Here is a 101954-nt window from a genome sequence, read left to right on the forward strand (position 1 = left end):
TTCCCACTTCCCAACAATTAGTGGTTACCTAATACAAGACAACAAACATAAAGCTGACCTATTGGAGCATGTGGGTCCAATGCTAAACACCTTACAATTAATAAATAAATAACTCACTAGAAAAAAAAAATTAGAGTTCGTTATTTTGCAGAACAAAATTCATATGTGTAGTACTTTTTTTAATACAAATAATTTATTTTTTATTATTTAATTATATATTAAAAAATATTCATGCAATTTAAAGTCATTTTACTTAATTTTTTAGTTTTTAATTTATTGATTAATTTTTATAAATGATTTTTTTTCGATATAAAATATAAAAAAATATTAAAAATATATTAATGGGAAACAAACAGACCGGTGTTTTCTCTACCTGCCTAGTTGAGTCCATTTTGGAGTGCTTGCAGGTTTCAGCGATGACCCATGTGATCGGTTAGTAATTAAATAGACGACAACGTTTTGGAGTGGTCTCTCTCGCGTCAGCTCCTTCTCCATGCTCTATTATTGCATGGCTGCTGGAGTTACACGCCCATGAACCGGATTGCATTTTGAATCATATCTGACCCTTCTGGACACCTAATCTCGATTTTGAATTAAAAATCAAATTGTAATAGAATAATTTATTTATTTATTAACTCATAAATTTTCAATAAAATTGAAATTATCATGATTTTATTAAAAATTATTAATTTTTTTATAAAATAAATTATATCAGATTAAAAATATATTTTTATATTTAAATTTATTTCAACTTGAATCCAACCATGTGCTCGTAAGAGTCTGATGCTCAATCTATTACATTTTATTTAAGTTTTTTACTTTTAATTTTTTTAAAAAATTGAAATTAAATTCACATTTTATAATTTAAATTTAATTAAAATAAAAAATAAAACCATAAAAGCTTTAAAATTAAATTAAAAAATTAAAAAATAAAATCATCTCAAATTATTTTTAAATTATATCCATTCTGATTCAATTAAAAAAAAAAAAAAAAATCAAACTACACTTCTACTGGCGTGTATTGTTAGAATAGGTAGCACCTAGCTCGGTCCGAGGTTGGAATCCAATAAATTATTGCTTCAAATGGTGGATAAGAATTGTGTAAAGCATCCACCGGAAAAGTGAGCTGACGTTTATGATAATAATTATAATAATAATATAGAAAGATAGGGAAAGCACTATTGAATCTTGGTATTTTGTTTGGTAACTTAATGAAAATGAAATTTTGATTAAGTATATGGGATGATGTGTCTTTATACTTAATTGTAAAATTTTATAGTTCAAAAGTCTTTGTCCCATACTAGGACAAGTCACAAACTTTTTTTATTTACAAATAACTTTTTATTATTAAATTTATAAAAAACGAGTAAAACAAATAAAATTTACCCATAAAAAATTAATTTCAATTTATTTGTATATATGTGTCAAAATTATTTATAATTGTTCTGATTATTAAATAATTCTTAAATACAATGCTACGCATGACTCATACTATATTTTTTTAGTATGATATATAATGATAAAAATATATTATAAATCGAGATTCAAGATTAAATGATTATAATTATATTTGATTGAGGATGCTAGTTTGATTTTTTTCTTTTAATTATTGAAAGATAGAATTACTATAAGTCTTGTATCAATCTTAAATTATTATAAAAAATATAACATGATAGTTAAACATTATAATAAATTAAATTTAATATTATTTTTAAAAGTTATATAAACAATTATAGACCTAATCAATCCTTGCTATTTTGGATTGACTTGATCATGTCTACTAGCCTTGTGGCTTTCAGTTTGATTTGATTATTCACTCAAAGAGTAATAAAAATTAGTTTAATATTAAATTTGATATTTTTAAATTCTGAATTTGCATTATTCCTCACTCACAAAAATATATTGGTAAAAAATAAAATACAATTGAACAAGTGATCATAATACAATTTAATATCATTGAAGATCAAGAATCTGTTTGGCATTGAATTTAATTGAGAGAAAGTGCTTTTTAAAAAATAAATACCATTTTAAATATTATTGAAAAAAACATTTTAAAAAATTATTTTGTTATTTTTTATTAAATTATGTTAAAAATAATTTTAAATTGCTTTTAATTAAGTACTAATGACAGTGGGGGAGTGGATCAGCATTTTGATTTCTTTGAATGAAATTGTTAGACATGGTAAAGGTGGCAGCTTTTTCATAGTGCCACTTGAGCAGTCCAGTCAGCATTCAATCAATGAGCAAATGACACTGTGTCATTTACAGATAATAAAATAAAAAGAAATAATTAGGGTGAAGAAAAAGATTACGTCTCAGTCACTTCACATGCTTGTGTTTTATCATGTCCTCTTTTGTCTTCCCCATTGTTAAGATGCTCTGCATTTCTCCCTATTTTAGCTGCCGCTGCTAGGTCCCAATGCACAGCCGGATCCTTTCAAAATAAGGAAAAACGACTGAAAAATCGCATACACAGTTTCCGTTGCCGTTAATTGCATTTAGTTGAATGAGAAATGCTAATAAAGAGGTGACTATTCAAGGGATGATTATTTAATATTTTCCATTTTATTAATTAAAATATATTTATTATATTAATTTTTTAATTAATTGTTAATATTATATATTTTAATTAATAAAATAAAATATATTGCACAATCACCTTTTTCAAGTGACTGTTCCTAGTATTTTTCTAATTGAATTATAAAACTTCTTCATCAAGAATAATTCATCTAAAAAAATTGAATTCTATAGGAAGTGTTAAAATTTTATTTGATTGATAGATAATTTTTCTTGATTTTTTAAAAAATAAAAGCTGCTTATTTATTTAATATAGAAAAAGTAAGTTAATTTTTTTAATTCCGTTAAATTATTTTCTAAAAAGTTAATTTTTTAAAAAATAACCCATTTAAATTAAACAGGTCTCAAAAAAATCACCTCTCACTCTTATATAAAAAACAATAAAATTAAAAAAAAATTCACAAGTCGGTTGATATTATGAAAAATATAATTTAATTATATTATTTTGTAAGATTATTTGATTATATATATTTAAATTTCATTAAAAATACTTAAATATAAATGAAGTATTATTTTTTATAGATAATAGGTTAGATTATTTAAATTTAAAAAATAAAATGAAAATATTGTTTTTATGAGTTAAATAGTTTAATTATATTAAATTATTATGTTATTTTAACTCTATTATTTTTTATAAATTTATATGTTATATTTATAATAAATTTTTTTATAATAAATATTATTAAAATCAATTTCAGTGAAAGATAAACTATTGCTCGGTTTGTTATTGACTTAAATTAAAAGGAAATATATTCGTAAACATTAAAATTATTAATATATTTTAATTAATAATGTTAGATTTGAATCAGACCTGATTGACTTTAAAATTTAACTCAAGAGCGAGCAGTGTCTATGGCCATATAAGAGGCACATTATCATTTTTCACAATCGATCTATCAGATTCAACACACTCTGTACATTATCCCTTTTCACGATGGATGTGAAATTCAAAACACCTCTTCACGCTCAGAATTTTGTTGGCATGCGATATATTTATAGGAGGCTCAATATCGAATGAAGAGCTCTGATACTGTGTCAAATTTAAAATAGATTTAACTCATCCGAAAAGTTAGTTTAAAGAGAAAAAATGCTTATTGCCCATATAAGAGACTGATTACTTATTTCTATAACGATGTAGGATTTGATATATAAAAAAATTAGATAAATTATAATTTAATTATAATATTTTTTATTTTTTTATAAATTTTTTGAATATATATTTATTTTATATATTTTATTTTTATTAATTATTTATTAAAATTGGATTCTAGACAAATTTTCTGAATTCGTCACTCGCCACGTGCCTTAACTTATGATGGACTGGATTGAGATAAATATTTGTCTTGCTCATCGTACTTGGAAGCTTTGGGAGATGAATTAACAAGGCTGTCCTTAGTAGCTTGGAGCTTGCGCAGAGCATGTCTTATGCTGATGCGGCTGTCAGGAGAGGCTGCAGTGCATGATAATCCAATCTCAAGAATTGTGATCACACATTCTTGTTGAAGTTCTGCGTTTATAGAGTGATCCTCATGGCCAAGAGTATCCATGAGCATGAGCAAATCTGGGTCCAGAACTTGCAGTGGTCTGGTTGGAAAAGCTGATTGGATCCATCCAACTAGATTTTGTTCGCCCTGCAAACTCTCGTCGGTTGGGCTCTTCCCAGTAAACAACACTAGCAATAGCACTCCGAAGCTGTATGCATCTCCAGCTACTGACGGTTTCACACTTAGGCCATACTCTGCATCCACCACTACTGTTTGATCAATCTTTAAATATTTGACGCAATGCAATTACAGGAGTTTAGAATTTAGGCAGTAGTCAGTATTATATTGCACTTTTCAAATATTTTTACCATAGATTTTCAAGGTTGGCCATAACAAATATTAAAATTAATAGCAAAAAAAACGACATCAATTTTATAGTTATATTAAATAATACACGATAATAATATTAATAGGTGCCACTGTTAAAGTATAAAAAAATAAATATTGCTGTTAAATTTTTTGTATAATAGCAACTAATAATTTTGCTATAAAATATTTATAACTATAATTTTATAGCAGTAATATGCAATAATTATATATTGAAACTATAAATTTATACCAACAATATATAATTGTTTCGTGTTGCAGTAAAATTATAATGGTTGTTAAAAAGTTAATTATTAACGATAATAAATTATTAAAATTATGTTATATATTAGTTAATATAGTAATAAAATTAATATATTATAAAATTTTTTACTACCAATTTTAATATTTATTATAATATTTGTTACGGTAGTTCTAACCTGGAGGAATGTAGCCTATGGAACCTTTGAGGACATGGGTGGAACTAATTGAAGTTTGATCGCCTGCTTTCTCCATCAGCAGCCTCGCCAGGCCAAAATCTCCTACTTTAGCAGTCAAGTCCTCATCCAGAAGAATGTTGCTGGGCTTCAAATCACAGTGCACCACAGGAACTTCAGAGTCATGGTGCAGGTAATCCACGGCACTGGCTACGTCAATAGCCACATTCAACCTCTCCATGAGATTTAGTCCAAATCCATTTTCTTTCTTTCTCTTGCCCTTAATCCAGTCTTCCAAGCTCCCACTATCGAGGAACTCGTAAACTAGCGCCAGAAATTCTTCATTCTTTAAGTCTAGGCTCGAGCAAGATGTGACCAGCTTAACAAGATTTCGATGTCTAAGATTTCTTAAAGCCTTACACTCTGAAAAAAAACTCTTTTCAAATCCGACCTGTTTGGTGTCAAATACCTTGATTGCTACCACAGAACCATCTCCAAGATAGCCTTTGTACACTGACCCAAAGCTCCCACTTCCAATCAAATTCCGCTCGTTGAAGTTTCCAGTTGCTTGGCGAAGTTCATGGTATGAAACTAATTGATGATGCTCCTTGATCAAGCTGCTGGAAGATAAAGCAACCTTCGCTCTCTTTTTCCTTATATAGTATAAAGAACCAATGGAGCAGCACAAAGCTAAAGTTGCCATGATAGAGATGACGATATAAACTTTAATTAGTCTTCTTCCCCGACCTCGAGAATTCTGACATGTGAGATGCAAGGAAAGCTTTGGGTTGCCTTCTAATTGGACTCTAGTGAGATTTGTAAATATTCCATCACAGGGAACTACTCCATCTAGATCATTAAATGCAAGGTTCAAAGACTGAAGTGCCTGCAGTTTTACAAGCTCAAAAGGAATGGAGCCAGAAAGATGGTTATGGGAAATATCTAGAATTTCCAGGCCTTTCAATTCTCCTAAAGAGATTGGAATAGGGCCTGATAATGAATTTCTAGCAATGTAAAACTTCTCCAAGCTCTTGCAGTTTTTGAGTAAGCTGGGAATGTTACCCGATAAACTGTTGTTAGAGAGGTCAATGGCAACAATACTTTCCAGAAACCCAATTTCCTCCAACAAATTCCCATTCAGGAAGTTGTTAGACAAGTTCAAGGTCATACTCAAGCTTGGGAGATTGAGAATTTCTTTGGGTATGGCTCCATTGAGCTTGTTGTTGGACAAGTCCAAGGAAAGAAGACTATGGAAATTCCCAAAAGCAGTGGGTATTCTTCCCACCAATTCATTTCCTGATAAATCAATTTGATTTAACTTTTGGAGATTACCAAGAGAATCTGGAATCCTTCCAGCAATTCGATTTCCAGCAAGATCCAACTTTTGCAGGTTCTCCAACTGACCAATTTCAGCAGGTATTTCACCAGTGATGTAGTTGTAGCTCAAGTTTAACAAGGTTAGGCTAGTAAGATGACCAATTGAGGCCGGCATATCACCATATATACCACTGCCTCCCATGTATAATTTCGAGAGATCCTTGGAGAGATTGCCAACAGATTCTGGAATAACACCCTGCAAGAGGTTGCCATCAATGGCCAGAAATTTTAGACGGGTGCTGTTTGTTAAGGAAGTGATGATGAATCCAAGAGAGCTAACAATCCTATTGTAACCAATATTGTACATCTCCAGGAATGGAAGATTTCCTAAACCTGGTGGCACCGTTCCTTCTAAAAGATTAGACGCCATACGAATGACCTTTATATTTGTGAGATTGTGCAAAGAACCAGGAATTGTTCCAGTGAACTTATTGAAGCAGAAATTGAAGACCAAAAGTTTTGGAAGGGTCACTCCAACATCACTTGGAATTTCACCCCACAGCTGGTTGGCAGCCAAGGCCAATTGAACTAGAGATGACATGTTGTAAATGGTGGAAGGAACTATCCCAGTGAGATTGTTAATGGTGAGATCAAGAACCTTCAACTTTCGAAGATGGCTTAAACAACTGGGTATGTTGCCACTAAGAGTATTTGTGCCTAAGATCAAATCCTCCAATGATGAAAGATTTCCTATAGATGGTGGAATTGTACCCCAGAGAAGATTTCGTCCCAAGTTCAAAACTTGGATGTTGGCAAGCAAGGTGAGAGCTTCAGGAATTCTTCCTGTAATGTGATTCATTGACATGTCAAGCACCGTGAGCTCCCTCAACTTGCTTATATTCGATGGTATCGAACCATGCAAGCTGTTGGAACTCAGGTTCAGGAGTCTTAGACGAGAAAGGTGACAGATTTCGTCAGGAAGTGTCCCTGAAAGTTGATTGTTTTGAAGCTCGAGGGAGCGAAGAAAGGAGAGATTGCCAATATAAGGGCTTATGGAGCCAGAAAGTCCCATGCTGGAGAGGTTGAGGGCAACCACTCTGTGGCCAAATCTGTTGCAGGCAACTCCTACCCAATTGCATGGAGACGAATTCAAGTCCCATGAAGTTGGAGAATTGGGAGATTCTGAGGTTATTTGAGAGCTAAAGGAGATCAAGGCTTGCCTATCAGTCTCTAAACTTAAAGAGAATATGCATTTGAAAGAGAGGACAGTCAAGAATGACAATATTTGCAGTAAAGAGGAGAAGAGGAGACTCATTTCTATTGATTTCTTTTCGGAGATCGATTATGTTGCTTTGGAAATAAGCATGGAGTAAGATCCTTTGATGATCTATTTATAAGTTACAAGGATTTTAGCACTTCAATTTTATGCCAAATGTGCAGGGTTTTCTAATTAAATGAAACTAAAATCTTATATTTAAGTTTAAATAAATTCTAATTTGATAATGTTTTTCAATAATCAAATATTCTTTTTAGTAAAATTAAATAATAAAATAAAATGATTACTAATCATATTCTTGAAGTTTTGTATTTTAATTAAAAACAAAAAATAATTTATTTAAAATTTTAAAACAGAAAACTCATTAATAATAAAAGAATTTTTAAGTTAATCACTTGAATTTTTAAAAATCTATTAATTAGTTTTTTTCTATCAAATACATTTTAAATTTTTTTATAATATTTAACTATTAAAATTAATAAAATAATTAATTAATAAATTTTTTTAAATATGAAAATATTTTAATATATTTTTAAAATTAAAAAAAAATCAGTTAATGAATTTTATTATATTACATAAACTAAATAATTTATTTATTTTTTTCTTTTCTGAAGGTGCCCCTCATTGCCCCGTATTCCATACGCCAGAACGTAGACAATTTTATCTCACGTTACACGCATGCTTTGTTCGTTACTCATACGCTAAACCATTAATGCTTCAAAAAATTATATTTAAGAAAGACATTAAGATAATTGTTGATTTAACTTATTAAAATTAACTCATAAATATTTAATATTTATAAATTATTTAAACTTTTAAATAGTTATAAATTGACCTGTTTAATAATAAATAATTATTACTATAATTATTAAAAGTATATTAAATAAAATATACAGTGAAATTTTAAAAATAAATAAAAGTAATTTATTTGATGGAATTAGTTTATAAATTTATTTAATTATTACAAACTCTTAATTGAACTGAAATCGAGAGGGAAAGAGCTTTATCAAAATTGAAAATATTAAAAATTATAACATATTTTATATTATTAAGTAATTAATTTAAAAATGTGATGCAGAAGGCTTACATTGGTTTTTAAATTTATGGTATGATGACAAAGGCTTGCACTGATTTTTCATTATTTAATAGCATTATTAAAAAATAAAGATTTTTAATAAGTTTATCTACAAAATATTTAATGGTATTAATAAAATTCTCAAAATAAAAAACTAACTTAATTTTTTTTTGTTTAAAAAAATACTTTTCAATTATTTGATTTTTCTTAGTGTTCTAATATTAAAAAATAGAAAAATATTTTTTATGAAATAATAGAGTCGAGCCATTGGAAATTATTCTTTTAATTTGAGCTTCCATTTATTTTTAAAAAATAATTTATATTTAAAAAATAATTTTCAATAAAATAATTTATTTTTATTATTTAATTTTAATTAAAAAAATATTTTTTAAAAAATGACTTAATTTTTTCTTTAATCAAAAAACATTTTCATTAACTAATATTTTTGAACGAACATAAAATAATATAAAAAAAATATTAACTAAAAAATATTTTTTGGGTAAAACAAATAAAGCGGTAAATAAATATTTTCAATAGTTGCTGAATCAATTAGTTATGAGAAAAAGAAAGGTTTTGAAGCATTCAATTGAAGACTTGGAATCTTAAGAAGGTCTTGCTCGGTCATTAATGTGATTAATTGTTGTCCAAGTTCACTTGTACCACAGAAGACCTTATCTCACATCATTTTCAGCTGCAGAATCTTACTTGTAATTTGGTTTCAGTGATTTTTGGTCATGATCCATTGATTTGGGGTTTGAAGAATTCAAAAGGGATTACATCAATTTAAAATCAAATAGATTATTTGTTTTATAAATTTATATAATTCCATGAAAAATAATACGTTTATTTTATTTTAATTTATATAAACTACTTTTTTGCCTCGCTGATTTATAGAGAACTAACCATTTTCATCAAAATAACTTTAGGTTTTACTTATCCAGAACTAAATTTCAAATTATTATGAATTTAAATACATGTTGTTAAGTAAAATGAAATTCTTAACGTAATATTAAATTTAAATAATATAAATTTTAAACAAGCCAATTTTTAAAAAGTAATTATATAATTAAGAAATCGTACTTAAAATAGAAGATATAATAAGATATTTATATTACCTTATATTGATTTATAAATTTCAAAATTAAGCTGATATATTTATTTATACTATTTTTTGAGTGAAGAGTTCAACTTTCATTTTGGTGGTTATATTTATTGAACTTGATATTAAATGGGCTAGGGATCAACAAGTCTACCGCAGCCCACTTAATACTCACCTGAGTTGGTTAGGACATATGTCTAAGAAGCATTGTGTATTAAAATTAAAGCTCAATTCAAGCCCAAGGACACAAGTCCATACCAAAGGCCAAGGGAGCTCAACAATTCAACCAAGGTCCATTGGTCAAAGAGAGCAATCTCAGACAAAAGGAAGGAGAAACAGAGATCGTGCTTCAGACTTCTCAAATTTACTGAGATGTATTTATCACCATAGTAGGAATAATGCCCTTTTAAAAGTTAAATTAAAAATTAAATAATTGCTTAATGAAAATATAATCTGATATCCTTAAATGCGTCATCCGCATAGCACAGTAGCCATATCCTTAAATGCGTCATCCACATGGCACATTAGCCATATCAAAATAATGGAATGATATTGGCACGCTCGAAAAAACAAGGAAAGAAGGACATAAAAAGGAATGAGAATAAGATAACCTAAATCAAGCTTATGAAAAACACTTTAATCCAAACTCCCTACTTGGATTTCGAACTTGATACCGTTTGTGAGAATAAAGAGATCTTAATGTCACCGAAATTCTCATTCAACCACTAAGATTCATATGGCCAATCATAGAGAAAGCTACACAACACTCACTCAAAGTGATTCAACAAGTTCTATAACCCGTAATCCCCTTATCACGAGCAACATGAGTTTGACCCAAGATAATCCACTGTTTTTATTTTTTAGCCCGCCAACCACATTACCCATGTAACGACCCGGAAATTCGACCCGTTACCGGCGCTAGGATCCAGATCGGCTTAAGGCCGCCGGGACCCGTAGCAAGCCAAACATACCTCCTGTAACCTGTAATATCCCATACATGATCAACATACATAAAGCTGTAAACTTTTTTCTTTCTTTTTCCAAGCTTAACCTGAACATGTGCACATCAATAACATAACCACCACTGGAGTCCTCATCAAATGCTCCAATGGGGTATTTCATCATTCGATAAGCTTGGACTAACAAATACATCATAAAAACATTTCTATAGATCATGTACCAAGGGGATAACCATAAACATAGGGTCAAGCACATACTAATCCTCAATCATCATTATCCTTACATATCATAACTATACATTACTCATTACATCATATTCATGTCCACTATTATCTATTACAACATACAAGGCTTGACTTCACTCTAGCCGACTTCTTGATCTATCCTGTACCTGCAACTTTGGGGATAAAGGGAGTGGGGTGAGCTACTAGAGCCCAGTGAGCAGAAACTAAAAACATTTGTTTTAATTCCTCCATTTTTAGGTATATTATTATTCATTTTATTATTGTTATTATTATTATCATTATCATTTAACTTTTTCTTATTCATGCTTTCATGTATGCGCCATAACACAAACATTTCACAACAAGGATGAACTTGTCACCATTTAGCCCCTATCTTTCTTACTTATACATGCCGGGGGCGTAGAGCCGTAGCAGGCACACCCGGACTTCCATAATCAGTCATAGTGCCAGGGGCGTGGAGCCGTAGCAGGCACACCTGGACTCACATAGGCTTTCATGACATACAAGGGCTAATGGATCATTCAACATTCATCCACATCAACAACAAAGTATGCAATGCAACATATTCGTGAATTCTAATGCATACAACCTAATATTGCATAGCATAATGATGCATGGGCAATGCTTTATGATTCATTCATTTATTCCTTTACTTTAAAGCTTAAGGGGTTGTTCCACTCACCTGGTAACTGAAGCTTTACCACGAACTCTGAACGACTATCTCACAATCGGGGGTCTCGGTTCCTCGGGTCCGAACCTACACAGGTGGACTCAAATGAGGCACCAAACATACATGAACATGACTCCAAAATACTCCCCAAAGACCCCCTAAAACATCCTGAAAACATCACATGAAAACATGCAAGAAATGGCTGAACAGGGCACTTTCGGCGGCAGGTTCGGCGGCCGAAAGTCCCTCTGCAGCCGAAAGTCATGCAGGTTCGGCGGCACTTTCGGCGGCCGAACCTCCCAGACAGAGACGAAACTTGAGTTTCGGGGGCAGGCTTCGGCAGCCGAAACTGCCTCCACAAGGGGGTTCGGCGGCCGAAAGTCACTTCGGCGGCCGAACCTGAGTTTCTGCCGAAGGGCAGAAACTTGGTTCCCTTGTGTCCACAGCCTCCAAAATACCTCAAAACATGCATAAACTTGTTCTACACATGCATACACATCATTCATCACACCTAGGGGCCTCAAACTATAATATACCCCATCTACAACACTTCAAACACACAAACATCAACATACATTGTTCATCAAAGCATACACTATACCCATAAACATACACATAACCTAAACATGCATTCTACCCCATCAACTTGCATAAAACTTTCATAAAACATAAAAGAAGCATAGATCGAAGCTTACCTCTTGAAGATCTAGAGGAAGAACGACCCTAGCTCGGAAAATGGAGGGATTTAGCTCCAAGACTTCCAAGCTCCAAACTTGCTTAAAAACACTCAAAAACTTTTGTGGAACCTTAAAACTCAAAGAAAATGGTGGGGATTGAAGGGAAAACACAAGATTTGGGAAAGGGAGGTCGGAAGCTCGCTGAGGTCGAAAATGGGAGAAAACTCTCCCATTTCGGCTAAGTGCCCCTTTTATAGGTGGCTGGCCAGGCCACGTTCGGGGGCCGAAAGTGCCTCCGCATGCATGCAAGGTTCGGCGGCCGAACTTGGAGTTCGGCGGCCGAACCTGCATTTCCCTAACTCAAAACTTTCGGGCGCCTAAAGTCCCTCCGAAAGCATGCATGTTCGGCGGCCGAACTTGACTTTCGGCGGCCGAACCTGGGTTTTCCTCCAAAGAATTTTCATGCAAAAACTCATTAAATTTTCATACTTAAAAACATGAAATACATGAAAACATTTCAGAAAAACATCATTTTACCCTTCTAGGGGCCTCCGACATCCGAGATCCCACCGGACGGTAGGGATTCCGATACCGGAGTCTAGCCGGGTATTACATTCTCCCCCCCTTAAGAACATTCGTCCCTGAATGTTCCTCAACTAACATACAAAGCATGGCATCATTCATAACATACAACATATCATACATGCAACACATATAACAACTAACACTCACCTCAAAACAGATGGGGGTACTGCTGGAGCATAGACTCCCGTGTCTCCCAGGTGCACTCTTCAATATTGTGGTGGTTCCAAAGGACTTTCACCATCGGGATTTCCTTGTTCCTCAGCTTTATGATCTGAGTGTCTAGGATCCGCACTGGCTGTTCTACATAGGTGAGATCCTCATGGATCTCCACATCAGGCTCACTAAGAACCTTGCTCGGATCTGACACGTATTTCCTTAACAGAGAAACATGGAAAACCGGATGGATTCTCTCCATCGAAGCAGGCAAGTCTAGCTTGTACGACACATTACCGACCCTCTGAAGCACCTCGAAAGGACCGATGTACCGTGGAGCTAACTTACCCTTCTTCCCGAACCGAACCACTCCTTTCATAGGAGACACCTTGAGCAAAACCAAATCCCCCTCCTGAAACTCTAGCTGTCTTCTGCGGATATCTGCATAACTCTTCTGCCGACTAGCAGCAGTCTTGATCCTCTCTCTGATTATGGGTACTACCCTGCTGGTAAGCTCTACTAACTCCGGACCCGCAAGAGTCCTCTCTCCTACTTCCTCCCAGCAGATAGGTGATCTGCACTTCCTCCCATACAAAGCTTCATATGGAGCCATCCCTATGCTAGCATGATAGCTGTTATTGTAGGCAAACTCCACCAAAGGTAGATGCTGCCTCCAAGAACCGCCAAAATCTAGCACACACATTCTGAGCATATCCTCTATTGTCTGGATGGTCCTTTCTGACTGTCCGTCTGTCTGTGGGTGGAAGGCAGTACTGAAGTCTAATCTGGTACCCATAGCATTCTGCAGACTCCGCCAAAACCTGGAGGTGAACTGGGGCCCTCTATCTGACACTATAGATACCGGGACCCCATGCAGTCTGACAATCTCATCTACGTACACCTGCGCCAACTTGTCCACAGAGTAACCACTCCTGACAGGGATGAAGTGAGCAGATTTGGTGAGTCTGTCCACAATCACCCATATGGAGTCCAATCTGTTGGACGTCGCCGGTAACCCCACTACGAAGTCCATAGCTATGTTCTCCCATTTCCATTCTGGAATAGGTAGCGGGTTAAGCGTTCCAGCCGGCTTCTGATGCTCTAGTTTCACCCTCTGACACACATCGCAGGCTGACACGAACAGTGCCACGTCCTTCTTCATAGCTGGCCACCAATACACTCTCTTCAGATCCTGATACATCTTGGTGGCTCCAGGGTGAACACTATACCTGGTATTATGGGCTTCCCCCATAATATCTCCCTTTAGACCAATGTCATCTGGCACACATAATCTGTTCCCGTAGCGGAGGATCCCCTTATCATCAAACTTGAACTCATTACTCTGGCCTGACTGAACCGTTCTGGCTATCCTGACCAACTCTGGGTCCTCATGCTGTTTCTGAGCTACCTGCTCCAGAAACACGGGTGTCACTCTCATCTGAGCCACTAAGGCACCTGTGCCAGACAACTCCAACTGTAATCCCTCACTCATAAGTCTGTGGAACTCCTTCACCACCGGCCTCCTCTCTGCTGAAATGTGGGATAGACTGCCGAGTGATTTCCGGCTTAGGGCGTCTGCCACAACATTCGCCTTACCCGGATGGTACTGAATCTTGCAATCATAGTCACTCAACAGCTCTACCCATCTCCTCTGCCTCATGTTCAGTTCTCTCTGACTCAGGATGTACTGCAGGCTCTTATGATCTGTGAAGATCTCACACTTTACCCCATAAAGGTAATGCCTCCACATCTTGAGTGCAAAGATCACTGCTGCCATCTCTAGGTCATGTGTGGGGTAATTCAGCTCATGCTTCTTCAGCTGCCTGGAAGCATAAGCGATCACCCTCTCATTTTGCATTAGCACACAACCCAGTCCCACACGGGGCGCATCACAATATACTGAGAAGTCATCATCACTTTTTGGCAGAGCTAACACCGGTGCTGAAGTCAACCTCCTCTTAAGCTCCCCAAAGCTTTCCTCACACTGATCCGTCCATATGAACTTCTGATTCTTCTTTGTCAATTTGGTCATAGGAGCAGCAATCTTTGAGAAGTCCTGAACGAACCTCCTGTAGTAACCTGCTAAACCCAGAAAACTCTTGATCTCGGTCACTGTGGTGGGTCTAGGCCAGTTACCTACAGCCTCTACCTTCTTGGGGTCTACTTCAATACCCTGTTCTGACACAATGTGCCCCAAGAATGATATGCTCCTAAGCCAAAACTCACACTTGGAGAACTTGGCATACAAGCCATGCTCTCTCAAGGTCTGCAAAACTGTCCTCAGGTGATGGGCATGCTCCTCTGCATTTCGGGAATACACTAAGATATCATCTATGAAGACAATAACGAAGTGATCCAGATACTGACTGAATACTCTGTTCATGAGGTCCATGAATGCTGCAGGGGCGTTGGTCAGCCCAAACGGCATCACAAGGAACTCATAGTGCCCATACCTGGTCCTGAAAGCTGTCTTCGGTATATCTTCATTCCTTATCCTCAACTGATGGTACCCTGATCTCAGATCTATTTTGGAGAAACAACTTGCTCCTGCTAGCTGGTCGAATAGATCGTCGATCCTCGGCAAAGGGTACTTGTTCTTGGTAGTGACCTTGTTCAACTGTCTGTAGTCGATACAAAGTCTGAGGGATCCATCCTTCTTCCTCACAAATAAAACCGGAGCACCCCAAGGTGAAGTACTCGGTCGGATGAAACCCTTATCTACCAGCTCTTGCAACTGTTCTTTCAGTTCTTTCAATTCAGCTGGTGCCATCCTGTAGGGAGGGATAGAGATCGGTCTGGTACCAGGCATTAACTCAATCTCGAACTCTATCTCCCTAGCAGGTGGTAACCCTGGCAGCTCGTCTGGGAAAACATCTAAGAACTCACTCACCACAGGCACTGAGGCGGGCTCTCTGACATAACTATCTAACTCTCTCACATGAGCTAGAAACCCCTGACATCCCCTCCTGAGCAACCTACGAGCCTGAAGAGCTGAGATCAGACCTCTAGGTGTACCCCTCTTGTCTCCTCTGAAGACGACCTCTGACCCATCCTGATCTCTGAATCTGACTACCTTGTCTCTACAGTCCAAGGTAGCACCATGGGTCGATAACCAATCCATCCCTAGAATGACGTCAAAATCTGTCAAATCTAGAACCACGAGGTCGGCGGAAAGGCATCTTCCCTCTATGAAAACTGGACTACATTGGCAGACTGCCTCTGCCACTGATGGGTCACACTTGGGTCCACTGACCCATAGGGGACACTCTAACCCAGAGACCATCAATCCTACCCTCTCCACGACTCTCGGAGCAACAAAAGAATGAGATGCACCCGGGTCCATTAAGGCATACACATCAGAACAACCAATGATGAGATTACCTGCCACCACGGTGTTGGATGTGCTAGCCTCCTGCTGAGTCATAGTGAAGATCCGTGCCGGAGCTGACGGACCTTCACCTCTGTATCCTGCTGATGAAGAGGCTGACCCTCTCCCCCTGCCTCTGCCACTGACCTGTGTTGCGGCTGGAGCTACTGGCTGCACTACACTGTCGGAGGCTGTCTGCTGAGACGGTGCTGCAAAGGCTGCTCTAGGACAATCTCGAGCCAAATGACCCGCCTGTCCGCACCTGAAACATGTGTTTGTCCCTGCCAGACATACTCCCTTGTGTGGTCTCCCACATCTCATACATGCTGTAACCTCTGCGCCAGAGCTTGAGCCACTGCCTAAACCCAGACCTGACTTGATCTTGCTCCAGAACTTATTCTTCTTAGATTTTCTGTGGCCTCTGTCCCACTTCTTACTGCCTGCAACTGCTGTACTCAGAGAAGAAGAGTCTAACCTTTCCCCACCTGGGGTCTTGGAACCAGAAGACTGTGCCACTGACTGTTTTACCTTCCCCTCAACGATAGCACTAGCCTCCATTCTCCTAGCCATATCCACTATGGCGTGGAAACTCTCCCTCTCTGCTGACTGTACCAAAGAGGAATACCTGGAGTGCAGCCTCATAATATATCTACTTGACTTCTTTTGATCTGTGTCCAAATTCAGCCCAGCATATGGCAGCAACTCCAGGAACCTGTCTGTGTACTCCTCCACACTCATCTGATCAGTTTGCCTCAACTGCTCGAATTCTATCATCTTCTGCTCTCTAGAGCTCTCAGGGAAAGCCCATCCTGCAAACTCATTTGCGAACTCCTCCCAGGACATACTGTCTGCTCTCGGGTTCACATAATTCTTAAACCAATTACGTGCCTTCTTGCACTCTAGTGTGAACCCAGCCATCTGAATGGCTCTACTGTCATCAGCCCCTATCTCATCTGTAATCGTCTTGACCCTGTTCAGATACTCAAATGGGTCATCACCCGCTCGGTACTGAGGAGCACCCAACTTCATGTAATCGGTCATCTTGACCTTGCTCCCTCTAGATGAGGTAGGTTTGGGTACTTGTGTTTCCGGGACAGTAGGTACTGGTGGTGGTGGAGGTGCAACATCCCCTGGGTTAGGGTTTGCTGTACTGGTATAGGGAGGTGGAGGTGGGTACGTGGGGTACTGAGAGTATGGTGGGTAGTAAGGTGGGTATGGCATGTGTGGAGGATAAGGGCTAAAACTGGGGTAATCCGATGTACCTCCCATCGAATACCCTGGATGGTGTGAATAAGGTGGGTAGTGATGTGGCTGGACATAACTCGAGGCCTGAGTGCCTCCTTCTGATTCTCCCATGCCCTCTTCCGGCATGCTCACACCGAGATTGCCATCCCTCCTCTGATCTACTTCCATATCCTCAGACATTCCTCCCTGCACTGTTCCTCTTACTGATCCGCTCCTACCCAGATCCAAAGACCTTCTAGGGTCTCTAGCTACTCTGTCTCTGTTGGACCTACTGGACATTGCCCTAGGCAAAGCTGAAGGACGGGCATCGGCGCCCTCGTCCTGAGGTGGCACTCCAGTCAATCGTGCTGATCGACGAGTTCCTCTCATTCTATCCTCTGAAAAACAACACATAGCATAAGCAATCATTAGCATCATATGGTTCATGTGGAAACACATGAACCCTCATCACATACATAGCATCATATCATAACATTTATGCACATGCGTATCATCATGGCATATCATATCATCATATAGACAGGTCTCTACATCCTATCCTAGTGGACATGATTTTCCTAGTGTGCTTGACCTTCTAGAACATCTATGAGCCCGACACTCTAGGTCCGACCATATGAACCTAGGGCTCTGATACCACTCTGTAACGACCCGGAAATTCGACCCGTTACCGGCGCTAGGATCCAGATCGGCTTAAGGCCGCCGGGACCCGTAGCAAGCCAAACATACCTCCTGTAACCTGTAATATCCCATACATGATCAACATACATAAAGCTGTAAACTTTTTTCTTTCTTTTTCCAAGCTTAACCTGAACATGTGCACATCAATAACATAACCACCACTGGAGTCCTCATCAAATGCTCCAATGGGGTATTTCATCATTCGATAAGCTTGGACTAACAAATACATCATAAAAACATTTCTATAGATCATGTACCAAGGGGATAACCATAAACATAGGGTCAAGCACATACTAATCCTCAATCATCATTATCCTTACATATCATAACTATACATTACTCATTACATCATATTCATGTCCACTATTATCTATTACAACATACAAGGCTTGACTTCACTCTAGCCGACTTCTTGATCTATCCTGTACCTGCAACTTTGGGGATAAAGGGAGTGGGGTGAGCTACTAGAGCCCAGTGAGCAGAAACTAAAAACATTTGTTTTAATTCCTCCATTTTTAGGTATATTATTATTCATTTTATTATTGTTATTATTATTATCATTATCATTTAACTTTTTCTTATTCATGCTTTCATGTATGCGCCATAACACAAACATTTCACAACAAGGATGAACTTGTCACCATTTAGCCCCTATCTTTCTTACTTATACATGCCGGGGGCGTAGAGCCGTAGCAGGCACACCCGGACTTCCATAATCAGTCATAGTGCCAGGGGCGTGGAGCCGTAGCAGGCACACCTGGACTCACATAGGCTTTCATGACATACAAGGGCTAATGGATCATTCAACATTCATCCACATCAACAACAAAGTATGCAATGCAACATATTCGTGAATTCTAATGCATACAACCTAATATTGCATAGCATAATGATGCATGGGCAATGCTTTATGATTCATTCATTTATTCCTTTACTTTAAAGCTTAAGGGGTTGTTCCACTCACCTGGTAACTGAAGCTTTACCACGAACTCTGAACGACTATCTCACAATCGGGGGTCTCGGTTCCTCGGGTCCGAACCTACACAGGTGGACTCAAATGAGGCACCAAACATACATGAACATGACTCCAAAATACTCCCCAAAGACCCCCTAAAACATCCTGAAAACATCACATGAAAACATGCAAGAAATGGCTGAACAGGGCACTTTCGGCGGCAGGTTCGGCGGCCGAAAGTCCCTCTGCAGCCGAAAGTCATGCAGGTTCGGCGGCACTTTCGGCGGCCGAACCTCCCAGACAGAGACGAAACTTGAGTTTCGGGGGCAGGCTTCGGCAGCCGAAACTGCCTCCACAAGGGGGTTCGGCGGCCGAAAGTCACTTCGGCGGCCGAACCTGAGTTTCTGCCGAAGGGCAGAAACTTGGTTCCCTTGTGTCCACAGCCTCCAAAATACCTCAAAACATGCATAAACTTGTTCTACACATGCATACACATCATTCATCACACCTAGGGGCCTCAAACTATAATATACCCCATCTACAACACTTCAAACACACAAACATCAACATACATTGTTCATCAAAGCATACACTATACCCATAAACATACACATAACCTAAACATGCATTCTACCCCATCAACTTGCATAAAACTTTCATAAAACATAAAAGAAGCATAGATCGAAGCTTACCTCTTGAAGATCTAGAGGAAGAACGACCCTAGCTCGGAAAATGGAGGGATTTAGCTCCAAGACTTCCAAGCTCCAAACTTGCTTAAAAACACTCAAAAACTTTTGTGGAACCTTAAAACTCAAAGAAAATGGTGGGGATTGAAGGGAAAACACAAGATTTGGGAAAGGGAGGTCGGAAGCTCGCTGAGGTCGAAAATGGGAGAAAACTCTCCCATTTCGGCTAAGTGCCCCTTTTATAGGTGGCTGGCCAGGCCACGTTCGGGGGCCGAAAGTGCCTCCGCATGCATGCAAGGTTCGGCGGCCGAACTTGGAGTTCGGCGGCCGAACCTGCATTTCCCTAACTCAAAACTTTCGGGCGCCTAAAGTCCCTCCGAAAGCATGCATGTTCGGCGGCCGAACTTGACTTTCGGCGGCCGAACCTGGGTTTTCCTCCAAAGAATTTTCATGCAAAAACTCATTAAATTTTCATACTTAAAAACATGAAATACATGAAAACATTTCAGAAAAACATCATTTTACCCTTCTAGGGGCCTCCGACATCCGAGATCCCACCGGACGGTAGGGATTCCGATACCGGAGTCTAGCCGGGTATTACAACCCACATTACCAAACAATTCACTAGACTCGACAACAGCAACCCCCCAAACTTCATTATCTCATCAAGAGCTTCAGGTTGTGGCCTTGCAGCTCTAAAATACTACCCATTGATTGAGACAAATCCTACAACAAATAGGCCTCAATACATCAATCAGCTAAGTGCGTTGACTGGACTCAGCGACAGTAAACTTCAACTCACCATAAACTGGCAGAATCTACCGCAAACTAGCAGAAGAGTTGGTGAAGAAAACGAAGAGATAAGGAAGGGGAGAGAACCAGCGACATGGTCTTGAAGTAGGGTGGTACGAGACCTTATAGAAAATGATGTCGGAGAAAGTTTCTCATCTAAGCCTGAAGGAGTGGAAGGGGAGGAAGAATACGGAAGAAACCAGTATTACAGGAAAAAAATGCATAAATGACGATGTAGGATAGACCAAAAGTTAGAGAAAAAGAAGGAGCATTTGCTTATAAAGCTCGGATACAGAGATAACACCTAGTAATGATATGGATCCAATATGGCAGATTTGCAGCAATGGTATAGAGCAATCTTATATTATTCAAATGAGAATAAAAAGAGTTCAAAATTATATTCATATGATCCAAATACACTTAGAGTGTGCTTCAATTCATATGGGGCAGATTTGGTGTAACACTTGCAATTTTGGGCTTAAGGAGCATAATCAAGCTTATGGGCCAAAGTTACATAAAAAGAAGTCTAAAGTGAAGATCAAGGAAGACTTTTGTGAAGACTTAAGTCCATTGGGTCTAACTAGAAGGTGTACAAGTCCATCAAACAAAGTGGGCAGATTTGAAGAAACATGTATAAACATCCCTTAAGGCTGCCCATGAGTTGTGCACATGCCTTGCACATGCTTCTTAAGTGGCACATGCATTGCACATGCTTATTCAAATGTGCCCATTTGGTTTGATGGACTTGTACACCTTCTAATTAGATCCAATGGACTTAAATCTTCACAAAAGCCTTCATTGATCTTCACTTTAGGCTTCGTTTTGTGTAACTTTGGCCCATAGGCTTGATTATGATCCTTAAATCCATAATTGCAAGTGTTGCACCAAATCTGCTCATATGAATTGAAGCATGCCCCAGGTGTATTTGGATTATATGAATATGATTTTAAACTTTTTTTATACCCATTTGAATGATATAAGGTTGTTCCATACCATTATTGCAAATCTGCCCTATTGGTCAATATCATAACACTAGCCCTATGCTACCAACATCTTCCCAATTTGCCAAGAGAATCCAACTTGTAACGACTCAAAAATCGGATCAAGAACCAAAACTCGACATACACATGTACCATGACTGAAAAGCATAAAACTCATACTAGAGTCCTCATCAAATGCTCTAGTATGGTCAATATTACATGCCTCAAGCTTGGTTCAACATAGTTTAAACTTTAAAACTTTAAAACTTTTACATAAAATATCATAAACAAAGGATTATAAAAGGAAACTCGGACAAAGCGTAATTCTAATCCACAATAAGAATTATATGTGCACAACTAAACTATTACATTAGAATTATACCACACAACTCTATTGTCCTCTCGAGCTAATTTTAGTCCTGCAAAGTTAGGGTTAGGGAAAATGGATAAACTACAAGAGCCTAGTGAGCAAAAATATAAACAAAAGCAGTTTAATAAAACATATGATCGTATGAATGCGTCAAAGCACAAATAATTCACATAAAGATGGACTTGTCACCAGTAACCTTCTACAAATTCCAATAGTGTCTGGCCCACAACGGGTGCTTCTCAGGACTTCCTCTTAAATATAGTATAACATATCCATAATGCCAAGGGCGTGAAACGGGTCTCGACCTGGACTTCCATATCCGTCATAATATATCATAACATACTTGAGGACTAAAGGGTCATCCAATATCCATTCATAATAATAATAAATTATGCAATGCATCATATTCTTGAATTCTAATGCAAGACAACCTAATCATATATATACATGGCATTCATGATGTTTAAGCATGCTTAAAATATTTGATTTCTTTAAAATAATAGTTCAGTTTAGTTCTACTCACTTCTGGCTGACGCACGCCTAGTTTTAAAGCAGTAATCTCACTGCAAGTCTCTACGGTCTCTCAAGTCCAATCCTATATAAATGGACTTAAATGAGAGACTAAACATAACTTTTACAACTTTAAAAACTACCCTAAGAAACCCCTAAGAACATACAAGAACAGGGAACTTTCGGCGGCAAGTTTGGTAGCCTAAAACCCCTTTATAAATTCAAAGGTCCAACCTTCTAAGGCAGGTTAGGCGGCCAAAAGACTGCCGCCACAGGCAAGTTCGATGGTCAAACCTTGTTTCGGCAGCCGAACTTGGGTTCTTCTACAAGGTAGAACCCGAGTCTGCCTTAACTCACAGCCACCAAACTGCGATAAAACTCAGATGTACACAACCCAAAATACAATAAATACTTAAAGCTAACCTAGACTTCCACGTGCATTTAACAAAACCACTCATTACATAGACATTCTAGGTTCAATCATAAAATAAGAAAAAGATATCATCATTTGCACACATTCTCATAACAGCAGCTCCAACAACACATAACTCACATTGAACCAAAAAACAAAGAGTTTTGAGAAAACCAAACTTATCTCTTTGAAGGGACATAACTACAGCAACAAGGAAAGAATTTCGGAGCAGAAAAAGGAATGAACTTCGAAGATTCCAAGAGCTAGAACTTTGAACTCAACTTAATTCTTCAAAACAATGAGTAAAACTCATGAATTTATAAATGAATTGAAGAAAACTCATGCAAAAACTTTAAAGAGGCTTAGGCTTACCTCTTCCTGGAGGAAGAGCGAGGAATTTATCTCAAAATCACATTGAGGACCTTTTATAGCTGTGTTTGCCAGCTTATATTCGGCAGTCGAACCTTGGTAACTTGAAAATCATCATTTTTTAAACATATTTTCAAAAACTTCAAATTCATTTTATAAAAATTCTATTTTACCCTTTTAAAGATTCTGATTTCGAAATTGTGGGTTTCAACAGAGATTCCATCAGAAATTTAAAATTCTGATGTCGAAATTTAGTTGGGTATTACACAGTTAGAGAATATACTAAAAAAGTTCAAGATGCCACATTGGCCGCATATAATGGAGCTAGGAATATGCGAAATCACGTGTTGAATTACAAAACTTTTATGGAGTTACAAACGCATTTTGATACTCTGCTATGCAAAGTTTTCCCCACGACTTTGACGGGACCACCTCAGACATTGTTTAACAGCTTGGAACCTGGGAGTGTGAGGAACTTTTTTGATTTGGCTAACTTATCCATTGGCAAGTTTATAGCCAGTGTCTCAGTTGGAAGAAAAACAAGTTACTTAGAGATAGTCAAACAGAGGAGAAACAGGTCCTCACGAGCTGAGGTGCTCATAGTAGTGCAAGACAAAGACTATGTATAATGGCTTAAGTCCTTGAAAATCGATAAAAAAAAAGAGATCCAAACAAGTATTGTCAGTTTCACAAAATTCATGGGCACGATAAGAAAAGCTGTTACCAGTTGATTCACGAGATTGAGAGATTTTTTAAGAGAGATCATCTTTGAAATTTTGTAGAAATGGGAGAAAAATAGAGAGCATAGTTAAGAGGAGTTGAGGAAGGGATAAGGAAGCATGTCAGAGCAAAGAGCACTAGTAAATAATGGCTCTAATGACACGATGAATATAATAGTGTCAGCTTATATTCGACGGCCAAATCTCAATAACTTGAAAATCACCATTTTTTAAATACATTTATAAAAATTTCAAATTCATTTTATAAAAATTCTATTTTATCTTTCTAAAGTTTTCAATTTTATAAAAATTCCATTTTACCTCTTTAAGAATTTCGATTTCGAGATTATAATTTTTAATGAAGATTTCTTCGACGATAGAGTTTTAGTAGGTATTACACAGCTAGAAAATATACTAAAGAAGTTCAAGATATATACAATGCCCAAGTCCTTGAAAACCGATCCAAGTATTGCCTTTAGTCATGGATACCATGAAGCATAATTTAGAGGTAAATTAGTTTTTTATAGTTAATTAATTTATTAATAATATATTTTTTCTTAAAAAATAGCAATCATTTATTGAAAGGGAAAAAAAACTAATCATTTTAAAATTATTGGGTATCGATTTAGTTACGTAAAATAATTTATTTTTGTACTTGGACCCCTAAATTTTAATTTTAAGCCTTCCCAAATGATTTCCACTATTTTCACACATCAAAGAGTTTAATTGTTAAAAATTAAATGGATAAATTTAAAATATCTAAACTAAGATTCAAAATTATTTAGTAAAAAACAATTTGTACATGAAAAATATTTTAAAAAAAATAAAAATATTAATAAAATTGAGATATAAAAAAATTTATAATATTAATAAAATTTTCAAATCGAAAAACATAACTGTCTATAAATTTTAGAAGATGAAGCATTTTCATTAAGATTTGATTTTCAATAATTAATTTTCTAAACTTTATAATATGAAAGATTTAAAAATATTTTCATAATAGATTTATTACTTAATCCTGGACTTAATGATTAAAATTATAATTGTGCCATTTTTTAACCTTATAAAAACCTCTTAATTTCTAATGCAGATTACTTATTTACAAAAAAAAAGAAAAAGAAAACAAATCTGCTGAAAAATCACACATTTGCTTGAAATATCATCTAGATGTTTCCTTGGTTGTCCTTTTTCTGCTTTTACTTTATGTGAGTTATTATTACAAATATGCAAACTGTGTATGCTGTCCTATTCATTCAACATTAACTAAAGTATATATAAAACTATTAAAATTTAAAATAATAATTTTATTAAATTTTTATTACTACTTAAAAAAATAATTTTATAAATTTTTATAATTAAACATATTATTTAAATTAAACACTTACATGTCATAATTTATCCAAAATTCAGTCAAAAATGTTTAGTTTGACCATTCCACTTTTTCTTCTTTGCTCAAAGCAGTTGAAAATTTTCCACTTTCACTGCCAAATCTTTTTGATCCCTTTTTTAGGTCCACTTACATTGCACCCTCCAACATTTCTATATTTTCTTTCTCTTTTTCATTATAGGAAAATTCTTACTACACCAGATCTGCATAAATTCAAAATCTAAATATTACGTCACGAATTTATATCAATCTGATCTATTTTCTTTTATTATAAATTTTTTCCCAAACTCCCAAATTTAATTTAGCCTTTGAATTCCATCTTTTAAATGTTTCCCCAAATCAAGCCATTTACTTTCTCTTCTTTTATAGTATCACTCCTTTATTTATTTATTTATTCTATACTCCGATCTCACAATTTATTTATTTTTTATTAAAATTGAAAACAAACAACAAAATTCTATCAAATTACCAAGTTGACGACTAAATTTCCTCAAAAAAAACCTTAAAATTAATATATTTAAAATTAAAAAAAAAAAAAATTCTACAATCAATCGTTGTAGCTAAAAACAAGAAACCCATCACTTTCCCTACAAATATTACTTCTCTTGTTCTTTTCTCCTACCGTTTTGCAGAACTACCAGACACGTAAATAGTTAATAATAATAATAATAATAAATCTTTTTTAACTTTTCGTTTTTATTTGTTTGTTACTATTACATAATTAATTACCTTGTTTTGTGGAAATCGTGGGTGCGGCTGCTAGTCCCTGTGGTCGCGCTACCCGCTTCCACGGTGCAAGAACAATAGAGTCTCTGTATCTCGACGGCAGCATCTGGCTCCTTCCTCTCTTCGATCTCACCACCGGCGATGTATCTTTCAAATCTTCGTACGGATGACCCACTCCATAACTCTCGCTGCTTCTTTTCGACGACGACGATTCTACGGCTATGCTTCTTCTACCTTTAGCTGCTTCTGCTTCTTCTGATTCTTTTGCTTGACTTGGAGGCTTCACCTCTTCTTTATTATCTTTCAAGTTACCTGAAACCACTTCTGCTGCTTCAATGAGAAGATAAAAACAATCATTATTTTGGAGCTTTTGTTCTTCTTGCAAAGGCGGCGTCATTTTGACGTCCCCTTCATCATCACCATCAAGACTTTCTTGTTTTTGTTTTTCTTCGTCTTTGGCTTCCAGATTTGTTTCCTCTGAAACTTTTACGCTTCGAGATCCATTCCCAATTGTTTCAATTTTGAGAGTATCGGCTCCGAACTGATCTCCGACATCCTTAGGATCACATTCTCCTTCTGATGAGCTCTTCTCCGACGCCAAAACCTCTCCAAACTCCACATCTGAACTGTTACTAAAAACTTTATCAGCAACGCTACAAGCACTTAAACACTCCGATGGTTCAGCTTCCGGCCACAAACAAAATCCCATGTTCAAATCTATATCCAATCCCTTGTTCTCTCCAAAGACTAGAATTTCACGATTCAAAGACGATTCTCTCGAGGTTTCATTTGGTGGACATGAAGCAATGATTTGTAAAATCTTTTGAAGGCACATTTGGGACTTTGAAAACCCACGGCGAATATTTGTAGAGCAAGAAGAATCGCGTACCTGATTTTGATGGAGAAGGAATTGATACAAACCCATTGATATTGAAAACTGAAAAAACAATAACTAACAGTAGCCGTTTCCTTGTTGAGTTAACAAAGCTTCTTCTTCGCATGCCATTGGAGGTGAGGTTCCATTGATTCTGCAAGAATCGCAAGGGAAATGGAAGGGAATGAGAGGACGTGAAAGAAATTTCTACAGAGAGAAAAGGAAGGAAACAAGCCAGGCAAAACTCGATATCTTTTGGTCTTTGACGACTTGTCCTTTTTTTTTTTTGTTGTTGTTTTATTTTCTTGTCTTCTAATGGAATTGTTGTTGAATTCTGATTGGTGATCAAGTGGAGATTGCCATGCTATTGCCATGTCATCCTTCATGTGGTCCAAACCTATTGGTTATTAATAATAAAGGAAAATTATTTATTCATAAATACGATTATTATTTAATAACTATCTTCTAAAAGTTTTATTTTTAAATTTATATATTTAATATTCATATCTTAATTAGTTTATGAATACTGTTATTAAATTTATTTTTGTATGATGTCAAAGGTATTGGATAAAATATAATTTTTTATTAATAAATAAAATTTCAGCATTTTTATATTGAATGCTAAATTTTATATAAATGTTTTAAATAATTTTAATAAATTATGAAAAAAGATGAAAGCTGAAAATGAAGAGTGTGATATAGAATGAGGTGTATTGCTTACTCTTTCTCCTCTTGGCATTGGTTGGACTTGGTCCCCTTCTATTAATATCTAATGATTCGGACTCTTACTCTATCTATTTTTGAGTTACTAATAAATTCCATTTAGTTTTAGATTAAAAATTTTAAAAAATATAATCATAAAATTTAATAAATCTGATCAAATACTATAAATTTCCTTGAATTGAATTAAAATCAAACTGAGAATGATGACTAAAATTAGTGAAATGAAGTGAATGTAAGCTTACTCAATTCATTAGATAAATTTTTAAAAATTTAAAAGTTTTAAAATTTTTATTTTTTTAAAATCTTTAAAACGAATAGTTTATATACCTATTATTTATTTATTTTGTCAAAATAGAATATTAGTGACATAATTGGATACAGGTGTCGGTAACAGGAAGGTTGGGCTAAGAAGATCCACATTTATCCATGTCAAAGGCCCAACAACCAACCTTCAAGGGCTTAAAGCTAATATGATTCATTTAAAATTTTTTTCTCAAATTAATTTAGAAGGTTTAAATTAAATTAAATTAAATTTGAAAATGAAGAAAAGTATGTAGTTGAATTTTTTGATATTTCTTAATTTTTAGGTTATACCAATAAATTATGAAGTTTAATTTAAAAATTTTGCTTTTAAGTTAAATGAAGTTTATATTGAACTTATTAATTAATTTAAATAAAAATAAAATAAAAAATAAATTTTAAATAAATATAGAAATAAAATATAATTATTTCACTCCTTGACTAAACCTAGCTTCCGAATGAAGCCCACAGCCCCACTTGTTTAATTTATCTTTATGGAACAATATATTTATTATAGACCAAATATTATTTTTATGGCTCTCACTTATAAACTTAAATTTATAATATTAATATTATTTTATAATCCAAAACTCATAAATTTAATCCGATAGTAAGTATATTGGAGAAAATTTGATAGAACTAAGTTTTTACTCTCTAAATTCTCAATTTTTATTTAAAAAATAATATAATACTGACAAATAATGAAAATATAAAATTATAGTTAGTGATACATAAAAACATACTCCACAATAAAAATTATAAATATTAATAAAAAAATTAATTTTTATAGTAAATTTTTTTATTAATAATAATTAAATTTTTGGCCACATCAACAATTTTATGGCTGAATACCTAATGGCCATAAATTTATATCAGTGAATTTTACATTTTTGTTGGTAAAAACTTTTACAATTAATTTTGATACTTTTTATAGTATTTAAAAATATTTAAATAAAAATTAATTTCTAAGATAACAAATAAAAAAAATAAAGATTAAGAATAAAATGTTATGCCACATTGCAAATTATTTTATTCTTTATGCAAAGTGATACACTCCTATACAGCCATTTTTAGGTTTAACTTTTATATATATATTATACACTCCACCACTAAACTAACTCCACGTCCTTCTCCCATAATAACAACCACGTATGGTCTAAAGGAGGTATAAACTTTTTAAATATTTTATGGGGATATTTATGTAAATTTTTTTAATTTTTTGTAAATAAAAAAAATTATCATTGGATCTCTAAATATTTAAAAAAACTTGAAAAGTATTCGATTAAAATATTTTTTAATTTTTATAATTTAAATAATTTTAATTATATGTATTATTCTTATATATTTAAATATATATACTATTTATTCTCTTCAACTAAAAATAAAAATAAATTAGTTAATCATTATTTTAATAAATAAAATAAATAAATATTTTAATTGAATGATTTTGATAAAATAATGAATTAGTAAAATTTTTAAAAATTCAGAAATCTACTAATAATTCCCTTATAAATAAAGTCTCAATACCATTTTATAGCAGTTTTCTTAATCTATATGTCCAATTTTTTTCTTTATTTTTTCATTTAAAAAATTAACAATTAATCTTTGAGATTTGAACTCCATTATTCTGTTTATTTTTTTTTAAATATTTATAAAGTGAGTTATTCATTAATTATTTAATTTATTAATTTAATATATAAGTTAAATTCTGTAAAAATTGACATTAATCCATTTAACACTTAAAATTATAAAAATTATAATAATTAAATATAAAATTAACTATTATTAAGAAAATATTAAATTGTAAATTTATTAATTGTATTCTAAATTTTTATAAATTGATAAAATACTTATTGTTTAGTATAAATATATATTTAATTTAAAAATAAAGTTGTTTTTATCCATCTCTATTTACGTGATTGAAATTATATATTAGACTATTTAAATTTAAAAAATAATCTTAAATAAATAAAAAAATAGTTTTAAGATTAAGTGTTAAGTTATTTAATGCACTATTTAAATTAAAAATAAATAAATAAATAAATAAAATTAGTTTAATTGTTAATAGTTATATTCAAAAATTTGAAAAATTTTAAATATAAAACTAAATATTAAAACTAAATAGTGTTTTAATAGTAATGGTTAAACAATTCATATAAAAAAATTTTAAAAATTTATATTCAATATTTAATATGAGTAAATTAATTTAATTTGTTATGTAAAATTTTTTTAATTGCTCTATTTAAATTTAAATTTAAATTTGAAAATTTTATACATATAAATATAATATTTATAAATTAAATAAAATTAAATTTTTTACTGAAAAAAAAAAAAAAAATTAGTCTTGCATGATCAATAATTGATCCCAAAAGAAGATACATATCTATCCATTTCAAAGAAAATCCCAAGTTTCATAATGTTATTTGTTATGTTTAAAACATTATTAATCTAGCAGTGTGGGGCATCTTTTCTTGTTAATCTGGGATTGATTGCGATGTGAGACCAATTTCATCTTATTATAGATTTTGTTGCTCAAACGTTATGCTCCAAATGATATTGTGGCACAAGTAGGAAATCTGTCTTTCAAATATGGAGGTAGGACCCAGATTAGGAAACTAATGGAAGATGATTAATAATTAGTGAGAGACTCTATTTGCTGAAACTAGGCACATAATCATTGGCCATCTAGGCTTGGCAATATGAGATTATCTTCCTTCTTTGTGACGATTATTGGCAATTAGATATTCCAAGAGCAATGTATGTTGATTCAAATCTTTTCATTAGTTAGCATCTTCCCAAGTAATCAAAACTTGATTTTTCAGACATGGGGAGATTTATGGGCTTCACCCAATAGGGAAGTGGAATGTGACATGTGCCACTACTTTTGAGTATTCCTATAATAATGTATAAAGTTGATAATGCATGACAAACGGCTGCATGGAAAGTTAAGAGTTGCTTTGCTTTATGCCAAGAAGGAATAGAATATAGAATATGAATTTCTCAAAATTACTAATAGCATCTTCCAATTCATCGAATGGTTCTTCTTGTCTAAATCTATTCTATAGGTTTGTAATAAATAGTTGGTTTTCTTTATTCTTTACTTTTATTTTTATTATTATTATTACATCGATGTAACCTACAGAAACCAGAAACTTTTAAGAGTTCAATAAATTTTGATCATGTCATGAAAAGGGAATGTACTCTGGAGTTAAGATCTTAAAGATGATGCCATGGAACTATAAATACAGTTGAAATCTGTCACTAAATTCACTGAGCACTTTCAACTGCTTATTGAATTACGCTTTTAATTTCTAATCCCCAGTTCACCTGCCAAGATTTTAAAGTTTCTTCTGATATAATTGTGAAACTTCTGTAGTCTGGCCAATTTGGTTTTGCTTTAACACTTTCGCTGCTGAAACAGTTATCAGAAATCATAGCTCACATAGACATGCATACACATATGGAAATTGATTAGCTGCATTGGGTATAACAATTACATTATCTCGAGAGAGAAAAGCAACATTTGGAAACCAGTTCTAATGGCTTCCAATTATCATGGTGTCATTTAAAGATGAATTTTACAGATATGATATGGGATATAGGGATTGTAGGCTTAGGCTGCTGAAAATCAATAGACAACCTTGAAACTTCATATGATCTGAAGTTTTAACCAAGTCATCAAGGCTTGTGATGCTGAGTGTAGATGTAGTCCAAGTGAGCCTCTGAGACTATTCTTCTCTTGAAGCATTCTTCATCCCCATTTTCACACATCTCTAAACCCATTAGCTGCAAGAAAATGGTATCCAAAGCCAGAACACACTTATGAGATATTGCTCATTCTTTAAATTTAATAATACAAAAATGGGAAACATAAAACTGACCTCCATTTGCAAAAGAGATTCCTCGCTGCTAATCATCATTGCATTGAGGTTCACCTCCTCTTTTCCTGCAAAAGATGCGAAACTTCATTAGTTTCTGTCTTGTGAAAACAATCTATCTAGTAATCAAGAAGAACGAAAGATATAAGGGGAAGCAATATTATACCATCTTTGCTTGGCATGTGACGTGCATTTAATTTTGAGGAATAGAAAAGGAAAAGAAGGAGGATGAGAAGCAGACTGTTATAAAAGCTTTGCTTCATGGTTTTAGCTTCAGTTCCAGAGGTGAGAGAGAGGGTGAGAGTTAAGAACTGGAGTTGGAGGTTGAAGTGAGGAAGGAGAGGGATGTCTTCTGCATATAAATACATGCCATGAAAGCACCTACAGCTACTATATTAAGTCACATGAACTCCTTTTTATTATTATTATTAGGTTTTGGCTGAGTTTAAATTTAAAATTTTAACCATGCATTGAGCAAAACTCACTCATTCAAGTCAAACCCTCTTAGAAGCGGTTCACTCCATAATTTTTCGATCGCGAATCCCTTGGCAGTACTGCATGCACTAGATGCTTGAGTAGGAGGCTTTGGTCACCATCTGCTAATCTATGTAAGTGGTCCTGCCAAAGTCTCCCAAAAATTAATGCAAGTCAACCTTTTTTTTTGGACATTTCTTGCTAACAGCTGTTCCCCATCATCACTTGTTTTACTTGTTACCTTTCAGAATTTGTCGAAACGTGGCAAGATTTCGAATGACTAGTTAAAACAACTATGAAAAGACATCATTTAAAAGCAAAAGCATATATACCCATTAAAGTTTTTAAAGTTTGTAAACAACTGAGGTAAGTGGCAGCACCACCTTCCTTCAGTGGCCTGTGTCCACATTCTTTAACTTCCGAGGCTTTTGTTACATGTACAAGGAAAATTTTTCAGTCTTCTATTACAACCTTTGGTTGGTGCTAGCCAGCCAACATCATGACATAAAACATTTTCTATATTTTCTTGGTCTGTTTAAAGCTAAGCTTAGTCTCATTAGTGATGCATTTAACAATCATTTGCTTCTGTAAGTTGACAATGGTTGAGTGCCACTAGTTGTAAGAGAATGCAGTGTTGTTCATTAATTTGTCACTACCCAATAGGTGCTCTTGCATTTTAAAACGAAAGAGAGATGATCATGCTTCTCTTTTGGAAGATTTGAATCTTTGATATTTCATGCTGTGAGATTAAAATAAGACCCATTACAAAAGAAAGCCATTTGGATTGTGTGAAGGCTTACCTTTATTGAAGAGTCTCATCTCATTCCCTAGAGAATGGAGTTGGAACATGTATTGAACGTTTATATGTCTGCTAGTTTCAGACAAATCTAAATAGAAAATATGAGACTTTAATCATAATGGCCTTGATAATGATAATAATTTATTTTTTTTATCTCGTATCTTATTCGCAACATAGTATTTTTATTTATTTTTTTATTTTTAAAGTATATATTTTATTTATATTTTTATTTTTTTAGATTATATATGAGATTGTGTATTTTAGATGAATGTGATGTTTGTAACATCTCCTATCTGTTTAGTTGCTATCAAGTAAACAAACATCTTCACGGGAAACTACCAGACAATTCATAGGGACTTGCAAGATAACATTTCAAGTTTCTTGCATTAGTTTTTGGCTGTTTGCACTGCAACTCTTCATTTTTCTTCTTATTTTTTTACAAGTTTTATTGACCTTCCAGTCTGAGGTCATGCTGTCTTCCTTCCTTCTTTTCTCCCTGCCTATCTTTTATTTGTACTTTTGCATACAAATCTCAATTGGTAATGCGGAGACAAATGCACAACCATCGGTGCATACACCCTTTTGATCGCAATATAAAAAAAAAAATAAAAAGAACAGATATTTGTTTAACTCTGCATTAGGCTTTCATGGGTTCATTTTTTTTTTCCCTTCATATGCTTCACTCTAAGCTTCTAGTGATTAACATCTAATGTTGTATTGTATTCATGGATTAGGCCCATGTAGATTTGATCAAGGAAGTGATTTGGTGGCCTGATCTGGGCTTAATCCTCTTTATGCTAAAATCAAATTCAACGTTAGACAAAGCACTCATCAATTTCAAATGGTGAAAAATAAAGAAAAATAGAATCAAAGAGCAAGTACGTGAATTTATAGGAGTGTTGAATAGAGTGAGGTCTCCGATGTAGTGCTCTGCCATTAAAGACGCAAAAGCTTTTCTCTGATTCCCTTTTCTTTTGCTTTATAGCTTTGTCAGAAAAAAAATCACCTAATCCTACAAAGGAATATGTCCTAACTTCAATGCAAGTCATCATCCCATTTCTACAAAGACCAAACCCTCAAATCTACAAACACCAAACCCTCAAATCTAGAACAGTCAACAAAGTTGAGATGGCCGAGTTGGTCTAAGGCGCCAGATTAAGGTTCTGGTCCGAAAGGGCGTGGGTTCAAATCCCACTCTCAACAGTCATTATGGGATTGTAGGTTTTTATTTTCTTTAACATGGTGGATATTGGCTCATATTTTATCCTTAAACGTGTATTTTAAAATTAAATCATGTAAATTTCTATGGTCAAGTTATTATATTTAACATTAAATCCTTAATTTAAAATAATATCAATTGATTGAAAAAAAATCAATGTTTGTTTTATTTTACATTTTAATTCAATATTTTTGGTTAATAAATCAAAAGATAATATCATCAAACACAAAATTAATATCTCCATCATACTTTTTTTTTAATTCAATGTTTTGGTTAATAAATCAAAAAGAAAATTGTTTTTAAAAAAATATATTTTTTAATAGTTAATTTCAATTGAAGTTGTGAATTATAAACCACTTAATATCATTGAGTCTAACTTTATTGATAAAATAGTTACTTTAATTTAATAAATAAAATTAAAGTCTAATTTTAAAAAATAAAACTTAATTTAAAAAAACAAAATTTCAATATAATTAATAGATGTATCTCTATTTATAAAAATAAGTACTTTAATTTCTTAATTTTAATTCCCTTTAAATTATAATTTGTCTATTAAAATTACAGTTAATTAAAAGTAAAATGACTAATTTAATCTCCTCGCTTAATGTTCATCATATTCTTTCCCTCCAAATCCAAGAAGATCAATACACCAAAATTGTTCCAAGAACATCAACGGTCCAAATTTTTGGCATCAACTTCACAAATTACTTCAACATCAACAAATTCATCTTGTAGAACCCATTCTCAAATTCTAGATGTTTGAGATGTTCTTTTCCATTTGTTTACGGCGTCGGCCCTCTTCATGATTTACTTTCTTATAACATTTCATATGATTACGAACTAAAAATTTTAGGTTCAAATCTATGAAGGGAAGATATTGAATGCATGGAATGGCTCGACTCGCAGAAGCCGAGTTTTGTGGTTTATGTAAATTTTGGTAGTATAGCAGTGATGACATCTCTTCAACTCACTGAATTTGCATGGGACTAGCCAACAGCAAAAAGTCTTTTTGGATAATGAGACATGATCCTGTCACCGGCGACTCTACGATTGTGCTACCGGAATTTCTGGCTAAAACGAAAGGGAGTGGCATTATAGCAGGTTGGAGTCCACGTGAAAAAAGTCTTGAACCATCCATCAAAAGGAGGGTTTTTAAGTCATATGGGATGGAATTGAACGATCCAAAGTGTGGCTGCCAGAGTACTGAGGCTTTGTTGGCCATTTTTCGCAGAGCAACAGACGAATTATTGGTTTGCTTGCAATGAGTGGGGCATTGGTATGGATATTAACAATGAGGCAAAGAGAGAGAAAATTGAAGATCTGGTGAGAAAGTTAATGGAGGAAGAAGAAGGAAAAGAAATGAAAAAGAAAGCAATGGAGTCGAAGGAAAAACACTTGAATTGAAGAGAGTCTTTCCTCGAAAAAATTAAAACCTTAATCCAAATGCTAATTTAGTCTAACATAAAAATGAGACAATTATGAATCAATAGTAGGATTTAATCATTTTCGTTACTGAAAAATTCTATCATTCTAATAAATACTAAAAAATATAGCAAATGAGTGAGAGAAAGAGAGAAGAAACCCACAAATAATTTAAAAGTGAGAAATAAATTGAATTTAATAAGTTTAAGTTATATATTTATTTAGATTATATTTTATTTCACTGTCTCTTCTTTTGTTATAATTTATTTTGCAAGAAAAAATTTAAATAAATTTATATTAAATACTGCAAGAATTTAATTTTTTTATGATAGAAATTTTTGAAATTAATAATAATTAATTTTTTTTATTATAAATAAAAAAAATAATTAAATTGAATATTTGCGGAATTCATGTTTTTTCAAACGGAGGTATATAAAAGAAACTTTCAATTAATTTACTGGTCCTTTGCAAGTATAAATATTATTCATTTAGAAAAATTAGTTTTTTAAGCATCTGTTAGATTATAACATATGAAATTAATAGGTTTTACTGATTTCGAGCATCAATAAGTTGAGATGGCCGAGTTGGTCTAAGGCGCCAGATTAAGGTTCTGGTCCGAAAGGGCGTGGGTTCAAATCCCACTCTCAACAAATTTATTTTTATATTTTATTTTCTTTTATTTTTAAAAACTAATATCTTTAGAAAAATTCATCTGAAGCAGACAAAACCTTGACATTCGAAATTGTGATTCTTAAGAAACACTTTGGATTATAATTGGGTATATATTATTTAAAACTTATGGTAAAATATATATGTAGATCTTAATTTTTATTAATTATATATATATCTTGAGACTAAATAAATATTTCTCTTTTAAAAAATCAAATCTAGGAAAGTTTTTTTTTTTAATTTTAATTTCCTATATTTGTAGCAGCCACTAAGATAGTAATCCTCGGTCAAAAAGAACACAGGTGAAGACAAATTTCCAATTCACTATTTTTTTTCGCACCAATATTTTCCAGTCAAAAAGAACCATTTTGTGATGGCTTTTTATAATTTGCGCTAAGATTTTAAATATTCATTCGCAAAAGCATAGATTTTCAAGAATTTGAGCGACTTTTTTTTAAATCATTAAGCAAAGGTTATGAAATTTATTTATTTTTATAAATTTTATTGAGCCGAAAAATCTCATTTCAATTTAAATCATATGTATAATACTATTTCCTTTAAAAAAAAATAGTGATTCATCATTCGAATTTATTTAATTTAAAATAATTTGTTATTTGTTATTTATATAAAATTTAAAATAATTTGTAAAATTTAATTATTCAATTAAGATTAATCCAATAACCCATATAATTAGACCCGAAAATTATTCTGTTTGCACTAATCGAATTAATTCCAACTTTCACTTCAAAAAAATAAATTAGGTTTATGGTTCCTAAATTATTTTATTTACTAATTCAATAAATATTTCAAGAATAACTCAATTCAAATTCACTTAAAATTAACGATAAAATTAATCTAAATATTTGACAATCTGAAATTAGTTGGTGTTTTTTTTAATGAAATTATTTGTTTTCTTTTTCAAATGCCTATGTGAATGTAGTTGCTAGTTAAGTTCTTTAATGAAATTATTTAGTTTTTTCTAGGAAAATTTTCAATTTTAACTTTATAAGTCATCATCCAAGTTATCTCTTATCACATAATTTTTTTTTAAAGCAACATATTGATGATATTCCAAAAAATACTAAATAGGAAAAAGAGATACCATTAACTCAAAAATTCAAATAGACATTAATTCTAATTCCAAATATATTAACTTGACTTTGAAAGGTGTTTTAATCAATTATGACTGAAAATGGCTTCTCCTTCTAGGACTTCACTTATTATTTATGGTTAAAAAAATATCTTCAACCAAACTTGATTAAGACTTTAAACTTTGAGAAACAAGTTTTGGTAAGCCATTCTTAACCACACAAACATTTCTTAATTAGATATAGATATGATTATACATACCACTGAAAAATTTATTATTTAATTTCTATCTTAAAGAAAATTCAATTGATTTCTCTATTTATTAAAATATTTATGATGTTTTAAAAAATTTATTAATTAATCCTCCAATAATTTTAGTCGTTAAATATCAACCAATGAATTTTTTTAAAAACATACTTAAAAAGTAATACATTTAATAGTTAAAATTAGTAGAGTGATTAACTAATAAACTTTTTAAAATATAAAAAATAAATTAATATATTTTTTAAAATTAAAAAATTAATTAATAATTTTTTTATAATATAGAAACTTAGTAATAAACCATATTATAAAAACAATAGCATAAATTATATTTTGTAAATTATGTTCCTTTTGTATGTACTTTTTAATTTAATGCATAATGATGCATTATTAATAAAATGAAAGGCACAGAAGAATCCCAATAATTAAGGACGAATAGACAAAACAAGTACTAAAATAATAGATTGAATGTGTGCATATAGAAAAAAAAAATTATCAAAATTTAATTTATTATGAATTTAAAATATAAATATGCGAATTCTATATAATTTTTATAGATGGGAGCGTATATATTTATATCTTAATTTATAGTAAGCTAAATCTAAATAAGAATCGTCGGCAAAAGGCCATACACTCAAATCAACTCTAGACAAAGACAAAAGAAGTTGGCATGAAATATTAGAGAAGATTGAGAGGAAGGTGTATGCAATATGTGAGGTTAATTATTGGTTGATTACTTTTGTCAAAGTCATTGAGGTTCAGCTCATAAATAATCATCAAGAAAGTTGGTGAAGGGTTTTGTGTGGTCAAGACACCATGAGTGAATTTGAGTGGCATTTACAATGTAAAGGAATCTTCTCTTATTTATATTCTTTATGCTTTTGGATTGCTTCTCCATTATTTTCCTTTTCTCTTTTCCTTTCTTTCTCTGAAAATTTTCATCTTCTTCTTGTATATAATCATAAACATATTTCTTTGAAATTTCTTTTTTTTTTATTCACTTAAAATTATTATCATTATTTATAAATTAGTTAATGAAATTCCAATATGTTGGCTCCATCATTTAATAGTCTTCTACTCCTTTTTAAGGTGTTTAAATACATCATTGATCCTCTAATTTTAAAATAAAGGGCTTTTACTTTCGATTTGAATTTAAAATTTTAATTCAATTCATAATTTAAATTAATTTTTTTAAATAATTTTTATTTGAAATGAAATAATTTAATTTTTTTATTTAAAATAAATTAAAATATTCTATTATTTTATAAAATTTATTTAAATTTTTTATCTTGTAAAATAAACTATACTAAACAAAGCGTGAATAATATTATTATTGAAAGAGACTTTCTATTAGTAATTTAGGGACAAATTAAAGAACTTGCTAAGAATTTTATCTCAATCTCCATTCAATCATGATAGAAGAATCACAAATAAAATTTGTGTTTGATTTCTTGCTTGAATGAGTCAGGTCTTTTATTCATCTGTTTCTCCTTGTTTTCTAGGGGTCCTTATCTTGGTTACGTTATCCTGGGCTTTTTTCATCACTTTTTTTTTTTTTCTTGTTTTTGTTCTACTTATATGTTGGTTTGCTTTTGTATTCTATTTTCCATTTTTTTCACTTAGCATTGTTATTTTAAGTTGGGTATTTTTTTTTAAAGAAAAAAAATCTGATGATGTATGCTAAGCTTTTCTTGAATGTTATTATCAATAAAATTGATTAGTTTATAATTTAAAAAAATAAAATTATATATACTTTTAATTATTGGTAATTAAATAGATGATATTTTAATCACTAACAGTTAATGTATTTAAAAAAGCATTTTAATATTATAAATATATTATAGCATAACATTTTATATTATATGAATTTAAAATTAAATTTATGTAAAGATCTTATCGCAATGCTTATAAATATTAGGTTTGTGGATAAATAAAAAAAAGGCTGATGAAGGGAAGAAGACCATAATAATAAAGTATTATAATTTGTAGGCTTGAGCTGGCTACAGAATTTAGTATTTTGGAAGTAGGGGTATGTTCACATTGAGTTTTGTAATTTTAAATTTTAAATTTATGGTTTACCAACCACCGATGTATATCTAGTGATTTTATAACATAATATTGAGTTTCATCTTCTGACTAAAATAAATAAACATTTATAAAAAAATATTAAAATAAATAAAGTATTTTCAGCATTTCCTTTCATGTGTAGAACTATTTAAGGCTTTATACTGCACCACAAACAAATCAATAAAAGAAGAAAAAAAATATGTGAATTATAGTTTATTTCAAATTAAAATTTTAATTTTTAGAAAAGGGTTAATTATTCATTAATTTTTTTAAAATATTTAAAAACTATATTTACTGTGATAAAGAACAAATCTCAAATCATTCTTAAATTCATACATCCCCTTTAAATCCACATTTTAATTAAAAAATTAAAGCTATAAATATATATAAAGAAAAATAATTGGCATCAGTAATACATCAACCTCTCTGTACACAACTTGTAATATGTGAAGCTTTCAACCACTAAAACATCTTCACCTACCACAACAATCTCCCCTTCTCTTCTCCCCCCTTACCAAACCCTTTATTTTTCTCATCCTCCTAACTTTAATCTCATCGTTATTTTTTTTTTATTAATTTGCTTAATCACCATAGGTGTCACCAATTACGTCATCCTTGATCTTCCATTCTTTATAATGTATAATTAATCAATATTTACAGCATTATTATTAATTAACCCTAAGATTTTGTTTATATATTATAGGTTGTATTTGATCATTTTTGTTTGAATCAATGTTAAAAAAATATTATTATAAATATTTATAAATTGTGATAATTATTTTTAGTTAAATGTAATATATTTTAAAAATCATTGGAAATTATTTCTATATCACAATAATGCTGAATTATGTATGAGTTTTAATATTCAACGTTATTGAGTAGGTTGGTGTAAAAGTAAGAAAAAAAGAACTGAATAGGAAATTGAAAATGCTACATATCAAGCTTGACTTACCAACAAACGAGGTTTTAAGTTAGAACTTTTCTCGAACGGTTGGTGAGCAAAGGTAAATGAGTAAGCTTTCAAACATGTTGCACGCGTGCAAATCCATTATATATATATATATATCCCAAGTTTTTTCTTTTTATTTTTATTCAATTAAGTTTTATTATATATCAATTTCTATAATTTTTTCAAGTTTATATGCTCTAATAAAGAAATTAAATTTAATATAAAATTAATTGACCAAAAAAATTAGTACACACTTAAGTTTTAAATTTAAATGTTATTTTTTCCAATATCAATTCATATATTGATTTGAGATGAATCTTTAATCGAGATAAGTTTCTCAACAACCTGGCTTTAACTTTCAAATAAAAAATAAAAGAAGATGTTAATCAAATAATCTGAAATTTAATATCATTTTAGGAAATGATAAAGAGATAGTTAGCTTCTTGTAATCTATCTTCAAATTTTGAGCTCTAATCGAAAATATGGGATCAAGGGTGAATCTCATTAAAAAATGACCAGTTTAAATGGAATACGAGCATGACTAAACTAATATTTAATTGATTTTGAAGTTAATAAAATTAAAATTATCAAATAATTATTAAATTTAATAAAAATTTATGATATTATCTCACCTTTAACATCATCAAATATATATCTATTTGAGTTTTGTTTGATAATAATTTTGAAATTAGTGTATTCAAAACGCTATTATTTAAATATTAAAATAAAAATTATAAATTATTTTTTTATTGTTTAATTATTTGCTATAAAATAATTAACTACTGTTAAAAGAACTATTAGTTAAAAATGATAAAGCTAAAGTATTTCTAACTAATAGTTTCACTATCCAGTAAATTCATCTGGTAATGAGATTATTACATGAATTTTACTTCAAATATTAAATGACCAAGAAAATATCTTAATGATGTGTGATGTGAAGTCTAGAATTAAAATCATTATTGTTTATCGTATATACAAATCAAGATCGGACTTGGACATGACTAATATGATGTAGACTTTCAAACATGCCAATTTTTTCCATACAGATAATTAATATATATATATATATAGGAGCAAAACACAATGAAAAAAAAGAGAGGGAGAGATATGGACTGTTAGATTACCGGTGAAAAGGTGTGACAACTACCAAGCAAGCCCTCTACTTTTCCACCATCAACGTGAGAATTCCGCCGACCCAAAATTTGGCAGCCATGTTAATGTACCTCACAAGCTTTAACAATTAAAACTGCCTATCTAATATTCATGTAACCTGCAGGTTTAACGATGTGAATTATAATCTTCAAATGGTAAGTAATAAGAAATGCTTGCAATTCAGAGAAATAAGAATCATTGACAATATATAAATTATCAAGTGTAAAGCATACATTTACATGCCTTGAAAAGTGGATAAAAAATAAGAAAAATGTTAAGTAAATGAGAAGAAATAAGATTCAGTGCATATATACAATCTCATGTCACAGAAATAATTTGACAAGTTAACAAGAAAATAAATATTGAAATAAATGGGAAATTTTTTATGATATATTCTTTTTCACTGTTCTTTTCCTTAAAAGGTTCTCCTCAAATTACATAATAGCATATTCACATTCTTACACATTAGATGAACAACTATTTGTAATTGTAATTTAAATATTTACCCCAATAACATATTCATCCAATACTGTTGAATTAAAAATTCCCAACTTAAAAAACAAATTCCAAAAAAATAAACTCAATAACCCCTTTTTGTGCAAATAATAACACTTTCAAGGGTTCTTTTTTTATTTTTTGGAATTTTCTATTAGAGGGTTTTGTTAATCTTCCCTTGAAGGGCACCAAGGGGTCATGTCCATAGGATAGCTCCCCAGTACCCTCAAGAAAGATGTGAACTCCTGCACCTCTGCCAATGCGTTCTGTGCCCTAACTTCAGCCATTGATGCTTCAAAGTCCACGTAGAACATGTACTCGAAGTGCTTTGCCGTCCCAACAGTTGCATCGTCCACTAGCCTGATTGGGCAGCTTCGGTGTGGCCGCGACTCGATCTTCGTCAAGTTGATATTGCGGAACGCAAACGCCGATAGCACCTTGAAAAGCACACTCGTTCCTTTCTCGTGTGCGAACACGATGCTCGTCTTGAATGGTCGATCTGTGCGCGGGATTATTGGCTCACGCGCCAACATCAAGAACCGCGTCACGTTGCTTGAGTCGTCTTGGATTCCATCGGCTAGTATCTGCAGTCCGTACAACTCTGCTGCGCGTGCACTAGCTATGGCTGCCGTGTTGCGGAGGTTGTTAGAGGCTATGTACTCTGCAGCGCCCGCCGTGTCATCCACTGCCTCTCGAGCGGCATGTAGTCCGAGTTTAGTAAGCGTTAGCTCACATTGCGCTAGTGCTTGAGGATGAGAGATCACTCGAGTAATATACTCCTTGCGGACGCCGGGTAAGGCTAAGAGACAATGGTGGACCGGTAACTGTACTTCACCAACGATGTGGAGGCGATGGCGGAGGAGCAAATCATAATTTCTATGAATGGATCCACCTAGAGAATTCTCAGCCGGTAAAACCGCACGATCTGCTATCCAGAGCTCCACTGCCTGGAAAGCCACCTCAAATTGATCACAAGGGATGGCTTCACAGTTTGGGTAAGCTTTTCCTGCCGCAGCCTCTGAATACGCACCGGGAACTCCCTGATAAGCAACACGGAGTTGAGAACCATGCATAGGAGCTGGTGAGAGGTCCGTGATACTTAACGACTTAATCGGCTTATTGTTATCAGAGTTGCCATCGTTAGAGCCTTTGTTGAGAGGAACTAAACTAAGATCGATAGAGGTCTTGTGCCCATTGACGGCAGCAACATGATCAGCATCACCGGAATTTCCATTAGATTTATCAATAGATTGCTCTTGAGAAACGACTTTACTGGCTAATATAGCACAAGAGCTTTGCCAGTCAGCTCGGTTGGAGCCAACGCCGTTAGGAAAATGGACGGGATCAGACCGATAGATACAGTGGACATGGAGTTTGTTGGGGGAGACTCGAGCGAGTCGACGCCGAGTCGAGACTAATGACTTGAGAGGAGATGGAGGGGAGATCGCCTGCATATTAAGCGTTTGTTTTTTTGCGGAGCTTAAAATCTAATAAAAGAAAGTGAAAAACAGAGATGAAAGGATAGATTTAGCTTGGTGTTCTCTATACAAGGGAACGTCAAGCTGAGGAGAAAGAGAGAGGGGGAGGGGGTTTTATACGTGAAATGCTTAGAGATCATGTGTGGTTGGATTGGGTGGAAGGCGGTTTGGTCAATCTCACACCTACCCCCTGTGTTTTCTCTCTCTCTCTAACTCCACCTTATTTATTTATTAATGGGGTGTGATAATAATTACTAATTTAAATAACCCACAAAATAAATAAAATAAAAAATTATGTACAAAATGTTAGCATCCATTTAATTTGGTCCATTATATGATATAACAAAGTTCCACTTCTAGATAGTATTAATTTGACCACAACACAACATTCTCAACCCTAATACATTTTTAATATCGAATAATTTAAAGAAAAATGAAAAATAGATAGCTACAAACTCTCCAAGTGGATTAAGTTTATGAAATATGAAATTATAACTTGAGAAATAAAAAAAATTATATTTATAATATTAAAAATATATATATTAAAGAAATGAAAGGGGGTTGATCTCTTTGTTTTTCCTTTTGTTTTCTTTAATATTTCAATCTCCAAATTCAACTATTACGTACAAGTTGTGTTAAGCTTTTTGATTACTTCAGACGGTTGCAAGGGGAAATTGTAGAGTAGTAGGTGAGGAAAATTTTGGGAGCTTAATTTTGCTTCTCAACTACCACTTTCTTTTGCTTCAAATTATTTCCTTATTTATAAAAATTTAAATTAAATAATAAATAAATATCTTAATTTGTGACGTAAAAAAAAAATAAAATAAAATAAAACAGTCACGTTTGAAATAATATTTTAAAGAAAATAATACTATATAGAGAAGGCTCAAATACTACACGTGCACAGTTAGTTTATATATAATTATATATTTTGGGTCTAACAGTTTGATTTTTATGGCTATAGCGACTGCTTTGACGTTTTTTTTTTTTTTTTTTTTTTTTTTTGCAAATTAAATAATTTTCGTTTTCATCACTAACTTTTTAATACAAACTAAATTATAATCAATCTATCGCCCACATAAAAAAAAAATATAATTCTTTTTCTTTTTTGTTGTATTAAAATGATTTTTTATTTAATAATTAATATCACTTTTAATCTGAAAATATTTATCTCTCTATAATTTGAGAATTTGAAGTATTGAAAATATTAATTTAATCTTAAAAAAATCAATATAATTACAAGTGTAACACGTGTTGAAGGAGAAGACCAACTCAAATAACAACGTATTTTAATTGATATAGATTTGTTTTGTTCTTAATATCAAGTAATGTTTAAGATTAGATGAAGAAGCTCATCAATTAAGCTAAGTTGCTAGAAAACGGTTGCGTATTGTGGTGTCTGCCAAGTAGGGTTTCTTAAAATGGATTATTATTATTATTATATATGCATATGTATATTCTTCCCTTACCTACAACATTTTTACATTTTTTTATATATATATTTTTACTCACATTGATTCGTTATTAAAAAATAAAACATTTTTAATAAATATTTATTTTATTTATAAAAATTAAGCTGCCGATCTAATTGATTTTAATTTTTTTTACCTAATTAAACACTTTGATATCATTAAGGTAATCCACATGGCAACTAATTACTAGGAGATATGTTTTCAAACACGTTCTTCTAGAAAGTTTATTTAATACAATTATTTTATACCTAAAAAAAAAAGAATAATAGTTCTGTTTTTTAGACAGTGAGACAAAATTATTTAATAGAAAATATTTTTTGATTAAAATAAAAAAATAAATTATTTTTAAAGAAAATAACTTAGTCTTATTAATGTTAATAAATCTACTAAGACAGGAAAAATAAATGTTATTTTTTGAAAAATATTTTGACATACAAATTATTTTTTTTAAGTCTAAAGTTTATATATCTCAAATCTAAAGTTGGTTCGTTCCTGCTTCTCTGAACACTAAAATTGTTGGGTGTTAGATAATTACCAGTTTGCAGACCTAATTAACAGAAAGAATTGCAAGTGTAGAGATAGAATTAATGCAACTGAAAGATAGTTAGTTGAGGTATTATTTTGCATCCTAATTAATTATAATAAACTATTACAATAAAATTATGGTATATATAATAATTCCAGTTAAAAAATAAAAAATAATTTCAACAAATAAATGGAGGCGAAAGCTTAAAACCTAGATTTTCTTTCTCTTCTCTAAAGACAGACAAACTGCTAGGTGGTAGATATATGAGGAGCATATTAATTAAGATAATAGCAATTTGCAGACATAATTAATAGAAAGAGGTAGAAGAGTAGAGATGTAATTAATATAAGTGAAATAAATGAAGAATAGCTAACTAGATTGAGACATAGCAGCAAAATGCAGCCAAATTCCACGTATGACACTGAGTCTGGCTAAGTTAAGAGGTGGTCCTATTCATGCCATGCATAAATATTAGCTTCAAATTTCAATAATGGAGGTGAAAGTTGAAGGTTAGGTCATTCATGGCATGCATCTATCTATGTGTTGATTTGGTCCTAAATCTATTCAAATCAAAACCACTTTCTTTATTATTAATCAAGGTTCTGACTTGGTTTGGTCATATAAATACAATTTGAGATTATTTATTTCTAATATCACTCCAATAAAAACTATTTATTTTTACTGTCTGAAAGTTGATTTGCAAATATTTTTTTATTTTCAAATAATAGAAAAGAGAGATGTTGCACAACTCTCAATGAAAAAATATATATTTTAAAAATAATTTTTATTTAAATCCGATTCATTATAAATTCAAAAAATAATATTTTCTCTTAGCTGCAAAATCTCAACACCAAATGGGGATTAAAACCCCTAAATAATAAGGATAATACCACCATCAATCTTTTAAGGCTTTAGTGATCACAGCATCAAGTTCAAATAGATGATGTGTTTTTATATTAATATGAAGTGCTTGAAATGCAAATTTACAATAATATTTGCAAGATAAAGGTAACAAGAAAAAGACAATAGTAGAATCAAACAATTGGAAAAAATAAAAATAAAAGGTGACGCTCATTAAGAATATAATTGAGAAAAAAATATACATGATGAGGATGGATTATGTATTCTAAGCTAGACAATTTCAATGACTCAAAACTAAATACATTGGTGAATAATTTAAAATTACAACACAATGAGATGAGATCCCTATGGATCCTATAATGTACATTAATAACTCATTTCCATGGACCTGAAAAATCATTTTGTTCCCCCTGATACCTACCATATGAGCTCAAGGGACTTGCATCCACAATCAAAAGGGCCGCACAATCATATCCCCTCAATAGGAGCAGCTCTATTAGTTTCAATGCTGATCAGCACAGCAACAAAAACATCCTTGATCTCTCAAATCCCAACCCATTTCACCCACCTGAAAATTCTGCCAACTCTGAAAGGTAATTCATAGTCTTTGGTAATTGCAGGTTCCCTCCCTGCTGCCTCTGTTTCAGACCATACATACACTCCCCGCTCTTGCCGACTGCCTGGTACAGTGTTGTCCAAGATAATAGCCACCAGAAATGCAATCACCATATGTAAGGATAATAATGTGTTTAAAAAATAGTTCAACTGCAAAGACAACACATTTACCAAAAAATTATTAAAAAGATCTGCATGTCAATCTCAAAAGAGTAGGTTTGAATCCAAAAATTAAACCAATGTGTATTTTGGAGAGATTATGTTCCAATAGACGAAGAGTTAGAACATGGGAGAAAAAGCCCTCAAACAGAAAATGTGAGATGAAAAATCATATACCATAAAAGAAAATCTAGTGCCTATAATCCAAATGTGAACCCTAAAGAAAGCAATTAAATCACCTTTAAGATAACACCTAAAACAGTTGCATAATACATCTAGATATGAGAAGTTATGCCTAGCTATCCTAGTTCTTGGTTAGATAAATGAGGAGGATATAAATACATATACAATCTTGATTTGAGAAGTTATGCCTTGCTTGCAATCCTAGATCTTGGTTAAGGAGGAGGATGGACAATACAATTAAGATACAGCTGATTTTGACAGGCCACACCGAGAAAAGGGTGAGCCAGGATCAACAGAATATTTAATTCATTGCTTCTCAATTTTTATTATATTGACAGTCATTGAAAAGGAAAAGCACTTATGTTGAAGAAGTAGAAAACAAGACATACCCCTCCAAATTTGCTGTGGAATGGTCCATGAGAGGCAACAATGTAAAGCTGAAAATAACTTGGAACAGACAAGTTACTATTTGGGGAGATGCCATATTGTTGAAAATATGCTGGCACTGAAAGTGAAAAAAATAAGGATAGCCCTACTATGATGATATTCCTAGAACTTCCAGCCTCACTATACCGTAGATTTGACAATCCTAGTGCAGCAAGCATTGCCCACATGAAGCAAAGGAGAGCAGCAACCATTACTTGAGGAATTGAAGCAATAAACCCTCCAACTTTACCTGGTATGTAACAGAACATTAGGAGGAACTTAAGGAACCACAGTAATAGGATAAGAAAAGCATGAAGATTCCGCACTAAGGTTATGTTTAGTATAATGTAATACAAGGCAATTTAATCAATTGTATAATGCAATTGTAATTACCTTAACATGTTTAGTTGCAAAATAAAAATAAATAATGTAATACAATGAAAGTTTTTATTTTAATATTAAGTTTATTTATGGTAGTAATAATTAATGGAAATTATCATGATGATGGATCATGGCAGTAGCTAGGTAGTAATGGTAGTGTTGGCTCAGTGGTAGCTAGCTGCTGGTGGTAGTGGTGGTGGTAATGGTAGTCTCAATAGTGGAGGTGGCTGCTGTCGTCAGGATGGGGTGGTAGTATCAGGGCGAGGTGCTAGTGATAAGGTGGGGCAGCGGTGGGGGTAGTAATGGAGGTGTGGTGGTGATAATTAATAATAAATAAATTAAATTAAAACAAGCACTCGTAATTACATTCATTTGTGTATGTCATGATCATTACATTTGAAGTAAAATTGATTACATTATGCAATTATCATTCTATTACATAAATTTTTTGGTATTACCAAAGTAATCACATTTGTAATGAAATCACATGTATATTACACTTTTTTATTTTGTCATACTAAGAGCATGTGTGGCATTGAGTTTGAAGACTAAAAATGTGCTTTCCTTAAAAAGCACCATTTTAGATGCCATTGAAAAAAAATAGTTTGGGAGAAGTTGCTTTGTTATTTTAGTAGTTTTATGACTAAATTATGTCAAAAATAAATTAAAATTATTTTTTAATATTCTTTAAATAGTATTGTTAAGAAAGCGCTTTTCCAACAGCAACTTTGACAGCAATGCCAAATAGACCCTAAATGTAGCCCAACTGCCCAAAGTTATGTTTTATTTACAAGAGTAAAGTTCCTTATCCAACATGTTGTGTCATACCAAGATATAAAAACAGGCACTAATGAGAATTTACAAGATAATGGGAACAAGAACTGCTCCAACCCCAACTACCATCCATCCAATCCCCCTCCATTTGCTCCCCAAAAATAACTAAATAAATATGGCAACAATGCAGAGAAAATTAGAGATGTTATTGAGAGTAATGTGGACAAAACATTGTCAAATGTAAGTAGCCAATTTAAAATGCTTTGAAGGAATTTTACAGGATCTGTCTATCACAGAGCTGAATGTCAACAAAGGATCCATATGGCTCATAGTTGACCCCAACTAGTTTGGGATTAATACTTATTTGTCGTTGTTGTATCTCTATCACAATGCAAATGTGCTGCATTATATGCTGCATTCTCTATTGTTTTGCAACTCATATTTTTGTAGCATTCACCATGTGATGCATGCTTTTGACAAACAAAGGCAAAAGATATCAACTTGTGCTTAAATAAGTGAATTTAAAGAATAAAATATTATTAATGGTTACCTATAAGGGATAAGAGAATCAGAACACCTGCACCTATTTCAACTGCTCTGCGGCTTCCCATTTTGGTCACAGCAATAGTGTGCACATTCTCAGTTAGAGTTGTGGAGCCAGTTCCAGTACCCCAAAGACCAGCCAAGACACTAGAAAGCCCTTCAAGGCCAATCCCTCTACTCAGAACACCTCGGGTTGGAGGTCTAGATGCCACCAACAATGATGATGCATGATATGAGCCAATCTAATTTCAAACACAGAAAAATCATCAAGTTTGTCACGTAACTTTACCCACTACATCATATAACAGCTTTAGAAATAAAAATAAAAATAAAACAATTCTTTGCCTCCTTTGTAGCAAATACAAAATAAATACGACAATAAATATTAGAAATTTAATGTTTATGCAACACTAAAATATTAGAAATTTAATGTTTACACATTAATGAAAAGCTTCCTCAATAGATTGTCACCAAACCCAATGGTGAAAACAATAATTGCTTTCATAATTTTCACACTACATAATTTTTGTTTTTCATGTTCTAGGTCTGAACATTATTTACTTATCCAGACATCACTATAGAGAAATTCAAGAAGTGGAAAACATTAATGATTAATTTAAATCAGTACACAAGTTTTCAAGAAAGCTGAGAAAGTGACAACTGGTGATATTGTAAAATTCGTAAATGTGTAAATTTTACAGAAAAACATGCATATAGATGCATCAAACAAAAAATAATCTAAAAGAGTAACCAGTTTGTGATAAAGTCAAGTTTACAAGTTCATAAAATATCATGCAATATATGAATTTTAAACAGAATAGTCCTTAGGCCAATATATTGAATATGTCTCCATCAGAAGATTCAACATAACCATTAACAAGGAACTAACCGAATCTACAGATGCGATAATGGACACCACACACATGACAAGGGCCATTTTCAACTCAAAGACAGGAGTACCCCACTGCAAGGGATAAGGAAACCTAAACCATGGGGAAGACTTCAATGCATGAGAAGTATCAACTCGACAGTGCTTCATCCTGGAAACATGCTTTCTGCAGTGGTCAGATATTATATTTGAAGCAGGAATATTTGGATCACAGCCTTTGTAACTATAAGCTCCTGTTTCAGTCAGAAGAAAAGCAGCTGCCCATGTGATTCCTAGACCCAGTGGAACCTGGCAGTGCAAAAGGCATCAATATTACACTCTAGAGCATGGCATAAGACGATTAATAAAACCAAACAATTAACTACAATCTTGAACTGTTAGAGGTGCAACATTCTAATGGTGTAATTTGAACTTGGAACTACTTCACTGATGCTACTCTATTAAGAAGGTCAAAGTCTGTATTGGTTAGCACTTATGCTCCACCTGCAAGAAATCCATGAAGTTTGCTCCACTCAGGTGCTTAATATGCCATTTACATTTTTCGCTTGTTTTGTTGGGCCTACAATTGATAATGGACATTAAATGGGAAGTCCGGCTAATTGTGAAAGGATCTGACTCAAGTTCTAAAGTTGCATGGGTTTCTCCAGTCAATGGTGTAGGATTAATGAGAAGTTCAAATAGCAATCACAGAATATATAATGAAAAAATCAAATGCAAGATGATTAGATCTGCACACTGAGGGCAGAAGGAAGAGCAAAAACATCAACAATAGGAACCAGGATGATCACAAAGATCAATTTGTCAAAGTAGACTTACCGTGTAAATGAGAAAAACGCGATGACCAAAAACAGATATCTTACGAAGGTACTGCATAGAGTATGAAAGAAATATAATTGGTCAATAACTGAATTTGTTTTATTTCTAAGAATTATATAGGGAGGGGGGACAGATTTATAATATCGTCAGCAATACCCAAATCAAAATTAAACCCAGGTCTAGTTCAAACAAACTTACAAGAGAAAAAATGATAACCAGTAATATCTGCACCACGCCAATCTCAAGACAGTCACCAACAAGCGGAAAGCCATAACTAAAAAAAGAAAGTCCAACAGCAGCAATAGTTGGGGCAACAACCACTGGATTGATCAACCTGTGAAGGCAAGAGATTAACCAAGTTGAGTTATTGGGCATGTTCTGCACAAGGCCTGTACATCATATTATTTGCAACACAGTATTTCACGACTGGAACTAAAAGAGTCTATGCTGAGACTGCAAGCCAAGAGGTTACTAGCGGGTGCAATCTAATGTCTCAATCACATTTGATTGGAAATTATCACCTTTTCTTCTCCAACAACTGTTCAACATTGAGAGGATTTTGAAACCGAAAAGAAGGGGGGGGGGGGGGGGGTGGAAATCCCAAGGACAATAAGTTCCTCCAAAAGAACTATTTCATCTCAAAATTACAGAAATATGTCTGAGATTTAAAACAACATTTGGCAGTAACCAGCATCTAAATTCTGGTACCTGAGCCAGCAGGCAGTCCATAAATAAGATAGGAAAAACATGTCACCTCCTTGGCTCATCCAACACGAGCCAAAATAAAACTAATTTTACAAAATCAACTTGCAGATTGAAGATAATTATATAACTAAGAAACCCGATACAAACAAGCTAACAAATTTAACTTTAATGCTCATTAAGACCCAGTTGAATATTGATGCAGAACTGGTCTCAAGTAGAGATAAATGGCAAAAAAGGACCATATAGCCAACCCTAACTAGTTTTGGATTAAGGCTTAAGTTGTTGCTGTCAATGATCATTAGATCCAAAATGCAGGTTTATAAACTTCAAAATAATAAAATATAATATCAATCTAAATTCAAAGAATTTTGTTGTGCACCATAATATTAGTTTGTATGATGTTTGTCAAGCACCAGATCTGTAATTCTTCAAAACAGAGATACAGGTGAAAATTAGTAGTTGATCCTGAGAAGAAGATAGAATAGATGAGAAAAGAATAGAGAATCTAGAGAGATGAGAGTGCTTTTACTTATTGATTCTTCAGACTGCTGAATACAGAATAGTTCTCCTATTTGTGCAACAGTAATGTAACTGCCTCTAACAAATTCATTATCACATAATATAGAAGAAGGAAGAAGGGAGATGTGAAGAAGTGAGCTGGGACTGTATGATGCATTTTGGAGGGAAGCGATTTCAATAGCAATTAGTTGTAAGAGTTTTGGAGGGAACTACTGAGCTAGTGACAGGTCAGCTCAAGTAGTTAGAAACAGTTACAGAAGTCCTTGTGTAAAATGGGAAAGATAATGTACCTGACTCATTCTTAGAGAATCAATAACAAGATCATTCTCTCTCTATTCTTCCTAATTCTCTTGTCATCCAGTCTGATTCTTTCTTCTCTCGTCCAATTTTAATCTTCTACTCCTCATCTCAATTTCTTCTCTTTCTCATCTCTAATCTCTGTTCTCAGTTCCTATTCTTAACATTCTGTTAACTCTGACCACTTAATTCTCTATCCATCCAAAACTAACAACCTGACTCACTATGACTGCCTACTAACACCACTCTTTCTCTTCCTATTAATATGTAACAATGTTCATCCAAACTCCTCATTTTTTGTTACAAGTATTCAAAACCCCTGAAACTACCCTATACTAAAACAAGAATAAGCAATACCACATAAATCATGCAGAAGCCAACAAAAAAAATTCCTTATGGAGGATCTTCAAGTGCATGGCAGCCTGAGGGAAGGCATGTCAAGAAATTAGCTAGCCAATCTGCACTAAAATTAGCCTCTCAAAAGACATCATCCACTTGCCAATTTCTTTTGACAAGTGTTGATACTTTTGGACAGACAAGAATCTGTATTAATTTATTCTGCAATTAACCTACAGATTATGTTTCACTCACGTTAAAGGTTTACTGTAGGATGAAAATTGAGGTAGAGATACCAGCAAGCATTCATGATGTAGGATGAAAATTAAGCTTCACGTTGACTACAAAATAACTTAATATTGGTTCTTGTATCTAAAAGGAATATAAGACTGCATGTTAAAAAGCAAGGATAAGTTTCATGTGCAGTGTGATAATAAAATAATAAATATAATATTAGATAAAGCATGTAAAGATGGGATAAACATGATTAATAACAACTTAAGTTCAATGCTATTCAATAAATAACTTGTCCTATGATTATAAATAACAAACTCACTTTCAATCTGTTTAAACTATCCACTTTAAGAAACTATGGAAAAACTTTAAGTGATCCACTATTCACAGATTCACAATTTATAAATGTGAAAGATAACTTTTTTTTTTAATATAAGAATGAGGTATATATGCAACATAAATAGATGCTGAAATTGTACCTCGAAATTACTGACATCAAACCACTATATCCGAGCAACACTTGGAAAGCCGAAGCAATAATTATAGCCCCCTGTAGCTTCTTCATAATATGTTTGAAATTCTAACAGAAGAAATTATTGTTAGAAATATATTTAAAAATAGACATGAAAATAAAATTTTCATATAGAGTCAAAATTATTGGTAAAAAATGAACTTGCTTAAAATGTGCTTCATGATTTCAAAACTTATCTCAATTATGATTGATTTATTGATTGACAAAAGTTCAAATAATCAAGGATAGAGGTCAACTTATCATTTCTATACCTACCATCTGTCTTTGTTAGTTTTTCTCATTAAGAAAAACTACCAAAAAGCCAATTACAAAAAGCTACCAACCAATCTTATCAAAATTTAAAGAAAAGACAAGACGAAATATCAACTAGCCACATTTTACAATCTTTCTTTCTTTCCTTTTTTCCTTTTTTTTTCCTTTTTTTCTTTTTGAGAAGATACCATCCTTCAATATTAAAAGTCATTCAATGAGCTCACTCCCGGAGTACAAGAGCATAGTTTGTAGATGGTCAACACAAACAGGCTGTTTGTCACATCACATTGGAGCATCCCGTATTCAAGAAGTTTCAAATTAAAACATTTGTAACTTTTGCACTTCTGTATTATACATACATCAGCCTAATTTGGATGTCTGGCTGATGTGTTAGTGTATAAACTAGGACAGGCACAACTGACAACACTACAATCTTACATTTCCATCCACTAGCATGGTGACTGGTGTCAAACCCAAAAAGAAAACTACTAATTTGCGTATTTAACCAAACAAGAAACTAAAAAGAACTCTAAGGAAAAGGAACATACATTTCCACTTAATCCTTGTAACTCTGCAGAATTTATTACTGCTAATGCTGGAGCAAGATAAACAAATGATGGGCCTTGTATCAAAGGCAACCTTGATCCGAAAGATATATGCAAAAGTGTGGTCACTCCTGAAATGAAAAGCACCGTCGATACCACCGTTGAAGTATCCTCCTGCACAAACAAAGTCCAATCAGACCAAGCTCTTCATGCTACACTCCCAATGACATATCAATGACTATCACAGCGCAAAAAGGATCTAAATAATTCACAACTACTCACATAAGAGCCCCCCATTGCAGGAACTATGACGAGTGGAATGAGAATCAATGAACCTAACATCGAAAGGTAATGCTGGAACCCATATAGACCAATGGGAACTGAAACAGTATACAACAAACATAAGCCAATTTTAAATGTGTGCATAAATCCAACGAAGAACACACTCGTCTAACAAACATAAGCCAATTTAAATGTGTGAATAAATCCAACGAAGAACACACTCGTCTATCTTATAAATTCCACTTAAGCTTAAACAATAATTCTAACAACAAACACAAAAACTTCCATATTGCCAACATATCCAATAAGAAAAAAATAATGTTTTCATGTGTCAGCGTCTATAGTTACAAAGGAAAAAGTACCTCATTCAAATGACAATTAAACCAACAAAAAAGAATAATTACTATCTCACAATATCTTACTATCATCAATAAACAGGGGAAAAAAAAAACCACAAACATCATACAAGCACCCAAAAGAGCATTGCCGTTTCTTTCATATTAAAAATTGTTAACTCGTACAATCCTTAAGAACGAGTCAAACTCCAAACTTCACATAAATAAACATGAAGCAGTTTAAAATTTTGTTTTTCCCGCTTCTCTCAAGCACCAAAATCAAGCACAGGAATCATAACCAGTCAAAAAGAACTTACCCAGTCCTGGTGTATCTCGTAGCTCATACTTCATATGGGAATGCCTTCCCACAAGCCCATCATCCTCCAGACTTTGTGGCAACACATCAACCACTTCCTCATTCCTCGCAGCTCTTCTCGTACCCTCCCTGGGCCCTGCTGGACCCTGCCCATTAGCACCATGACCCGACTCTTTCTTGAGAGCTCCACCACCATCAGAGTCCCTCCTCCTCTTCACAGTCTGATCTTTATTCTCAATTGGCAACGCCGTTGCAATGCCATTCACGACAGCCGGTGATGGTGTCGTCGGAGCTGCTTTCACTCGACCAGCTTCAAGATCCGGCTGATTATCAGGCTGCTCCCTGGGCTTCGGAGGAACGGAAATCTGACCGGAATCACTAGCATTAGTCTCTCCTGAGAACTTAGGTCGGAACCCAGTTCGCTTAGCCCAAGAAGAAGGCGGCAATGGGGAGGATTCAGGCGCAGGTAGAAACGGAGAAGGCTTGGGACGGGGCTTGGGGTCGGAGTTGGACATTGTTACAGAGTTCAACTCCAGAGCCTCTCCTGAAAGTGCATAATTGGAGTGATGCAGAGCAGATCTGAGATGAGTTGCTAGGGCTTTGAGAGCTGCTTAGGGTTTTTTGAAGAGATGAAACATCAGCATTTCTAGTGTGTGAAGCTTGCTGGTCTAGCATAGAAGAGCAATAAAAGACTTTTGAAGTGTGAGACAGAGAGAGAATGAAGCTATAGATATATATAAAAGGAGACTATTGTTACTTGAAAAACCAACTATTTAGTCTTCAGATTTAATAAAATTTATTAATTAATTTATTCGATAATTCATTAATTAATTTATTAATAAAATTTAATAAAACTTTCTCTTAAATATATTTTTTAAGAGTAAAGTTAAGTTTATATATCACCATCGACTCTAAATTTATTAGTTTACATATTTTTTTTTATTAATTTTACATAAATATTTGATTAAATATCTTTAATATCCATATTGACAGAGGGATGATCTTGATTGAGGATGAATTTGATCCACAATAATTAATGTGGATTGAAAACCTACCAACATAAAAGTGTTATATTTATTTTAATGATTTTGGAAGCAAATCAAAATCGACACTATTTTAAGAAAATCTATACATAGGCAACATGATTAAAATGTAAAATATAAATACCTCGTTGATATTTTTTATATTTTTTAAATAAAACTAAAGAAAATATATATTCATATAAATACTAATTTTTTAATTATTAATTATATATATAAATAATCGATGGATATTCCAAGAATAAAAAGTTAATATTTAATATAATAACGTACTTTTTTAATTTTTCTTTTTCCAATTACAATAGCGACATTGAATAGGCTTAATTAAATTTTATAAATATGGCCATGAATTTATCACAAACATGTTCTTTACCTAAAAAGTCATGCAAATTTTCACAAAAACAAAATGCACATGCTATGAAGTAAATGAATTAAATTCACTTGTTCCTACACCTACTTCACAAACTGTCAATTTTAAACTTAAATGCAATTTATATAAACAACAACATTCATTGAATTCTAAATAGAGGATATGGGTAAGCGGAGCGAAACAGATTTTCCATGATATAGAAAGATTATTTTTATAGCAAAGATCCATACACATACTCGTTTTTTTTATATATTTAAAAAAAATTAACAATTTTACTGTTTTATAACTTTATTTATTTTATTTTTCATACATATTAAAAAATATAATTTTTTTTATTAACCTTTTAACTATACCCATTTTAAATAAATTAAATTTTATTAAATATTAGGAGATTTTTAAAAGATTTTTATAAATAAAATAAAATAAATTTATAATAGTCAATTTATATATTATTATAATAAAAAAATGAATTATAAATTTGTGACCATTAAAAAAATGGATTAAAATAAAAAATAAATAAAAATTACAAGACGAATAAAATATATTATTTATTTAAAACTGCCACTAATATGAAAATGATGTATAATTATTTCATATCGAAAAAAGTAGTGTTGATTTACTCATCATCAGTTTCATTATTTATTTCCTTTGAATCATAAATCAAAGTACAATCTTTAGTTATTGTAAAAAAAAAATTCAATTAAATTATTCTATCCTAAAGATAGGATGCATATGAATGATGGCATTTGCAATTTTATTTAATAGTAATTTCAATTACAACACCTCGTTTTCCTTGTAAAATTGATCCATAACACCATAGTAGTTTGATGAATTTAACACAAAATCAATCATAACTCTCCAAGAGTTAGAGATAAAATAATATAAGTCATTTTTTTACTAATCAATAGTATTTAGAGTTTAGATATTAATATAAAATACTTTTATAATTTAAAAATAAATACTTAACATTTTTTTAAAACAAAACTACTTATTGTATTAATAAAATTTCATCAAACAAATAGGGATATCATTTCAAATAGAAAGACGATTATACAAAATATGAGCAGTTAAAGTAGCATTACAACGATTATGCCTAATAGATTTTTTAGCCAAAATATAAGTAGTTAGAGTAATATTAACACAAACTCATCTAACAGAAATATCAGTTATAGAGTCTAACAAAGATTTACGATTATTCAAAATTAAACCCTTACATAAAATAATTTAATAAAAATACTTTTCAAGCACTTATCTAAATCTCTATATAAGATAATTTGATAAAAATACTTCTTATTATTTTTTTTATCTCTCGAGCATAAATCATTAATTTAGCAAAAATACTTAACATTTTATCCTCAAAAAATTATTTCATATAATTATTGTGTGTATAATAATTACATAATAACCATTGATTATTGTAAAATCTACATAGAATCTACCATGATTAGTGGCTATAGTGCAAAACTTGTTTTGGTAGAAGAAATCAGGGCTAGTGGTAGCCATTGTAGCGTCTCTACTGTAATATGGAAAGCACTTTATTTTGTGGTAATAAAATTTTAAGTAATCAGAGTAAATATCATGACGAATTAGACACCAATTAGGGTGTGGTAGAATTTATTAAAGATAAAATCAAATTCAAAATACAAAGTTGAATTAATCGAGATAGTAAAAAAATGCTGTATATATATATATATATATATATATGAAAAGTGAATTATAATACAAGTTTCATGGGTAAAGGTAAACAGGTGGGAAGGTTCTGAACTTGAGGACAAACACATACCAATTAAGGGACCTAGGATGATTCGGTGTTGATGCTAACTTATCATAAAAATTCACATGTTGTATTCTCGTCTCTTTCTCATGGGAATCCACACAATTCCAGCTTATGCTTTAATTGGATCAAAATTTTCATTTCCCTTTCTCATCATCATGGCAGTGCTCAAATACATACAAGAATGTTGTTTTCAGAGAAGAATCAAAAGCCCACTACAAGCTACTTTCATCAATCATTTTCACCATCACATGTTAAATATTGCTAAGATAACTCAAAACCATAGCCACTCTAATTAGGGTAGGTTCATCTCTCATCACCTCATTTAGCAATTAATGGTTTGTAAGAATTACATATTGTATTTATCATCTTATTTAATTAAATTAGATTTAATTGATAATAGATTATTGTAATTTTGTTTAAAAAATAAAATATAATTTAGCTATTTTATATTTATTTTATGTAAAACATTCTTTTTTCTTTACTCGCTATTATTAAAAACATCACAAAAATTCAATTCACAAATCCCTTTTCATTAAATTATTTTAGATAAGAATGATTTGAACAAATTTAGGGTTTACATCAAAATTGAATGATTTTCAATAAAGAAGAATGATAAATTAAAGATTTTTTTTGGAGTATATTAATTAATTAGAAATTATAATTAAATAATGAAAATAATTTATTTTTTGAAAAATATTTTTATTTTGTGTAAAATATTTTTTGTATTCAAATTATTTTTGATAAATAAATGGAGTGTAATTATGATAAGATTTTATTTTGATGGATCAAATTTTCTTTATTAACTTCACAATAAGTGATTTAATGACAATTTTGTGAAAAAAATAAATTAAAAGTATAAATATACTTAGATTTTTTTAGGATTTTCTTTTTTTTTTTTTAATGGGAATGTTAAAAAAAATCCAAATTGGAAGGATAAACACTAGATTTATATAAAATAATCCAGGATGGATTGACCCCACAAAACAATTGATCAAATAAAATTTATAGGAATATGCCTTTTTGCAAGCTGTGTTTTACGAAGCAAGAACAAGACCACCACTTCAAACCTCAAGGGACTGAAAGCAACGGCTAGTCTTGGCTTTGAAAATGATGGGCAGCTTCTGCTTAAATTGGGTGGGTTTGGTTTGAGCTTAGATTGAAACCAGTCTAATTAAAATTTAACTAAAAGATTTACAAATTTTAAAATTAATCAAAATTATTTTCTATTAAATGATAAATTCAGTATAGTTTTTTTTTTTAAAAAAAGAAATATAAGCCATTGATTGGCAGATTCCCATTCCTTTGGGCTGAGTCAGATAGCTCTTATGCCTGACCATATCTAATCAGCAAAATTTTTTATTATTTTAATTAAAATATGTCAAATTTAATTTTAAATAATTTATTATGAATTTAAAGTGACATTTTTGTCAAACAATAATTGACAGAATAATTATTATGTAAACTAACGACAATTATACAATAATTGAGGAATAATACATTTTTTCTATAATTTATTACTTTCTGTCTCAATAATTTATTCAAAATTTAATACTTTAATGAATATTATGGATTATTGTCTTAATAATTTTGATTTTTTAAAAAAAAAATCCAAAATTCATTTAACTAAATATTCACATTATTTTTTTACCAGTCATTTAAGAATTTTACACAAATTTAAAAAAGCAATAAATATATTAAATCTTAATAAAATAAATAGAAAAATATTTTATCCTTTTTAAATGTCAATAAATAAAAATTATTATTAAATTAATATGAAATTAACTAAATATTTTCATATTTGAACCTTATTTTAATTTTATTCAAAAAATAAATGTAATGAATAAATAAATATTTATTTGAAAATAAAATAAAAAATTTATTACAATACTAATTTGATTTTTTTATTAAAAAAAGCAACTTTCTCTATATTTGCCAAGTGAGAGAAACTTTTTGAGAGAGATTAAGAAAAATATATCTTCAAATAAATATTAATTTTTTAATAATTAATTTTTAAAAATAAATCTATTTAAAATTAAAAAAATTCACTTATTTCATATATAATTATTAACTGAAAAATTATTATTTATATAAGCATGTGCTTTTTTCATAGATTTTTTTAAAAAATAATTGCTTTCTTAATTTTGGGCTCTAGGCAGATGGATGACCAGTGATATTTGTTGGGTTTTGGTCTAAGTGGAACACCTAAGACAATCTCTGATTCATAGCGAAGTTGTGGGGCCATCTCTTGCTTAAACCCTAAAATCACCCTTCACACCCTCACAGCCCCGTGATGTTACAAAGAGGCAAACCCTAACTTGTAAGGCTACTCTATCTTCTTCCTTTTCGTTTTCCTCTTGTGATACTGTGATTTTGTGATTGTTTTTTGTTTGATGAGAGAACAGATTTTATTTGTTCAATTTTGGTTTAGCTTGAATGCTATAGTTGTCCTTATAGTTTGCTTGATTACAAAAGGGAACGAAACATTTTTTTTTGGGATTATGGTATTTGATAGTTGTTGCTAGATGAATATAGATAGTGATGTAACTGAATGTGTTTCGCGAAAGCTTGACTTGGAGAATAGCAAAATTTGAATCTTTCTGGGCAATGGACGAACTTCACTGAACTGGATTTTTATATATGTTTCCTTGATTATGGCACTAGATATCTAAAATAATTTGCTGAAAATGAAAATTTAGAGGGTTAAACAGGTGTGTTAGCTACAAAAAGGGAGGATGTGATGATTTTCTGAGATCTAATACATCTGAAAAACCACTATTGTGCTTCTAGTTGGGGCATGCCCTTGTTGTTTTGCTAGTTTTTTTTTTAGTCCTTGGCATGCTTGCATGGTTCGATTTGAAACCGCACATTGACATTCTCATTTGAGCTTATTTTTGCAATATGTTGGTTCTTCGATGAGCTTCATGGTAATGATTGGCACAGTGAAGGAATACTGAAAGGATCAATTTGGTTAAGCTAAGGATATATTCTTTCTTTGTTTAGCTCTTCAATTCCCTTTGTTTGTATGCGCTTATTGTTGTTGCTTTGGTTAATTTGTTATATTCTCGTTACTGGTGACACTCTATTGCAACCATTTTCGCACCAGTGATTTGGCCTGTACAACTTGAATTCAGTCACCAGCACCCTTTTATAATATTGAATTTGGAAATAGCAGTTCTCATATACGTGTTTATTTTATTTTTCACTTATTGTGCATGTTGTCTTTCTCTCCTTAGAGTTCAGGGTTCTCTAAAGCTAGGGTACAATGAGATTGGAGAAGTGTTGGTTTTGCTCATCTACTATTTACCCTGGTCATGGTATCCAGTTTGTCCGAAATGATGCCAAGGTAAATGTTTCGCATCCATTATTATGTCATGTACTGCAGGCATTTGTTTGTAATATGTACTTTTTTGTTGTTGCTTAAATGTTGCAAAAAATAAAATTTGCTTGAATCATGATTCTGGTTGGATCTATTTGACATTGAATTAATATCGTACCGGTGATCCATTAAGGTAATTGATCATCATACCCTGCATAAGCATAAAATTTTTTCTTGTGATATTATCCATATCTCAGATTGGGAGTTGGTTTAACTTTGATTTTCTTGCATCCTTAACTGTATATGAGGTCAAGTTGATTGCCTTACCTCCACTTAGAAAGAAATCTATACAATATGAAATTAAATTTGTGAACTTTACTTTAAGTTTTCTTGATCTGGTATTTGATCACGAACTCTCTCTTGTCTGTTTTAACCATGAACGCTCAATTGCTTATCAGCTATGTTTTCTATCTATAATGTTAGCCGCTTGTGGATTAGATTATGGCTTAAGAAGAGTTCTGTTTCATAATCCTTATCTTCTAGTTGTGTTCTATCTATTTAGAATTATTCATCTATGTTGCCAGTTCAATCACCGAAAACTTGAGTCTGTCATTTGTGCAGAAGATTTTTTTTGTTCAAGTTTCTGATTACCAGTCTTTCTGCAGATTTTTCGATTTTGTAGATCCAAATGCCATAAGAACTTTAAAATGAAGAGAAACCCACGCAAAGTAAAATGGACCAAGGCCTACAGGCGTTTGCATGGAAAGGACATGACACAGGTTAACATACTTGTTTTCACTTATTTCTTTCTACGATCATATCAATCAATAATCATCCTTTTATTCACTAGGTCGAGGAAAAAAAAAAATTCTGCCTTTTTCTCTTTATTGCTCATTTCTTTCTTCCTTGCCCAGGATTCAACCTTTGAATTTGAGAGAAAGAGGAATAGACCTGAGAGATATGATAGGAATCTTGCTGAGAATACTCTGAAGGCTATTAAGAAGATTGATAAAGTCAGATCTAACAGGGAAGCCAAACACATTGAAAAGAGGTTCTACATTCTCTCCACTGTATTTCACATTGAAAAGGACTAAATACATTTCACTTCTATTAAAATCTCTTATAAATTAAAAATCTGTGCAGGATGAAGGTGAAGAAAGGTAAGGAGCAGAGAGAGGCAGCGAAGGAATTGGAGCAGAGTATCCACTTGGTTAAACCTCCTTCAGTTCTTGCTGAAGATCCATCTCTCACATTGCCCAAGATCAAGGTCACTGTCTCCAAACATCAAACAGAGGAAAACCATGCAATGGAGGAGTGATTTTTTTTTTTTTACTGGTTTATATTATATGTGCCTTTCTCTTTTGTTCTTTTTCTTTTCATTTCTTTGTTGGAAGAGAGGGAGTTTGTGTAAGAGGTGTTTCAGCACTTGTAATTGCAGGGGTGTCAATCCTGTAATGGCAGGGGACTATGACATTTTCTTGCCTTTTGTGGCAGAGATGATACTGTTTTTGATAATTTTACAATTATTATAATTAAATTAGATAATGGAACTGGTTAACATACAGCGTTAGTTTTCAACTTCCTTCATCTTTTGTGGCATATGATTAGGAACCTCTCTGATTTACTTAAAAGTAGAAATTACTTTTACATCTCTAAGTTATGTCAAAGTTAATATATATATTTTTGCATTTTTAAAAACTAACAGTTTAGACTTTATATTTTAATTTCGTTAAATTGAAAGTCTCTCAAATAAAATAATATTTTTTTGGGTTTAATAAAATTGAAATATGATGATTAAATTGGTAGATGAAAAAAAAAGAGACTTTTAAAGTTCTAAAATTAAAAAAAAAATCTTGATTAACTTTGAAAAATATACATCCTAAACATATAGTATTAGAGTTTAGATTCTGCTCTGTAACCCTTTCATTTTAACTGTATCTTTGTGTTTTTTGATCATTTGAAAGGCTGAGCTTTCCAACTGAAAAATGTCAGCTGATAATTTCCCTTTTTTTTCTTTCTTTTTTTAAAGAAAAATAAAGAAAAGGGAGAAGAAGATATGTTTGATCCTCTGCACACGTGTCATTCTCATTCTCTGGACTGCTTCCAGTTCATAGAAACAAACAACGGTCGCCACTCACCACATAACTGAAACAACACAGATTACCGCCAAAAGCAAAACAAGCAAGAAAAATGTTTGTCCTCTCACCCTCTCTTCCCTTCCATAGCTGTGTCGTCTTCCGCCATAGGAGCTTCGTAGTCCGCTCTTCGTCTAGTGTCCAAGAGGTCGAGAAAGCCCCACAAGATAGAGACTTGAGCTCCGAGCTTTACTCTTCGTCGCCGTTTCCTTCTATTAAAGCGGCGAAGCGAGTGGTCTTGGTGCGCCATGGCCAGAGCACGTGGAACGCCGAAGGAAGGATCCAAGGGAGTTCTAACTTCTCCGTTTTGACTCCGAAGGGCGAGGCTCAGGCTGATACTTCGCGTCAGATGCTTATTGATGATTCCTTCGATGTTTGCTTCAGCAGGTTCCTACTTCTCGTCGTTTTATTGGTATTGGACCTGCCGTTTTGTGTTGTTTTATTTCTTACAATCATTTCTACTTATTTGTAATTTTAGCCCCTTGATTCGATCGAAACGAACAGCTGAAATCATTTGGGGATCTCGCAAGGAGGAAATCATTACAGATTCTGATTTGAGAGAAATCGACCTCTATTCCTTTCAAGTAACTTCCGTTCTATTTTTTTTTTTTTTTTTGAAAATAATTTTTATTGTTATAGTTTTGGGTTGCTGAGATTGTGGGTGGAATATAGGGCCTTCTAAAACATGAGGGGAAGGCGAAGTTTGGTGCAGCTTATCGACAATGGCAGGTAGACGCTGCAAATTTCAACATTGATGGTCATTACCCAGTGAGGGAGTTGTGGGCTCGAGCCAGAAACTGCTGGAATCAAATCCTATCCCATGATAGCAGGTCCGTTCTTGTGGTTGCTCACAATGCTGTTAATCAGGCTCTGGTTGCAACAGCTATTGGTACTATTTCCTTCCTCTATTCTACATTCATGTTGAACCTAAAGTTTTAGGATTGTCATTTTTTATTTACTCTCTCTCTTTTGTCAACGATCAGGATTGGGAACCGAGTATTTCAGGATTTTACTTCAGAGCAATTGTGGTGTGAGTGTGCTGGATTTCACCCCGCGAGCTGATGGTGGATCGCCCTATATATGTCTTAATCGTTTGAACCAGGTACACATCTGTTTCATGATAAATTCTGATAATATATTCTATCATTAATATATGGAAGTAAGTAAGGCTAGAACTGGTAATATCCAATGTCCATTTATGCCAGAACTTGATGTAGTTGTTTGAATATCAGAACTAACCAAATTTTATTTTCTCAAATGGCTCTATGATATTCATGTTAAATTGGTTTTACTTTATATTTTTTAATATTTAAAACATGTGCTGGGCGAAACCAAGTTTATTGTTAAAAAAACGAAAGATAATTCCACAAATAATTTCTGAATCCGTTTGGGATCTTAAGTTTTTATTATTCAAGACTTTGTTAGAGGAAAATACTTCTAGCTAACTCAACAGCTGATTGATGAACTGCATACAACCAACTATTATGTACTTGAATTAGAATTGAGGTTTTGATATGTTAGCAGCAACTGCAAATGAATATAGTAACACTTGATTTTTGTTCTCTGTTAAATTTCCTTGCAATGTTGATACAGACACCGAGTTCACCTGTTGCTGGTGGAAGTTCTGCGGGCAGAAAAACCAGTAGGCGGATCATACTTGTTTGTCATGGAACTTTACAGGGGGATATAGAGGTCTGAATCCATCACAAAGAAATATATATTTGTTTTTGCTCATGTCATATCCATGTTTTTTTAATTAGATGTGAATTAGATTGTCAAGGAAGCCAATCAGTCTTTAATCTCAGGTTGCACTTAGATTTGTGTTTGGACCAATGAGTTATAGCCATGAGCTATTGGTTTTGGATTTGGAACAATCACTGCCTTAAAAGCTCAAATTGTATTTACTCTAAAATGCATAAGCAGGCATGCAATGGAAACACATGAACAAATATAATGACCTATGTATGATGTTGGGGTGAATTGGTTGTCTATTTTCATGAAAATCAGTAATCAAACTTGCGATGCGTTGAGTCTGAGAAAATCATGTTACCTTCAGTTAAACATGGTTCATGAAGTTAATACAACCTTATCTAAATTTACTATGCAGCAGCCATTTTGGTTTGTCTTCATATATTTCTCGGTTATGATTAACTCCTTCAATGTTTCACAGGGTCTTTTTCCTAACTCTGGTGATCATCCAATGAATATGCTAGGAATTATACAGGTACCTCACCCTTATGGAAGTTTGTAAATAATTTGGTTACAAAGCGCTATCCTGAATTTCTTGTGGATTCTTGACAGACTCAGAAAACTGCAGAGCTTCTTCTTGATCTTAAAGTAAACACTATATTCAGCAGTCCTAAGAATGCTTGTTTTGAGACGGCCAAGGTCATCTCCAGAGTAAGCTCTTGCTCCACATTCTCGAGTCAGTATGTTCCTCTGCACGAATTATATGCTCATAATGGGAAATCTGGGGAGGCTTATCTAGTGGGGTGCTTTTTATGCGCTGGAAAATTCAATTTCCTACCTCAAGATAATATATTGATTCCACTGTTGACCTTTTCCCATGAACTAACTGCAACTGGCTATCTTCATTAGGTGCAAGAAGCAGCAGATTGTTTGGGTGCTGATTGTGTGCCACGATATGTAGAAATGAAACAAATGGGAGACCTTGATGTCGGAGACATCCTACGTCAATTGAATAAGGCAAGAATAATCAAGACAATTTATGGATGTTTTAATTTGAGTACTTCCTTGCAAGATTTATTTTTGTCTTCTGTCTGTTATTTCTTGACGAAGATATAGAACACTCAAATATTTTTCTTTTCTTTGTAATCTACACAGGATGCGAGTGAGGCTCCAGCATATCCGCCTGGTTTTCTGAATAGATTTGAGGATGACACACTTCTAGCTTTGTGGGAGAAGTCTGGGAAAGCCTGGCAATCTTTGTTGAATGAGCTATCTGATGAATCTGAGCCAGAAAAGATTGTTGTCACAGTTGGTCATCCTGCAATGCACATAGCACTGATGGCTCACTGCCTGAATCTGACCAAGGATTGGACGGCGTCATTTCATCTTGACGCTGGAAGTATTAGTGTCGTCGACTTTCCTGATGGACCTACCGGAAGAGGCGTCATCCGGTGCATAAATTACACTGCTCACTTGGGAAGATGGTCTATACCCATTACACGATCAACAGCAGATGATGAAGAGTTCTAATTGTTTAGAACATCTAGTGTCAATTATCTTGAAATTTATAATTTAGCATTAAATTACAGGAATCCTCAAACAGCAGTGATCATAGTGTACAGTATTTAAGTGCTTATTGATATTGATACTATCTTTTTGGCCTATCATAGTAATTTCATTATGGGTGTTGTGCTCAAATCATAAGACATTTCAATCATGTTAAACTTTACCTTGATAATTGCATGTGAAAATTTTGTAAATTTTAATTACTTTTATCAATTGATTCAAAAGTTGTTGGCTGCCGATCAGAGTAGCCTGATTGTTTTCCTTTATTTTTAAGATACATGAACTGATTCTTTATTTATTAAATATTCATTTTTATGGATATTCAGTTTCATGATGTGAATGGAGAAAACTACCATCAATTATTGTCAATTGCTATAATTAAGTTTAAGCTAGTGTCTAATTTAACATGTTTTAATCATCAAAATTTATTTAAAATATGTTTTAATAATATCTAAAATAAAAATAAAATAACAGATTTTAGCTGCAATACCGAACAAGCCGTTAATGGGTAACCAAACTTGTTCATGGAGCTGGGCTGGGCTCACAGAAAGGGTTCGAAATCTCATGATCCATAATCCGATGTCGTCAAATGGGGTTTTGCAGGGGTTTAGGGTTCACAGGGGACACAAAGAGAGCACAAAGAATGGCAACTTGGGGAATTGCAGGGAGATCCACCTCTACATTGATGCGTGCAACATGGAGAGCCACGACTGCAACGGAATCAGCATGCGCAAAAATTCCTATATCAGCTTTGGTTCGCCCATGTCGTCCCAATTTCACTCTCCTCAAGTCTCGAATTTCCTCTCATTCTCTAAGGTTTCTTTTCGATTCTTCTTCTTCTTCATCATCATCGTCATTTTCTAACTTCTGTTATGCTTATGCGTGTATTCCTTCTTAATCTATTATTGTGGTATTTGATTGGATAGTGGAAGGTTTGTTCGGCGAGAATTGAGCTCACTTTTGCCCGTCCATAGTGCAATCGCTTCGGCTTGCCTTGTCTCCAAGCTCCCCAGTGAACTCAGCACCTCCGCCGAAGGTTTTGGTTTCCTCTCTCTTTCTCTCTCTCTCTCTCTCTCTCTCTCTCTCTCTCTCTCTCTCTCTCTCACACGAGCAACTCGGATTGTTTTTATTCTTAACCAATATGCAGCTGCAGTTGAGAATTTATGAATTTTTGAGATACGGTTCAGTCATTAATCATTCAGAAAATTTTGTAATTGAACAGGCAATTTAAATTATTAGACTGAGTTATTTGAATTATATTGAATTCTATTAACATTTGAAGGAGGATTCTCATGTTTGAATACGAATTCCTTCATAGTACATACAGGTCATTGTTAAGGGATGCTCAATAGAATTTGATATAGTAAGTGGTCAACGAGAATACAAATCGTAATCGGAGACCTTTAGTGTTTGGATTTTAGATGTGGATAATGGATGCCTTGCTAAATGAAGTGATAGCACTAGGATTTTATAAGGTACTATGAAAGGTGCTTTAATGCAAATGTTCAAGTGAGAATTAAAAAAAAAAAAAAAGAAGCAAAATGGGTAGAAATAGCAAAATCTTTTTGCCTTTTGTCAATTATAGCCAACATTTTTAGTTTTATCTAACTTAGCCTGATTTCAAAGGTTAGTATTAATTATAGCTAGGAACTTTGAGAAATAAATTTTGTAAAAAGAATTAACACTAACCCACAATTTAAAAAAAAACTTTTTTATGCTAACTTGACTGCATGCCTCAGCAAAATTTATGTCTCAATTAAGCTATTGGCTATAATTAATGCTAACCTTTAAAATCAGGCTAAATTAGACAAAAATTAAATGTATTGGTTATAATTGACAAAAGGCGTAAAGGTTTGGATATTTCTACCTATTTTGCCTTTAAAAAAATGAATATCTATGGTTTTGACATATAATTTACGCAGGTTTAGGTTCACATTAGAATAATTGAGTAAACCTGCTGAGTACAAGATGATGAAATAGATGTCCTTTTACAAATAGCTCCAAATTTAAATCATGGTTGGATAAGGGAATAGTAGGATTCTTGAACTGACTGCATAACTTGCATAAATGGATTGCTTAGGATGATAAGTATGATTCTGAAAAGGAACAATGAAAGTGAGAGAGATGAAATCTATTCCGAAAATGAGGTATTTTTTGGTATCAGAAAATTTATCCATGATGCGAAAATGCTTAAGAAAGAAGCAATAAGAAGTCCTCTCTTTCCCGTCAACTCATCATGGCTGCCATTGGCTTACTAAGAATCTAAAGTATAGTTAACAAAAGTTATATAGTTAAAGAGCAGAACCATGAATACGATGCATTGTCACAAATCAGGGTTCTGGAATATGAAGATTATAGCCTATAATATAAAAGGAAATAACTGCTAATTGCTAACAAATTATTTAAAATGCTGATTAACTTCAACAGGAAAAAGAATATGATCATGACTTGTCAGGTTTTCTCCTATTTCAGTTGCTACTTGCTAATCAGTAGACAGATTTTCCTATCTTTGAAATTCAGGCACTAACCATCTGCATTGAGGAAATTAGTAATTTCAGAATAATTTTCTTAGTCCATGTATTAATGAAAGCTTTAAGGTTGTACCTGTCATCTCTTAGATAAGAGAGGTGCAAGTATCATAGTACCTTGAACTTACTTGAAACATAGTGTGTCTGTTATTTTAAGATCAAGCAATTTTCCAACTGTATTGTTAGGAAACCAAAACATTTTGAAATTTGTGATATTCTGTTTGCGTAAGGGTGAGATGTTAGCTTTGTTTTGGCATTACTCAACATCTGTGTCTCGTAAAAGATCTAACCAGTGGATTTAGCTAGAAGATATGAATGCATTAAACTGGCTGTGGTTTGGTTATGAAGTAGTTAGCTTAATGAGCTTGATAGGATGCAGTTTTCTTCCAATTTAATTGGCGGAAATAAATAGTTTCATATAAAGTAATGTTTGCAAAGAGCAGAAAATATAAAAAACATCAAGATTAACTTCTTTACATGCTGGATTCTATTGCATTTTCTTATTCATTGAAGTATACATCTAGAGACTTATGCCCCCTTTCTGTTGATGACAGGTAGATTTGCTAATTATCTCAGTCCCATCTAGTACCGAGTGTTTGCAATGGTGAAGAGTTTTCTTTGTCATAGTTGAATGACAAATCAGTTTTTCTACCGCAACTGAAATTGACGCCTCTTTGAGGTCAACTGCTGAACAATTTCGTTACTCTCTTTAAATTAGTAGCCAGTCTGGAGTAATCTCTACTATATTTTCAAGTGAATTTTTTTGGGATGGTGGAAGGATAACTTTTGGCTTTTGTATCCTTTTAATCTCTTAAGAACTAAATTGAAGCTTGTAACAGTGCAGGAGTATGATTGCGATGCTAGTTATTGTATCTGATTAATGCATTAACGGGATGAAATTATTTTTCGATGATGACTTAACAGAAATGTCTTTCGATAATGTACTTTCAGGCTAGCATTTTCCCTAATCTTGCATTTGCACGAGAGAGTGGAAATCTGCAAATATGATGTAACACTAATAGGACATGTTTTTGAGGAAGAGTAGTAGATGCTACTATTCATGTAAATATTTTTATTTTGCTAAATAGTGATTTGGAATTTTCCCTCCTTTTCATTTTAGATTTATCTCAAGTGAGCAAAAATTTGTGATAGGAAGGAAAGGGTACTGTCCACTTTCTGGATCTACTTGATACCAAGACAATGTGTGTTCCTTGTCCATGTTCTTGAATTATAGCCATATTTCTGTCCTCGTCCTTTCTTTTTTACCTCGTGGGACCAAGGAATTTCTGTATTAATAGAGAATGAATCAATCATGCTGCTACATTTTAGAATTTGTGTCCCATTTGATTTCTCATATACACCTATTCTCTCTCCTTTTTTGTGAGAGCACATTATATTGATTTTGATTTTTGTGCGTAGCTTCCCTGACTTGTTCTTGATTCCTGTTGTCCTGGGTCCAAAGCTTCAACAACTCTCTGTGGCCACCTGGAATCTGTACTATGGAACTTGGATTTATAAGAGCTTTCGTGTGGGAAGAATAGATTTTAGGAAGATCCATGGTGAAAAGATATGGACATCCAGGTTAGAAAATTTAGTTATATTATAATTTGGAGATCTCAGTTCAGGTTGAGCCAAAAATCTTTATTTCTTATTGCATTAAGCTGAAATCTTCTGCCACACAAATTAATAAAGAGTGGCAGTTCAATCTTTGTCACAATAATTTTCTATTCTGAAGCAAAAAGCTTGAAACTTTCTTAATTAACTTGGGTCTGGCCTTTTGCAACTTCCATTCTGTAGATATCAGACAAGTGTATGCGTGTGGGTTTAAGAGAAGGTTAATCCGTGTACTTGAACACATACGTGAATTTTAGAAAATATTTTTTATAAAAAATATTGAAATTTAAGCTTGGTTGTCAAGTATTCAAGTTTGATTTGCATTTAACTTGATTAATCATCTTATGGGATACGTGATATAACCCAAAATTAATATATATTAGCAAATTCTCTTACAGAAGTCTATAATTGAGTTGGTTAACACGTTCATAAATGTTATTGAGTTGGTTATAAATGTTATAAATGAATTTGTAATTCCTACAAAGGACACTTTGGATGAGTGCTTTTCTCCTCCTTCAGTTAATTTTTGAGTGAATTATGTCTGTTTTAAATTTAATATGGTATTAGAGTTTTTCGATATTGAGTTTCCTATAAATATATTAGGGATCAGTTAAATTTTAAATTCTAACCGTGAGCGGTGAGTTGAGTTGAATTCAATTTCAATTGTGGAAAGGCACAATAGATAATGTGTCGACAATTTATTTACAATTCTCCTCGTAAATTAATTTGTGAGTGGATTAGATCTGATTTAAATTTAACAGAATTAAATAAGTAAATTACATAATATGCGCTGAAAAATATATAAAATTTTGCGAAACAAAATTACGTGGGTTTTTGTCTCACTTGTCAGTGGCTTTTATTTAAAATTTAATAGAAAAGCTTTGCTCTTCTTTGAGAAATCTTTGCTTGTATTATATACATAGAGGTGGGTGGGAAGTGGTGAAACTGGGATTGGGAATCATTGCTAGAAATGAATGAAGAATTAAAAGGTATCAAATTCTTGATGGGTTATCTTAGCAAGTTGGGAGTGTTAACAACTTCCCACAAACCAACAAATTAAATAATTCCTCACTCTCTTCACTTCCTAATATATATGTTTTTGGGATTAGAGCCTTATCGTCATGTTTAAATAATCTCCATCTTCAATTCAAAATGGACAATTGGGATTTTTCAAAAAATAATTTTGATTTTAAATTTAATAAACACAATTATCTCAAACCTAAAACCAAACTTAATTGAATTGCTGATTACTTTATTATTCTTGAAAATTATAAATTTAGTAGATAAGGGTATGCTAAGAAGTTAATAAAAATAATTATCTTTTTTTTTTCCTTTAAAAAAATTGACTTCATACAATGATAATTAAGAAGCAAATGAGAAGAAGTCAGGTCTTACAGTGTGCTTAATTAGGACATTAAACATATGAAGCTTCCCCTAATTTTAAGGGAATGGTTTGCAGTTGAGAGGTACAGTGAGACAAAACAACTAATGATGTACATGTTTTAGTTCTGACTATTACATTTATTAATTTTCATTAATTCTCTGCCTGCCTTATTCAACTCTTTAACAAATATATATTTATATATTTAATTTTATTTATTAATTACCAACTCTGTGGTCAAAATTGAGCCTAGTTAGGAGTTGGCTTCACCAGTATAATTTATGTTGAAATTAAAAATAAAAAATAAAAAATCCATGGTCAAAATCTGTGGCTCTTAGCTATCTTCTAAGTACACCAATTTTTTTGGTGCTGAAAACTCACACACCAAAAGTTGATGTGACCCATATGCAATTCTTAAATATTCAATGATTATTCTCAAAATTATTTTATTTAATTTTTTTTTCAAATACACTTATATTTTTATATTATTATTTAAATTATTTTATTAAACACTTGAATTAAGTTTTTATTTATACTTCAAAATTGAATTAGAAATATGGTTTAAATTAAAATTTTATATTTATTATTTTTAAGAGGCCAAATAGAATGTCACAAATCCTTTTAGAGAATATTTTATCATAATGAATTTGTTGGATATAAATTTAGATTAATCAAATTAATTCGGAGAAAGCGACAGCATTTTTCTTCACATAATTATATGAAGAATTAGGAGTGGACAGAGATAGAGCAAGAGGAAGCTTAGCTTGTCTTGGTGAAGGAAAGATGCCATAAGGGAATTTCTTGGAATCATGTAAACCCAAAACAAAAGAATTTCATTTCAGTGGGATTCTGTTTTTCTTTAATCATTTCTTTCTCTCTCATCACATTTCCCAGTTTTTTAACAGTTTTAGCCTTTTAGGAACTTCCCACAACCTCTTCAAGTATACCTCACTTTATATGAAACTAATATTTTATTATTTGGATATAAAAAGACATAAAAAAAGAAAGAGGAAAAGTGTTTGGGAATCCATCTTTCTCGGGAACCAAACAGAGAATAAAGTTGTATTCTTGAACTATTACCAAATTTGAAAAAGATGAGTCACGATATGGATTATTAGTTAATCATGAGTTTGATCAATCAAACTTTATATGCACTAATCACCAAACCAAACCCTTTTTTAAAGCTTGTTTAGGAACATTAAATAAAAGATTAGGTTTTAGGACATATGCTTGTTAAAAAGATTTCTTTGGTGCTCATGGCTATCTCTTAAAAGAATTTTTCTTTTTTTAATTTTTATTATCTTTAATAACTCAGATAGTAATTACATTAAAATTGAATCAAAGAAATACCCAACATTAAAATTAAATTAGAGATATTGGATTTAACTCTCTCAATCTCCCTTCTTCTTAATTGAAAAAAAATTTAAGCATTTTGAAAACCTATTTATTTTGGAAGGTAAAAGTAAAAAAAATTAATAATTAATTTATATATTCTAAAAAATTCACTAGTTAATTTCTTGATTTTAAATAATATATTAAAAATTTTTTAAAATTTTAAAAAATTTATAAATTAATTTTTCTATTAATTTTAGCGGTTAAATATTGTAAAAAAATTAAAATACCATTAAATAGAGAAACTAATTAATATATATTTTTATTAAATTAAAAAATTAATTAATAAATTTTTTCATACTATAAAAATTAAATAGTAAAACACATAATAATTAAAATTAATAAAAAAATTAACAAAATTTTAAAATATATAATTTTAAAATTAATAAATCAACTAATAAATTTTACTATAATATATTTTTTAAAAAAATAACAAAAAAGTACTCGTTCTTATGAGTTTGCTTTTGAGGTTTATTTAGTAGCCATCTCAATCTGTAGTTGGCTTGCTTCTGAAGCTGCAACATTCCATTTCCAAGGATATGTAGTAAGGTACACATATGTGTCAGAAGTGTATGATTATATTAAAAAATTTTCAGTATATTATAAGATTTCATTTGGTAAAAATTTACACTTTTTCAAATTCAGAAAACAGATGAAATTTTAGAATTTTTTCTTTGAGCAAAACTTTTATACATATTTCTTTAATTGATTATACCTTATTCTATTTTTATAAGACAATATATATTAATAAATATATTATTAACACAAATAATTATGCTAATTTTCAACTTTTATTTGTAAAGTCTGTGATGATGTTAGGTTCAGAAAATAGGGTTTTACAATGAGTTCTGTAAAACTGAAAAAACTTAGAATTAGAGGAGTGTATTTCTCCTTTTATATGTTTCCTTTTATCTGCTAGTGACGTGTTAACAGAACGTATATCATTGGACCACCTGTCCCTGCTATGTTGATACGGACGTACGAGGGAATTAAATTCCTGTCCCATACGTAACGGCCCCTGATTCTCCCGGACGCGCGTATGGGTGGTCCCAAGTGAAGGAGTGGTAGATCTTCTTCCTGATTCTGAACCAGACCGAATGATATGATATGAGATGAACCCGGAGAAGATTTTATTCATCGGGCCCAAAGGGCTAGGCCAGCCTGATTGAGAAGATTGATGGGAGTCTGGCCTTTAAGCTGAGTGGGCCGGACTTGATGCATGTGATGAGGCTTGAAGGTCCCTAGAAGAGGACCTGGTGTCGTGGGCCTGATCCTGATCCTAGACCGGAGTGAAGAAATTCAGCGGTCATCAGTCTCAATTTTTAATAATTAAAATCTAAAAATTTATATAATTTTTTATTTTATTTGAATTTTTAAAATAAAATAAATGAAGTAATTTTCAACAGATAGGCAAATTAAAAAATTTGATTAATAACTATTAAAATAATTAATATTACCTAATTCAAAATTGTAAGACCATAAACGGTTTCTAACATTCTTGATTATCCGTTCAAAGTCACATTCAGCAATTTAAACATTGATGATGACAGGGGAACATGTCCTAAGACACTACAAGTATAGGACCAGACTGTTCATGGGGTCGTAAAACTATGGCTGCTCCCTTGTACCCAAAGAGGGGCTATAGTGTCCTACATTTTTAGGACAGATTCCTCCATGCCCAAGTCTCTATCCTTTTCTCATTTAAAGCTTTTTTTTTTTATTAAAATTAATTAATCTCTCTTATTCTTAATCTATCAGTAATTATGTATGTTTGGTTACCAACTCATCATTACATTTAACATTCTCATAGAGCTTAATCTCTCAAGTCTTGTCTTCTTTCTTCTCTCTTCTTTTTAAGCTTTTTAATGCTTTCATCATACCTTCTTTTCTTTTTCTCTTCGTTAGTTTCAACTTTTTTTAGTAAATTGCCACAACTTTCACTTTACTCTTGTTTAACTACTTTTTAAATTAATATAATTTTATTTAATTCACGAAAATATCACAAATACTTTATATTTTTTTAATATTTAATTACTACTGGATTTCACACTTCTAAGAAGGAGTCAGTTCCATGAAAATTACCCCAGCCCAAGATTCAAAAAGCTTCTTTGTCGAGACAGATCGATCTCTTTAACCCAGACATAACCTTAGAAAGCAGGTTGCGTCACGCACAAGTCCAGGTACCCCAACTATGAGCTCAACCCAATGACATGACAGGAGAAAGTACAGCAGGTCCGGTTACCTCACAACTCCGCCCGCATACGTGGAAAGGGGAATTAAATGGCCGCCTGGTATGGAGAGAACGTCTGACGCCATTCATACCTACGGACTTGTCCGACAGAGATAGATGATACCGTAGCAGGAAGGCCGTTAGACGTGACTAGCAAACGAAAGGAGAAAGGATAAAAGCGAAAGAATATCTTTCTCAAGAGGCTAAACTTATACAACCACTATAAACCGACTCTCTAGATCTCAGAACATCGATATTTAATCGTTAAACTAATAGAGAAATTAATTAATAAAATTTTTAAGATATTAAAATTTTTTTAATATATATTTTTAAAAATGAACAATCAATTAATGAATTTTTTTATATTATAAAAATTGAGTAATATTTTTTTTTAAATTTAATAAATGCATATATAATTTTCTTAAAAACGTAATACTCTATCAATTTCCAAAGATAATTTTTGTAATTTGTATTAAAATGGAGGGGGCATTGCCATTGAGGCAGAGCTTAAAAGGATGAACAGAGGGATTTGCATTGATTTCAATGGACCATGTTACAGAAATGCAGTCACATGATGAGAAATTTGTATTAAAGGATGTAACATGGGCATACCATCACTAATTAAAATTAATGTTCAGTTTCATTAATTTTATGATTTTTTTTTATTTTTAATTTTAAAATTGATTAATTAGAGTCAATGATAAAAGTGATGGATGTTATGGAAGCAAAGGGCAATAAAACCCTAGAGTTTTTAATCATAGGGTGTGTTGGAGGAGAAGTTGGTGGGTCTGCACACTCAAATTTATTTTGTGGGCTCCAACAATTCTCACTCTCTCTCTCTCTAGTGGTGAAATATCATAATAGAAAGTATTGTCCCATCACATACCACACAAGAATCAACATATCTCCTTATAGCTTCCTCCGTTTTTAACTCTCCTACACCACAACCTATCATCTCAAGTTCTAGTTCTTATTTAATTGAAATGGATTATTTAACTTGATTAAATTATGAAAAATAAATTATTTAATTTTATATTTAGTATTTTCAAACTAAAAATTATAAATGAAATGAATTGTGCTTAAATAAATCTATTTGAAATTTCATTCAATAAATTATCGGTTTTACATAAATCATATTTAAACTTAATAATATTCTGATTTGAATTTAAATTGAATTAAATTCAAATGGTAAATTTTAGATTAAAACTTCAACTTTTCAAAGCCGTATGAGATGATTTACCCCATATCTACAACAATTAATAAAAAAAAATCCATTAAAAAGTCTTTTAATAGATTAATCACTGAAGCCAAGGCGTGGAACTGAGGCAAATCATGATCATGTTACAGAGTTGTGCAGTTATTTAGACCAGGTCCAACATCTTTTTTCCAGGCCTTTATTTTCTTTCTTTATTTATTTTTTGGATTTTTAATATTATTTGCTATGAACTGTCAAAAGTGATTAAATAAAGAATCCTTGAAGGTTTCTCCTTCAATCTTCTATTCCTTTTTTTTTTTTTGCTCTTCCTTTAAACTAAGGTATAATCATATTCTATAGAAGTAAGATGCAGATTTTAAGGTGAGACTACTTATTAAATACAATTGGGATGTGCTTGCCTGCCTTTTTTTTTTTTTTTATTTAATTCTACAAAATAAATAGTGAATTTCCTCTCTGGAAGATTTAAGAGAGGCAGCTCATAAAGCACCTAACTTGGCCTAGCCTTTAACTTGCACATTTTCTATTTGAGTATTGGCACAAGAGAAATAGAAAGAAAAAAAAAAAAAAACCATTTCTCCCAGTTCTGCTCAGATCTCTCATTTTCTCTCTCTTTCTTTATCTGGCCATATTTTCAAGAAACCAATTGCAGTTCTGCATATATCATCATCAAGAATTGTTTTTGTTCTCTACAATGAGAGATATAGTTTCTTGTTTTAGTGAAAATGCCATAAATGTGTCTCATTCTTATTCCTGTTCTAGCTATCCAAACAATGCTTGTATCTCTCCAAGTCTAATCCCATCAATCCAAAATGCAGTCTCTTGTTTCTATAAAATCATCCTCTCCACTCAAAAGCAACTCTTGGTCACAGTCACTTGGTGCAAGAATCACACAGCCCAAGGCCTCACCATAAACTTTGGCAATGACTCTTCAACATCTTTCAAACTCAACACAAGCGGCAGGCTATTCAGGAAGAAGAAAGGCAGCAAAGTGATTGATTCTGATATTTCGAAGATTGAAGTCTTCTGGGATCTCTCTTCTGCTAAATATGATTCAGGACCTGCACCTGTTGATGGGTTCTATGTATTGGTCATGGTTGATTCTGAAATTGGCCTTGTTCTGGGTGATATAGGAGAAGAAATTATCTCCAAGAAGCTCAAAGCTAGCACCCCAGTAGCCAAAACCAGTCTCATTTCAAGGCAAGAGCATTGTTCAGGCAACCCATTATATGCTACTAAGGCACAGTTCTGTGAAACAGGCATTCAACATGAAATTTTGATCAAATGTAGTGGAGAAAATGAAGGCCTAAAGTATCCAGTTTTGTCTGTATGTATTGATAAGAAGACGGTGATTAGAGTAAAGAGGCTGCAATGGAATTTTAGGGGCAACCAGACAATTTTTATTGATGGGTTGCTCGTTGATCTGATGTGGGATGTTCATGATTGGTTCTATAACCCTGCTTCTGGTTCTGCTGTGTTCATGTTCAGGACAAGAAGTGGAATGGAAAGCAGGCTGTGGTTGGAAGAGAAATTGTTGCAAAAAGATCAAGAAAAAGTTGAATTCTCTTTGTTAATCTATGCCTGTAAGAGCCCTTGAAGAAGAAGAAGAAGAACTAAAAAAAAAGACTGACTTTGTTAATCTTCTGGTTTGTGTTTATCTTCTCCAGCCTTTCTGTTTGATTTTAGTTTTTTTTTTTTATTTGCTTTCTATTTCCTTTCTTCTTGGAAGGCATAGATACTTGGAATTCTTTTGATTAATTGAGAAATAATTTAGTTGTCTAGATGCAGATAAGTGAATTGATACAACAAATTAGTTGGTTCTTAAATTTGATCTTTTCTGTCTTTAACAAAAAATCCTATCTTTCTGTCTCAACTTTCTCAGCTTCCTCTAGACCCATTTCCCTGGGTTTCCTCAAGATTAATAATGCAGTGAAATTTATCAAATTCGTATTAGAAATTATATAAAAAAGGTCAGCGAATTGATCTTTTGGAGTTTTTGAAGGATATCAATGAAGATTTTGCTAAAAGGGCATTAGGGTTGGAGATGTTGAAATACATCACTGGAGTTTGCTTCTGGCTCAAAAGCACAAAATAAAGATGAATCACATGATCATAACAGTAAATTTTCAACCATTTAATTTATGTGAGTGTGTTTTGCGAGGTGATAAAAAGAAAATTTATTTTCTTTATGTTTGGTATGCTTTTTCCCTGCCAATTAAACCAAGTTTGAGCAAGCTGATGAACTTGGACATGATCCCATGAGCCAGATTAATTGAAAAAGTCTTCAGACTTCTTCAGAGTTTTTGTTATCTTCATCAGGAGTTTTAACTGTTGCACCACTCAGGTTTCCTAGAATCACCACGGTCCCCCTCACTCTTCAACTTAGCATTTGGACCACAATTCATCAAAACCCAATGCCTTTCTCTAGGGCAGTCAGTTCTTTCAGTCACTCAACTGTAGATTTTCACGTTAAACTTGATGACATTTTGTACTGTCACCCTCAGTTCCTTTCATCGCACAATCAGAAAAATGCTTATCCCTAAGCCCAAATTCCATACATTTTGTGTTTGTGTGCCTCCCTTTGGTTAGCTGACACAAATGTCATTTTCTTGCCACCAATCTATTGGACATCACTGGCCATGTAGTTACTGAACCTAAACAATTGTAAACTGTTAATTACGAATATTTTTAAATTGGATAAAAAATAGAATCTGTGTTGAGAGTAAAAGGGATGGTTATAAATAATTTTAAATGACGCATTAGCTAAAATTATAGTTAATCTTATATGAGATTGTGATAACTGGTGTTAAAATTGTAACCATATTACCTAACGATAAGATTATAGTCTTGAAAGGACATGAAAGCAAATGATGTTGTTGTGGACCATGAGGCAATGGAAGTTCAATAATGATGTTTCATTTAGTTGAGAAGCCAAAGATATCTGCCAAGAAGAAAAGCATTGGCTTCAGTTTTTGGAGGGACATTCAGACTATCTACTCCAAACTGTCAGGAGATTAATTGTTGCTAATAAGATGAAATCTAGTTGTACTGTATTACAAACAAGACATTTTAAAACATTGGTGAAATTTAGTTGTCCTTTTTTAAGTTGCAATCAATTTTAGTTTAACGGTAGCAAAGTCATCTTTAAACTTGTAAAGTATTTAAGTTTCTATAGAAATTCATTATATTTGATAAAATTTAGAAAATACTTGCAATATCCGATCCACTATGGATCAAAATATTTTTAAGGCATAGATAATTTGACTAAGTTCCATTGATTTATGACTATTGGTTTATGACCGATGATTTGGCAGTTACTCGGTTCTCGCCTCTATTCATTGAATTATCAAATATTTTGTTTATATTGATAAAAAACATCATTCGAATAGGACCGATCAAGTCATCTTAACTTAGTCGTTACTGATATTAATATATAATCAACAAACTCGGCACACTAAAAAATTCATTCGTTAGTTCTGAATTACATGAATGATGAACGATTAATTTTATCTTTTTATATTATAAAAGCAATCAATAATCAATATCTAAATAGGCAATTCTTGAATTCTAATAATACATTCTACATTCTAAAATATTCAGGAATATCATCCTCGACTTTGAGTATTGTCAAAATAGTTTCCAATTTGTTTTGCAGATAGTTTCACTGGTCAAAGAGACAAGAGACTTTGGGTGATAAATCCTAAAAAAATGAACAAAATGATGATGAAGAACTAAGAAAAATGAAGCTTTTTTTACCCAATGGTATCTGTTCAAACTCTTGACAGTTTGAAAATTTTCTTAAACGTTATAGTCATAGAAAAGAGGTAAATGAAATGTACCAAAATCATGGTTCTCAAGAATGTCAAAAAATTCATTGTTAGGTCTTGTACCACAAACATTAAAAGTATGAAAAAATTCAATGTACTTTGGAACAAATTTCTCTCTATCATTTTATTCAACTTATTGACAGGAAAAAAAAATATAAAAGTTAATAATGGATTACTTGAAAAAAGGGATAAAAAAAAAATGAAACCCACTATGTGGAATCAATTGGAAAGCTTTGAAAAGCTGGGTTTTGGGTTTGGCATTTTGGTGTGGAAAACCTGAAGGTGGTTTCTGCCAATTCAGGGCATTAAGCTTTGGAAGTTGACAGGCTTTTCTCTTTTGGACCACTTTCTTTCCTAGTTTCAAAGGCTGCCATTATTTCACTTGCATTTATTATGTTTTTTTTCCCTATTGAATTCAATAATATTTTTACTATTTTCAGAGAAATACTATTTTAACAATATAAAATTATATAAATGAAGTGACAATTTCAGAAGTTAATTAGTCAAAACCCTCTCTCTCTCTCTTTTTTTTTTCTTTTTAAAATGTAATAATTTTTTTTATATAATCTTTCATTAACTTTATCTTAGAAAGCTTTATTATTGAAATCACCTCTAAATATTTAAGGTCTTAATTTCACTCCTTTATTAACAGAATAAGTCTATTTATTTTTCCAATTACTTTTATTTTAGGGCACCCAAGTTGATCCTATTAAACAAATTGCCTGTGCCTACTTTCGTAAAATCTCTTTCTTCTATCTCTAGTGCCATCACAAATTTGGACTACTCAAGATTGAATTCCCTCTGCTTCACGAAGTTGACCAACTCTTAAGTGATTTAGGTTTGAATTTGGCAAAGAACACAACTTCAATTTTCTTTAAAAAATTTAGTTTGATTATTATAATATATTTAATCCTATTATTAAGAAATACTGTAATACAATCCCTATTATTCCTAAACAAAGCCCGAAGCAAATGCCAAACTCACTAGTACAAAGCACAGGCCATGGTTGATGGGATGAAGGAAAGTGGGCCAAAGGCCGCATCATGTTCAATGGTGTCCAACTTTCCCAACTTGTATTGGAGAAAGCTAAGATTTGGCCTATAATATAGTGGTGGAGTTGCAGAGATCCAAAACTATAAGTACTGAATAATAATTGCATGGTTTCCAAGAAACTGACCAGGCAACCATGGTCCGAAGAGATAGTCCTACAGCACAAGTGGTACTTACGTGACCAAGAACTTGCAAATCCGCCATAAGCGTTGCAGAGCCTTTCTTGTGACCACATCTCTTTCTTCTCTACTTAGCTTTCTTCCCTTTTATATTAAGTGATATTTCATTTATTTCTTCTCTCTTTCTCAACACAAAGAATCATCATGTCTTGCTTTAAGGGAAAATACCATGGTTTGTTATCTTTCTTCTTTTTCAACTTAAATGATTTAAAAATGACTTGGGCCATTTTGAATTTATTTGCAATTGCAGCTGTTTTTGGCAATTGCACATGCACTACTTAGAACATCGTTTAGCAAAATAGTAACATAAGTGAGATCGCAAGATGCAAATTTCAGTGACTTTTTAAGATTTAAGGATCTAGAGTTGAATGCTAAATCCAGTTGGTTATTTTCTCGAATTTTGATCTGCAGCTTTTAGCAAAGGCAATCGGAAAAGCAAAATGCCAATTGCCCAATATTTCTTTTGCCAATTTCCAAATATTCCTTTTGTATAAAGATTTTGGTTTATGTTCTGTTGAAACATTTTATTTAAACAATTGAATATAATATTTTTTATCCTCTTTTGGGTTATTTTGTTCCTTTAGTATTGCCTTTGTTTGATGTTGTCTTGGTTATTTGTTTGGTCGCTTATCCTGTTATGGCAATACTAAAAATTAACCTCTGAATCTCTTATAGAAAAGCTGCACTGAAACCTGTATAAATAATGATTGCTCTCCTTGGGTCAGTGGAGCTCATTGTGCTAAAAAGGTTTATTTACAGCTGTTTTGTGCTAAGATTGTTTAATAACAAAGATAGTGTTGTTATTAAGATAATTATCTGATGCACCATATCATCTCTCTCCTTTTCCCTAATGATTTTGTTCATTGCTAATCTATATTTTTTCCTTCTAAAATTTAAGCAAAATTAAAGTAAAATTGGTGTTGCCAGGTTGACATCTATCAATAAGCATGTGGAGAAATTAATTATCCTATTTCCTGGTTTATGGATTCTAATTTTTAATATAATGTCAGGGATACAATATTAACTCTTGATTTTACCTATTCAATTGTGTTTTTCTTCTCTTTTTTTACAACAGTAGGGCTAGGGGGAGTTGAACTTGGGACTCCCAAATTTAACAATATGGAGTTACCATTAGGCGAAACCTACAGCTGCATCTATTTGATGGTTATTAGTATTTGCAGTTGTTATCCGCGAAATAATCATAATTTAGAAACCAAGTTCCTCACAAGTTGTTTTTTCATCATCATCTTTCACTGTATTTTTGTTCTTTAGGCTGATTCTAGGTTAGGATGTAACTTATTGGTTTTTATGATCATCTATCTGCAAGATTTAATTCTAAAAGGTATTAAAACTTTCTGTCTGTTGAACTTGTTGGATCAAATTTTGATACTTACTCGCCAGTGGAACTTAGCACTAAATTTTTGGTTTTACATAGAACTGTTATTGTTCTAATTGCTTCTTTTGCTTCAGTTTGTTGATGACTCTGATTATCTTCATGCTTTATGTTATCTCTATCTGCAATGTGAAGCTGAGGTGATAAACAAAATACAATACTCTTATGGTGTGCATCTTATGAAGTATATCTTATCCACTTCATTCTTTTTTAAATGTTATTTAATTTTTTCCTTCATTCAAAAATCTTTTCATTTCACACTTAAACCTTATTTCATCATGTTTTTGGGTTTATTGCCATCAGAAGAGTTGTTATTTTTATTCATCTAGCTTTTAGTTTTGCTTCACTTTTAGTGTATTAGTTACTTGCTTTTTTCATAACCTTCATCATTATACACTGAATTTCACATTCTAAATCATTGAATTTTTCCTTTTCTTTTTTGCCCTTCAAAATGCTGGTGCAGATGAACTGATTGCCAATGCTGCTTACATTGGCACCCCTGGAAAGGGAATCCTGGCAGCAGATGAATCAACTGGCACAATAGGCAAGCGTCTAGCTAGCATCAATGTTGAGAATGTTGAGTCTAATAGGCGAGCTTTTCGCGAGCTCCTATTCTGCACTCCTGATGTCCTTCAGTTCCTCAGTGGTGTAATCCTTTTTGAGGAAACACTTTACCAGAAAAGAACTGATGGGAAGCCCTTTGTTGACATTCTCAAGGAAGGGGGTGTTCTTCCAGGAATCAAAGTTGACAAGGGAATTGTTGAGCTTCCTGGAACAAATGGTGAAACCTCAACTCTCGGACTTGATGGCCTAGCTGAGCGCTGTCAGAAGTATTATGAAGCTGGGGCTCGATTTGCTAAATGGCGAGCTGTGCTAAAGATTGGTCCAACTGAACCATCTCAACTTTCTATTAATGAGAATGCCAATGGCTTGGCACGTTATGCTATAATTTGCCAGGAGAATGGCTTAGTACCTATTGTTGAGCCTGAGATTTTGGTGGATGGATCTCATGATATTAATCGCTGTGCAGATGTGACTGAGCGCGTTCTCGCAGCTTGCTACAAAGCATTAAATGATCACCATGTTCTTCTGGAGGGAACTCTTTTGAAGCCAAACATGGTGACCCCTGGCTCAGATAGCCCAAAGGTTAAACCTGAAGTGATAGCTGAGTATACTGTCAGGGCTCTGCAGCGAACAGTTCCTCCTGCTGTTCCAGCTATTGTGTTCCTTTCTGGTGGACAAAGCGAGGAGGAAGCCACTATCAATTTGAATGCAATGAACAAACTCAAGGGCAAGAAACCCTGGTCCCTTACATTCTCTTTTGGCCGTGCTCTTCAGCAGAGCACCCTCAAGGCATGGGCAGGAAAGGAGGAAAATGTAAAGAAGGCGCAGGCTGCTTTCCATGTGAGATGCAAAGCTAATTCAGAGGCTACTTTAGGTTCTTACAAAGGGGATGCTACCCTGGGAGAAGGTGCTGCAGATAGTCTTCATGTGAAGGATTACAAGTACTAAGCCTTGACGGATGGTGTTTTGGAGCTTCTTCTGTGTATGACAAGGCACAGGCATTAATTCCTTAGTTTCTTTTATTTTCCTTTGCCATTACAATGGTCCACTTGCGAACATGTGGAGACATTTCATCATTGTTTTTCAGCCTCTAGTTGTGGCTGATTTTGGCTAGGCAATTATTTCCTTGTTTAATCATCTTTCAATTTATGGTCTTGAATCTTTTTCTAAATATAGATTTACTTGCACTACTGAAGAATGGTTCTTGTAATTATGCATTCTTTCCCACTGTATACTCACTTGTTTGGCTCTTATTATTCAAGTTCCAAGTGGTGTAAACCACAGTGATTAGTGACCATGTTCTGTTGTGAAATGCTTTATGCCGCCCAAGGCAATGATTTACATCCTAGTGAAAATATGTAGATTCAGCATTAACAAATCCTTCTGATGTTTTCTGCATTTTCTTCTTTTGTTTTTTTTTTTGGTTTACATGTTTAAATTTAAAGTGTCTTCAAATAACAGTCAAGAATTGAGAAACTGGAGAATAATGCATCATTCACAAAGAATCTGCTCAATATTCATTACACATTCACATGTGCCTCTAATACTTGTTGTATCTATGTAATTATTAGCCCCACAGTGTATCTCTGTTATTTTCAATTCTACCCTTCCTCAATTTTGTTCTTTAGGTGGGCATTCTATGGGAAGTATCAATCATACAGCAGAGTTGTGCTGCATTATTAGTGTACTCAGATGGATGCACTATACCATTTGCTGCACAAGTTTGAATGCACGAGTTTCAATAACCGTGCATAGATCAAATTTGGATTCTTTTTATTGTATGTTAATGTTACTCCAATTATGGATTCTAGCTCTCTCAATAATTCTGCAAACTTGTGTCTCTATGTGCCTGTCCCATTGTAGCTATCAGCTTTGTCATGGCTAATTTGGCTATTATTGTACGTCTTTTTGGCAGCTTGTATTTCTAGAGTAGTTTTTTTTTTCCCTTTTTCCTTAGGTGGTAATTGAACTGGATGCACCCATTTACAGTAATTATATAGAGTTTATCTGAATTTGTAGTTGTGATGTTAACTAAGATCTATTCTTTTAATGGCAAGAATTTAGAGGATGCAAGCATTTTCAGGTCTCATATTTCAGGAGCTTTTCTTTTTTGCAGGATCATTACTCTTTTATTTTGGCAGCCATCAGAAATTGCAAGAATTGGCTCAATTTAGATGACAGAGAAAAATGGTGAAGCTACAGACATCTGTAAGTTGCATTGGATTTCTGATACAACAGCAATTAGAAAAAAGAACATGGATGATCTAATATATGCATAGCATTTAATTTTATTATATCAATAAATCATGAAGGAAACCAAGACTACAATGGAAGAAAGTATAGAGAAGAACATATTTGTACCAAATGACTTGAATGATCCAGCCATAGAAATGACCTTATCTCCTGCAAAGAAGAACCATCAATCAAAACCAGAAGAAACTTGTAAACCACAGAAAGAAGAAATAAGACTAGATTTTTCACTTACTACAATCTTTAGGGTGGCATATACATCTCAATCCAACTCCACAGTTTCCATTAGGCTTTTTGCATTCATTGCAGACATCTGGCACATGGTCAGGGATGTCGAAAGATATCCTTGTCCCTAATTCATATTCGTCGCTGTAATCATCACTTGAAGAACTTCTATACACTCTGCTGTAATGTGAACAATTCAAATCTTTTGGATGAAAACCCTTGTCAAGTTTTTCAAAATCAGGAACAAGTAGGCATGAATAAGGGATTTGAAGACGGTGAGTTTCAGATGAAGGTGCACAAGCATTCAAGCGACTGCAGTTGCCTTTAAACGATGTCATGGGATGGATTTTGTTTGAGCAGTTGAAGAGAAGAAGTGAGTTAGGCTTCGAAGTAGGAAACCCAGCAGACAGAAGAGCAGGAGAAACAAAATGCTGGGAAGAAGAGCAAGAAGGTTGAGAAATGATTAGTGTTTTAGTTGTGTAATCGACTGAAGAAACTGGCAAAAGACCAAGAGAGGTTCTGAAGAAAAGTTTCTGAGATCTGCATAGCATCATGCGATTTAATGGGGATTGAACAGTTGAATTTGAACTCAGAAAGGGACTCTGAATCGGGATTTTGCCACAGAAGGTGGTAGAACTGTGTTGGGATTGACAAGTAGCAAACAAGAGATGAAAGATGAGCACAGCAACTAAAAGCTTGAGTTTCTTGAATGTATGCATTTTCCTTCCCTTTCTTCGCTTGCTGATTTGATCTTTCAAATGGTAAACAAAACTTCTGGGGCTCTTGGCCTTGTGATCAGATGACAGAGAATCTACTTTAATCCAGCAAGTGGATTCATTTTCAGCTTGGTTTTTTCATCCTCTGGTGTCAATGGCATCTCTGAGAATCAAAACCACTATAAAATTCCACCTTATCTTTCTTTTTAATCCTATTTTTTTCTTCCTTTTTCCAACCTTTTCTATTATAAATTTTCTTTGGGGTGTGTGTGGAATTTTATAATTTCACAGTAACCTTTATTTGCTCCTGCAATTCTCCTTATTTGCCAATACTTTTCTGCCACCTTTTATTTAGATTCTGCATGTTTTCATCCTTTTCTATCATTATTCTTAGAAACACATGATATCTCATTGACTGATGTGTCACTGGACCACATGTTTGGTGACCTTTCATTGTGTGTCTGCTCATGAATCTTCACATAATGATGTATCATGAGCCCATATGCATGAAATTTTTTTTTTGCAAATTATTTTTATTAACTTTTTTCTTAAAAATCTTGTTGCCAGTTAAGAAATTAATTGAGAATGATTGAGGGAGACAAGGTTACTATGGCATGGGACCTTGATGATTAAGGATAAATCAATGGTTTAAGCATCATTGATTACACTAGATAAAGTTTAGCAACAATTTCTAAAAGTAATTTTACTACTTTTTGACTAATAATAGTATTAGGCTATTAGCATCAATATTAGAAGGGGTTCTTATAATGTTCCCATTAGGCTTTAATCACACAAAAAATTGAGCTTTCAAATTAGTAATTTTCTGAAATAATATTAAATTATTTCAAAATCTGACCGTTTATTTACACGCGACGTGTATTATGATATAAAAAGTTTATAAGTTTCACTTATTTGAAAATATACAATAATTATTAAACATGTTAAATCTCACAGTAGAATACTTCCTTAAAAGGTATTAGTCGAAATTTATTGTCTTATATACTTAAATTATAGTAATAGATTAACAATAATAGTCTGAAATCTACTGCATTTGCCTCTGTTCTATAACATAAAACAACAGTTTAATCATGGTTAAAATTAAAAATTTAACAAACATAAAATATTATATATATATAGTGAAAAATTAAATTTGTTTACTTATCAAACTGTTGTTTTAATAGTTCTAAAACAATATTTTTTATAAATATAACTAATGTTATAATACTGTTGTATAAATCTTAAAATACAGTAGGGATAGCTGTTTGTTCATTACAAAAGCAAAATGATGAACATACAACAAGAAAAACATTTCCTTGATACAAGATTTAATGTTGAAGATACATGGAGATGTAGTTGCAAGAAATAATAGATACCAGCACTTTATTATACATGCAAAGCTAACACACATAGGTTGATACTCACACACAAAATATAAGGCCATAAATTACCATCTTCCTAATATTAATTTCTAGATCTCATATATAGATCATGCAATAGCTGGTTTAACCTGAACAGATGAGAAACAAAGAACCACAATCTTCTCAATGGCAGCTGAAAATGTAGCAGAGAACTCAACATGACTAGGATGTGTTTGAAAAGCAGTGTAGTCTTGTTTCTTGTCAAAAGTCATTGAGATTGCATGAGTAAATCCTTGTGTAAGCATCTCTGGGCTCTCCAAATCCTCTCCCCTGTCAAAAACACAAACACATGATATGCAAACTCAGGTTCCACTAAACAAAGAAACCTTTACCAATGGGCTTTAATTCATTGAGACCCTGGTCATTTCCAGAGCTGAAAAGGCTTTGAGTTCGAGCCAATTGTGCCAAAAAAAAAGAGCAAAGACCTTAATTTTCATGGTGATCTAGAGAAGATGTATAAGGGCTAAGGTAAATAACTAAAGACTTACCATGCAAACACATGATATGCAAACTTGGGTTCCACTAAACAAAGAAATATGCCAATGGGTTTTAATTCATGGATACCCTATTTATTTTTAGGATCGAGAGATCTCGAATTTGAGTTTCAATTGGAGCAAATTGTATAAAAGGAAAAAAAAAAGCAAAGAAACCTTGATTTCATGGTTAGCTAGAGAAGCATGTATAAGGGCTAAGTAATAAACTAAAGACTCACCATGCAAAGGTCTTGACAAGATCAACATCAGAAACCAGCTTCTCCAAGCCTTTCATAATGTCCGCCACCACAGCGCCTTCCTTAAACCTAACAATGACCAAGTGCTCGAACCCCATGGCAGCTGAGTGTTGAACAAACACACCCTAAAATCTGCCACCAAACCCTTAGTATATATACACAAAGAGAGACACTTATTGTTCATGTGTCAACTTCCACAGTCCATCTGTCCACTGTCACACTCCATGACATATAATTTCACTCGCTTTGTGTTACCCAAAAATTAAAAAACAAAAAAAAATGAAGCTTTCTTGGACAGCATCTGCAGATGAATATATGGGAATGGTACAATGCATGATATTGCATGGTCTATAGACCCACTACTCAGCAACTTCTTTGCTCCACCTTACAGTAAAAATTTGTCCTCATCACCATTGTCTGGTAATATTTGCTTTTCCACATGAAATGGGGTCCTATGTGTGAGTGCATGCTATGTATTTTTCTTGAATTTTGGACTTGTATTTTCCATAGGTGTTATCATAACATGACAGTGCCTTCAATTTTATTTTATCTATTTCTTATTTTCTATCCATGTGCGAGGAATGAAAATGGCCTAAAGCACCTTTTCCTCTCTCTCTCTCTCTAAACTTTACTGGCTTTTTCTCCATGTCCTTCCCATGTGCTTCAAGGTTATATTATTGGACTCCAATAAATCAACGTCATATCTCTGCTTTTAGCTTTAAGAAAAATTTATATTTAGGCCCCATATTATAAAAAAATTTATTAATTAATTTCTTAATTTTAAAATATATATTAAAATATTTTTAATGTTCTAAAAAATATTACTAATTAGTTCTCCGTTAATGTTAATTATAATTATTAAGTGTTTTACTATTTAATTTTTATATTTTAAAAAAACTCATTAGTTAGTTCTTTAATTTTATAAAAAATATATATTAATTAATCATTTGAATCGATGGCATTTTAAATTTTTTTATAATGTTTAATAATTAAAATTAATGGAGAAGTTAATTAATAGACTTTTAAAATATTAAAAATATTTTAATATATTTTTTAAAAGTGAAAAATTAACTTTTATAATATAGAGATTAAATAATAAATTTTTCATAATTTATTTTTTTCTTATCGAAGAAAAAGGCTAAAATTTTCATTAATTTAAAATTATATTCAAACCCTTTAAAATTAAGACCAATTGTATGCAAAACTCAAAATTTTATTAACAAAAATAAAAGAAGCAAACAATTTATAGTCGGTGCATTTTGTTATGGATAGCAACCATAAAATTTAAATTTTGGTACAAATAGTTTTGAGATTCAACTCTAATTGCCCTTAATCTTAAAGTTTGGGGTATGTGGTTTAAAATAAGAACTTTTGGATATAATTGTAATTAGTGTAAAATTTTGGTTTTTTTATCGGATTCGCCTTTTCTGTTTTCTTTTTTCTTATAAAGAAAATAGATATCAAGGGAAGTTATGATGTTATTATCATCAATTATCTTGGGACATTTCATTTTCTTTCACATTACAATGTCTAATATTCATACCAAATTTTCCACTAAAATTGTCCTTAAAAGTTTGTCCATTAGCTTTTGGCTAATGTCTGATTCACTCAATTCAAAAGATTTCTTCGGATTCTCAGCTAAAGCTATTATCATGGCTTTATTCAAACTTTTTGAACTAAATAGTTAGAAATTAAGTCCAATATCCAATTCCCATATCTGAAATGTAATTAACTAATTATGGGTATCTGCCATTTTTTACATTCATGAACAAAACAGAATTTTATCTTACTCTATCCCACATTTAGGGTAACCCTAAACTATCCAAGCATTGGGGGACCAGTAGATGTGTTTAGGGCCATTGATACCCTAATGAACATAAATGATGTCATTGCTTTTGATGTGTAATTTTCCTTTAGTTCTGTTTCAGTTAGAGTTGCTGGGTCTGTTAGGAAATTAAAACAATAAATTAATTTAAATCCCTGAATCATGCATTCACTAGATTTAAGAATTAAATCGAACAAATAAACTAGACACGCGTACCTGACATCATGGTGTATTGAATTAAATTCTTGTAGTACACAAGAGTAGGTATGCAGTCTTGCAGGAATACCAAATAAGAGTTTGAAAAGAACAATAGCTAAGGAGACTAGGGTTCTATCTTATTTGATTCCCCGGAGACCACGACCTTATAAAACCCTATTGGGTAGGTTAATTTCTATTTCGGTCCTTTAACAAAATAGAAATTACTAAAGGGTCTCTACACTGTAATCCTATAACCATACTGATACCTTTAATAGTCAATAAAATCAATATAGACCACTTCAATAATTGACTATTCATATAACCACATATCATATTTATTATTTACATATTAGCCCATAAATTATTTAGAATAATTACAAAATTAATTCTAACAATCTCCCACTTGGGCTAACAAGTGTAAAATAAATATGAATATCAAAAGTGCGCACAAAAATGTAGTTACATAAGATATCAAAAATAATCCCGTCCATTAGTAATATTGACAAAGGACTAAAGAAACATTCGCCATATCTCATGACTAAGTTCAACATTAATCACATTGTCAATACCCCCAAATGACATAGATTTATTATAGGAGTGTAGCATGGAAACTACATATAAAGTGATCATATTATGCCTGTTTCCAACTGGTCACACAAAATTGAGATCAATTTTAATACAGAGTGCAATAAACATCAAAAATGAGCTCAATTCCAATTTCATTAAAATAGAATAAAATATCCAAAACAAAATAGAGCATCCATCCAAAAGAAATGTAATGGTTTACATAACAAGCAAACTCCCACTAAAACTAGACAGTCTCAAACAAAATGATACCCATGTGAGCAGTATGCTCATGGAAAAGCTTCGGTATCACTGCCTTAGTAAGCGGATCCGCAATCATGGAGTCTGTCCCAATATGCTCTATGGATATTTGTTCACTCTGTACTCTCTCCTTCACAGCTAAAAACTTTATCTCGATGTATTTCGATCGAGAAGAGCTTCTGTTGTTGTTGGAGAATAAAACTGCTGAATTGTTGTCGCAATATAACTTTAGTGGTCTTTCAATACCACTTACAATACGCAGTCCTGCGACAAAGTTTCTCAGCCAAATTGCCTGATTTGATGCCTCATAACATGCTACAAATTCTGCTTCCATGGTGGAGGTGGCTACAAGAGTTTGTTTCGCACTCTTCCAGGAAATAGCACCACCAGCCAATAGATAAATGTAGCCCAATGTGGATTTTCTACTATCTTGACATCCGGCGAAATCAGAATCAGAATACCCAATGATCTCCAGCTGATCTGATCTCCTATAAGTGAGCATATGTCCTCTAGTTCTCTGAAGATATCTCAATACTCTTTTGGCTGCTTTCCAGTGATCCATGCCTGGATTATGGAGATATCGACCCAACATGCCTACAATGAAAGAAATATCTGGACGAGTGCAAACTTGAGCATACATTAGACTCCCAACTGCTGATGCATAAGGAATCTTCTGCATTTCCTGAATCTCAAGTTCACCTTTAGGACACTGTTTAAGACTAAATTTATCTCCTTTAGCGACAGGTGTATCAATTGGTTTACTATTTTGCATACCAAACCTCTTGAGCACTTTCTCAATATAGCTCTTTTGTGATAATCCAAGAATACCTCGAGAACGATCTCGATGAATCTGAATCCCTAAAACAAAAGAAGCTTCACCCAAATCTTTCATTTCAAAGTGTTTTGAAAGAAAGACTTTGGTTTCATGCATCAATTCTAAAGAGTTAGTAGCAAGAAGTATGTCATCCACATACAGAACCAAAAAGATATACCTACTCCCACTGAACTTGTGATACACACAATCTTCAACAGTATTTGTCTCAAAACCAAACGAGACAATTACTTGATGAAACTTAAAGTACCACTGACGAGAAGCTTGCTTGAGCCCATAAATGGATTTCTTTAATCTGCAAACCATTTGCTTCGGATCTCCAATCACAAAGTTTTCTGGTTGCACCATATAGATGGTTTCATCAATGTCTCCATTGAGAAACGCAGTCTTAACATCCATTTGATGAAGTTCAAGGTCAAAATGTGCAACTGAGGCCATGATTGTCCTAAAAGAGTCCTTTGAAGAAACTGGAGAAAAGGTCTCTGTATAGTCAATCCCTTCCTTTTGAGTATAACCTTTTGCTACAAGACGGGCTTTATATCTCTCCACATTACCTATAGAATCCCTCTTGGTTTTAAATATCCATTTGCAACCAATGGGTTTCTTTCCTTCAGGTAATTGAACGAGATCCCATACTTTATTGTCTTGCATAGATTTATACTCTTCACCCATTGCCTCAATCCACTTATGAGAGATAGAACTCTGCATGGCATGATGGAAACTGATAGGATCATTTTCTATCATGTCTACAGTATCTACATGTTCTTGAAGAAATACTAGATAATCATCAGGGATAGCACTTCTTCTCTCTCTAGTAGACCTTCTTAAAGGCAAAGGTTCTTGAGGTTGTTGAGCTTGATTTGAAGGAAGAATAACTTCTCCATCCTGCTGGAGAGGTTGTTCAACATTGTCTTGTATTGGTTCTAAAATTGCTTCTTGATTAGTGATAGGCGCAGGAGCCTGAACACTAGTAGGAGCAATAACAGGAAACAATATTGAGTTTTCTTGACTCATTTCCTCCTCAAAGACAATGTTTCTTTCTTTATTTCTCCCCCCAAACTCTACATCCTCAAAGAATGTTGCAATATTCGTCTCAAAAATAGTTCTAGTGGTGGGATTATAGAACTTATAACCCCTTGACCGCTCAGAATAACCAACAAAGTAGCAGCTAACAGTTTTGGCATCCAACTTTGACTCATTAGGCCTATAAGGCTTAGCTTCAGCAGGACACCCCCAAATGGGAGATTGTTAGGATTGAATGACATGTTGGCTGACATCAGAGAAAATAAAACAAAATAAGGACAAAATTGCTCACAATCCACAAATTTTGAAACAAAAGTCAAAAGTAGAGTTCAATGTTTGGAAATAAGATACCGGCACAACATTAAAGTTTTTCATCTTTGGATGTAAAAAAAAAGTTAACTTGTAATTGGCATCTTACTTAGCAATCAAATATTGACAATTTAGTCCTGTCAAATAATAAACCTTCCTTTGGGCCGATTTATTATTCACATGGATAATTTACAAAACAATTGTCACATATTTATCACCGAATGTGTATTCAAAATCAGCCAGATAGCAACCTTCCTTTGGGCCGGTTAACTACCCGCAAGGAATTTTAATACACCTGTCTAATATTCCAAATAAATTAATTTTCCACAATAGAGGTCACTTTGGCGACTTATTGCTTCAACTAACTTACTCTTATAAATATTCGACAAATAAGGACTTAAAGGTTTTCCAAAATTGAACTCAAAATAAATTGATTAAATTAATTGCCCTTCCTGAAAAAAAAAATTCAATCCTTAAATGACAAAATTTTAAAGATTAAATAACTGAAATTGGGCTAAATTAATTTAAAATATAAGTTTTGGGGTCAAAATTAATTAAATGAAAGTCTGATGGGCTAGAAAAGAACTAGAAAAAAACTTTAGGGGTTGAAAAGAATTAAGGCAGCAGACTGGGCCACCAGCTGAATGGGCCAGGCCAAAATAGGCCCAAAACAACGAAGCCCAGCCGTGTGCAGCCTTAGGGTCCAGCGCCAAAACGGCGCCGTTCCACTAATGGCCAAAACGCACACGCTGAGAAGAACAAGGGCCAAAGTGAAATGTTGCAGAATGGCCTAAATGAAAAAGAAGAAAGCCGGAAGGACTGGACTGTAAAAGTCCAGTCGTCCCCTTCCTTTCTCACGCGAACCAGTCTGCAACAACCCTAGCCGCCGCCTGCAAATCTTCCAACCAGCCTCTCCGCCGCCTCTTGCTGCCTAAGATCACCACCAGAGACTCAGGCGAGTCTCCTGCAACAATAGGTAACCTTAAAACAGCGTGATTGGCCACAGATAGCTCGAAAAATCGCAAAACAAAATCTGCGATGGAGGTTCGAAAAACGGAAAAACAGAAGCTTTGGCCTCCGATTTAGGCCACCGCCGTCGCTGGAACTCGGAGGTTCCGGGAAAAATACACATTCCGACACCAAAACCATCTAACTTCCGATTCAATTCGCCCTAAAACTAAAATCGAAAATCAAGTTCAAAGCTTCCTTCGAAACTGTTCTTCGATGAACAGTAACCCGAAATCCAATTTTTTTTTTTTTAATTTTACAAAAATTAATTAATTGATTTTTAATGATTCAATATTCGAAATTTGAATACATTATTCCAGAAAATCAATCAAACAACAAAATAAATTCCGGCAATACAAAATTAATTCAGAATCACTAATCAACAAAATATTGTTCGATCAACAAAAAATTCTAAATCTAGCAATATGCATTTCAGCTCTGATACCACTTGTTAGGAAATTAAAACAATAAATTAATTTAAATCCCTGAATCATGCATTCACTAGATTTAAGAATTAAATCGAACAAATAAACTAGACACGCGTACCTGACATCATGGTGTATTGAATTAAATTCTTGTAGTACACAAGAGTAGGTATGCAGTCTTGCAGGAATACCAAATAAGAGTTTGAAAAGAACAATAGCTAAGGAGACTAGGGTTCTATCTTATTTGATTCCCCGGAGACCACGACCTTATAAAACCCTATTGGGTAGGTTAATTTCTATTTCGGTCCTTTAACAAAATAGAAATTACTAAAGGGTCTCTACACTGTAATCCTATAACCATACTGATACCTTTAATAGTCAATAAAATCAATATAGACCACTTCAATAATTGACTATTCATATAACCACATATCATATTTATTATTTACATATTAGCCCATAAATTATTTAGAATAATTACAAAATTAATTCTAACAGGGTCATCTTCAGACAATAGACATGCCAAACTTGTTATCTTCATTAATAATTTAGAACCATGTCTATCCACCGTATCTTCAAAGTCTTTATCCAAAATGTTAGCCTATTTGTCAACCGATCCGCATCGAAATAAAAAATAAATAAATTTCTACTTAAAATAAAATTTATAATAATAATGAGCAAAATCGATTATAAAGGAATTGATAAATAAATTAATTTTATTGAATAAATAAAATAAAATAAAATAAAATAAAATAAAATAAAATAAAATGTAGAGGTTTTGAAAAAAGAAGTGAAAATAAATAAAATCAATTTAAAAAATAAATAATTAAATTAAAAAAAAGAATCAAAACGAGAAATATTCAGTTAAAAAAATAATATTAATTTTAACTTTATTATTCATCACAAATATAAAAATAATTTAAAATTAATTTTTGATAAATCAGTTATAGATATCAAAAATTAACTAGTTCTAACTTTTGGACAACCAATTCAATTACAGTATTAAGATTTAGAAGGATCTGATTTTAACTAACAAATACGAGAGAGGTTTGGTTCTTTTAAGTTAAATTATATTGTTCCTTAAGAGAGGTTTACACAATCTAATTCACCACTTGTTTCAGATTAAACTGAACAATTACGAATTTAATCAATCTGAATAGCAATATATTATTCTAATAACTATGCAGCGGTCTTATTGCAATAATTAATAGAATAATAATAAATACTAGTAACAGAAACAATATAAATATCAAGAACGATTAAAAAAACAATAGAATCACATAAATTTCACAACCAATTAAATTGAAATTTCAATTATCTTTTAATTGAAAAAAAGAAATTAGTCACACATGTTCATAGTTGAAACATCACTAGAAGAATAGTGTTTTCAGCCTTCTAAACTAATATAAGAATGGGAGATAAGAGATAAGATGATATGAGAGATATATCAGAATGTTTTCTTTTTATAGTGTCAAGTCCTAATCTAATATAAGTATAATTAGATAAAATTAAAGTTGAATATATCTAGAAGAGAGAGTTATATGTTTATTTTTCCAATTTGAAATTAGACTCTATTCGTCAAGTATGTTATGTCCATAGTATAGTCCATAATAAAATTCGTCTAGAAATTTGAGTTTAAGTAAGACTCTGCTTCTTATTCTTTTACGAATTTGATTGTGTCCATATTTAATTTCAGAATGTAGAGTACAAATTGATTTTTTTCTTATTATTCTCTAATCCTTATTTAACCTATTAAGATAATAAAATTTAAACGAATTAACTTATTTTAAAGAAAATCAAATTCAATATCTAAGTGTTTTAAAATATTAAAACTACATAATTTTCATATTATCACCAAAGTAGAAACCGGAAGCCAACATATTTAAGCATATCAACCAAAATTTTAACAGTAATTTGGTCTAGTACTTATTAACCATTTGATTAACAATCGGAAGAATAACATTTCCTGGATCAATTTCAAAGGAGTTGTCAGGAAATTCCTATCTTAATTGTTGGCTAGAGATGCTCTTAATTAAGCCGGCAAGTTGATTATGATTGTTGTTATTATTATTATTTAATTTTTTTTTTATGTTAGACTGATTTAAGTTTAGAAAGAGTTTTCTCTATTTTTTAACTTTCTTTTTTTGAATTACTAGAACTCATTGCCAGTTAAACTTACAGCTTTTCCTTACTCTTTCAGGAAGGAACAGCCTCTTCCCTAGTCTCGGTACATTAGTTCGCTAGAAGGGTATCGTTTAATGATCGGTACATGTGAGATTGGTACCATATTTGCATGCAAGCCTTTGGTGACTCTTAACACCGATTAGATGAGGGAGCTCTAGCCACCACTTTTCTGTAGTTGCGATTTATCTTTCTCTTTATTTGAGCTGTGATTAGTCTCATTTGATTGCACCTATCAGATCTTAAAGATAAGCTTGTTGATTAAATTTATAGTCCAATTTGCATCTTTTAACATTTGGAAGGATTTTTAATGGAGTCCTCCTTTGTTGATTGTTAAATGGGGGGTTTCTTCTTTACCATGGTGCTATAATCCCCTTTTGTTTCTTGATGCGATTGAATTGGAAATTTTTCATTTATTATCTTGGGAATCCATGAAGTAGATCTGTGCTTTCTTTGGTTGTGATAAGGTCCTTCAGCTTAATATCAACAGCCGAATTAAAGCGGACGGTGGCGAAAGTTTATAGGCACTTTTAGATCTTATGATGGTTGGAGTTTAGGGACTATGCTGGGTTATGGGCTATGAGCATAGGCCTAGGGAGTAGTAGATGCTTGAATATTGCACATGAAGGGATCCTGCTCAAAGCCATAAGTAGCAAAACCCTGTAGCTTTCCCAAGAGAGCTAGGAGGCTTTTACCTTTTGTGGGTTGAGTGGCTAACCCTAGGACATTATTTTGCTTAAATACCCTAAAAAATATATCCATCAAATTCAAACTCTTTCGATCTTCTTACCTCTTAATTTTAGCAAAAATTCACTGTAAACAAAAAAAAAAAATTTAAAATTAATTTTAAAAGCAGATTATATTAGCAGTGAATGGAAAGGAAATTGAGGGTGGCGACAGAGGAGGAGGCCCTCGTGCAAGGAATAATTGGAAGATTAGATGTCTTATCTGGCAGTGGCAGTGTGCCCTAAACACTAAACAAAATTATCAGTAGACTGTACATTCAAATTCAAAAGCCTCAATAATAAGCTCACGTTCACCTTCGTCTCTCAAAATTTGAATGGGATTCAGATTTCTGTACACTTGCTTTTAGGACACTGCTTTTCCCTGACAACTCCACCTCTTTTGCTTCTTTACCCTCTCCTTTTTCATTTTCTTGGGAAATCAAATCTCTTCAAAATTTTACCTTAAGGCAATTTTTATCAGATTTATACAAATAAAAATATTTTTATTTAATGTTATTGAATAATACATAATTACTAATATAAACCATATTTAAAAATAAAATACAAAATATGTTTTTTAAAACTAAAATTTAAATTAAGGAAATATTTAACTATAATAATAAATTAACATGAAGCTTTAAGCTTTTTCATCCATTATTATTATTATTTTATAAATTTCGGTTATTTTGCTTACTCCATTCATATAGAGCAAATTCTTTTCCTGAAGAAAATTTATGTTAGCTAATATTTGAATTAATATTAAGTAAAGAATTAATTTCAAAATGCTCTCTCAAGTTTCTAACTCTATTCAGCCAAAATTCTGTATGACCCAGAGGGCTTTTGGCCCATTGAAAAAAGATCTAATTAGACAAGTACAAAGTTAAAGGGAAGTTAGAATCTTAGTTCTTGTAATTGAAAGATAAATGTATTTTGTGATACCCAAGTTAGCAGGAAAAAAGAATTAATTTAAAATTTTAATTTAATTTTTTATTTTTTTAATTTAATTTTTTATTTTTTTAATTTAATTTTTATTTTTAATAAATTTAAAAATTTTTATTTTATTTTATTTTAATAAAAATAATAATAAAATTAAACCGGTTAGTTAGTGATAATAATATATTATTTTTGATAATATAAAAAAAATTAGAGTATAACTAAAATTGAAATATTTTAATTAAATTTTAAAATAATAAAATTAAAATATAAAAAAATAAAGTCAAACTAATTAAACTGAATTGATTCGATTTAAATTAATTTTTATTTAAAATAAATTTAATTTAATTTTTATAAATATTAAAATTTTAATTTTTAATTTATTCGATTAATTTCATTTTAAACTAAATCAATCGAATCGAATAGAATAGAATGACCCTTAATTAAAATATACCTATTTACTCCTAATTTATTAGAGTAATACATATCTAAATTAACATATGAATCATCATTAAAATATTAAATAATTAAAAAATTTAATAAATAAATATTTTATTTAAATTTTTAATAATAATTTAAAAATAAATTTAAATCAAAATATGAAATTTAATTTTTTTTAACTATATCTTATCATTTAAAGACAAATTTAACTTTTTAATTAATATTACCTTTAATTATATAATTTAAAATATATAAAATTTTTCTATTTATTAATTTAGAGAATCTTTTAGCCTTAATTTGTTAAAACGTTTCTCTTTTCGACTAACCTTTCGTCTTAATTAACTGATTAAGTGATTTCATGAAAAATATTATATATGATTGATTGTAAATCAACATGATCTAGGATTATAATAAAAATCATGGACAGCAAAATTTCTCGATTTCATGGGCTCAACCAAAAGAGGAAAAATTAATAAAGGTTTTATCAAAATTTTCTATAAATTTGAGGGATTAATATGAGGAAAAATTAATAAAGGTTTTATCAAAATTTTCTATAAATTTGAGGGATTAATATGAGGAAAAATTAATAAAGGTTTTATCAAAATTTTCTATAAATTTGAGGGATTAATATGATAAAAAAAATGAATTGGGAAAGTTAAAAA

General features: G+C 32.3%; 11 protein-coding genes and 2 non-coding genes across 16 annotated transcripts; 7 read left to right on the forward strand and 6 right to left on the reverse strand.

Moving 5' to 3' along the window:
• Positions 1-3878: 3878 nt before the first annotated feature.
• On the reverse strand, positions 3879-7614 carry LOC110626313 (probable LRR receptor-like serine/threonine-protein kinase At3g47570). Its single transcript, XM_021772136.2, has 2 exons — positions 4868-7614; positions 3879-4315 (listed from the first exon to the last, which is right to left on the reverse strand). The coding sequence occupies exons 1-2, from the start codon at positions 7494-7496 to the stop codon at positions 3888-3890; spliced, it is 3057 nt and encodes a 1018-aa protein (XP_021627828.1). The 5' UTR covers positions 7497-7614; the 3' UTR covers positions 3879-3887.
• A 23859-nt stretch (positions 7615-31473) lies between these two features.
• On the reverse strand, positions 31474-32403 carry LOC110626990 (putative phytosulfokines 6). Its single transcript, XM_021773205.2, has 3 exons — positions 32059-32403; positions 31896-31960; positions 31474-31800 (listed from the first exon to the last, which is right to left on the reverse strand). The coding sequence occupies exons 1-3, from the start codon at positions 32258-32260 to the stop codon at positions 31693-31695; spliced, it is 375 nt and encodes a 124-aa protein (XP_021628897.1). The 5' UTR covers positions 32261-32403; the 3' UTR covers positions 31474-31692.
• A 1884-nt stretch (positions 32404-34287) lies between these two features.
• TRNAL-AAG lies at positions 34288-34368 on the forward strand. Its single transcript has one exon. It is a non-coding gene; the product is annotated as a tRNA-Leu (tRNA).
• Positions 34369-36375: 2007 nt separating this feature from the next.
• Positions 36376-36456, forward strand: TRNAL-AAG. Its single transcript has one exon. It is a non-coding gene; the product is annotated as a tRNA-Leu (tRNA).
• Positions 36457-42355: 5899 nt separating this feature from the next.
• On the reverse strand, positions 42356-44065 carry LOC110625737 (arogenate dehydratase 3). The gene has a single exon (XM_021771363.2). It carries the CDS (start codon positions 43940-43942, stop codon positions 42656-42658), a length of 1287 nt encoding a protein of 428 aa, XP_021627055.1. The 5' UTR covers positions 43943-44065; the 3' UTR covers positions 42356-42655.
• Positions 44066-47016: 2951 nt separating this feature from the next.
• On the reverse strand, positions 47017-56682 carry LOC110626969 (nucleobase-ascorbate transporter 12). Of its 3 annotated transcripts, none has more exons than XM_021773177.2 (10): positions 55966-56682; positions 55314-55411; positions 55035-55205; positions 54182-54282; positions 51810-51945; positions 51612-51662; positions 50796-51083; positions 49914-50148; positions 48172-48458; positions 47017-47505 (listed from the first exon to the last, which is right to left on the reverse strand). In XM_021773177.2, the coding sequence occupies exons 1-10, from the start codon at positions 56477-56479 to the stop codon at positions 47386-47388; spliced, it is 2001 nt and encodes a 666-aa protein (XP_021628869.1). In that variant the 5' UTR covers positions 56480-56682; the 3' UTR covers positions 47017-47385. The 3 variants fall into 3 exon arrangements, with proteins under 3 accessions (XP_021628869.1, XP_021628867.1, XP_021628871.1); XM_021773175.2 differs by having other exon boundaries at positions 47017-47590; XM_021773179.2 differs by lacking the exon at positions 48172-48458 and having other exon boundaries at positions 47017-47590.
• A 4636-nt stretch (positions 56683-61318) lies between these two features.
• LOC110625521 (probable ribosome biogenesis protein RLP24) lies at positions 61319-64045 on the forward strand. The gene is made up of 5 exons (XM_021771145.2): positions 61319-61468; positions 62385-62494; positions 63133-63246; positions 63382-63518; positions 63611-64045. Exons 2-5 carry the CDS (start codon positions 62414-62416, stop codon positions 63783-63785), a joined length of 507 nt encoding a protein of 168 aa, XP_021626837.1. The 5' UTR covers positions 61319-61468; positions 62385-62413; the 3' UTR covers positions 63786-64045.
• Positions 64046-64447: 402 nt separating this feature from the next.
• Positions 64448-67972, forward strand: LOC110625501 (probable 2-carboxy-D-arabinitol-1-phosphatase). Its single transcript, XM_021771117.2, has 9 exons — positions 64448-64989; positions 65081-65186; positions 65275-65491; positions 65586-65704; positions 66196-66294; positions 66773-66826; positions 66904-67002; positions 67201-67308; positions 67447-67972. The coding sequence occupies exons 1-9, from the start codon at positions 64658-64660 to the stop codon at positions 67819-67821; spliced, it is 1509 nt and encodes a 502-aa protein (XP_021626809.1). The 5' UTR covers positions 64448-64657; the 3' UTR covers positions 67822-67972.
• Positions 67973-68448: 476 nt separating this feature from the next.
• On the forward strand, positions 68449-71293 carry LOC110625920. 2 transcript variants are annotated; one of them, XM_021771619.2, is made up of 3 exons: positions 68449-68673; positions 68784-68893; positions 70940-71293. In XM_021771619.2, the coding sequence occupies exons 1-3, from the start codon at positions 68501-68503 to the stop codon at positions 70969-70971; spliced, it is 315 nt and encodes a 104-aa protein (XP_021627311.2). In that variant the 5' UTR covers positions 68449-68500; the 3' UTR covers positions 70972-71293. The 2 variants fall into 2 exon arrangements, with proteins under 2 accessions (XP_021627311.2, XP_043817696.1); XM_043961761.1 differs by lacking the exon at positions 70940-71293 and adding an exon at positions 68944-69403 and having other exon boundaries at positions 68452-68673; positions 68784-68913.
• Positions 71294-78653: 7360 nt separating this feature from the next.
• LOC110627054 lies at positions 78654-81320 on the forward strand. Its single transcript, XM_021773281.2, has one exon. It carries the CDS (start codon positions 78910-78912, stop codon positions 79810-79812), a length of 903 nt encoding a protein of 300 aa, XP_021628973.1. The 5' UTR covers positions 78654-78909; the 3' UTR covers positions 79813-81320.
• A 1670-nt stretch (positions 81321-82990) lies between these two features.
• On the forward strand, positions 82991-86438 carry LOC110625863 (fructose-bisphosphate aldolase 6, cytosolic). Its single transcript, XM_021771542.2, has 2 exons — positions 82991-83443; positions 85128-86438. The coding sequence occupies exons 1-2, from the start codon at positions 83416-83418 to the stop codon at positions 86174-86176; spliced, it is 1077 nt and encodes a 358-aa protein (XP_021627234.1). The 5' UTR covers positions 82991-83415; the 3' UTR covers positions 86177-86438.
• Positions 86439-87416: 978 nt separating this feature from the next.
• Positions 87417-89308, reverse strand: LOC110625864. The gene is made up of 2 exons (XM_021771543.2): positions 87714-89308; positions 87417-87631 (listed from the first exon to the last, which is right to left on the reverse strand). The coding sequence occupies exons 1-2, from the start codon at positions 88420-88422 to the stop codon at positions 87525-87527; spliced, it is 816 nt and encodes a 271-aa protein (XP_021627235.1). The 5' UTR covers positions 88423-89308; the 3' UTR covers positions 87417-87524.
• A 397-nt stretch (positions 89309-89705) lies between these two features.
• LOC110626064 (stress-response A/B barrel domain-containing protein At5g22580) lies at positions 89706-90776 on the reverse strand. The gene is made up of 2 exons (XM_021771801.1): positions 90550-90776; positions 89706-90107 (listed from the first exon to the last, which is right to left on the reverse strand). Exons 1-2 carry the CDS (start codon positions 90663-90665, stop codon positions 89906-89908), a joined length of 318 nt encoding a protein of 105 aa, XP_021627493.1. The 5' UTR covers positions 90666-90776; the 3' UTR covers positions 89706-89905.
• Positions 90777-101954: the final 11178 nt, after the last annotated feature.

This window comes from Manihot esculenta, chromosome 11, assembly GCF_001659605.2.
Source record: "Manihot esculenta cultivar AM560-2 chromosome 11, M.esculenta_v8, whole genome shotgun sequence".
NCBI lineage: Eukaryota > Viridiplantae > Streptophyta > Magnoliopsida > Malpighiales > Euphorbiaceae > Manihot > Manihot esculenta.

Coding starts and splice junctions, on each gene's coding strand:
- LOC110626313 (XM_021772136.2), bottom strand. CDS start 7,496: ATGAGTCTCCTCTTCTCCTCTTTACTGCAAATATTGTCATTCTTGACT. Junction 4,316..4,867: donor CATAGGCTACATTCCTCCAG/GTTAGAACTACC, acceptor TGGTGGATGCAG/AGTATGGCCTAAGTGTGAAA.
- LOC110626990 (XM_021773205.2), bottom strand. CDS start 32,260: ATGTATTTATATGCAGAAGACATCCCTCTCCTTCCTCACTTCAACCTC. Junction 31,961..32,058: donor TCACATGCCAAGCAAAGATG/GTATAATATTGC, acceptor CATCTTTTGCAG/GAAAAGAGGAGGTGAACCTC. Junction 31,801..31,895: donor AATCTCTTTTGCAAATGGAG/GTCAGTTTTATG, acceptor ATTTTCTTGCAG/CTAATGGGTTTAGAGATGTG.
- LOC110625737 (XM_021771363.2), bottom strand. CDS start 43,942: ATGCAGGCGATCTCCCCTCCATCTCCTCTCAAGTCATTAGTCTCGACT.
- LOC110626969 (XM_021773175.2), bottom strand. CDS start 56,479: ATGTCCAACTCCGACCCCAAGCCCCGTCCCAAGCCTTCTCCGTTTCTA. Junction 51,084..51,611: donor GCGTTTTTCTCATTTACACG/GTAAGTCTACTT, acceptor TTGCACTGCCAG/GTTCCACTGGGTCTAGGAAT. Junction 48,459..49,913: donor GATTCTCTTATCCCTTATAG/GTAACCATTAAT, acceptor GTTACATACCAG/GTAAAGTTGGAGGGTTTATT.
- LOC110625521 (XM_021771145.2), top strand. CDS start 62,414: ATGAGATTGGAGAAGTGTTGGTTTTGCTCATCTACTATTTACCCTGGT. Junction 62,495..63,132: donor TTGTCCGAAATGATGCCAAG/GTAAATGTTTCG, acceptor GTCTTTCTGCAG/ATTTTTCGATTTTGTAGATC. Junction 63,519..63,610: donor GCCAAACACATTGAAAAGAG/GTTCTACATTCT, acceptor AAATCTGTGCAG/GATGAAGGTGAAGAAAGGTA.
- LOC110625501 (XM_021771117.2), top strand. CDS start 64,658: ATGTTTGTCCTCTCACCCTCTCTTCCCTTCCATAGCTGTGTCGTCTTC. Junction 65,187..65,274: donor TCGACCTCTATTCCTTTCAA/GTAACTTCCGTT, acceptor GGTGGAATATAG/GGCCTTCTAAAACATGAGGG. Junction 65,492..65,585: donor TCTGGTTGCAACAGCTATTG/GTACTATTTCCT, acceptor GTCAACGATCAG/GATTGGGAACCGAGTATTTC.
- LOC110625920 (XM_043961761.1), top strand. CDS start 68,501: ATGGCAACTTGGGGAATTGCAGGGAGATCCACCTCTACATTGATGCGT. Junction 68,674..68,783: donor ATTTCCTCTCATTCTCTAAG/GTTTCTTTTCGA, acceptor TTGATTGGATAG/TGGAAGGTTTGTTCGGCGAG. Junction 68,914..68,943: donor GTTTTGGTTTCCTCTCTCTT/TCTCTCTCTCTC, acceptor TCTCTCTCTCTC/TCTCTCTCTCTCTCTCTCAC.
- LOC110627054 (XM_021773281.2), top strand. CDS start 78,910: ATGAGAGATATAGTTTCTTGTTTTAGTGAAAATGCCATAAATGTGTCT.
- LOC110625863 (XM_021771542.2), top strand. CDS start 83,416: ATGTCTTGCTTTAAGGGAAAATACCATG. Junction 83,444..85,127: donor CTTTAAGGGAAAATACCATG/GTTTGTTATCTT, acceptor ATGCTGGTGCAG/ATGAACTGATTGCCAATGCT.
- LOC110625864 (XM_021771543.2), bottom strand. CDS start 88,422: ATGCATACATTCAAGAAACTCAAGCTTTTAGTTGCTGTGCTCATCTTT. Junction 87,632..87,713: donor ATGCCACCCTAAAGATTGTA/GTAAGTGAAAAA, acceptor TCTTCTTTGCAG/GAGATAAGGTCATTTCTATG.
- LOC110626064 (XM_021771801.1), bottom strand. CDS start 90,665: ATGGGGTTCGAGCACTTGGTCATTGTTAGGTTTAAGGAAGGCGCTGTG. Junction 90,108..90,549: donor CTTGTCAAGACCTTTGCATG/GTGAGTCTTTAG, acceptor TGTTTTTGACAG/GGGAGAGGATTTGGAGAGCC.